The 142,595-nt window shown below is 32.8% G+C and overlaps 14 protein-coding genes, 1 long non-coding RNA gene and 1 pseudogene across 23 annotated transcripts; 8 read left to right on the plus strand and 8 right to left on the minus strand.

Annotated features, from left to right (window-relative positions):
* Positions 1–7,369: 7,369 nt before the first annotated feature.
* LOC108345772 (autophagy-related protein 18h) lies at positions 7,370–15,464 on the minus strand. Its single transcript, XM_017584512.2, has 9 exons — positions 14,993–15,464; positions 13,783–14,226; positions 13,040–13,480; positions 12,486–12,731; positions 11,429–12,223; positions 11,177–11,352; positions 8,527–8,657; positions 8,012–8,326; positions 7,370–7,819 (listed from the first exon to the last, which is right to left on the minus strand). The coding sequence occupies exons 1-9, from the start codon at positions 15,161–15,163 to the stop codon at positions 7,815–7,817; spliced, it is 2,724 nt and encodes a 907-aa protein (XP_017440001.1). The 5' UTR covers positions 15,164–15,464; the 3' UTR covers positions 7,370–7,814.
* A 2,362-nt stretch (positions 15,465–17,826) lies between these two features.
* On the minus strand, positions 17,827–21,366 carry LOC108344155 (receptor-like cytosolic serine/threonine-protein kinase RBK2). The gene is made up of 8 exons (XM_017582622.1): positions 21,231–21,366; positions 20,792–21,139; positions 20,452–20,703; positions 20,208–20,365; positions 19,199–19,278; positions 18,819–18,954; positions 18,103–18,252; positions 17,827–18,003 (listed from the first exon to the last, which is right to left on the minus strand). Exons 1-8 carry the CDS (start codon positions 21,364–21,366, stop codon positions 17,827–17,829), a joined length of 1,437 nt encoding a protein of 478 aa, XP_017438111.1.
* A 1,362-nt stretch (positions 21,367–22,728) lies between these two features.
* LOC128195977 (protein FANTASTIC FOUR 3-like) lies at positions 22,729–23,556 on the plus strand. Its single transcript, XM_052875246.1, has one exon. It carries the CDS (start codon positions 22,729–22,731, stop codon positions 23,554–23,556), a length of 828 nt encoding a protein of 275 aa, XP_052731206.1.
* Positions 23,557–28,535: 4,979 nt separating this feature from the next.
* Positions 28,536–51,780, plus strand: LOC108345581 (phosphoglycerate mutase-like protein AT74). Of its 3 annotated transcripts, XM_052874161.1 has the most exons (4): positions 28,537–29,119; positions 30,649–31,053; positions 49,193–49,220; positions 49,406–49,442. In XM_052874161.1, the coding sequence occupies exons 1-3, from the start codon at positions 28,681–28,683 to the stop codon at positions 49,210–49,212; spliced, it is 864 nt and encodes a 287-aa protein (XP_052730121.1). In that variant the 5' UTR covers positions 28,537–28,680; the 3' UTR covers positions 49,213–49,220; positions 49,406–49,442. The 3 variants fall into 3 exon arrangements, with proteins under 3 accessions (XP_052730120.1, XP_052730121.1, XP_017439680.1); XM_052874160.1 differs by having other exon boundaries at positions 28,536–29,119; positions 49,193–51,780; XM_017584191.2 differs by lacking the exons at positions 49,193–49,220; positions 49,406–49,442 and having other exon boundaries at positions 28,538–29,119; positions 30,649–31,394.
* LOC108345580 (uncharacterized) lies at positions 32,750–52,572 on the minus strand. The gene is made up of 12 exons (XM_017584190.2): positions 52,388–52,572; positions 52,206–52,246; positions 51,970–52,070; positions 51,807–51,887; positions 48,425–48,504; positions 43,829–43,880; positions 43,201–43,290; positions 41,916–41,984; positions 41,678–41,779; positions 33,795–33,863; positions 33,635–33,691; positions 32,750–33,026 (listed from the first exon to the last, which is right to left on the minus strand). The coding sequence occupies exons 1-12, from the start codon at positions 52,474–52,476 to the stop codon at positions 32,919–32,921; spliced, it is 939 nt and encodes a 312-aa protein (XP_017439679.1). The 5' UTR covers positions 52,477–52,572; the 3' UTR covers positions 32,750–32,918.
* Positions 52,573–55,357: 2,785 nt separating this feature from the next.
* LOC108345783 (GDSL esterase/lipase At1g54790) lies at positions 55,358–58,171 on the plus strand. Of its 2 annotated transcripts, none has more exons than XM_017584534.2 (5): positions 55,358–55,842; positions 56,359–56,556; positions 56,661–56,827; positions 56,998–57,199; positions 57,794–58,171. In XM_017584534.2, the coding sequence occupies exons 1-5, from the start codon at positions 55,596–55,598 to the stop codon at positions 58,021–58,023; spliced, it is 1,044 nt and encodes a 347-aa protein (XP_017440023.1). In that variant the 5' UTR covers positions 55,358–55,595; the 3' UTR covers positions 58,024–58,171. The 2 variants fall into 2 exon arrangements, with proteins under 2 accessions (XP_017440023.1, XP_017440022.1); XM_017584533.2 differs by having other exon boundaries at positions 55,363–55,842; positions 56,929–57,199.
* Positions 58,172–58,206: 35 nt separating this feature from the next.
* On the minus strand, positions 58,207–62,377 carry LOC108345784 (UPF0603 protein At1g54780, chloroplastic). The gene is made up of 3 exons (XM_017584535.2): positions 61,775–62,377; positions 61,399–61,591; positions 58,207–58,629 (listed from the first exon to the last, which is right to left on the minus strand). The coding sequence occupies exons 1-3, from the start codon at positions 62,210–62,212 to the stop codon at positions 58,382–58,384; spliced, it is 879 nt and encodes a 292-aa protein (XP_017440024.1). The 5' UTR covers positions 62,213–62,377; the 3' UTR covers positions 58,207–58,381.
* A 187-nt stretch (positions 62,378–62,564) lies between these two features.
* Positions 62,565–65,831, plus strand: LOC108345004 (uncharacterized). Its single transcript, XM_017583554.2, has 7 exons — positions 62,565–63,059; positions 63,480–63,559; positions 63,658–63,718; positions 64,206–64,263; positions 64,455–64,512; positions 65,007–65,079; positions 65,568–65,831. Exons 1-7 carry the CDS (start codon positions 62,751–62,753, stop codon positions 65,658–65,660), a joined length of 732 nt encoding a protein of 243 aa, XP_017439043.1. The 5' UTR covers positions 62,565–62,750; the 3' UTR covers positions 65,661–65,831.
* Positions 65,832–65,977: 146 nt separating this feature from the next.
* On the plus strand, positions 65,978–72,951 carry LOC108343837 (sodium/hydrogen exchanger 1). 3 transcript variants are annotated; one of them, XM_017582242.2, is made up of 14 exons: positions 65,978–67,368; positions 67,498–67,616; positions 68,152–68,249; positions 68,427–68,486; positions 68,592–68,638; positions 68,856–69,050; positions 69,495–69,541; positions 69,793–69,859; positions 70,425–70,525; positions 70,825–70,926; positions 71,065–71,203; positions 71,288–71,350; positions 71,663–71,749; positions 72,219–72,951. In XM_017582242.2, exons 1-14 carry the CDS (start codon positions 67,195–67,197, stop codon positions 72,522–72,524), a joined length of 1,605 nt encoding a protein of 534 aa, XP_017437731.1. In that variant the 5' UTR covers positions 65,978–67,194; the 3' UTR covers positions 72,525–72,951. The 3 variants fall into 3 exon arrangements, with proteins under 3 accessions (XP_017437731.1, XP_052731526.1, XP_052731525.1); XM_052875566.1 differs by lacking the exon at positions 65,978–67,368 and adding an exon at positions 67,928–67,973 and having other exon boundaries at positions 67,497–67,616; positions 72,219–72,950; XM_052875565.1 differs by lacking the exon at positions 65,978–67,368 and having other exon boundaries at positions 67,506–67,973; positions 72,219–72,950.
* A 285-nt stretch (positions 72,952–73,236) lies between these two features.
* On the minus strand, positions 73,237–77,184 carry LOC108343721 (phosphoribosylamine--glycine ligase). Of its 2 annotated transcripts, none has more exons than XM_017582064.2 (5): positions 77,031–77,184; positions 76,425–76,697; positions 75,363–75,733; positions 74,422–74,952; positions 73,237–73,879 (listed from the first exon to the last, which is right to left on the minus strand). In XM_017582064.2, exons 2-5 carry the CDS (start codon positions 76,687–76,689, stop codon positions 73,463–73,465), a joined length of 1,584 nt encoding a protein of 527 aa, XP_017437553.2. In that variant the 5' UTR covers positions 76,690–76,697; positions 77,031–77,184; the 3' UTR covers positions 73,237–73,462. The 2 variants fall into 2 exon arrangements, with proteins under 2 accessions (XP_017437553.2, XP_052731527.1); XM_052875567.1 differs by lacking the exon at positions 77,031–77,184 and adding an exon at positions 76,864–77,015.
* Positions 77,185–78,841: 1,657 nt separating this feature from the next.
* LOC108344154 (UDP-glycosyltransferase 88F5-like) lies at positions 78,842–79,619 on the minus strand (annotated as a pseudogene).
* A 7,364-nt stretch (positions 79,620–86,983) lies between these two features.
* Positions 86,984–88,497, minus strand: LOC108344736 (transcription factor bHLH94). The gene is made up of 3 exons (XM_017583213.2): positions 87,903–88,497; positions 87,371–87,781; positions 86,984–87,270 (listed from the first exon to the last, which is right to left on the minus strand). Exons 1-3 carry the CDS (start codon positions 88,419–88,421, stop codon positions 87,175–87,177), a joined length of 1,026 nt encoding a protein of 341 aa, XP_017438702.1. The 5' UTR covers positions 88,422–88,497; the 3' UTR covers positions 86,984–87,174.
* A 25,063-nt stretch (positions 88,498–113,560) lies between these two features.
* On the plus strand, positions 113,561–114,963 carry LOC108344731 (E3 ubiquitin-protein ligase ATL6). Its single transcript, XM_017583208.2, has one exon. It carries the CDS (start codon positions 113,593–113,595, stop codon positions 114,820–114,822), a length of 1,230 nt encoding a protein of 409 aa, XP_017438697.1. The 5' UTR covers positions 113,561–113,592; the 3' UTR covers positions 114,823–114,963.
* A 12,191-nt stretch (positions 114,964–127,154) lies between these two features.
* LOC108346112 (DNA excision repair protein ERCC-1) lies at positions 127,155–130,381 on the plus strand. 2 transcript variants are annotated; one of them, XM_052874652.1, is made up of 9 exons: positions 127,155–127,465; positions 127,566–127,683; positions 127,878–127,981; positions 128,303–128,402; positions 128,547–128,623; positions 129,085–129,184; positions 129,337–129,408; positions 129,503–129,571; positions 129,710–130,381. In XM_052874652.1, the coding sequence occupies exons 1-9, from the start codon at positions 127,254–127,256 to the stop codon at positions 130,022–130,024; spliced, it is 1,167 nt and encodes a 388-aa protein (XP_052730612.1). In that variant the 5' UTR covers positions 127,155–127,253; the 3' UTR covers positions 130,025–130,381. The 2 variants fall into 2 exon arrangements, with proteins under 2 accessions (XP_052730612.1, XP_017440585.1); XM_017585096.2 differs by having other exon boundaries at positions 127,159–127,465; positions 127,566–127,698.
* Positions 130,382–136,133: 5,752 nt separating this feature from the next.
* Positions 136,134–140,673, plus strand: LOC128195987 (uncharacterized). 2 transcript variants are annotated; one of them, XR_008248010.1, is made up of 4 exons: positions 136,134–136,310; positions 136,440–136,546; positions 137,501–138,400; positions 140,380–140,673. It is a non-coding gene; the product is annotated as an uncharacterized LOC128195987 (long non-coding RNA). The 2 variants fall into 2 exon arrangements; XR_008248009.1 differs by lacking the exon at positions 136,134–136,310 and having other exon boundaries at positions 136,411–136,546.
* On the minus strand, positions 136,615–140,169 carry LOC108344979 (probable serine/threonine-protein kinase PBL7). The gene is made up of 6 exons (XM_017583523.2): positions 139,578–140,169; positions 139,053–139,300; positions 137,922–138,307; positions 137,517–137,646; positions 137,273–137,362; positions 136,615–137,153 (listed from the first exon to the last, which is right to left on the minus strand). Exons 1-6 carry the CDS (start codon positions 139,879–139,881, stop codon positions 136,980–136,982), a joined length of 1,332 nt encoding a protein of 443 aa, XP_017439012.1. The 5' UTR covers positions 139,882–140,169; the 3' UTR covers positions 136,615–136,979.
* Positions 140,674–142,595: the final 1,922 nt, after the last annotated feature.

Consider the following 142,595-nt stretch of genomic DNA (forward strand, 5'->3'; position numbering starts at 1 on the left):
TTTATTATAACTCTGAATAGTTTCACATGGTAACAATTTACCATCACAAAATATTATATGTATACATATTTCTTACTTCATGTATGTGACACGACACTCCAAAATTAATTATATTTTTAAAAATACTTTTGTTACAAAATAATTTAGATAATAGATATAATGATTAATTATTTTTAGAAAAAAAAAATCCAACATATAATTACATATGTTATGAGTAATTTATTCATGTACCTGATAAATTTATAAATAACATGTCATACTCACTTTTTATCATTCTCTATATTATCGTATATAGTTCTTTATAATTTTTACTGAATTGAGTGTAAGAAAAATTTTCTATAAATTGAAAAATCATCTATAAATGAATATATTCTTTGATGTCTCTTGCGAACTTAGCATTTTTTCATTGATATACACGGATCACCTAAAAGCATTCATTTTTGTAAGAAGAATTTGTTTTTGTAAAAGAGATAAGTTTAGAAAGAAAAGTAGATATATAGAGTTCATTTCGTACATAATTATTGTTTGTGAAAGTTGAAGGTAAAACTAATGTTGTTGTAAAAAGATGACAAAAGTAAACCCCCAATCACCTTTTTCTATTTTTGGTTTAAAGAGTATACCAATAGAGATACCTAAACTAATAACATACAAACATTAGTTTATGATATGTTTGGCCCAGGAAAAAAATGGAAGATCAAATAAAGCAAAAAAGTTAGGCCAGTCTCATCAATATTTTCTCACACTTTTCCTTTTACTTTTTAGCAAGTGAATATATATTTGTTAATTTTTTTTAACAATTTTTTAATAATAAATTTTATGGCACTATTTAATTAGTTCGTATTTTTGAAACAGATTAATTACGAACTATTTTATAAATTATTATAAAAAAGATGTCAAAAAATTATTAAAAAATATTTTCTTTTTTTATTAATAATGAAGATGAAAATAGTTGAATGTGATATGATTTTAGCATGATTATAATAACAGGCAGGAGAGAAAAGGGAAAGAAGGAAGAGAAGAGGCACGCCTTTTTTTCTGCGAAAAAAAGAAAAGAAAACATCGAATAAATGTATTTTTATTCTAAACGAAAAAAGGTGTCGGCGAGTGGTGGATAGAAAATCACCAACTATAGACTGTTGTCATAATACATTATCGGAATTATTCTCAGTTTCACTTTATACATCACATTCCATTCTTTAATTAATTGTTTCTCATTATGTTTTTATTTTATTTTATTGTAATCCATTTCCTCGAATTATTTAATTATCAAAACAAACCATTAACTTTGATATAACAGATTATTTTTTATTGTCTAACAAATTTTTTGATATAACATAAGCTAACATATGAAATTAAAGTAACTTTTAACCAAAAATATCAAGATATTAAGTTTTTGAAGTATTTTTTTTATATAGTGTTTAATTTTTTTTTTATTTTTATTCAATGTAAAACTTAGATTTATATTTATATTATTTTTAATAATTTTTCATGCTTGTTTTTAAGTTTACGGATGATATTTACTTATCTACTCTTAAAAATAAAGTTTATGTTAAAGATGTTAGGTTTTATAGAAGAAGAGGTTCACTTGAGAGATATAACACAAACATGAGTCTAATCACATAAGAAATTAACATTATTACCAACTTATAACCTTAAAGCGATGTGTTAATGAGTATTCACTTTCTCACTTGTATCTAATGTAGGACTTAGATTTATACTTGGATTTCCAATCATATCTCTCTCAAGGGTGAGTCCTTCTACATTAGTATACTCCTTCTCCAACAGAAGCATTCCAACCACGAGTACCCCTTTGTATCGTCTATCTTAATGAGACACATTTACCTAAAACCTTTGTTAGAAAACCATATTTTACTTGTTTGAGTCAAAATCACCAAGACGAACTTAGCTTTGATACTACTTATGGGTTTATCAAGGGATTATCAAGGGAGATAGTTCACTGAGAAGACACCACCAATAAGATTGATCTAAGCTCAACTATATAAGTGATTGATACCACTTTCAACCAAAAACTTTAAGACAATGAGTTATGAGTCTTCATTTTCTATTTTTATCCAATATAAAACTTAGACTTACACAAATTCCTATCAAAAAATACTTATAGAAAGATTACGCTAAATACCTAGTTAACTTTACCACTTAAGTCTATTACAAGTAAAATGTTCATTTCAATAATTTATTGTTTTCAAAATATTTATTTTAGTAAATATTTACTTAGAGAGCGTTTATCGAACATCTTACATTTCTTTCCACTTTAACTTGTTATTTTATAAGACGCTGACAAATTTCAATTCTTCTTCAATTCTTCTTCTTTAAACAATATTGAGATATTGTTGTATCGAATCCATGGAAATTATCCATTTAGAAAAACTTCACCCAGATGCATATCAAATTAGTTTTTGTTAACAAATTAAATTCATACATGTAAATTATAATCGTAGCTAAGTATAGAAGATTTATGATGGAACTTTGTTAGACTTCATACCCCAGCATTAACCTACTTTTTTTAATATTTGTGGAAGTCTTAAAATTAAAATCAATTTAAAGTATATATATAAAAGTAAATTTTATTTTATAAATGAGTTTTATAAAGTTAAGTTAAATTTAAAATTTAATTTTTAATTAATATTATCAATAATACTGATATTTATCATAAATGTTGGAAGGAAATTTTTTTACAAAAGAACTTGAGGTTAGAAATGGATATTTAAGTACACTATCTTATTTTAAAGGAGAAGGAGGGTAGTGACCCCTTAAACAGTAGAAATGTGTGGAGTGGGGAGTGTGTAGTGAGTGGAAGCACAGAAAGGTTGATTACAGAGAAGAGCAGGAAGTGGGGGGACACAAAGCAGCATATGCAGGTTGTAGCTTAGCTTAGGTTGCTGATTTTATCTTCCACAATCAAATAGTCGATCGTGGGTTTGGTGTCATATCAGAAACTGTGTATGTGGTAGTGAATAATTGGAGCTACAAAACTGAGATGTGAAGGGACCACCCTCTCTGTCTCTGAGCTTTTCGTATCCAATATTATTTCCTACATTTCATGCACTTAAAGCACCTTTCCTTCCCATCACTGCAACCCCCATAGAGTACAAACATGTAGGAATTTTAGGTATCCAAAGCCACCCATTCATTAAACAAAATGCTCATAAAGTAAAGTCACCAAGTTCAGAAATTCTAAATGCATTTTAAGTTCTTTTAAGTAATGGAAGCTGTTACTCGTACGGTTGGATTATTAAGGAGAGGTTAACCGGAACACCACTCTTTACTCAATCATATAAGAGATTGACACTATTATTTATCCAAAAACTATGAAGTAACGAGTTAACGCGTCTTTAATTCTTATATAATGTTTTACTTTCTCATTTCTATTTAACGTGGTTGAGACCTAGGGTCACTGGATCATCTGTTTTTACCTTTTAGCTAAGTTTTGGTTCTGAAGCAGATGGGAGATGTTTTGGTAATTTGTTGAACACTGTCTCTGACAAACCATTTGATGCAGAAATATGTGTGGCTGGGATGCTTGATTCTTCACTTCTTCGGTCCCTCAAAGGCTTATCCATTCGTATTCATACCAACACCTCACACATTCCTACACCTATTAGCCGTGCTTTGCATCAAGTTGCTACCCAAATTATAATGGTGTTTTGAAAAGATGAAAATCAGTAGCAAACACAGAATAGTTACATTTTTTTAGTAATTTCACGAAGACAGAAATGTATTATTGAACAGTATTTTCATAGAAAATGTTATGGTTCTAGAGTGAGAATTTGGAGAAAAAATGTCGTGGTTTTTAAAAGAAAGATATATGGTAGGTGGTTGTTATTGATGGGTTCCGTACGAGATTAACTTTCAGACATCATTGACGGGTCTATTAAAGAAAAAAATTCCTATACAACACTAAAAAATTTGACTTCAACCTCATTGACATTATTTTTAACTAAAAATTTTAAGACAATAAATTTATATATTTTTATTTTTATATGATATTCAATATTATTGTGTTATATATATTTATTTTTATATAATATTCAACATTATTGTTTTTACCCAGACTTAAATGCATGTTTGAATTCTCAATTGTTATTAATAATTTTTTTTTTATTTTTTAAAAATATAATTGGAGGATTTATTATTGTTTAAGGGTTCTGATTGTTGGGTAAACTTAAATGTAGATAGTTGCATATAATTTTTTGTTATAATTAACTGAAAGATTGAAAAAGTTAGGAGTGATTCTTAGTATTAATTAAGTCTAGTAATAGAGGTTATCAATTATGTTTTGGCCAAGACAAAAGACAAATGACCTATAAATAGTTTATATACTATTCAAAGTATTTCACAACAAGTCATAATATTATAGTATATTTATTTAGAAAGACTTGTTGTCAACAAATTGATATTAGAGCTTGAGAGCCTCAATGTTTGAGTGCTTAAGAAAGAGCCAAAGAACTAAAGAGTGTTTGAGAGTTATAAAGTTTGAAGTGAGATGACCAACCTTGAAAACAATATGTTCATACCCAAGTTAACGATTAATCGATCAAAGTGTGAGAACTTAGGAAAGTGTATTTTATGAGTGATAATGTTTTAAAATATTGAGACTATATTATTTTAATGATAAAATTCTTTTATATAAATAGAAAACTCATAAAAGAGTCACATTACTTAAAAACATTTTATCTCTTTATAAACTATTCTCTAAGAGTTATCTCCATTCTTTCTAAGTTTTCTCACAATTTGTTCATAATTTTGAAGATCATAGACCGTAGAATTTCTCCTTGCGGCGAGCTCGTCAAGATCAGTTGATCAATTTATTCTTTGGGGTAAGTTAGTTTTCAATATCTTTCTCCTTGTCTTCTATGTTTCTTGTGGTTGCATGTAGGGTTTTTTTGCTCGCATGTTTCCTTGTGTTGTGTTTCTTGAATCTTTACTAATCAATGTCATTATTGGCATAGTCGAATCATTTTTTAGGTTGTTTTTAGATGTAGAAAGGGGTACCTTGCAAGTTAGAAGACGTTTGACTTTGTGAGTTTTTGAACAACTTTATCAAGATAAGAAAAACTAATCTTTAATTCTTTTGGAATCTTCTTGCTAAATTGATGAATACATGTTGGTGATTGATTTCATGTTGGAAATGAACTTTATTTGTTTTGATGAATTGGATTCGTGATGAGCATGATTGATCTGACTTGTATGGTTTAAATGTTTGATTCATGATTTTTTTTCTTATTTGTGCTTGGGTTTGTATGACTAAGAGAACTTAGAATCTAATCTATTAAGCAAATTAGTACAAGTTTTCATGTTTAAAATTGTTTTTAATGAATGCATTGAGAAAACACCTTAAGTCAATAAATTAATGGGTCTTTCACCTTTATATAATGATCTACTTTCTGAATGAGTCTTTCACCTTTATATAATGCTCTACTTTCTCATTTCTATCCAATGTGGGACTTGGACTCACACTTGGATTTTCTCATTTCTATCTAATGTGGGACTTGGATTCCCAACAATCTCCCCCTAAAGGGTGAATCCCTTCCACATAAGTACATTTCCCCTTTAGCGGAAGCATTACCAACCAACCACAACCACGAGTAGCCCTTCGTACTCGTCTAAGCCAGTCACCAAGACGAACCATCCACGAGTAGCCCTTCGTACTCGTCTAAGCCAGTCACCAAGACGAACCATCGGCTCTGATACCATTGTTGGTCTATCGAGGAGGAGGTTCACTGAGGAGATACAAACACCAATGAGATATTAGCCCAACCATATAAAGGATTGACACCACTCTCTATCCAAAACCTTAAGGCAATGAGTTAATGGGTCTTTCACTTTTATATAGTGCTCTACTTTCTCATTTCTATCCAATGTGGGACTTGGACTCACACTTGGATTCCTAACAGATCTTAGTGTATGATTAACGTATGAGATGTCAATAAGGAGGTATCTTGAACTCTAATAACTATTCACACTTAAATAAAATAAAATGAGTTATGTGATGAGAGTCGTAGGAAGTTCTAGACGCTAAACCATTTGGTCATAACTCTAATAACTATTCACACGAAGGAGACTAACCTTATGAGTAATAGGGTGATAACCCCTTTGTCTATAGCTCTGTAGAGCATAAATACTACCACAAATGCATGCCTAGAGTGAATCCCAATGTCAAAGTCATCTATTTGGATAGTCAAGTCTAGTGTCAATTGTTTGTGAATATACATGATTTATTGTATTTTATACATGCTTAGTTTATAATTAATATAATTTAAGGTAATTATTTTTCATACTAACTTACCCCGTTATTCTTTTGTGTTTTGTTTGTTTCTTTTGCGATGATCACTTTATAATGTGAACAGATAAAAAAATGAACCAATAAGAAAGTAGGTGTTAATATTCTTCTTGTAGAAGATGTTGTTAAGTAGTTTTATAGTTTATCAATAAATTATTTTATATAAGATTCTTTCTTTTTTAAGAAAATGAAAAAATAAACTCATGTAATCCATAATCAATTTGTATATATTTTGTTTTTATAGTTATTATTTTAAATAATTATATTAATATTGTATATATTTCTAATTATCTATTTTAGTTTATCAATTTTATAATATTTTATTTAAAAAAATTTATATTTTAAATGAGATGGTACATAAAGAATAAAGAACAAGTGAGAGATTGTTCCCTTTTTAGAAAATCTGTTCAAGATAAGATAATAAGTTAAAAATGCCAAACTTTCAAGACTTGAAAATCTCATAAATTTTAATTATCATTAACTTCGAAGCTTGTAAAATACATAAGAAATGACCATTTATTTATAGGCGAAAAATTGTTCAATATATATTAAAATAAAGTAAAAAAAAAGACATATACTTTCTCTTTACGTAAGATAAGGATGAAGGATATTCCAATTTTCTTCTTAACGAGGTGATTAGGTTGGAAAACTTAAATAACCACTTAGTCATGTAATGTATCTTACTCTTTTCATATTTCAATTTATGTCATCTTTTGTTGTTTTTACATTATTTGTAATAAGTGTACGAAATATTTAAATGTTATATGAAGATTAAGATAATACTAAAAAATAACTAATTTATATGAATTAAAATAGACAAAAATTAAGATTAATGACATTTTCTATAATAAATAAAATTGCAACGCATTTACTAAATTTTACAACATTTATCTCGTATTTCAGTGCATTTAAGAATCATTTTGGGCTATAATCACTTTCTGGTTAAGAAATAACAGGATAGAAATGGGACTAATATACTAGTTATATGTCTGCTCTTTATTAAAAAGAGAAGAATATAACAGTATATGGCGTTATGCTGAAGTGATACTTTTCAAGATCAAGAAACTATTTTGCAATGGACAAATGAATCTCTTGAATTAAGCAAAGACTGACGAAAAATATAAATACCCAGCATAAACGAAACACGAGAGCAGGGTAAAACAATCAAACTATCTGCTCTCCCCCTTTCTCTTTGGCCTGTTCGCTTTGCCTCCAAAGCAATGAAATATGAAGAAAAAAATATAATACACACGCACAGAACCCACCCAGAACCCACACAAATAATTTGTAGTTCTGAATTTCAATTACATCATTTACATGAAATTAGAAGGTGAGAAGAATCATTGGACTGGGAAGGAATATTGAAAGGGAAAAACAACAAATTCCTTGAATCAATGGTCAGTAGCATTTAGGTTGTTGCAAGGAAATCACCTGCATTTGTCAATTAATTTCTCCTTTACAGGACACCAATTTACAGCAGTTCAGAGGGAGGCAAGCATAAAATTAGTAATCGTCAACCTGCAACACAAACATTTTGTAGTTTTAAGAAAAATAAAAACCAAACCAACAAGATGACTAAAGCATTCTCAATATCTAGTTTTCTTTTTATACACATCTTTTAAGTGCCACAAAAACTACGTGCACAAACTGAGCAGCTATCGATAAGCTGAATATCATTGAAATCAAAATTAGCCTGCTTCAGATTCATACCTTCTTCAGAGAAGTCAAATACATCACCAAGCATGTCATCATTATCACCATCTTCATCAGATTTTTCCCTGCCACAGGGACTACTACAATCCACTTCTGTTATGACTTCTGTTGATTCATGACAATCAACTGATGCTTTACAATAACCTTCTTGAAAAAATTGATCAAAGTCTGGTGAGTCGCGTATTGACTCCTCACAAATAACATTCATATTCAATTCACAGCCACTAGAACTTGAATTGAAACTGTCATTGGCTTTATCATGATTTGATGATTTAACCTTTGCAGTTATAGCATTGTCAAAACTTGAGGCACCTGTTGAAACATAACTTGCGTCAACAGTTTAGACTTTTGTGGCTTAAAAGAGGTGATGCCAACTCAGCCACCTCTCTGTTCTTGAAATTAATCTTACTATTAGACAAGTTATTTGAAGAAAAAATTCTTGACAAGTCAGACAACTATATAGTTCACTAAAAAATATAACAGAAGATTTCACGTTGTAATGCTTCTCTTACCAACAGACGTCTTGACAGCTTGACCAGGTACCGTCAATTTTGAATTGAAAATTGCAGCTTCTTCTGACAACTTCTCCTCAGTTCCATGAGAATCAGACGAAGAGCTAGAGCACCGTCCCATAATAATACCTCTGGCAAAATTGTGGATTTAGTTAGCATATGCATGGACGGTTGCACAGATGTTTGCAAATTTCAGACAAAAGTAAAATAAAGATGAAGAAACACTCTAAAGTTAAATCCAAACAAATGACAAGTAAACAGTATTCCCCAAAACATCACTATAAAAACATTCATATATAAACTATTTAAAAACAAAAGGAAAATGAATAGGAAAATTAACATAAATAGCAGCATGTCACAAATATGAGATTTCAAACTCCCATGACTTTAAAACATCTCCACATAGAACTTTAAAATAAAAATAAGCATAGTGATAGGTATCCATGAGGTTTATTAGTTGGTTAAATAAGGTATGCGGCCAGAAAATAAGAGGGGAGGTGTTAGGTTTCTGGGTTTGAAACCTAACTAAGAACACTAACAGTAGGTAAAAACAGTAATGAAAGAATGAGTTTTTCTATTATTTACAATAAAAGAACTCTCTTTACATAGAATGGTTGGGAGCATAACCGTTAGAAGCATAACCTCCTTCTACAGACTAAAATCCTGTCTTTACAACAAATTCACTCAATAATCCCCTACACAGAACCCACTCCCTATTTATAAAGTTTCTCTTCCCTTTCTCACCAACTAACTAACTAACTAACTGTCAAATAACTCTTCCCTCCTAACTGCTCTCATTTTCTCTTCCTTCTATCCTAAACCTATTATAACCTATCACCCTATATCCTATCAGGAGGGAAGAGAGATCATCCTGTCATTTGTATGAGCGTCAGGAGATGCAGACCACGGAGGTTCTGTGAGTCAGAATATTTTCTTTATGTAATTCTGATTACGTTCTATCAAATAGTACGCGATCTCTGATCTTTGACTTTTGAGGGAATTGTTCATGAAAATGATGTCAATATTTGATGGGACGGAAGCTTATTGGTGGTGGTACTGAAACTAGATCTATAGCTTAGAACCATTGGAGTAAGTGAGGAGAAAATATTGTGGCATGCTGCATTTGCATTGAAAGGATAAGCTGTACAATGGCTGTGTTTTTCAACCAAGAAAATAATCAAGAACAACAAAAGAAGAAGAATTTAAGAAAGAAAAAGAGGCGGGGGTGAAGGGGAACACACTACCACAGCAAAACCGCTTCAGTCATCGTAAAGAGTAAGTTACGCACGCTGATCAACGAACTTACACTGCAAGAACCGCTGCAGATTTTTATTAGAGGTAGATGAACCTTTGAATTGCAAGTACAAAAAGAGTGGCATATGAGACAAGGGTGGAAGGTCCAGATTGGAATTACAGAATCTGGGTCAATCTTTTGACTTATGAGCCAGGTCCAAAACACTAAAAAAAGGGTGGGTTTTAAAGAAAAGTGTGGCATTTGACTCTTCGGCTAGCAATGAGCCCAGTCCGGCTGGTAGAAAGACAAAAGCATGCTGTTGCACAGACCTATAACCCATGTTCACACTTTTGGGTACCATCACAACAACGAGGGACCCATTCATTCAATCTTTCAGGGCCTTTATCACCTTCTGACTTTGCTGTTAATGATGCAAAAAGAGGATTTTGGTTATGTTTAATAAAATGAGGCCCTGGTGGACTTTCAATTTTTTGCCACTACATTTTGTTCACCTTGAGAACAAGGTGTAACTTTAGAGGAGTATTGATTGAGGTTGGTAAGCCGGACGGATTGGATCAATTTTATTTTGGATTACAATAATCAGATAAAAGATTCATTAATGTAATTTAGACCATTAAAAATCTTGTTCATTTCTTAAAAATCAAATCCAATTCATTAATTAATTTTTTCATGGATGGACATTCCATCCATAAAATTAATATATTTTTATACAATTTTCAAAAATATTGTAAAACGAATTCAATAATATATTTGAGAGCTTTTGAAAAAGTAAATTTGAGAAAGATATAATTATGGAAAAATATTGGTTGGATTAATTTGTATCCATCAATTATTGATGAAGATCCATTGGATTTTGAAATAAAAAAAATGGATGAATCTGATCCAGTCCATTTTTTATATTTTTTAATGGATGGATTTACTTGTGGATGGATGATGGAGAAATGAATTATTTCCTCACCCCTAGCAATGATAGATACCCAGTAGCCAGTTAGCTTAGTTGGTTAAATAAATAACGCATGTTTCCTATAAATAAGAGGATAATGGGTGAAGTAGATCCTAAAAGTTCTGAAAGTAAGACAGTTTTATTGTTTAATTCTGATTCAGTATCTATCACAAAGCTATAGCGACAAAGAAGGAAAATTAAAACAGAAACTCAGCAAGAAACTGCAAGCATGAAGGAAATGCATAGCAGCAGAGAACAAAGCCAGGCGCTAATTGTAACTTACAATTTAATCTTTGACAACTCAGGAGACTCAAATATATTAATTAGTGCAGAAAATCTGAGAGCCTGATTTAAATTGAATGCATCTAGAATGGAACTTTTCTAAGTGGTAAATCTCCGTAAGACATAGTACCGAGTGGACCAACTACAATACGGCAGATAAGTAATTTTACCTGTCACCCCAAGTAGACTGAATTCTGTGGAAATGATCGAAGATGGGCAACAGATCTTTCTGTTTTATTTCAATCTCATTAGCTTGAATATTCTCTATTTCAATTTCCCCCCTAGTACTAAGCTCATACAAATCTGGCACTCCAGCTTTCAAAGGACTCATCACAAAGAGAGAGACCTGAAAAATTGAGCAAGAAATAGTTTATATGAAAGAAAAAATAATGTTGTGTTCAGCACAGAAATCAAATGATTACCTCGGACTCCTGCCAAATTGGTATCCGCCCAGAGCTTACATGTACCTCTGCGTTTGAGAAATGACATTGATTATTAAGTTTTATAGAATTATTGCTCCCGATTCTATTAACTTCATAATCTGAATTATCCAAAATCATTTCTTCAGCTTCCAGTCCACCAACAGTATTCCCCAATACACACACCTCTTTTTCTGGCCAATCATATCTCCTACAGACATCCCACCACTGAACAGGTTCAACCTTCACACGCAAATCTTCTTCTTGTATCTGTGCTAATGGAACTAGGGCTGTTCTTGAAGTAGTTTCACTTGACTCTGCCACCAATGGTGGTAGTAGTTTATATTGAATTAAATGACCAGAAGGGGTATAAACTAATAAGTGCTCCATAGCCTGAATTTTTGAGTATGCATTCTGTGAAACATGAGGAATGGAACTGTGAAAGACAGCAGAAACAGCACCAGATGGAATTGGAACTTTCCCTGCTGCAGAAGATGCCGCACTACTAACTGTATTGAGCCATCCGGCATTACTATTCTTTATTCTGCTAACCACCGAAAGAACAACAGGAGGTGGGGGTGTCAAGCTCAATTGCTGCTGATTTACTGTGAAATGTGGAGTGAACCACCATGGTAGAGGAAAAACTGGCAAAAGAGCAGGCCCATCTGTGTCTTGATCGTGCATCTTAAGAACTGTCTCACCACCAAAAGGAGCAAGAACAAAAATATGACAAGTTCCCTTGGAGGAAATGATGGCAACCCAGTGACTGTTATGGCTAAAGCAAATATCTTGTATTACCTGTATAATTTGCACAACTAAGTAAAGCCCTTCTCAAGCAAATAAACATAAGGATTTAATTTTGATATTCTGCTATTTACACTCTCATCCAAACATATAATGCCAAATTAGTGAAGAATTTTGTACCTAAAAAATGTAACTCTTTCAATAATGTGTCAACACGTCATTAGAAGATAGTATAAAAAGCTTTATACTAACAGTTTATCAAATTTGGGCTCTAAACACAAAAGGCATTAAAGAAACAGTGAGAATATAAGCATACAGCAGATGTCATGCCACGGTGGAGCTTGTAAAGGTGCACATGTGAATAGCTCCAATCACTGCTTTGAGAACCTGATCCACTTTTTGAGCAGGATGGCATAATTCGAAATATATTAATGTTGTTGCCATGAATTGAGGCTGTAACCAAAAGTGTCCCACTTGGGTCAAAACATAATGCAGATATTGGACTAGTATGAGCCCTAAATTGTGCCACAATAGCTCTAGAAACAAAATCCTTGACAACAACCTGCAATGGATGAGAAATACTAGTCAACAAGTATATAGAATGGTTACTTTCCTGTTTCAACTGACATAAAACAATGATTAAAAGAAGGGCGAGGAATGAGAAAAGACTACGGCAAAATACTCAGGGCTATTAACTACCTTATAAAATTCTTCTTCTATGGCTAAGCTGAACCAATAGATGATCTCATGCAAATTGTAATACAGATGCCAATATTACTTTAAGAAAGAAAATATCTAGTCAGGGTCCAGAACATTGCAAAATAAAATCATACTATAACGTGTTAAGTTGTCAGCAAATAGATTACTCACCATCCCAGCTGTATCTGTTTCTGTAGAATTTGATGCAAATCGACTAACTTTCCAACTTGAGCTTGATGATACAGGAGAGCTAGATCCATCAGGTATTAGATCTTGATAATATTTAGACAATGTTTTGTATCCCATATCACTAAGATTGATCAACCCTGCCGCCAAATGCTTGCTAGATTCCATGGCATATCGAGCTACGAGGTTTCCACTGCTGGGTGATGTAGATGGGCTGCCAGCAGGAGGAGTAAGACTCTGAGGACTCAGGCGACCAGTATTTGACAACAATGGGCTGTTTGAGGCATAAGCTAACCACCGGGGACCTACAGCCATAGGACCGTAGCCAACATTAACCCCAATCATTCCTTGTCCTCCCAACTGAGGTACGGGGTAAGTGAGAACACTGAATTTATTCTCAAGTGTAAGAGCGTCAAAACAATATATCTGCGAGCAACGTATAAATGAAGGAAACAAATTAGGCAGATTTTACCTATGGCAATAGCAAACTAGGTTGCTGTATTACGATGAAATTATAAATAGTATACATAATTGATCCATTAGGTGACAGGATAATCTATAATTAACCTGCAAAGTTACATTATGTCCAAGGAAATTGATAAGACCTGCCCATAATCTACCAAAACAATAATATACTAAACTTCCTCAACAAAGTAACATGTATTTTTTCAGAACTAACAATGAAAGTGCTACAAACAAATTGAAAGTACTTAAGTCAAAAACCATACTTGTGTAGCCAGACCAACCGCCACCATTCGAGGACTGCACCTAACCATGTATACAGTTGAACGAAATCTCAGAGCGTGAACGTAGGTATGGGACCTTAATGAGTAAAACCGAACTGCTGTAGCTGAGCTAACAATATTTTCCGCTTGAGCTTCATTATGGCCATCTCTTACATTTAGCATTTTACCGGGGATCTTTGATTTATCACATGCAACAACCAACAGTAAAGGGTGGGATGCTCCAAATCCTTCACAACCTTCTGATTTTGCAGGGACAGGCTGCATCTGTAAAAAGGAAACTGGATCATCACGTCTAGACACAAGTTCCCTGACACTAGAGGCATCTTCCACGTCAAGAACTTGAAAGCCATTGGAATAACCAAGTAAGAGGACATGCTTGAAAGAAGACGGACTTAGTTCTAGCCTGTCAAAGCAAGCCCAAAGCACCTGTTCCACAAATAAAGAGGTAAATATTTCTGACTCCATCCATAAGTAAAAAGTTTACAGCCGGAGAGCAATTGCGAAGTTCGCCACATGGCAGTGTTGATCAAACTATAATTCCATTACTACAATTGGGATCCGTAAATTACTTGATAGTGCCAGAACACAGTGAATGCTTCTAATAACTAGCACATACATAATTCCTATTCTATATCCCAGTTTTACCCTATCCGCAATTACATGGCCCGTTAGAAGTTGTTTAACTACTCCATTACCATCGAACAAACCAGTCTCAGATTAATCATGTTCAGCAATCATGAAAAAAAAACATCTCTTCAATGTTTTTGGAGTTAGAGAAATCGCTATTGTTAATCAGAATATTCAATGCCTCTTCGTACAAAAACAAAGGACAAAAAGAAAAGAAAACTATTGGAAATGGAATTGCATAGAAATAGCCATGGGGATTACGCTGTTAGCTTCATTCAATAATCCAGAATAAATGTAACACCAATGTTATAGACAAAACACATGAAATAGCAATAAACAGTTCATTCCTGAGATTGGAGACAGTGTCTCAACCAAAAAAGAGCATATCTATAAAGACAACCCAGCATAGGCAAGTTTTTGCCGCACTAAATTTTCCTCAATGAACAAAGTTCAAAACGCAAGCATGTTTGACTTGTCAGTTTTCAACAGCATTCACAAATCGCAATTTCAGAAGGCAACGCCAACTGACAAGTTTCGAAGAGTAGCACTCACGCAAAAATGCTACCTGGTCTCTGCGGTCGTGTCCTTCCCCGGATAAGGAGGCAGCGACGGAGGCACCGGCGGAACGTACGCCGGAGGACGCCGTCTTAATGCAAGACGATATGAACTTGAAGGAAGAAGGAACGAATCCATTGCTGCTCTTGCTTCCACCGTTGTCCTTGGTCTGATTCTTCATAATAAGGAGATAAACTATTTTCTACGGGCCACCGGTGAGTCACCGGGAATTCCGTCGACGAGAGTCGCGGAACGCAGGCGATCGAATATAGCATAAATTGAGAGGCGTCGGGATTCGCCGTGCGCGGCGGCGGAGAACTCCGGCGATACGTGTTAGTTGGTGGTTGAGGAAATTTGACCTTAACGAAGACGGTTCCTCTTCTCTCTCTCTCTCTCTCCCGTTTCGAGTTTAGACTCAGCGCTACTCCGCTTCTGCTTGGTGCTAATCTCAACTCTTATTTCACTATTGCCACTTCGCTCCCACGACATTTTCCAAAATCCCCGTTACGTCCCTTTCTTATGCTTTCAAACTTCAACTTCGCTCCAAATTACCATCCACCCCTGCGTCTCTTCTTTTCTCCTTTTTTTTTCAACTCATAATAACAGTTATAAAATATTATTTATTATTAATTATATTTATTTATTTATATTTACATTTATTTTGCCGAGGCAAACGAAGGGGTTTGGTTGGTGGATGGGAAGGACGGTTTGGTTGGTAATTGAATGCTTGGAAGCAAATTATTGGTGGATGAGTGTGAGGGGCAAATTGGACATTACCTTGCTGAACTCGTGTGTTTCGTGCGTGTAGTATTTTGATAGTATAAGATTGGGGGCGTTATCGAGTTACGAGCAAGTTTAGGGGACAATTCCAATACGCAAGTATTTAGGGGTGCCTTGAGGAATTAAAATAGAATTATATAATATTCTTATGAAAAGAAAATTTCTAACAACAAATTATATTTTTTTGTCATATTGATTATTGTATCACATGTTTTTCTCTTGGTAATTTTTTGTGTGTAATTTTTATAAATTGATGAAGAAGTATAATTTGTCGTAAAAAATAGAGTCCACACGGCATGTTGATTACCAAAGGGACAAGGCGTGGGAATATCTTAAACTAGATGCGAACCTAATTAAAATAAATTTTATTTCCCTTCCAACATCAACTTGTTTACCAAGAAAGTGACAATAATAATTGAGTCGTAATTATAGGTAGAGTTAGAGTGGATGTAAATCCACCTCGGGAATTTTTATTTATTTTTAACCAGTTTTATTTAGGGTTATGTGTATATTTGGACATAGGGGGTACCCAGATAAATATATGAACAATTCAACTTTTACACAAGTATAAATTTAAATGTTAACATTTATCATATAAAGATAGACAAATAAATATAACAATTTATATTAGATCTTGTATTAAAATATATACATGATATCTCTTAGATAAAAACTCAATCATTTTAATGAGAATAAATTACTTGAACAATAATATATTAAAATTAGTCAGTTTTTTTTTCATTATTCGTTTGTTTAAGTAAGAAATATAAATATTAACATCTCATAACCAGGGCGGATCTTCTTAAAGGCTATATATGATACAATGATTCTAAAAATTTTGTATATGTATGATGAGGGCTTATGAAAATTAAATTAGATAATTATTTTATTTTTTTATCAAATATGTTATTTATGTTAATAAATAATAAAACATACAATTAATTATAATAAAAATAAAAAATTCATTAAGACATTTTCTTACTTTTTTTCTCTATTTTTTTCTTGATTTATTTATTTCTTTTCTTCGTCTTTCACTCTTTCACATTTCTTTTTCTGAAAAAAATATTAAAAACATATTTATTATTTTTATTTTCATTTATAAAATGTTGTGTTTCATTTAGAAGAAAACAAAATTGTCCCTTAATATTAAAATTTTGATTTCTTAAATTTTTACTCATAAGTATACAAGTATTCTGTATAGTAAATTTTTTTAATATATATAAAAAAATTATTATATATTGTTTTTATAATTATATTTTAATTATGACTAGATTATTAAATATTTTATTAATAATTGAATCTCTTAATATTCAAATATATTATGATAGTTTATTTTTTAGTTTTAAACTTTTTCTATGAGAGTTAAATTAAAGAATAAATTCATCCTTTAAAAGTAAAAAGGAAGCGAACATAAAAATAATATATTTAAATTTTTTGAAACATGATGTTATTGATTAATTAGGTTTAATCATTCCAGGTTTCCATTTTTCTGTTAAGGTTAGAAGTTGCGTATCAGTTTCTTTAATTTCTATTGTTTGAATTGGATCATTATTTTTTAAAAATTAAAACAATCACATGACACATTAATATTGTAGTAGGTATTAGTGATAAGGATATGATTATTTTAATTTTTCAAAATTAGAAACTCAAATAAGATAAAATAATAATTAAAAGTATGATATACGATCTCAAAAAAAAAAATGAGAATTAAATACTCTCAAACTTTATGAATGAACTAAAATTACTCATTTTGAACTTCCTAAAATAGAATTTTAATAAATATTTAATTGAAAATTTTCAAATTTATTAAAGACTCAAACCATAATTAAGCCTTTATATTTATATTTAATAAATATCTTTTTAATATATACTTTAATATAATTAATACATGATTATTAATATTAAAACAAAAATAAATTTTAATTTCAATTTAAATTCTAAAATTATATTTAATCATTTTCATGTTACCTTAACACGGGATTCATTTCCATGACTCGATGACAGTAAAGAAGTTTACCTCGAGAATTTTATACATCTATGTAGTCCTATAAACTAACAATGTCTTTAGTTCTCGAGACCCAATGCAATCTCTTGATGCCGCTTGAGATCTCTTAGAAATTTTGTTGAGTTGTATTCTTGCACATCTAAGAGCTCTTCTGAGTAGGTTCTTTCCAAAAGTCTCCTTCCACTTGCTCGTGTAGATTTCATAACATGTTGTTCCCCTCTTAGTAGCGCCACAATCTGCATATCCATAAAAAACTATGATCAATATTTGTATTTTCTTCTCTTTTTTCTTTTCTTTTCACATCTCCTTGTTCCTTTCTTAATTTTCAAACTTGCCTGCCTCATTCTGGGGCGTAAGATAGGACTCTGTTCAATACACAGCGATGCAGTTACAATTACACAACCCAACCGCCCTTTATCATAATCATCACCAAGTGAAGGATCAACAAGGTCCTTTGTATGATTGTCACAAAGCAAAGGTTTTGCCTATATCACAACAAAAGATAAAACGTTAAGGTCTGCATGCATGCATGTGCAGCTATACAAGATAATATAAGTTAAATTAAGTTTTAAGTAAATAATTTAATATATGTGTATTTTCAATTGATTTCTTATTAACTTTTTTTCTATTGGATATTGACAATATATTTTACAATTCAGTCTTATTATTTAATTTTTTTTATTGAATGACGTGACTTTATCTTGTCCATTATCTTTCTTTTTTGGAAATATGAAGTGCTGTGATTAATATAAAACAATATTATAATTATAAAATAATAAATAATTTTATTAATTTAATATTTTATATTAATTATAAAATTTTAAATTTTTTAATATTTTAAAATAAGAATGTAAAATAATGGAGGCAAGAAAATAATCATGTCATCCCAGTCACAAGAAATTAAATAATATATAGATGCTTAAATGAAAAATATAATTTTTTTATATATTCAATAAGTAAAATTTTTAGTAAAGATTTAATTAAAGATAAACATTGACAATTTGAAGCTTAATTCAGTCTATAATATATCGCTTTTATGAAAATGATTTACCCATAATACAATATTTTGCTGCAAATCATTCAGCGCTGGGCGCCCGGATATGATCTCCAAAAGCAGGACCCCAAATGAATAAACATCAGTTTTTTCATCTACTATTCCGTGCATGAAATATTCAGGAGCAAAATAACTGTCAAGTGATTCATAGGGAAACTTATTAAATCATCATGAGAACCTAAACTCTGATAACTTTTTTTCACTACTTCTTTTCATTTTCTCTTTCATTTTTCATAAAACTAAAAACTAGTAAGACAACACATTTTGCTTTCAGCATTTTACAAAGCTTTAAAAACATGTTGCACAAATTCTTGAATTGAAAAATGGAAATGCCGACTTAAAAGAATACCATCAGTAACTTTTTTTTATTTACATACCCAAATGTGCCTTCAAATTTTGATACATTATAGTGAGTCCACTGTTCAGGTAACCACTTTGCAAGCCCAAAATCACATATCTAGAAAACAATTAAATTATTAAGGAAGTGATATATAAAAAACAACCAGGAATATATACAACCTTAAAACACTCTTGTTGATCAAGTTTAATAGTATAACATAAAATGTAACAAGTCATGAAAGGTAACATTTAACAATTAACACAGAACATGACATGAAAACTCTGTTAAAATATTATCTTTTGGCAAAATTTGAAAGAGAAAAAGATAATAAGGATAATTAGAAAACAACATCTTGCTGCTTAATTAGTAGGAGACATTTTCATGAGCAATAGAATATAAACTCAGTTTTTTTATGAGAGGATGCAAATATGCCTCTTATATTACTAAAATAAGCCGATTTAAAAAAAAAATATGAAAATAGATAAATTATGTAATTGGCACACAATTTCATATGAAAATAGACAAATTTTAAAAATATTATCAAATTGTGTATTTTTTTAAAAAGTTGAAGTCATGTACTTTTTAAATGATTTAAACGCATTTTAATCGGTTATGAATTGATAAACGATTTAAGTAAAATTAGAGTAATGTGGGTGGGATAGACAACTTAAAAATTGAAGTCGTGTATAAGAGTAGACAATTTTGACTTTTTCAAATATAACAGACTTAAAATCATCTAAAAGATGCACACTTTTTTCGTATAAAGTCAAATGGAAATTGTGCAATTTATCTATTTTCATAATTTTTTTAAAATCTGTCTACTTTCGTAATATACTAGACAAAAGACAAAAGCCATAAACTTAACTTTGCCTATACATACATTGGAAAACAACATAAGATGATTATAACAGCAAAACTTAATATAAAATTGATAAAACTAATATAAGTTGATTATAACCGCAAAACGTAAGATAAAATTGATAAAACTAATGACTAAGCTAACACTCCTACACACACGACAAGTTTAAACCAAGTTTAGTGAAAACCTGTGGCTCAAAATGATCCGTGAGTAGAATATTCTCTGCCTTAATATCTCTGTGAATGATTCGTCTGTGACAACACTCATGCAGATAGAGGAGACCATCAGCTATTCCCAGAGCAATTTTATACCTTTTACTCCAATCTAGTTTGTTTTTATCTGAACCTGGAATACATAATGACAAAATAAACATGAAATACGTAGTAACAACTTTCAGGTACGAGGATACTAGAATCAAACTAGGTACAAACCATGAAGAAGAGATCCTAAACTTCCTAGTGTAGATAGTTCAAAGACAAGATGCATTTCTCCTTCTACACAACATCCAACTAGCTTGGCAGTATTAGGATGGTCAACGTGAGCAATTACGCCTAACTCAGATAGAAAGCCCGCAGTTTTTTCTTCTGTGGTTCCTTTATTCAATTTCTTCACAGCTACTAATTGTCCATCTTGGAGACACCCCTTGTAAACTTCAGCAAAACCACCTCTTCCGATTATATTTTCTACATGTAAAAGAGCAAACATATAAGAGTGAAAAATGAGTATCAGAATCAAATTTTGACCTAATTAGGGTGAGGTTTCATTTCATACCACTGTCAAAATTGTTGGTCGCTTTTCTGAGGTCAGAAAGGCTAAAAGTGACCCAAGAAGAGTTGAAGTTACATAGCTTGCTAAGAGCGTGATTTTCTCTAGTACTTCTGCTTTTCCATTTTGGTATCTTTGGAACACTAATATTGGAGAGGGTCCCTAGCCGTTTAAAAGATTTTTTCTTGAAAAGTTTGAAAAAATTGGTCCAGTTAGAGTGTGCCCTTGTGCTTGAACAACTTTTTTCTGGTTTAGTAAATATTCGAGAATCAAAGTCTTTCATGTATACTTCTAAGACTCCTCTTGGTGATGCTACATTCTCTTTCTCTTTCTCCAATTCTAAATGCCTCAAATCTGGGAACATAAAAATGGAAATCATGAACATAAAACAAAAGAAGCCTTGAGTCTTCTCAATTGAGATGAAAGGTTAGGATTTGAAAAGAACCATGAGCAGAAGATGAGCAAGACAAATCTTTTTTTTCAGGTTTAAGATTTAAAGCATCCCAAAGTGAAACCTTTTTCGATTTAGTCGCATTGTCTTTTTCCTGGTCCCTGTAATTGCATGTCCCATTATATCTCATAACAGAAAGTTATAAACAAAAAATGGATATTGATTTTGCATGATCTTAGGGCAACATTTACGCGGAAGAAGAGACATGGATACCATAAACACTTTTCTAGCGCTTGCTTGGCCATGAAAGAGAAGAAAAGACAAAAGAGAACGATGCAACTTGATGGTTGGGAAACTGAGAGGCCCTTGTTGAATAATTAAACGTGTTTTATTTCTTTGTATGCTTTAGAATGTGCAGTGATGGAGATGGATGAAATCCATAATGGAAATCAGAAAAAGGATTAATTAGGTTAGATTGTGTTACATTAAACATCGATGAGATGAAAGCATGTTGTGTTGTGGCGATATGTGCTCTCAACCAATGACAAACGAGAACATTACAGACAGGGAAAGCCAAGTGAACGACTTACGAGGAACGAAGGTTGGAGTAGAACCCACCATTAGTTTTATTAGGGTTACTTTTTTCGATTTTATATCTACTTAATCCTAAAAATATAATTAATCAAGTGTGTTATTAGGGAATTTAGATTTAAAAATAGAGGATGTGCACTGCCTCTTTCCTCGATAATAATAATAATCAGTTAATTATACTATATCTTTTGGTTACACTTAAATTATTATCTCAAACATATGAGATTTACATTTTATTTTTATTATTGTTAAAGATCCTATTTGGTGTCAAAATATGTATATATACTTATTCAGTTTTATACCTTAATTAGTATGTAAACATATGTATCAAAATTATATTTAATGTTCTATTTGAAAATTAATTTTCTCAATTCCCTTAAAGAGATCCTCTTTAATATCATGCTTGTTTATTTACTTTAGACACTAGTGACACTAAAAATAGTTCAAATAAATAATTTGACAACCTTGGTCAATAATAAAATAAATCACACAAAACATAACATTTATCACACTAAATATTATTACATACTATTTTTTACGTGTTCTTGCTTTAACGAAGTCATTAGTCATGAAAAATAAAGTGAGGATGAGAATGTAGTTTGAATATGTGGAAGAAAACTAGCAATGTGCCATTGTGGGAGTGATCATAGGCCTATCTGAGTGGGACTCGGCACAATTTGCTAATTGTTAACTTTGTTCTTTCACTACAACTCGTGTTTTATATTGATATATAACCATCTTTTATCATTTCTTCTTATTTTTTTTCTTTCCATTTTCTTCACCTCATTGTTACCAAAACCATCTATCTTTGGAGGGTGAGAATATTCATTCTCACCTTCCAATCTTGCTAACATTTTTGTTCTTTAAGATTTACTATCATAAAGCACAATATAACAAAACACATAGGTACATATCTTTGTACAAATAATTTTTATATATATCCTTGGATATACACACAATGATGTCTTTCCTTTTGTATGTTCCTATTCTTCTTTCAGTTTCTTTTTCTTTCCTTTTGCATGTGTTTAAGAAATACATTCACCTTCTATCATTATATCTTGCTGCCATCTATAACACTATTTTGTATGCTTTGCATTATTCTTTATTGTCAAAACATATTGGACTAATAAAGGATATTGATAAAGATATTGAAAGTTTGATACCTTGTACAAAAGATAGTGATTTTCAAAGCATCGATATTAATGATGAAATTGATGATGATGAAAAAATTACTAAAGATGAAGATGAAGATTACTCTTGGAATAGGACAAAGTTGGCGGAGGATAGAGGAAACTTTCCTCCACCAATTTCATCGCTAAATGAGCTTGGACAACCTAGTTTCATTTTTGTACCAATAAGAAAAAATGGAAGGATGCAACTTAATAAAATAAGAATAAGAAGGCCGGAAATTCTCCATGCTACACGAGAAGATGGACGATTGAGGTTATTTCTCATTCCAGATCATAATGTAGAAGAAGATATAGAAGAAAAAAAGAAAGAGGAAGAGGAGGAGAAGGAGAAACAAGAACTAGTTGATGATGATGATGATGATGTAAACGAAAAAGAAAAAGAACAATTTATAGTAGAATCAATAAAGGAATATGAAGAGGATAAGGAAGAGGTTCAAGAGATATGCAGCTACGACCATAAGAATATTTGTGTTGAAGGATTGAAACTTCCCAGTGAGAGTTTTATGAAATATTATGAAGTTCTTAATCATATTGTTCATCATCATAAGGCTCTTGGGAGGTATTACCATTTACCTATGTATGGACTTTCTACTGCATGAAATTAGTTGAAGACTCTAAATAGATTCATGTTAGGCATCATTGCCATTATATGAAGTTAAGTTTTGGAGGCTCACACATGGTATCTATACTTTTGTTTTATTGTATAGTTGTGATTGTATATTTTACTTATGTTTATACTTACTAAATTTCTCATTACAAAACATCCATGATCGATGTTATACGGAAAATGTATATGAACATAGTGAAATCATTTTCTTATTGGAGAAAAACAGTGTTTATGGTATATACGTGTTATATATAAGAGTCTCTCAGTGATTTTAAAAGAGAGATCCACTAGGAAAATTTACATGATAATTAGTCACATATTTTTTATTCATACACTCCCGTAAAATCTAGAATTTTGTTTAGAAAAAACAACAATAAATTATGGAGCTGGTAGTCCTTCGTCCCTATTCTAAAAGTTCAAATAATAAGAAATTGAAAAAAGAAAAATATATGTTGAAGGATGCTTTCTACTACTATAAATATTAGCTATTGGTATATTTTTTTAATTTGGAAACTTTTAATATTAAAGACATTTTTTTTTCACTTTGCAAATTAGAAACATATAAATAATTTCGTATTTCTTAATGTACATTTTGTTTGGAGGTTGTTATTTTAGTAACGATAATAATATTATTAATGGAGACAATGAGAGATTTTAGTTACGATAAATAATTTCTTATTTCTTCTTATATATTTTTCCTTTTCTTTAAGTATAACTTTAATTTTTATATCTTTAAAAATAACTTCGTCTTTATCTATATGATCATCAAATTCTAAATTCAAGATTTGTGGTGTTCTTATCATAGTATTTTTGTTTATGTTTGTGGGTAAGGAAATGTTAGGAGATTTTAATTTGATATGATTTGATGGCTTGATTTTGAAAAATAAAAGAATGTAATGATATTTTCTATTTTTCTCTTTACTTGTATACCGATTTTAAACTCATAATAACTTTATCTGAAAGTAAAATTACACAAAATTTAATATTTAAAAATATAAAGTTTATATAGTTTGTCACGTAAGCTATGATATGCGTGAAAAAGAAAGAGAAAAAGAAAATAATTAATTTTTTAAATACATGATTTAAAAAATAAATTGAAACTTATAACAATAGAGTCAAAACAGATAAGTCGAGTCAAACTTTAAATTAAGTTTGAGTATCCTTTATCAAAAAAATGTCTGATTCAAATTTATTTATTTTTTATAAATATTTTTAATGGTTTGATTTAAAAATATTTAGAAGTCTATTTCATTGTAAAATCTTTAAAAGACTAGTAAACTTATTATACGGAATAAGTTACTTATTTAAAAAATCTATTTTGTAGCAAGGTTATTAAACAATGTTGAATTTATTTTTTAAGGATTCTTTAAGGTTGACTATTATGTAATGCCTATTAATTAATAAAATTAAATAAATGAATTTAGTGTATTATGAATAATTTAATACAATATTCCTTACATAGACTGATATGTTAGGATGAAAGTACTTTTTAGTATAAAGATTTAACATTCTTAACTACGTAAAATTTTATTAAAACTTAGGTTTAATCAAATTTATAAAAAAGTGTGTATGATTCGAACTTGATGTAAGCCATCATGGGATAATCCAACTTATTTTCTATCTTTTAGTGATAAACCAATGTTATTTTTAAGCTTAAAATATATTGTTTTAAAGTTTTAATATATAAAACAATCATTTTCTTTATTTTAATTATTATAATTATTTTCAAACAAATATTAACAAGAATGACAAATAGACTGGTAATTGTGAATATTTTCTGAATTTATTTTTATTTTGATAGAAAATCTCTGCACTAAGCTATGCTTACAAGGTTTCATAATATATACTTCTTTTAATTGGATATAGAGACGAGAATGTTTATGTATATATATGTCTCTTTCCATCCAAATATACATTTTCGTCTTTATTTTCATTCTTAAATTGTTAAAATAATCATAATTTAATAAATAACCTAAAAAAGTTAGTATTCAACTTTGTAACTCTTATACTTTTTCTTTATCTACACACATTTTCCTCTTTTCTTTTAATATTTTTTACTTGTTCTATATCTCCAAAATTCACCTACATCTTTATGATTTTCTTCTTATTATTACAATTTTAATTACACATTTCTCTCTCTATGTAACTATCTTGGAATTGTGTATTATTAATTTCAGTTAATTAAATAATTTTTAAGGTCTCACATTTAATTATTTTCATACTTATTTCGAGTATAGGGTCATCAAATGTATACTTCAAATAATCCATCTGTCACTTACTCCTTAAGTGTTATCTTTTTATTTGAACATGTGATACGATCTTATTCAAAAAATAATACAATCTTTTCTGAATTTAGATCCTCGAGAAGTAAAACAAAAATAAATTAAAAAATAATGCAGAATAAGACAGAAATGAAGACGTCACAATCTAACACATTGACAAGTTAAGTAAAGAGCCACCACAAAGATATTAATTTTTGACAAAATTAAAGTTTTAATCTAATAACCAAAAGAATCATCTCTTGCAAATGCATATAATATGACTCAGACTCAAAAGTGTTTATATCATCTTTTGGTACCTCTATGTACAAAGCATATAGGTTTAAGAAAACCTATAAACCCTAAAAAAAGCCCAAATACAAAAATGAATTGTTTGCAATTAAAAGAAAATTTTAATTACAAATATTTTGAATTGGGTAATAATTATGCTTCAACATGATCTTCATGTTCCTTGAATTCCAATATTCATAGAGCATCATGAGCCTTGAGGAAATTTGTTCTTCCAAATGTTTCTTCTTTGACCTTGTCATAGGTAATTTGAATTGCAATAACTCTTCCTCAAGTTCTTCTTCTATAGGATCAAGGGATACTCCTCTACCAGTCTATTATGCTCAAAAAATAGTCTGATGCTTAAGTCAGTTTAGGTTCGATCGGTTAAACAAAAAATGATGTAATAAATGCATAGTAAAAAGTCTCAACAATCGTACCTTTGATTTATATTTATAGTTTTCTTTGTGGGCTTCTGAATATGGTTGATCTAATCACGATCCAATTTTGTTGAACCTGATTATTGTCCTGTTTAGATTAGCTAGATAATTAGTTGATTCTGATCGTAATTGATCGGTCTCCTTCAAGTTTGGACGATCAATAAAAAAAATTTGATATATCATCGGATGACACATACACTACAATACTCCTTTTAATACTTTTATTTATTGTTTTTTTTCACATGATAATATTTGATTTTCAATTTCAATTGCGTAAACACCTTTTATTTACTAAGTAATAGGAAAAAAAAATATTTTACTATTTTATATTCTTAGTTTTTATTGTATTTGAAAAACTTTTTATTTTTCTCATATAACTTTTTAATGGTAAATCGATAATATATGTGGAATGTTTTGTTTTTTAATCTCTCAATTATTTTTCTATCTTATCGTACATTTAGTTATATATATATATTTTTTTTTCTTCGTCCAATAATGTATAAAATCGTTTTTAGACACACATTTGATTTTTTACTTATTTTTAATATTTTCATTTTTTAATTCTTTTATCATATAGATTATTGTTTTAATGACATTTTATAATTATTTATATTTTAAAACTCATTCTCATAAATTTAATTTTATCATCGTAATTACATAAATATAATGTAGAAATTTAATGTCATTCTCATGAAGTTCAAAAGAGGAAAATATATGTATAAATTTGAGTTATTATTAATTAAGTGTTTTTTTCTATGTATATTATAAGCTTTATTAATGTATAAAAATATATTTCTTTATAATCTAGAGAAAGAAATCAAAATAAATGGTCTAAACATAAAACCATATTAAGTCTAAAATTTATATAAATGTTAATCAACATTTGTTTTAAGTTAAAAATTTAAAAGAAAAGAACAATTCACTTTTTTTGAAATATTAAAAAAAAGAGTTAAATATATTTTTAGTTAGGATGTGAAATTAAAATTCATGTATCTTAAACTCTGATATATTTTGGTTTCAAACTCTAAAAATAGATTAATATATTTTTTCTATTCTTGGATTTTCTTTTACATGTTAAAAATGTGTTTTTGAATGATATTTTAGTTATTTGCATCATTTTGAAATATTTTAGCTTAAATGACATTTTAAAACACATTTAATAATAAAAAATTAATGTTATTAAATTAAAAAAAGTTTGGAGACCAAAATATATTAAAATTTAAAAAAAGACAAATTCAAATTTATCATGTAAATTCAAAAATATAAACATGCTTAATTGTAAAAGAAATAATTATTTTTTTGTTTAAAAGTTATGTACTGTACTAAAACTATTTTTTTATTACACATTAGAGAAAATACACAATTGTGTTTCTTGTCTTTATATTTTTCTATGTAAGAAAGTAAGATTTTAAAAGTAAAATATAATTATTTAATATGAAAGAAATAAGGAATTGTATTTGATGAATTATCCAGATAGGTTTTATTAGAAAGATGGTACTACTATATATTTAATTAAATAATAAACTTATCTATTTTATAAAAAATAAAATCATTTAATAAAAAGTATAAAAAAATATTATGACATAAATAATAGTTAACGATGTTATCAATAATAGTTGTAATTTTTGTCGTAACAAAGAAAAGTTTTCTGAATTAAAAATGTTTGTAATTGTTTATACATTTTTAAATTATATCATTCTTATAAAATTAGGTAAACACCGTGTCCGGGGTTGAAGTTTGAAAAGAGTACAACATTCAAAATAAGAAAAGAAAAGTAATTAAAATATTCAACAAAAAGCTACCAAAATTTATAGATGGGTGAGAAATAGGTGTACACGCTTACGCCATACAGCTGCAGGGCTTGACCAGAGGAACTCTCCTAAAATCAAATTAATTTAATTATTATTAATATAAAATAAAGTCATTTTTACTATGAAAACGGTTTTCTATTCATAATAAATATGTTGACATAGAGTTGTATATATATAAAAGCAATTAAATTCTGATATTTACAAAACTAGTAACAGTATTTGATTTTCAAAATCCGTTGCAGAAAGAAAGGGCGTGTCTGTTCAAATTCTGAAGTAGTTAGAACATTGTAAATTTGAAATTGAGGGAGAAAAGAAAAATATGAAGGGAGTGCTGCCGAAGAGAATAATTCTGATGAGGCATGGGGAGTCGCAGGGGAACCGAGACATGGCGGCGTACACCACAACTCCCGACCACAGCATTCATTTAACCGCGCAGGGTGTCGGACAGGCGCGTCAAGCTGGCGTCCGCCTCCGCCGAGTGATTGGCGGGGACGGCTGCTCATCGGACTGGCGAGTGCAGTTCTACGTGTCGCCGTACGCACGCACGCGATCGACGCTGCGCGAGGTAGGTCGGTGTTTCTCGAAGAAGAGGATAATTGGCGTGAGGGAAGAGTCGCGGATTCGGGAGCAGGACTTCGGGAACTTTCAGGAGGAAGAGAGGATGAAGGTGATAAAAGAAGCCCGCGAACGGTTCGGGAGGTTCTTCTATCGCTTCCCCGAGGGAGAGTCCGCCGCCGACGTTTTCGATCGCGTTTCAAGTAACCTAACTCTCTCTTCTTTACCATTGGTCTACAAAATGAACTTCTCATTATCCTTCATTTTTTTATTTAATTTATCGATAAATACTTTAGCAGTTGAATTATCACGATTTGAACGAACTTTCACAGAACTAATAATTCATAAGAGAAGAACGATAATTAGACTCGTTTTTCTTAGTTTTAATAATTTTCAATCCATGAAGACGCGTTTTAAAAAATGCTTCTCTGACATGTTTAACTAAAAAAAGAGAGACTAATCTATGTTAAAAATCTTAGTGAAAACTTTTGCTGAGATCTTCTGTTCTAAAATCTATATTTTCTTTATCCACCTTTGAAAGAAAGATCTTGCTTAAAAGATGCAGACTTAATTTAAGTATGATGAAATGAAACTAATACATGTCCTTCCAACATAAAGGTTTTCTAAAGATCATTCATTAATTACTATTATAAGCAGTAATACCAATAATAAATTTTCTTGATATCAAACTTTAACATGAGTAATGTTTTTTCTCTATGAATTTGGAGAATGAAAGGGAATCAAATCGGTTCTCAAGCACAAATGTTACCAGCTAGTTTGATTATTATATTGAGGTATCAAATGGTTAGGGAATAAAGTGAAATGGGTATAGGAGACGGAAAGGATTAGATAACAGAATAAATTTATATCTTTGCATATTTGAAAATGATAAATATATTTTTAATAGTTGAAATTTAAAGTAAAATTGGAATTCCTCTTTTTGAAACTTTTGATATATATTGTTCCAAACTTTAATAATAGACTACTATAATCATTTTAATACAAAAAAAAATTAAAAAGTTAAATTGATTAAAAAAACTATATTTAGTTATGATTTAAATTTAAAGACAGCATAAAATATATCAATGTTTCATATAAAAAAGAATTTCAATTTTATATTAAATGTTCATTTACTAAAAATATATTTAATTTTATTTTAATTTGACAAATGTGACCAATAATATTTTAAAATTTTAGCATATTTTATGACGTAAGATGTTGAAATTAAACAAAATTTTAAAAATAAGCTTCTGTTTTTTTTTTTTTCATTTAAACTTATTTGCCCATATCATTATTGAGGTTTAACGCTTTTCCATATTTTAATTTCTGAGTGTCAGCTTAACAAATTATATTACTATTTTTTTAAAATTAAGTATATTTTACTTCTTTTTTTCTGAGTTTTGTCGGTCATTATGACATTAACATTTATCAGACTTAAACTAAGAAGTCAAATGTGTTTAATTTTAAAATATTAGTGATAAAATTTATTGAATTGAAACTTGTATGAAAAAATTTTGAATGGTAAAATGTGCAATTAGAGTCAAACTAAAACAAATTTCGTATTAAAATTTTTGTTGTCTAGTGTGAACTATTAGATAGTTCATGATTGTGTCAAGTAATCACTATGTTAAATATTTGTCAAAGTTTTTAGGAAAGTAATTTTTTCTTTAATATTAAAACATAATGGTAAAACGTGTCTAGATAACAATATTCCGTCTTGATTGGTTTACAGGTTTCTTTGAATCTCTGTGGAGGGACATAGACATGAACAGGCTTCGTCACGATCCTTCCAATGATTTGAATTTCGTAATTGTTTCTCACGGGCTGACATCGCGTATTTTCCTTATGAAGTGGTTCAAGTGGACGGTTGAGCAGTTTGAGGTCCTAAACAATTTCGGGAACTGCGAGTTCCGTGTTATGGAGCTAGGAAATGGTGGTGAATACAGCTTAGCTGTTCATCATACAGAAGAAGAAATGCTGGAATGGGGACTCTCTCCTGAGATGATAGCTGACCAAAAATGGCGCGCCACGGCGTCCAGGGGTGACTGGAATGATCAGTGTCCCTGGTACCTTGGGGAGTTTTTTGATCATCTTACTGACTCTGATGATGATGATGATGCTCCTGTGGAAAATGAAGGTGATCCTAATTCTTTAAGTGTATGTACATAGTGTGCTTCCCATATTGGTTTATAGATTGATTTTTAGTTTTAAATTACATGAGAAGGGGTTCAATAGGATGGAAGGAAACTAGGAAAGTGATAGTTGACACTCATAGGTAGTCTTTTGATTGTAGGTCGACTACGCAACTTTATTCTGTTTGTAGGGCTTTGTATAATTGTATTAAAGCTTCTTTTGCTTCTTGTCATGATGGCAAAGCCTGCGTTATCATTGTTTACAAAATATTGCAATGTTTTAATCTGAGTTCAGTATGGTTTCTATGATGGATATGATGAATCTAGGCACGATCATTTTGTTCAGTATGGTTTATTAAATTTCTCTGATTCATTTTCATATGCGGTCTAGTATAGAACAAACAGATATTGCACAGGACAAAGTTGGAGTATTTGCAAATACTATTGGTATCAGAGTCTTGTGAGAAACTCAGATGAGAGGACATGTGCATTTAATAAGATGAATAGTCGATTTCTTTCGAATTTAAGAAGCAGAAGAGGACTTAGAAATATTAATGTAAAGAATAAAAGAGAGCAAATCGTAGAATCATTATGGCCACCCATGGCATTCACACGGGGCTTGTGTAAACTCTAAACCACTAACATATTACACCCGAAACGTGAAATTAAGAATATGACTTGTCAGTGAGATCAGAAGCCACTTTCAGAATAGGTCGCGGAGGAGGCATTGGTTCTTCTTCCTCATCCCGAGAACCTATTTTTTGGAAGGACTTACTCCAGATCCTCTTAAACTTCTTAGGTGGCGGAATCTCTTCCACGTTCTCATTTATGCTTACGGTTTTCCTTATAGATCGCGTTGCTGCTAAAGTTGGCGCTGGCGTTGGCGATGTTAATACCTCATTTTTTCCTTCCATCTTATTATCATCGTTCATGCATGAGTTATTCTTCTCTTCAGCTAGCTGTACATGAGAAGAAATAGAGTCGCCTGCAAGACCTTCAGTTGGTGGAAGCTTCTTGCCGTCATCAACTTCGCTTGGTGTCTTTGACTGAACCTCTTCTTTTGCTTTAGAGTCAGAACCTCTTAGCGCAGTCGAGCTTGAACTGTCATGTCTAGAACGCCCTAAAGTCACCTTCTTTGACGCTTGCGAAGTCAGAGCTTTTTTTAGGAAATGGTAGAGCCTGCAACAAATGCCCATTGGTTGAAATTGGAATTCTCTTTTGTCCATCTGCTAAAACTTACCAAGAGAAAAAAAAAGGTGTGAAATGGGTGGAAGAAGAGATTGATTAAACCCACCGTCAACTAACAATATAGAAGTTTATATCAGGAAGTAGATATTGAAATATTTTGAAGATATTCTTTGCTTTTCTTAGAAAGTTGCCATTGAATCTGAAAGTAGAAAGCAAGAATATAGGAAGGCATTGCTTGACACTGCATCTCCCCTGCTCTGATTATGTTTACTGCGATACGACCAAATTTGAGCGATGTAATTAATTGTTATGCTTTAGTTACTCTTTCCAAATTATTAGCAGGGTTGTCGAATTAATACGGAGTTGACAATGTATTTGTCGTGATGAAAATGTACAGGGTTGGAGAATAGAATCTCTTTTGCCCATTCTTCCACGTTTACTATTTCATTAAAGTTTTACGTTGGCAGATTCCATTCCCACAAGGAAAGAAACTGACAAGGAGACACGAAGAAATAATTTCCAAATGAATTTCATTCGAATAACAAAATTTGCACAGGTTTACACCTATACTTTTATATTCAAAGGACAAGGCTCCAGAGACAAACAAATATAAGAATTCAGCTCAACAGTTACAAGATGCAACACGGGAACAGCTAACTATCATAAATATTAGTCTTTTTATTCAACTAGATAAGTATGACGCTTTTGGTGTTATCCGTCCACATAGACGCCACCTTGCGCCAGGGTGAAACATAGACTTCTCAAATACCCATATATCACGGACAAGAACCTGGAAAAAATAGGAGCAAACTTGAGTTAGCAATTGATTTTGGAAGTCAAAAGGATATGAATTTCCCTTCACTAAAGCAGTTTGTCATTTCCTAGAAAATGAATGAGTAATCTACTACTATATAATTCATGCCACAGAAAATTCATTCCAAACTGCTCCCCTCTGTATTACCAATGAGCGAGAAAATAAAAGCCAATGAAGAAAGAACCAACTAACTTTTCCTTGATGGTTAGGGTTTTTTGATAATTTGGTATAAAGAAAAAGGAAATGAATATCCAGGAATGCCACAGGGACGGAATGGAAACATTTTTTTTTTGAAAAGTGTTTCTTACAATAATATTGAATTCAAGTTCTATTAAGCTTAACAATTGTTTCAACACACGTGCTTTTGAAAAAAAAAAACAGAAATAGTTAGGAGATGGTTTCTCATCTACTATAAAAATACATGCTTAATTGTCCCGTAGACAAACTTCTAAAGAACAGAAATGTGTACATAGGTCATCAAATTTGAAATGCTTTTGAATACATGCTTACATGTGTTCAGAGAAACAAATTTGAAATACAAAAAACTGTTTTTAAAAACAATAATTAACAAGCATCATTATTACCTCCTTGCTTTTATCTCCGGCTACCACGGATCCTTTCGAGTCATATGCTTCAAATTTCTGCAATTAATATAACATTTATTTAATGTTCTGAGTGGTTTAGGTTCCTATTACTCATGGTATAAGTTTTCAGGGATTGGAGCAATTTTAATGTAGAGCATACCTGTTTAGCCAAAATCTCGAGAGTAAGCTGAATAAATGTTTTATCTAGGTCTTTCCTATCAACTCCAATCTGTAATTGAAAAGAAAGTCATCAATAAAAGAAATCATTATATTGAAAACCAAAATACTGAATTGAAAATATGTGTGAGAGAGAGTGACAATACAATTCAGCATCACATATAATCTGCACTTCAGCATGAAGTTAGTAGATCAAAAGGACGTGCTTGTTTGACTAGCACTTCAGAATAATATACAATTAAAATTTTGTTGAACTATTTCATCCCAGAATTTATACAGTGCAAACTAGTTTAAAAACTTCAAAATTAAGTTTTTTGTTCAACATGATGTGCTAGGACATGGAGGGTTTATGAAAGGAGAAAGATAGTAGAGAAATAAAGATGAGTACTTAACTGTTGAGCAGTTAAGGGGGCGGGAAAAGGTCTATAAAAAGGACCTCTTTTGTAGTTACGGGTAGACAATTTTTACTTTGAGTTGTAGACCGGTTCAGACCTGGTGAAGGAAGTTAAGCTCCTGGTTTTCCCAGTTGTATTCTTGATTCTTTGATGTGAATACAGCCGATTCATTACCGTTTCTTTTTGTGAGTTTTACTGAAGTGTGCGAGTGAGGTAGAAAGTTAGGATTCTTACCCAGATTCCTAACAAAGTGGTCCGACCTGCCGGATCCCAAATCGGGGGAGAACCGAATTGAGGGAAGTTACATGCTCTGGAGAACCGAATTGAGGGAAGAATGAACGTAGTTGAAGGACGAATGGAACATCTGGAAATGGCCGTAGACGGATTGAAGGCGGAGTTAGCAGCAAACCGGCAAGACTCGATCGCGATGCGTAAAGACATCCAAGAATTGTTACGGTTGATGGGTGTGCAAACCAAGCAAAACGGGGAGAGCTCCGACGGGAGCCATGGTTCAGTCAATGATAATGAGGGTGGCCGGCGCGACGACGCAGAAGGAGAAAGAGATGGGGAGCGTTCAGAGAACCAACCCAATTGGAGGCGAAGGGTGGAGTTACCCACTTTTGAAGGACCCGATCCTTTGAACTGGATTAACAGGGCCGAAAAATTCTTTGAGATACAGAAGGTGGCGGAGGCGGAGAAGATCGAACTGGCCCATATTAATGGAGGGAAGCGCCGGTTATTGGTTTAAGTTTTGGAAGGAAAAGGCGAGCGACCGATCGTGGGAGGGACTCAAGGAAGTGTTGTTGTTCAGGTTCGAGAGTCGCTACCGTGGCAGCATTTTTGAGAGGATGGCGGCAATCAAGCAAACAACCACCGTGGAAGAATACGTGAGAGAATTTGAAGCACTGGCCAGACAGACGAAGGCGTTTTCGGACGACCAGTTGTTGGGATACTTTCTGGCGGGCCTACGAGAGGAATTGTGATGCTAGGTTAGACCGCACGACCCACAAAATTTGATGGCAGCGATGAAACTGGCGAGAGACGTCGATGAGGCTCTACGCAGGCTAGGTTTGATGGGTTGGACGACATCGAAAAATTCCCCCTCATGGGGGCGAACGACAGGAGGAGGAGCGGTGGTGGTAAGAACCGAACCGCCGAGGAGCAATCCGGGAAGAATGACCCCAACCGAGAGCGTCAGATCAGTGAGACGAGACAGCGCGACCGGGAGTAATTCGGCGAGAGGAGGAAGCCCCGTGGGAAGTGATAGTAGAGGAAGGAACTCGCGAAACCTTCCCTACCCAGAATTTCTGAAACGAAGGGAAGAAGGGAGGTGTTTTAGATGTGGGGGGGCCTTCAGCCCTGGGCACCAATGCCCTGAGAGGAGTTTACGGGTTGTGTTATTAGCGGAAGATGAAGAGGAGGAGGTCAAAGCGGAGCCACAACGAATGAAGCTATCGGCTTTTTCGGCCAGTGGATTTGCAGATGGAGGGGCCATCTTGCTGGCCAACCAAGGTATTGGATAGAAGGATCCAACAGCAAGGGGAGGACAGGCGGGAGCAGGTTCTAGTTGAATGGCAAGTAGGAGGGGCGGATAGTGCAACTTGGGAAGACAAGATAACAATGCAAGAGCATTTTCCAGAGTTCAACCTTGGGGACAAGGTTGATCCTCAAGGGGGGAGTAATGTTAGGACATGGAGGGTTTATGAAAGGAGAAAGATAGTAGAGAAATAAAGATGAGTACTTAACTGTTGAGCAGTTAAGGGGGCGGGAAAAGGTCTATAAAAAGGACCTCTTTTGTAGTTACGGGTAGACAGTTTTTACTTTGAGTTGTAGACCGGTTCAGACCTGGTGAAGGAGGTTAAGCTCCTGGTTTTCCTAATTGTATTCTTGATTCTTTGATGTGAATATAGTCGATTCATTACCGTTTCTTGTTGTGAGTTTTACTGAAGTGTGAGTGAGGTAGAAAGTTAGGATTCTTACCCAGATTCCTAACATGATGCCTACAAGATATAACTAGTAACTCCAGGGAGATCTCCAGAGAAACTATACAAAGATACCAAGAAACAAACTGATTAACTTCAAAGTTTTCAGTAGTAAAATGGTCAGAACATCTCCAACAATGCATCCTACCAAAGCTAATCATAGTTATACTATTACTTGATCCAATGGGACCAGATTTTGATCAGTGATAGTGTTAGGAGGTTAAGAGTGTACGAAAGAAGAAAGAAACATTAATTAGCCTAACTGCCTTAGCAGTTGGGAAAGGCGGGAAGGGGTTGTATAAATAAACATTGTATTTTGATTAGAGGTAGTTTTTGGAGAGTTATAGTTTGACAGGAATTCTTTAGTCCTGTAAGGGGGAGGTTAAGCTCTCATCACTAGTATACTTTGTATTCTTGACTGTTGATAATACAAAGAGAGGTTATACAACATTCTGTGTAGTATATTGGAGTGTGTCAGTGTGAGTTTCTATAGGTTTCTTTACCAGAAACCTATCAATTTGGTCTGACCTGCCGGATCAAGAGGACATGCGGAGTGTTTGGGTGAAAGCCATGGAAGGGAGAATGGAGGCGCTGGAAATCACAATGGAGGGGATGAAGGTGGAGGCTGCTGCCGTGCGACGGGATATACAGCAAATGATGCGGATGATGGGGGCGAGAATGAACAATCACGACGGAAACTCTAAAGGGAGTGACAGTTTGGTGAGTGATAATGGGGGAAGACCTGATCATGTGGGGATACAGCACAATTGGCGAAAACGGGTGGATCTACCATCCGTCGAAGGGGTGGAACCTCACAGCCCGATTAATCGGGCAGAACGTTTCTTTGACATTTAGAAGGTGGCGGAGGAGGACAAGGTGGAGCTCGCATACATTAGTATGGAGGGTAGTGCAAGTTACTGGTTTAACGTTTGGAAGGAAAAAGCCAAGATTCGTTCTTGGACGGCCCTAAAAACGGCATTAGTTAATCGGTTTGGAGGGGGGTCCAGAGGAACTGTGTTTGAGCAGCTTGCGACAATGCGGCAAGAAGGATCAGTGGAGGAGTACGTCCGGAGCTTTGAAATACTAATAGGCCAGACTCGGGGGTTATCGGAGGAGCTGGTGCTGGGGGTTTTTCTCGCCGGTCTGCGAGAAGACATAAAGGGGCAAGTCCGCATTCAAGATCCTCAAGAATTTATGGTTGCGATAAGGATCGCGCGGGATGTAGAAGATGCGGTGATGAGGTCGAAAGGAGGTGGCTGGAACAGGATCAAAGTTAACCCATCGGGGTCGCGCATGATAGGGGCGGTAATACGTGGCGAAACCGAACATCAGTCCACGAACCGGACAGGCGGAACGGAGGGTAATGGACTAGCAAGGAGAGATGGAGCGATGCCTGCGAGCAGCGCGAGAGGGAGTGTGACCGGAGGCGGCAACAATCGGGGAAGGGCGGTGCGAAACTTACCATATCCTGAATTTCTTAAAAGGAGAGAAGAGGGTCGATGTTTCCGATGTGGGGGTCCATTTGCACCCGGCCACCGCTGTTCGGAGAAGAGTTTGCGAGTATTGTTGTTGGCGGAGGATGAGGAGGAGGACGCAGAAGAAGGGGTAGACCAAAATCCAAAGCCTATGGAGTTATCGACTTGTTCCGCAGGAGGGTTAACCCAACCAAAAACGATGAAATTAAGGGGAAAGATTGGCGACGGGGAGGTGCTGGTCCTCATCGACAGCGGGGCCAATCACAACTTTATTAGCCGGAGACTGGCGAAAGAGCTGAAGCTACCCATAAACGACACGCCCCCTTATCAGGTGAGTTTGGGGGATGGACAGAGGAAAGAGACTAGAGGGTGTTGTGAGCAGGTAGAAATCGTTCTGGCAGAGGCAGCAGTTGAGGAGAGGCTCCATTTATTCGAACTAGGCGGAGTAGACGTCATCTTGGGGGTTGAATGGCTAGCTAAACTGGGTGAGGTGATGATAAATTGGAAAGAAATGACAATGGGGTATAACGTGGATGGTAAGAAGGTGATGATACAAGGTGACCCAGCTTTGGCCCGACAACTGGTGGAGCCTCAGTCTTTATTAAAGTTGACAGATGCTGAGTCATGGGTGATAGCTTGGGATCTGGGCCGAGTGGAGAAAGAGGTGGACGGTGAGGGGCCAGTTGATTTGACGAGGGAGCAAAATGCAGAGTTGGAAGCAGTGTTGCAGGCGCACTACTGAGTATTTCAAGAGGTGCAGGGATTACCACCATCTGGGATATGGAGCACCGAATTCCACTGAAGGAAGGGGAGGATCCAGTAAATGTACGTCCCTACAGGTACCCACACCTGTTGAAGGGAGAAATTGAAAGACAAGTGGCGGACATGCTGAAAGCCGGGATGATCAGGCCAAGCACAAGCCCTTTCTCTAGTCCGGTTATCTTAGTAAAGAAAAAGGACAACAATTGGCGTTTCTGCGTGGATTACAGAGCTTTAAATAGAGCCACAATATCGGATAAATTTCCTATACCCGTAATCGAAGAGCTCTTGGATGAGTTGAGAGGAGCTACCTATTTTTCGAAGATCGATTTAAAAGCAGGCTATCATCAGATTAGAATGGGGAAAGAGGATGTACAGAAGACGGCTTTCCGCACACATCAGGGCCATTACGAGTTTTTAGTAATGCCCTTTGGTCTCACGAATGCGCCATCCACATTCCAGAGCGCGATGAATGGTCTCCTGCAGTAGTACCTAAGGAAGTTTGTACTGGTTTTTTTTTTATGACATTTTGGTATACAGTGCTAGCTGGGAGGAGCATCTTGGGCATGTGGATCTGGTGCTAGGCGTATTAGAACGGGATGGCTGGGTCGCTAATAGAAAGAAGTGTGAATTCGGGAAAAAGCAGATAGGATACCTGGGACATCAAATCTCAGAGAGAGGAGTCGAGATGGACACGGAGAAGACCAAAGCGGTTTTAGAATGGGAAGAACCAAAAACCCTGAAAGCATTGAGGGGTTTCCTCGGTCTAACAGAGTACTACATGCGATTTGTGCAAGGATATGGGAAGCTTGCCAGGCCTTTAACGGAGTTGTTAAAGAAGGGTAAATTTGTGTGGTCGGAACAGGCTAGAACCGCGATGGAAGCATTGAAGACTGTTGTCACTTCTGCGCCAGTCTTGACTTTGCCAGATTTTACTCAGATGTTCCATGTGGAATGCGATGCTTCAGGAGGAGGGTTGGGGGTCGTGCTGACTCAGAACAGGAAACCTATTGCCTATTTCAGCAAAGCCCTATCGGAGGGTTCCCTGAGTAAATCTATCTATGAAAAGGAGCTAATGGCGGTGGTTCTGGCAATCCAACATTGGAGACCCTATTTGCTAGGGAGGAGGTTTGTGGTACATACTGACCAACGCAGTTTGAAGTCCTACTGGAGCAGAGGATTACAACTTACAGTCAACAAAATTGGATAACCAAGCTAATGGGCTATGACTTTGAAATTGTATATAAGACAGGGAGTTCCAATAAAGTTGCTGACGCCCTGTCCAGAAAAGAGGAAAGAGGAAAGAGGTATGGAGGAAGCGGCATTGCAGGTGATATCCAGGTCATATTGGCAAGACTTCCAAGAAGTGTTGCGAGAGGTCGAAGAGGATGAAACGTTGGGCAGAATAATAAGAGATATCAAAAGAGATCCAAACTGTCATCTAGCTTATACATTGGAGAATGACAGACTACATTATAAGGGGAGGCTGGTAATATCCGCCAAATCAGCTTGGATCGCCAAGTTATTGGCTGAGTTCCATGTGACCAGTACAGGAGGCCATTCTGGGGTGTTTCGCACATATAGGAGGATCGGCCAAGCTTTATATTGGGTAGGCATGAAGAAAGCAGTCACGGATTTTGTGGCGGGATGTGTGGTGTGTCAGCAGCACAAATACATGGTTGTCTCGCCCCAAGGGTTATTACAACCCTTACCTATACCCCAGGTAGTGTGGGAGGAGGTAAGCATGGACTTTATTGTGAAGCTACCCAAGTCTCAGGGCTATGATGCCATATTGGTGGTGGTAGATCGGTTGAGTAAATACGCCCATTTCATGGCACTCAAACATCCCTACTCAGCGAGAACAGTGGCCGAGGTGTTTATTAGAAAAGTTGTCAGGTTGCATGGGATCCCGGTTTCGGCCATTAGTGATAGAGATCCCCTATTCTTAAGCATATTTTGGAAGGAGCTTTTTAAGATGCAGGGAACCCAACTCAAGATGAGCACAACATACCACCCGCAGACAGATGGGCAAACGGAGGTGGTGAATAGAATTGTGGAAGGATATTTAAGGTGCTTTTGTTCGGAACAACCCAAAAGCTGGAATGCAATGCTACCTTGGGCGGAATACTGGTATAATACCAGTTATTAGGGGGCCGCGCGGTGCACACCATTCGAAACAGTGTATGGTCGGGCTCCTCCATCTTTGAGTAGGTTTGTTCCAGGAGAGACACCGGTGGAAGGAGTAGCCCAAGATCTAATGACACGGGACAAGGCGCTGAAGCAGTTGAAATTCCATTTAAATCGGGCCCAAGATTTAATGGCACAACAGGCAAACAAAAGGAGGAAAGAGGTAGATATTAAGGTGGATGACTGGGTCTATTTGAAGATTAGACCCATCGACAATCTACCATGCCTACTCGGTTGCATCCCAAGCTCGCAGCTCGTTATTTTGGACCGTTTCAGGTGGTTCAGCAGGTGGGAAAAGTGGCATACAGATTGCGGTTGCCTGAATCTGCAAAGATACATTCAGTTTTTCATGCATCACAGCTGAAGAAGGCCGTGGGGGAAAAACAAGTAGAGAATGATCTACCAACCGAGTTGCAAGCAGATGGACCAACTTATTGGCCGGTGAGAGTTCTGGGGGATAGACAACGACAACAAGGAGACGATATAATACAACAAATTTTGGTCGAGTGGCAGGAAGGAGGCAGAGAAGGAGCAACCTGGGAAGACAGGGTGACTATCCAGGATCAATACCCTGAGTTCAACCTTGAGGACAGGGTTGTTGAAAGGGAGGAGGGTAATGTTAGGAGGTTAAGAGTGTATGAAAGAAGAAAGAAACATTAATTAGCCTAACTGCCTTGGCAGTTAGAAAAGGCGGGAAGGGGTTGTATAAATAAACATTGTATTTTGATTAGAGGTAGTTTTTGGAGAGTTATAGTTTGACAGGAATTCTTTAGTCCTGTAAGGGGGAGGTTAAGCTCTCATCACTAGTATACTTTGTATTCTTGACTGTTGATAATACAAAGAGAGGTTATACAACATTATGTGTAGTATATTGGAGTGTGTCAGTGTGAGTTTCTATAGGTTTCTTTACCAGAAACCTATCAGATAGCAAGTTCATGCCTCAGCTCTTTGATGTGATCTAATGCCAGTAAAGGCAGATGTTCTTTCTATTCTTTCATATTTGTCCTATATTTTGAGTTGCCCTGCCACATCATGACCAAAACTTAAACAGTGCAGAAGAATACTAACCAGACGTGCCCGCAGAGTTCGAATCATAACAACAGGCTCAACCATTTCCCAATATACCTTGCTCCATGCAGATTCTCTTTGTTTAATTTCATTCTTAAGTGCCTTGGACAAGAAAATGAACACAAGATCTCAAAAATTAAACTATATTCCCTTTAGAAATTATTAATGAAAATAATACACAGAATTGCATTATAGGTCATATTCACTAATAAAATCACATAAAAGAACTGAAGCATACAGAAAACATCTTCTCAGTAACTGATTTCCGTAAAGATCTTCTGTCACCATTAGCTATTAGAGTGTTTATCTGAAAAAAAATGTATATATACATATAAAATATCAGCATTGGGGCTAACAAGATATCCCTACTGAAATCATAGAGGAAAAGAAAGTCAATACAACAACGTATACTACAACCAATAGAAAGAAACTACCAAGAAATAATGATTACAAATTGTCCTAGCTGGTTAAAATTCAAAACATGAACAAATACCAGACAAAATATCTTTTTGTACTTAATTTCTTCAAGTCATTTGTTTAAATTGGTTCTCCTGAACACTATCTGAATTGGCTGATCACTCCAAAATGGTCTCCCTTCAAATCTTTCCAACAATACACTCTCCTAATATATTAAATTATAGCTACCATGCACCAACATTCTGTAACAGAAAGTGCGTGCTTCCAATTTTGGCATTCACAAGGTGTGGCAATTCCACAAAATAAGAATGAATTTGTTTCTTAAGAAAGGGCATCAAATGCCATTAGGTATCTGCTTTACCCACACAATCTGTTCAATTAAATAAGGATTTGAAATCATCATAAGTAACTCAACAACTAGCAGAGATTTCAAATTTAAAAAAGACTGCATGTTCAGAGCAGCATATTCATCATTCATAATTTTGAACAATTTAAACACTTGTATCAAATTAAATTAATTAATAATTGATCCCTCTAGTTTTCAACAAATTGATGTAAAGTAGACCTATATCATCTGACAATCTTGAAGATTTGGAACTGATCCACATCATCTCTATGGCAGTAGAGAATCCAGAGATAGTGCAACACTAGCAAACATGAGCCCCGTAAGAAAAGATATGGGAATACAAGTCAGTTTTACAAATGTGGCACAGTGGCACTATCTTTTCTGACAATAGAAACAATGAAACACCAGGAGGACTGAATTTATTTATTTGTTTCAATTAGAGATTTTAAAGATATGAATCATATTGTTAAAGTTGGAACTAGTGGGACCAAAAGTGTAATTAATGAGATATTTTTTCCATTTCTTAATTTCTTTTAGTTCCTTAATTTCTTTTAGTTCTACAGTAGTGCTGCCTGAACTAACAGGTAATTGGTAAAAGATCTTATCAAATGGTAGAATCAGTAACAAGAAAGAAAAACACATTATTTGATTTACTTAGCAGACACCACCACCTAAAGGAGAAAGACTTTGTTGGTTAGTTGTTGTTTGATCTTGTCACGATGAATTAGACAAAAAAATTAGTAAAGGCAACAGAGGATACCTCCTTGTACATATTGACAGCCTCTTTGTAGAACTGTTTTTTTGAATATCCCTTTTTTCTTAATTTAGCAATAGCATAGGCACTTTTGAGCTGCAACAGAGCAAAACACAGCTTGATTAAGGTTATTGATAGGCTCCATTAAAATAAAAGGGTCCAGGGTCAATATTTTCAGATTGATTTTAATTTTCTTTTTCTTTTCCACTCTGTTATAAAAGATAATATTTAGAAGAAAAAGGGAAGAATGAACTCAAAAAGGAAAATAATTCCTCCCTAAAAGACAGCAACAATCTGCTGCGATTCTCCAAGAACGGGTGTAAAGAAAAGAGAGAATGGATCAAAATAAGTCCAGGGAGAACACTTTCAGAGTGATTTTAATTTTAATTTTCTTTTCCAATCTATTATAAAAGAGAATATTTAGGAGAAAAGGAGAAGAATGACGTCAAAGAGAGGAAAATAATTCCCCCTTAAAAGAAAGCAGCAATCTGTTATTATCCAAGACTGGGTGTAAAGAAAAGAGAATGGAAAGAACAATTTGGATGAATGGTTACATTAATATAGTTTGGCCCTATTCTCGAAATTTGGGGAAATAATGCAAACCAAAATTAAAATAATTTATATGCATAATCACCTCAAGAATTATGTCAACTTTTGTTCTTCTCCAACCACTTATAGTGAACCATCTGATGATTCAGAGAAATTATACATAAGATCATGATAAATCATTATACTTAAGATTGAAACTGTAAAATAATTCTAGAGGGCTTGATTGATCCCTCTCACAATCTTCTATTTATAAGAATAAATTGATACACAAATACATGATAAATAGGGTAACCCTAGACACAATATAATCATGATAAATAGGGTAATCCTAGACATAATATAATCATGATAAATAGGGTAACCCTTGACACACTATAATGATGATAAAATAGGATAAATATCCTAACACTCCCCCTCAAGCTGGAGCATACAAATTGTATGTACCAAGCTTGGAACAAATAAACTCAATCCGAGGACCCCTTAATGACTTGGTCAATACATCTGCGAGTTGATCGTTTGACCCAATAAACTCAGTACATATTTCTTTGGTCAACAACTTTTCACGAACAAAATGACAATCAATTTCTATATGTTTAGTCCTCTCGTGAAACACTGGATTTGATGCAATGTGGAGAGCAGCTTGATTGTCGCAATACATCTTCATAGTATGGATGTCACAAAATTTAACCTCTTGAAGGAATTGTTTCACCCATATAAGTTCACATGTTAGTGATGCCATTGCCCTATACTCGGCTTCCGCGGTTGATCGAGCTACTACATTCTGTTTCTTACTTTTCCATGAAATAATGTTTCCTCCCAGAAAAACACAATATCCTGTTGTAGACCGTCTATCAATAGGTGAACCTGCCCAATCTGCATCACAATATCCAGAGACATGAATGCTTCCTTTATCTTCATATAACAATCCTTGCCCGGGAGCCTTCTTTACATACCTTAGAATGCGAATGAGAGCATTCCAATGGTCAATACATGGAGCCTGCATGAACTGACTAACCACTCCAACTGCAAAGGATAGATCTGGCCTTGTAATAGTGAGATAAATCAGTTTGCCAACCAGCCTCCTATACCTCTCTGGATCGGAGAATAATTCACCTTCTTCTGTCCTTAATTTCTGGTTTGGGTCCATGGGACTGTCTACCGGTCTACAATCAATCATGCCTGTTTCTTGTAATATATCAAGAGCATACTTCCTTTGGGAGATTACAACTCCATCTTTTGATTGCGCTACTTCAATGCCTAAGAAATATTTGAGACTTCCAAGATCCTTGGTTTGAAAATGTCTACACAAGTACTCTTTTAGTTGAGATATTCCAACAGCATCATTTCCTGTAATGACAATATCATCAACATATACTATTAAGTAAACACATTTCCCGAGAGAAGAATGACAATAAAAAACTGAATGGTCTGCTTCACTGCGTTTTAGCCCAAATTTTTGAACAATGGAGCTAAACTTTCCAAACCAAGCACGTGGGGATTGCTTGAGGCCATATAGAGATCGATGCAATTTGCATACCATACCAGACTCCCCCTGAGCAACAAACCCTGGAGGTTGCTCCATATAAACTTCTTCCTCAAGATCACCATGTAGGAAGGCATTCTTGATATCCAATTGATGAAGTGGCCAGTGACGAATGGCTGCCATGGCAAAGAAGAGACGAATAGTAGTCATCTTGGCTACAGGAGAGAAAGTGTCACAATAATCAAGACCATAAACCTGAGTGTAACCTTTTGCAACAAGCCGAGCTTTGAGCCGATCAATTTCACCATCAGGGCCAACTTTAACTGCATACACCCATCGACAACCAACCGCCTTTTTTCCTGGGGGAAGGGGCACCAGCTCCCAAGTATTACTGTGGTCAAGAGCCTGCATTTCTGCAATCATAGCTTGTCGCCATCCAGGATGATCAAGTGCTTCTTTCACATTCTTGGGTATAACAACAGAGGACACTGAGGATAAAAGAGAAAAATAGGAGGGCGACAATCGATGATAGCTTAGAAAATTATAAATGGGATGAGGGTTCCGAGTGGAACGAGTACCTTTTCTGAGGGCAATAGGCCATGCTGAATCATTTGCACCAGGAGGCGTGGGAGGAGGTGACGAGGGAGAAGAATCTGAAGTAGGAGATTCACCATTGTCTTGGGGAGGTGGACTATCCATTGGGGCCCTGTGTGGGATGATCTCAGTATGTGGAGAAACAGGTGTAGAAGGATTGTGATCATGACTGGGAATGACAGAGACAGTGGAGCTATTTGACTCAACCATTGGAATAGGAAGGACCTGCTGGAGGATAGAAACATCCTGAACAGATGGAGAGAAGTAAGGAGTCTGTTCAAAGAATGTGACATTGGCAGACATGTAATACTTCTTAGTTTCAGGAGAGTAACACCGATATCCTTTTTGAAGTCGAGAATAGCCTAAGAAGACACATTTGAGAGCGCGAGCGGAGAGTTTGTCTAGACCTGGAGACATGTCATGAACAAAACATACACAGCCAAACACTCGGGGAGATGTATGAAAGAGAGGATCATTAGGAAACAAAATGGAGAAAGGGACTTTATTATCAAGAGAGGAGGAGGGCATCCTATTAATAAGATAACATGCAGTTAAGATGGCATCCCCCCAGTGATGGACAGGAATATGGGCACCAAGCAAAAGGGTACGAGCAGTTTCAACCAAGTGTCTATTTTTTCGTTCTGCTATACCATTTTGCTGTGGTGTATGAGGACAAGTAGACTGATGTAAGATACCATGGGAACTCAAGATGGCAGAAAAGATTTATGATCAAAGGTTATTGAACAATTTAACATTTTAGTCAACTGGCTTAAGGAAATTAAATTAAAAGGACAATTAGGGACAAAAAGGACTGAGTTGAGATTGAGGGAGGGAGACAAAGAAACATGACCGACTCCTTTGGAAGAAGTTTTAGATCCATTTGCAAGGGTTATGAAATGAGGTTTTTCTCGAAAGGAAATAGATGAGAACAAAGAGGTATTACCAGAAATGTGATCAGAAGCACCTGAGTCAATTACCCATGAATTTTGACATTCCATAGATTGAGAAACGCAGGTTGTTGATGTATTGGGAGATTGAGATGGTTGTGCCAAGCTGTTAGACTTTAACCTTAAATACTCTTGATATTCATCCTCAGAAAACATAGAAGTAGAGGTTTCAGTTTTCAAAGTGGAAGTTTCAGTCTTCGAAATATTGGCGGTTTTGGAAGGGAAACCATGTAAGGAGTAGCAATTCTCTTGAGTATGACCCATCCTTTTACAATATGTGCATTGAGTACGTCCCCGACCTCCTCGTCCTCCTCCTCTAGTGCCACGTCCTCCTCTTCCTCGTGTGGCAACCATGACAGATGGTTCCACTAGTTCATGCGCTTCTTGAGTTTGAGATACCGGGACACGCAGAAGGCGAGTGGTCAATGTTTCCATAGAGGGGACCTCATGACTAGTTAGAAGTTGATCTCTGAGATGATCAAAATCGGGATGTAGGGCACGAAGGATCAACACCATGTAGAATTTGTCTAGTTTCTTTTTTATATCCTCTAATGGATCTACTTCCAAAAACATCCTAAGTTCTTCGACAGCAGATTGGGCTTCAGTCATGAAGGACACCATATCATGGTCTGCCATTTTAAGAGATGCAAGTTTATTCGTAGTGTCATAGAGACGTTGAATATCGTTGGCATAAATGCTTTGGGCTTTCTTCCAAAAGGAGTGACAAGTTTTGAAAGCCCTCAAAGATACAAAAAGTTTGGGTTCCACTGATTGCCATAACAGGGCACACAACTGGAAATCTGCTTGTTTCCACTGATCAGCTTTTTCAGTAGGCACATGGCTTCCATCTCGCTCAAGGTGGTCATAATGCCCTTGGCCAAGGAACCACATTTCAACGGCAGCAGACCATGATAGATAATTTTTTCCATTTAGCTTCTCGGAGGTAATTGATGGACTTCCAGAGAAGGAAAGAGTACTGCCAGACGCCATTTCTGAAGAAGACGAATAGTACTAACGAAGAACAAGAAAACCCTAAGGGTTTAGACGAAGGAAACTTTGACAGTGATGGACGACGGTGGCCGGCAATGGCGGGCGGTGGCCGGCGGTGACGGTGGCCGGAGACGGTGGCCGGACGGTGGCCGGCGACGGCCGACGATGGCCGACGGTTGACGGTGGCCGGCGGCGGGCAGCGGCGGGCGACAAAGAACTGTGGCGCCGGACAAATATATATTACGAGACAGAAACCAGAGCGGGATCGACCCGCTCTGATACCAACTTAAGATTGAAACTGTAAAATAATTCTAGAGGGCTTGATTGATCCCTCTCACAATCTTCTATTTATAAGAATAAATTGATACACAAATACATGATAAATAGGGTAACCCTAGACACAATATAATCATGATAAAATAGGATAAATATCCTAACAATTATAATAGTTTATAAGGAAATGTAATGCTTATACACAGAAGGCATATCAAAATGGTAAAGAAAATAACTAGAAAAAGGCATAAACAATTCTAAATGTTAAAATAAAAGCATAAATAGCAATGCAAATTTCAAATTTATATACACACACCCACATACACAACACTAGTCTGTTTGTGATGAAAAGCCATGTATAAACCATAGAGATTTAAAACCACTGAGATCTAACCTCTTCCAAAATGGGATTTTTTCACGAGGTTCATAAGGTTCATAGATAAATCCAGGACTTGATAGGGATATTTGTTGACCCTGCATCAATGATATGATAGCAAAGCATCAAAATAATTACCAGATCAGTAAATTAATGCCTTGTTTGACATATGTTTCTGTTTTTAATTTTTAAAACAGTATGAAATTTAAGATAAGATAACATTTTGAAAACAGAATGAATGAAAAACTTGTCTGGCAGGACAACTTCTAAAGTTTTGAAAATTGGCTAGGTTTGAGCTCCATCAATATTAATGGTTTACTTTTCATTCATATGCAAATGATACCATTGCATTTTTGTTAGTTAGAAAACTGCCATTAGTGAATGTACATATTTACAATTATGCCATCATGATTTTATGGAAACTGGTGTGGAAATCTTTTAGCTGTTTCTATATTTTAGTATTCAAAATTGACCTTGTAGGATAGTTTTAAAACATCTAGTAAGAAAACACTAACCAGACAACTTTTTGATCTTTAAAAACTCAAAACAGAAATCAAATAATCTCTAAATGATCACGGTGAAAGTCTAGAAAAAGAAATATTAGAAGGGATAAGATGTTCTAAACAATCAGACTCACTTATTTTAGTATAAAATTTCAAAAGTATAAATAGAATTCTAATTAAATAGTTTCATTATATAGAAACATACCATCTCTCTAAAACTTGTTCTCTTAGAACTCGTTACCTTCTCTCTAAACCTACTTATCCATTGTTTATCTATTTGAAGATCAGGAAGCGCCTAAGTGATCATTGAGGTTAGATATTCAAATCTATCCAATCAGTTTTTGTAAGAGAGTAAATTAGTTTATGCTCTTTTCTCTAGTTTCATGTTTTCTAATGCATGTGATGTTGGCTCTATCGCATGTGTCGTTTGAGTCTTCTATTAGTTTCTTTGTTGATTAGTGGTTCTAACGACATATCCTGGTGTTTTGTGGAGAAGATAGAGTTCCTTGAGCTGAAGGAGTTGTTTTAGGTTACATAGAGTCGTTTGAGCTTCTAACAGGTAAGGGAAGTTAAATATCTCGTTTCTAAAGTTTTAGTAACTTGATAATCTGATTTGGTGTGTTGGAATTGTATGGAACCATTGTTGAAATCTGTTTTGAGTTCTATGATATTGTGTGACATGTTGAATTGATAGTTTGATATGGTGAATTCTTGTTATAGATAGCTTGCTAATTGTAACTAGTTTTTTATAAGCTGAGAATGATAGAAATTTGTGTTTGATTGGTCATTTTGCTGCTGAACTTTGGTTTAGTAATAGGTTGAGTGCTGGTTGGAAATTGGTCTAGAATTGGCAGTTTGACAGGTGAAATTCTGAGAATCGTTTATTGAATGAGCTTGATGTTAAAAGTCTAAGTTTGTGCCATTTAGGACTTGGTTAGCTTTGCATATTGCTGGAAATTGGTCATTTGGTATGTTGTTTGGGTTTTTGGTTGTTATTGGTCTGATATGATGGATTGAGTTGCTGACCAATTGAGCAAATTGGTATTCAATATGATGTTTAAACATGTTTTTTAATCAATCAAGTGTCTACAATACCAATTAGGTCATTTGGATAGGTCTTGAGTGTAATCAGATCAAGAATCAAAGTTTCTGGTTTCTAGTGTGATGTTGAGTGGCACCGTGTAGGCTAAGCTCTACAAAGTCAGAGAGTCTCTAAGCTCTAGGGCGTTGAGCGTTGCGAAGTTAGAGGGCTCCTGTGTTATGTGGCACTGAGCGGTGCTTTTGGATGTTGGGTGCCACTTTGTCCTTGTAGGTTTGGACTCTTTTTCTCCTTATGCAAGGCAAGAGGTTGGCTCGCTAGGCAAGAGGTCTTGCTCATTGGGCACCAGTTCTGGTTTTTTTATGTTTTTTTCTTATTCTTGTTTGGTTTGATCTGGTTTATATAGATTCAATGTCTATTGTATGGAATTATGGATGTTTTGTAGTTTGTAAACATGGTTATATGTATGGTTAAAGAATGTTGTGAAAGAAATTCCAAGGAGGATGTTCTTGTGGTTGTTTCAGGTAGTGTATGAATTGATGTAGAGATTTTGTAGGAGGGTTATCTTGGCATTCCAATAACCATCCAATCTCAAGTAGAGAATGGTGGGTTATGTGGTGAGGGATAACAAGAGGTCTTAATCTATGGTTTTATTCCTTTGCCATAAGTAGTTGACAGATTAACCTTATGTGATAGCTTGGGTGCGAAAATTGTTTCATCACTACAAGTGCAAAACTCACCAAAGTTCGACATTAATAAATTTATCTGGATAGTCAACTCTAGAATGTAAGCTGATATGCTTTCATTTATTTGTGTTGATGTGTTTGGTATGCATGTTTCAGTTATATGTATGCTCTTTGGTAAATTAGTTTACCCTTCTATTTGTGTCTGTTGGTTTGTTTCTTTTCTCTTTTGCAATAATCACTTAAATGGTGTGAGTAGAGAATGATGTTTTTGTTGAGCAGGAGCTGGAGGGTGATGGGTGATGGTATAGATGTATAGACAGTAGGAGTGGTTTATGTGTACAGTTGATGTTTTGTAAAACTCTAGTTAAGCCTTAAGTTTTTGCATAGAAACTCTTAGTGTTTAAATGTCGTTGTATATAAAGTTTGTTGTTATGGTTATGAGTGGATAACTATAATGATATTTTATATGTTTTCTATTAAGTTAACTGTTCTTGCTTATTAAATATGTGAGACTTCCATAGTAGTGTTAAAACTATTAAAAATGGGATATTACAATCACACAAAGCTATTATAGATTAAATCCATTTACACTATCCTTTTAATTGTACATAAATGCACAACTTCAAATAAGAGGATAGCCTGAAATCCATCTAGCCATCAACTCTCTAGCTGGCTATTTTAGAGAACAAGATCCAAATGAGGCTCATGCACTTACATCTAGCATATCCAGGTTTTAAAATGGAGGCTTCTCGGGTGGTCTGTTAAGTGAAATGCTAATATGCTTTGAATCTTATGAAAATACTCTAAATTTATAAACAATCAAAATCTTTTTAATGACTTAGCTTAACTGTAGCCATAAACTACATGTCTTAGTTTCCCCACACCATGTCATTGAAGATAGGAAAACCTCGTTTGAAGAACCCATTTACCTCAATTGGTATTTTTTTTTCATAGAAAGGAAACATGATAATGAATTCTTAAAATCAACAGTTCCATAACTAAAGACTGAAGCCCAAAAGATATAGAAAACATTCATACAAAAAAGAACACCCCATAAATTTTATCTATTGTATATTTTGGATAAAACACATGTAGCATATACTATGTCCCATGAAGAATAGCAGAAACACTTGTGCGTCATAAAAAAAAGAAAAGAAACGTAAGAGAGATACCACTTGCCGCGCTTGTGCTGGGGCTTTGGCCTGAGTAGTTATCATCCTCTTATCGTTCATGAAAATGGACAACTCAGTCGCCTAAGAGAAACATAAAAATGACAAAAAGCTTCAATCCCAAAAATCACGGTCCTAATAGATTAAAATGTTCAAGACTATTTACCATTGAAGATCGCAGTGTCAAAGATTTTACACCAGTAAAGGGAAAGCCATCTTGGCCCTTTAATAAATGAGGATACAAACTCCTGAAATTACCCTCAGAACCTGATCAGGCAAAAACTAACTTGAATGTAAACAAGTAGATGTTAAAGGCCAGTTCCTAATCGTTCACGTACATCTCTCTTATAAAATCCCTTTCGCATAGAAATAAAGCAACAAAACAAATTTAAAGTAGATTACCGTTTGATATAGCAGAGGAATAAGTCTTGCAGCTAACGAGTCTGAAAATTTAAACACACCAAATTGATAGTAAGGAAATGCAAATTGCGCCATGACTTTCATTTCAAGGTCAGAACAACCATTTGGGTTGATAAAGAAGATGCATTTTGTCAGATCCCGATGAAAGCAGTGTTTTTACTCACAGATACGACGAAGATTCTCCAATTTGAGATGAACGATAAAGTGTGCGAACTAAATGTAAGCGTTTGAACGGCGTCGTCATCTTCAACATGGACTCAGAAACATTAATGTTACACTTACACCTTTGATAACAGATGAAGGGAGGATGCAAGATTCACCACCACACAGGTCTCTGGTTTTTCAAGGGTTTAAGCCTTCTTTCATTAGAAAAGGTAGGAGCTTAGAATTTAGGGAATTTCTTTTTTCACCCCATAAGTTGCTTCTGCACCCTATAAAATTTAAAACTGTGCAGTTGTTTTAGTTTTAATTATTTTTTTACTTTTGATTTTCAACAATCTTAGATTTTTCTAGTTTGGAGTTTTTTTTATTATTGTGTAATATGAAAAAAAAAGTTATTACTCTTGAATTTTAAAATTCAAATTCGAATAGTTATTAATCTAAAATATAAATTTCACTTCCACATTACTATTTGAACACAGTATTGTAATCCAACTTGCACAATTTGAAAGTCAAATGTGTAAACAGAATTCTATTGTTATTGAGACGAGCTTCAATAAATATATATATATATATATATATATATATATATATATATATATATATATATATATATATATATATATATATATATATATATATATATATATATATATATATATATATATATATATATATATATTATACCTAGGATATTTTCATAAATGTAGAGAGGTGGGAGGTGTAGAAGGAAGGTATTGGGTGTAAAAAGCAAAAGTCTATAATTTGCTTAGAGGAGTATTTGACTGGAAATCATTTGTTTCCTACACCCCACGATTACTAACTCCACCCCATACCAACAACAAAATCTTGAACTGCTTCAAACTACACCTTCGTTTTCAATAAAATTTGTTCCAAAAGTCTTAATTCCAGAAATGTTGTTCTAGAAGGCATCTCATGTGTTCATATGTTTCAAAAGTTTGATCTGGAAAGTTTATTTTGGAAAACTCATTTTGAAAAGCTTGTTTTCGAAAGCATTTCATGTGTTAGGAAAAAGGTGTTTTAAAAATCCTATTTTGAAAATCTTGTTTAAAATTTTTTACAATGCTTGTTTGGGAAGATTTTTGCAACCAGTAATCTAAAAGTCACCTTTAAAAGAAAAACGTTTCATCCTGCACCTCCAAACTTTTTATCTGTACCTCAAACTTCCAAAAATATCCCTAATTAATAAAGTAATTATCTATTAATAAATTTTTCATCCTGCACCTCGATTTCTGATTTATTAAAAAACTCTGCACCCCATTTTCCATATCCGATTCTACGTACGTCGGATGTCCATATCCGAAAGAAAGTCTATCGGATATTCATATCCAATGTGTTCGTAAAGCCAATATAGTTTTACTTTGAAATCTTGTCTGTCTCAAGGATTGAATTCAGATAGATTCTAAACACTAGCAACGGTTGCGCCTTCGCATTTTGAAGATGGCAATAACTTGATACAGAGAGCAGCTTACAATAACACATGCTTACGAATTACACACCTAAAACGTACTGGAAATTGTCCCATAAGTTGATAGGCACGATTTAAGATCTCAGAAATATTGACTGTTGTTTGGTATTATGATTAATGCTTCCAGTTTCAGGTTGTTATTCTATATCAATAATTAATTAATTAATATTATTTAACAATTTAGGTTTGTGTTATAAAAAAATTAATTAATTAAAATATTTAAATAAACATAAATTAGTAATATTTCTTTAGAAAAAAGTAACAAATTATAAATAAAACATAAAATAATTGAAAACAACGAAACTTAATAAAAATATAATTAATTAATTAATTCAAGTAAAATTTAAGAATTTAAAATCTTATTAACAATTAAAAAATAATAATAATTTAAAATTTAACCATAACATTTTTACAGAAAAGAAAAAATAAAACGCTAAAATAAAATAAAAAACGCAAAAAAGAAAAACAATATGCATCGCCTGTTGTAACAAGAAAGGCCTGTTTCGGATATCAATATCCGATGTAGCCGGTATCGGTTATGAACATCCGATACATATCTTTGTGCTTTTCAAATCCCTGTTTCGGATATCGGTATCCGATGTAGCCGATATCGGTTATGGACATCCGATACATATCATTGTGCTTTTCAAATCCGATGTTTCGTCAAACAACCCACGGATCAAACATCCACATTACATATCAAACACTTCAATCACCTTCTAATCATCCAATGTACATATCAATCAACAATCATGGAAAACAAGAATTTTTTTTAAGAAAACGCAAAGCAAAAATGAAGGAAGGAGACCAGTGGGATACACCAACGAAGATAAAGAGGAAGTTGTGCCTATGCGAAACACAGACAAAAAAAAAGCACAATCATTATTTTTTCAAGTTATTATTTTTTACAAAATATCACTGTATGATTGTTAAAAGAAAAAAACACACTATATATTTTACCAAGAATTAATAAATCATATTAAGATTTGTAGGTTTAAAACTTTGGAGCTTGATTTTGCTGATCATTATCCTAATGATGCCAATTAAGAAACATTAAATACATTATCATGTTAAACACTTAAAATCACTACTAAAAAAAAGGGTCAAGTGACTTCTATATTTTCAGTACAACGAATTTCTTGAATTCTTAAATAGAGCATTTTGAATAACATTTTTAGAAGAAAATAATTTTTTTTATCATGCAAAATTGTGCACTTGAAAGCTTTAACACAACATTACAAATATATCTTTAAGCCACGTGAGAACTCTTAGCAAATTATTTATTGTCTACTGTTATGTAAAGCTAATTTGTGTCCTCTAACATTGGCACAAAAACAATACATATTGGTTTCTTTTCAAAAGAATCTAATACCAAGATCAAGAATCCTGTTTCTGCTACAGATTTGGCACATTATTGCTCACGGGTAGCCCAAACAAATAATAATAAAAGGATGAATCTGTTCACTGCATGTAACGCATACCGAGAACATGTGGGATTTGTTAAAGCTAATGCATCTGTCTTTTCACTCTCGTTGGATTGCATGGAAACAGTTGTCATTGATATGTGTAAAGGTTCACGGGAAGCATTCTAATACAAGATAAACCATCTCTTTAACTTATGGAACAGTCTTTGAATAATGCAATAAGTCTGGTTTTGTTGAAAAGCATAGAGTCTAGCTATAGTTGGTATTCTGTCTGTGTTATTGGTATTTGGCAGGCATAAAATGAGAGTTGCCATGGATTCTAAGAATGTTGTTGCTTTTCAAGTTGTTACATTTTGCTTGTGTTTGGCTGCTGCAAATTCGATTGATTTCAGTTACCCTGCAGTTTTCAACTTTGGTGATTCAAACTCAGACACAGGTGAACTTGCTGCAGCTATGGGATTTTTAGTTTCCCCGCCTAATGGACAGAAGTACTTCAAAACCCCATCTGGGAGGTTCTGTGATGGACGTCTCATTGTGGACTTTCTGAGTAAGTTTCTAATCTTTCATGAAATTGTCACACTCGTACTCTTACTAGTATGAAATAGGCAAATAACAACGACATCTTAGTTTGGTTACACTCTAAAAATCTCTTAACAATGGAAGTATCTTAGGTGTATATAAATTTATATGCATCTTTTATTTTTATCAAAGTGGGATTTTGTTTGTATCAGAACACGTTTAATGAATTTGGATTTTCTGCTGGATTTTTCTGTGTTATTTTGCTGTGTTGCCTTTAAAATACGCTGATGGATACTGATTCTGATGGTTTAAGAGATATTAAAAAGAAATTTAATATATCAACATCAATTTGGTACCAAAAATCCATAGAGAATCTGGACTGCCATCATCTAATGTTACAAATGTGAGGTAACTAAGCATATGAAACTCTAAGGCTTGACTATCATCCATGCAATTGTGAACATATAGCCAAGTGAACAGCACCAAATGTATCATTTGCATTGACATGATAGTTCCATGTGTTGCTGTTGGTTGTGCATTGCAGTGGATGCGATGAAATTGCCATTCTTGAATGCCTACATGGATTCTGTGGGGTTGCCAAATTTTCAGCGAGGATGCAACTTTGCAGCAGCAGGTTCAACCATCCTTCCAGCCAATGCAGCATCCATCAGCCCGTTCAGCTTTGGGGTTCAGGTATACCAGTTTCTGAGATTCAGAGCTCTGTCTCTTCAATTGCTTCAAGGTATTTGATAAAATAACGAACTATATTCTTACTACTTTGTTTTCAAAATCTAGCTTGCTGTTTATCCGTTCGTTTGAAGGAAAGTGATCTCAATAATGTTTCAGGAAAAAAATTTGATCAGTATGTCCCTGCTGTAGACTCCTTTGAGAAGGGGTTATACGTGTTTGACATAGGCCAGAACGATCTTGCTGGTGCGTTTTATTCAAAAACATTGGACCAAATACTCGCCTCAATTCAAGCAATTTTATTAGAATTTGAAAGTGGAATAAAGGTTGATAGCATAATATTATTTTCTCCTAAAAGTTTCATTTTATTACTTCCATAAAAATAGTTATACCGAACTTAACAATCTCTCTGTGATGTGTGAGCTAGAAACTTTATGATAGCGGGGCAAGGAATTTCTGGATACATAACACGGGTCCACTTGGATGCTTGCCTCAGGTTGTTGCCAAATTTGGCACTAATCCATCAACGCTTGATGAACTAGGATGTGTTAGTTCACCCAACCAAGCTGCCAAAGCCTTTAATATACAGCTTCAAGCCTTTTGCAGTAAATTGAAAGGACAGTATCCAGATGCAAATGTAACACATGTTGATATCTTTACCATAAAATCAAACCTCATTGCAAACTATTCTAAATATGGTGAGTGTAATTTCAGAAATTTATATGTTGCTTCATCTCAGTTCCAATTACTATTGATTTCACCATTTTTTGGGGTAATGATAATTTATTCCCAGTACTTATAGATATTATTTTGAATACAACTGAGCGACTAACATGAATTTTGATTCTTTGTTGAGTTTTTTGTGTCGTCCCTCTACTGAGTCTTCAAAATACACCGATGAACACTGAGTTTGATATTTTAAAATATATTAATAGCTATTTGTTGAGTTTTTTGTGTCGTCCCTCTACCGAGTCTTCAAAATACACCCCTCTACCGAGTCTTCAAAATACACCGATGAAGGTTCAGTGGAGAAACAATACAAAAAACCCAGAATCTAAACTCGACTAACACTTACACTGCATGACACTTGATGGGAATCCACTGCATCACAATTCTGATTGCAGCAAAAATACCCCAGTTATCTATTACATTCAAAATCGTTATAATTCTAGAATTGTGTCTAAGTATGATGAATATAGGGATCAAGATAGGCCAATATGGCATTATTTCTTTTCTAACACGAGTACTTTTCGGTCAAACACTACTAAATTTCTGTGAATATATGTTTGCAGGGTTTAAACAATCCATTATGGCATGCTGTGGATATGGAGGTCCACCATTCAACTTTGACAGCAGAGTTTCTTGTGGACTAACAAAGATCTTGAATGGGACTGAAATAACAGCAAAAGGTTGCAACGACAGCAGTGTGTACGTAAGCTGGGACGGAACTCACTACACTGAGGCAGCAAATCAACATGTGGCATCACAAATTCTCACTGGAAACTACTCCACTCTTTTTTAGGGAGGCTAAATGCCCTTCCTTCTCTAGCTCAAGTTCTAAACCCTCATCTGTTTATTGTTTTAACAATTTCATTCTTATGGTACTGTTGTAGTGAAACGAACAACTATATGATTCAGGATGAAATAATCAAATAAAATGACTTTAAGAACTGGAACTCCTTCTACCTGACTTTAAGAACCCAACTGGATAATAACATAGTCAAATGCATATACTTTGGAATTGAATTTACAAGAAAAAACTTTCATCTTATTCTTCAGCCTTCCCACACTCAATTGTAAGATGAGCATGGTTACAACTGCATATTATGCATCTGAATATAAAGAGTAAGAATTTGAAAGACAGATCTACTTACATTATTTTATTTTTTGGATACATAAGCATAATATTGTGCCATTGGAACAACGAATGCAATGACCAACAAACCTCCAACAACCAGAGTGAATTGTCCACGCTTTTCTTCTGTCTCTTCCTTGGTCTTGAAGTTAGACTCACGTTTGTTGTCATTAAATGAAGGCCCACCAGGATCTGGAAGGCCATCAATGGCAGCAACTAGACGTTTAGCTGTGCTATAAATAGCTTCATTGTACTTCTCATCCGTAGCCAAAACTGCATACATAAACCACACATAGCTAGTTTTGTATCCCTCCAGAAAATCACAATGATTGTTGTAGTTCATTAACCACTGTAAATGGTTAAACATATCTTTAGTCTTATACATGTCATGACTTCTCAATATCGTCCCTAGAAAAAAAGTGATTAAATTGGTCTTTAACATGTAAACATAACCGATATGGTTCATGCCACTGCTAACCCCTTACACATTATTAATTTGTGTGTCCTTTATACATGTGATCTATTCTTAATTTGGTTGCCATACACGTAACATGTAAGAAGCTCACAGTAAAAGGCAATGGAAAACAAGAGAGTAATAGTGAAGTATCTCTGTATTGTATTGTGGATATAGTAGTATATGGTTTTCTTACATTAGGGAGTGAAGGCAAGCACAAATGTCAGTGAAGCAGAATACAGAGAAAGAGAAGATTAGAAATTTCCTCCAAGGGCCAGAGAGAACAGATTCTCAAAATATTCTCCTCTTTCTTCCCTTCTCTCTAATCCTTATATAGTGACTTCATTCACTAGATGAATTCCTTCAACGTTTGACTGACCCTCCTCTCACGCTCACTTTTTTCTGTTAGCCTTGTTGTGTATTCTGCACAACGATTTTCCCAAGTTCCTTACTAATCCATTCATCATTTCCATGTGACTCCTTATCCTCAAGGTTGAAGTTAGGATAATCTATGCTAACAACAGTGGTGTCTTCCCAAGTATCCTGATTTGCATCCAAACAATCTGATGATAATATGTTGATCACCTCTTATAATAGTTCGAGAATCTAGAATTTTACTTGTTTGAACCATAGGACCGAACTCATTGGTGAGTAAAGGAAGTGACAGATATGACTTTTGATGATCATCTTTGCATCTTTTCAGTAAGGTCTGATGGAAGACTAGATGAATTTTTGCTGAAGCAGGCAAGAGTAACTCATATGCTACTATACCAATTTTCTGGATTATGGGAAAATGACCAAAATATCTGAGTCCTAGTTTCAACCAAAACTAATCACCTTCCTCAAAATACAATGGAATACACTTTTTATCAACAAAATTTCTTCATTTGATGTTGAGCCTTGAGCAAATGAAATTTTAGAAGGCTAAATCTCATTGTTGCAACAACTCTTGTAGGGAGGGTGGATTATTGTGGTTCAATTGGTTCTAGGTAATGGCTGGGGGATCTCTGCTACAAACAACTCAAAAAGGTAGTCATGCCATTGCTATATTGGAAGGAACTACTTTACCAAAATTCTGCGCAAGGATGTAGCTTACTCCATTCCCTTGGATTATTCACTATGAAGCATCTCAGGTACATCTCTAGACACCTATTGAGGCCTCTAATTGTCCATCACTTCGAGAGTGAAATGTTGGGCCCATGGCAAGGGTAGTGCTACTCAGTCAAAAGTTGCTAGTGAAGACTCAGTCACAATCGGATGATATTGATTTTCAGAGGCAATGCAATTTCACAATGTGTTTCATGAATACTTTAGTAACTTGATTGCTAGTTTAATTGGTTGAGTTTGTGAAAATGAGCATATTTAGACAGTTGGTCTATAACTACCAAAATAACTGCAACGCCACTAGAGGGAGATAAACCAACAACAACATCCATGGCTAAGTCTTCCTAAATTTGGGCAGGAATGGGAAGATGTTGCAATAGACCAGTAGGTAGCACGTTATTCTTTTTAGCTTGTTGGCATAGGAGACATTGCTGCACGTGGTTCTTAATGTCCCAGTATATGCCTTAAAAAAATTGGACCACAATTCAGCCACAGTGTGCAATTCCGGCATGTCCTCCAATGGGAGAGATGTGAAATTCTTGGAGAACTTGTTGCATCAAGGTATTGAAAAATATGGAACTACTAGAACTTGCGCCATTGTGATGGCCTCCTTTAATTGCTAAAACGTTGTTGTACCCTGAGAGTTCCACCAAAAACATCCTTTTCTAGCAAATTAGTGAGAGGTGTAGCTATGGATGCACAACTTGTAATAAATCTCCAATAGTATCCAGTTAAGCCCAAAACACCCCGTAGTTTCTTTGATGTAGATGGAATCTTCCAGTTCAACACTGCTTGCACTTTGGACTGATCCGTTACCATTCCACTTCCCAAAACTGCTTGACCAAGACAGTCTACTTCAACTAATCCAAATTGAAATTAGAGGTGTGAATTTGTCATTACAGGTATAACAACCCTTTGTCCTTCCTCAACTGCATTTCGGATGGTGACATTTTTGACATTGTTAGGCATCTAAGAGTTGAGTGAATGTTTTTTAGTTTAGGGTAGGTAAAAGGGGAGGGCAGTTGTTTGTTTTCTGGTTTGTGTTTAGGTTTCAGGTATAAGTGGAATGGCAATATGGTTTCTGTTAGCCTTGCTTTCCTTACCCTCTGTCACTTGTATTCCGCATAATTGTTTTACCAGGTTCCTTTCTATCCAATTCATCATTTCCATGTGATTCCTTGTACAGTGACTTTTCTAACCTCGTAACACATTTTTAATCACATATACGAGACCAAATTAAGAATGCGTTATATCAAATTAAGAATGCGCTATATCAAATTAAGAACGTGTTATGTTTACAAGAACCAAACTAAGTGCTTAAAGGGATCAAAGTAAGAATTTTCGACACATGTAATAACAAAATTGTGTTTAAACTTATTAGTGTTAATTTCATATACTGGATGATTTCTAATTTTTTGATACTCTAAAAATCTTTGTGCATGACAATTAAATTCCAGTAAATAATTTTGCAAACTTGTAAATACCTGGAAGGTTCTCTGAGACAGTGGCATCAAGGATGTTTTCTCCCACAGCTTGGACAAAAGCTGGACCACCAGTGACTGCTCCTTCTTTCTGACTGGTGATAAGAACCACAATACCCTTGTTGTTGCCTTCTTCTACAGAGGGATACCAACGCTCAAGGACTTGATCAGCATACTCAAATGCATCAGCTTTGCTCTGCAATTAGCCACATTCATACAATAAAAACATTTCATTTAGCATTTTGTTTCATGCTCCGTTCAGTTGCATGGCAGAGAACATAAACAAAGTTGCACAACAAACCAAATGCTTCTTCACAGAGCATCATGCGGAAATATGAAAGACAGTTTAAGTATTTAATCACATAATTGTGTAACTAACCGTGAGTTTTCTGACAGTGATAAAATTGATGTGGAAGTTCTTCCTTGACTCCAAATCAGACAACAACCGCTTCAAATCAGACCTGGTCACCCTACTAAGAACTCCTGCATCATCAACCACATAAGATTCTTGGGGTGGACCCTCGTTAAGCACATCAAACTCAGATGCCAGAGCATTGTCACTGAACAAAACTGGGCTAAAGTTGAGGGCCAAGGAGATAGCCAAAGCTGCTAAGCCCTGTTGAGCATGAGACAACCAGGTTGTGCATGAAGGTTTAGGAGATGAAGTTTGGTTCTTTCTGAGACTGGAAACAATGGGTTTGGAGCAAAAGAGAGAATTTGACTTGGGTTGGGGAGAGGGAGCCAAGAGGATTCTTGAGGGTGAAGGTTTGATGTTGAGGAGTGGAGAGAGAGAGTGAGGAGGAAAAATGGCTCCCATGATGAGGATCAGCAAGGATTCAATTGCAGAAGGCTCCTTCTCTTCCACATCATTCCTTGTCCTCTGATTTGGTTCAGATTTCGGGTGGTCTCGATTGGTCGGCAGTGTTTGAAAGTGGATAACGTCTATTAGCCATGTGGATCTTTTGGTCCACAGAACTAAAAGTGTTCATTTTTTCCAAAGCGAACCTGCATTTATAAATAACTAAATAAGCCTATTTCAATTTTTTATATATTATTTTCCTTGATTCATAAATAATGTTTACTACACTAAATAAATTAACGTGGTTATGCTCTGATTAACTAGCTATTTTTATTTCTGAACTTTTAGCATTTCTTACCTATAATGTCTTCTTGAAACAGTGTTTAAGCTTAAACCGTAATTTTTGTCTGATCATAATTGTTCCTCTGTGAGGATAATGTTCTAAAAAAGAAGCTACATATTACAATGAATCATGTGCCCCTGAATTGGGTAAACTTCAAAATCAATTTATTTTGGCTGAAACTAATGATACCTCTGTCTCCATGAACTTTCTTTCATGGCCGTTCTTTTATCCAATCTCTGCATCACCAACAACACCAAACCCTTCTTCTCTTTCACCTCAAAACCCATAATTTGTGAGGCCAAGAATTTCACCTCCAAACGGAACCTTATCCTTCAAACTTCTCTGGTCAGCATTGGCATTGGCCTAACTCCTCGAGTCTCACTTGCGCAATCGTCACCTCAAACGTTGCCGTCGAAATCGCTTCTTTCTGGCATTGAAAACACGTCATCTTGGTTTCAGTTCTACGGTGATGGGTTTTCCATTCGAGTCCCGCCAGAGTTTAAGGATATCATGGAACCAGAGGTGCACTTTTAACTACTTTTCTCTCTCAATTTTAATTACAATCACTGAATTTATTTCCTTGTTTAACTTAGTACATTGTAATATAGAAATCTACAATTGAAAGATGAGTGTGAAATGTGTAAATAGAAACTTGAAGGTGTCTACAGCTTTTAGTAATGAGGGGTTTGCTCAACTAAGCTGAATCCAGTTTTCAGTTAGTTGGAGTTTGATGTAATAGTTAGTTAAGTCATTTTTATGGTTGAATTAGTTAGTCTTATTAGTTGAATTGAAATTGTACAACTATATATAGCTTATTGATCTGCGTAATGCACCACACAGTAATATTAATTTTGAGAACTTGCATTTTAGCAACAATTTCATTGAAGGTTTTGAAACTTTGTGAAACTTAGTTGAGTGAGATAATATTCCATTTACTTGTAGGATTTCAATGCTGGTGGGTCTCTTTATGGGGACAAGGCAAAAGCAAAAACATTTTCAGCACGGTTTGCATCATCCGATGGGTAATTTTATATTGAATTCCCAGCAATTCCACATTTTCTTGCAATGCACTTGCGTATTTTTAGAATGAACAGGAGCATGTTCTCTGCGATTGTAACAGATCTGAGATTCTAAGTGTTGTTACTCGTCCAACCAATCAACTTAAAATCACCTTCTTGCAGGTAATCATGCTGTCAATGACATTTATTATACACATGCACTTTTCTCCCCCAAATTATATCAGTAGGGCATAAAATTCACCATGGATGAGTAATTAGTAAAAGAAAAGCGAGCCATTTGCTATTTGTACATCAGAAACCCTTGTCTAAGTCAACGTGATGAGTCTGCTCCGGCTTGGCCTTTAGATTCTGTATTGGTTTGGTTCCTTTCTAGTTCAATGTTGAGTTAGCATTGAGCTCTTTCTTATTTGAAATTTTTCCTTTTTATGAGCTTGCACTAGAGCTTGGAAATTTTTGCTACTCATGATAATTTCATAAAGGATGGAGAAACTGGTTTAGTCCATATAATTCATAATCATTTTACTTCGTCATGATTTCACTATCAGAACATATGAATAAGTCACTGTAACTGAAATTATATCTAGTCCTGTTTGCTATTCTTTATGAGAACCCCTCAAGGAATTTACGTATTCTTCTCTGATTAGAGCAGGCTCAGAATTTATCTGATTTAGGGTCCCTGAAGGAAGCAGCAAAAATATTTGTTCCAGGTACAACTTGTTTAAATGCCTTCATGTTTCTGTAGGTTCAGAAAGAAGTTAATTTTATCAAAGTTTTTTTTTTCGTTGATTGTTATATCCAACATTTGGTTTTTCAAATTATACGAAATGCTTCGTTGCTCTTTCCGGTTACTTATAGTTCTTGGTATTAGTATTTCATTCTTCCCATGATGTGCATGCAGGAGGGTCCAAACTTTACTCTGCAAGATCAATAAAAATAAAGGAAGATGAGGGTTTTACGTAAGTTCATTTTCAACTGACTGAAACTAAATGGACCAAAACTTTTCTCCTTTTCAGGACAACATACAAAAATAGTCATTTTCTTTATATTTCTTTCTAAATAAAAAACAGAGTTTGTCTTAAGAACAGAATGGCTAAAAGTAAATAGCATTCATATCCTTTCCCCCAATATTTGATTGAATACTCAAAATGCTAATGTAGAAAATTCTGGGCGTGAATTAATTTTTTAAACATTGCTATTTCATTTGGAACTAAGAATGGCAAAAAGAGTCAAGGCTAGCTTGATAGCTCGGTGGACTAGGTTGTAAAGTTCAATTCATTTTCAATTGATAGGTCAGCTCGGCTTGGCCTAGCCCGTTTTTGGCATGCCAATATCGGATCAGTTGGCCCTTTTTACCACCCTATATGGAACTAACCTTATTAATGTGTCTCTATAATATTTAGTCTTTGTATTTCATCAAATTCCAATACATTATTGGCTTTTACAATTCCAGGATTTACTATTTCTATGAATTTGGTAAAGATGACCAGCACGTAGCTATGATGACAGGTGTCAGCAATGGAAAGGTTTGTTGCTTCATCCATTTACTGATATAATTAGCCTAGTGGCGGAAGCAAGAAAGACCCTGGACCAGGGGGATAGTTTTCTTAATAAATAATAATTATTAATATCATGAAATATACTAATGTGCATATGTTTATATCAATATATTAGTATGTTTATCATTTGACAGTAAGATCAATAAGAAATTTAAAAAGTGTAAAAAATAAAAATAAATATATTTAATTATAAATTTAGAACATTAAAAGGACGAAACTTTCCACCTTCAATTCTTTTGTACTCGTTCTTACGTGATTATTTCTGAAGAGAATTCTGATAAGCAATGGTAGGAATAAATCACTGCCAATTGGTCATCAACTTCTGCTAGTTAAGCCAATACCAGTAGAGGAAATTCTCATTTTTGTTTTCTGTGGTGATACACATCAATCACTTTATATTTCGCCAACATAAATTACAGAAAAGTAAGATACCTGGCCCTTATTATATTCTGTAGGCTTTTATTGCTGGAGCAACTGCACCACAGTCGAAGTGGGACAGCGATGGTGTAAAGCTTCGTTCTGCTGCAATATCATTAAAAATTTTGTAGCCATGTACTGATTTTTTTTTAGCTGGGTATGTCACTCATAATTTCAACACTTAAGTGGTATGGTTTTTAATATTTTAATCTAGTGTAACATTATATGCTATTTTAAGTCACAACTGGTGATGTAGGCCATTCATTTGATAAATGTCTAATCATTCTATTCTATGGGTTCAATGACTTGTCAAACAAATCTTTCTAGCTTCTATTCCATAATAATGTTTTTCTTTTTTATCTCTTTCTGATTTGAAGCAGTTCTCTGTTTGTCGTCTGCATGACTGCATGACTGCATAAACCTTAACATCTTGAGCGCTTTCAGCTGCCCGTCAAAGCTGAAAAGAAGTTAATCATTGGACATTAAATTAACATTCTTTTTTAATGTTTCAAAGCAATTGTTTGTACTGATTACTGAACTTTTTATCTAATATGATGGGAAAGACCCATTATTCTAGTTACTGAGGTTTGGAATAGATGAATTGGAATTGGGTTGGTGTTACAAGGAGAACCAGGGACAAAATCGAAAATGTGAAAGGTTGTATTATTGTTCCTTTAAAATCATTGAAAGTAACTTGGATTCAATAATGACGTCTGAAAGTATGATTGGAAGGTACAGGAAACGGGATAAACTTGTGAGACAGACGATTTTATTCCATTTAGCATGATACCAAGATTTAGAAAGCACAAATGCAACTCGAGACAACTATGATGCAGACAAGTGCTTAATGATACACAACTACCTAAATTGTATATTTGGATAGTATGCATAAGATCATTCGTTCTAATCTCAAGGTGATCATTATAAAAGAAATAAAATATTATAAGATGCATAGTAGCACTGAGGGCAATTATTTTAGATTTTGGATTGATTTAAACAAAAAATATTGATTTGTGTTTGGGCATGATATCTTTACCAGCAAATTTCATTTCACTCGAATGACTTCTTTTTTTTTTCTGTAAGAAAAATGTCTAAAATAGCGTGTTTGAGAACCAAACTTCCTTTCGAGGTGTTAAAAAACATAATTTGAGTCCTAGAGGTTCAATGAATTCTATCCAAAATCAATCACAGGACTCATTGTGCAGATGAAAAAAGGTTATCAAAATTGCTTTTATTGGTTCTGTTCTGATAATGGACTCAAAAGAACAATCTGCACGGAATACATGCTAACTTATGACCTCCATTTTGCCTCACATGGCATAATTAGGGAAAAGGACTACCTTACCAAATAATATGTGTGATACTATATACTTGAAATGATAAAAGGAAATGCAAACAGCAAGTCAGTCTAGTGCCTGAATGTTAGGTTTCTTTCAATGTACAGAAATAATTAAAAAAAGAGAAAATTAGGACTTGCAGTTTGTTGTCACTTCTCAACGTTATCTAATATGTGCTACCCTCCACGTTGTGACAAAACTCTCAAACTAGTTTGATATTTGTCGGTGTATAGAACCAAACCACGCGGACCAAATTTATATATAACTCATCTCAGTAATCATCACCACTGTCAGAAAAGACAACAAACTTATTAAGTACTTAACCTGAATGCTCGCAATGGCTTTGTTACTGCCACCGCTTCTTCTTTCAACTTCCTATCTCAGCACAAGCACCATTGTGGCTCTCTGTGTATTCTTCACCCTCCTAGGCACTTGTGTCATCATTGGCCATCTTCTGGAAGAGAATCGGTGGGCTAATGAATCCATCATTGCCCTCCTTCTGGTATACAACACTACAACTCAACTCATTCTTCTACTCTCCACGTACGTACATGCAATATTGTGCTTCTAGAGTTTCTATATTAATATACTATATGGTACATTTTGCTTGGCTTGCTTAAAAAACTTGCAGGGGTTGTGTGCTGGGACGGTGGTGTTGTTCGTGACTAACTTTAAAAGTGCCAAGATTTTAATATTCAGTGAAGACTTGTTCTTTCTCTACTTGCTTCCCCCTATCATTTTCAATGCCGGGTAAGTATGCTTAAAAGTTATTGTGATGATTGATTCTAAAATCATGATCGTCTTATAACAAGCACAGGAGATTTTCTACTGGATTGTCTACTTAGACGATTTAGTAATAGTGTTATGACGGAATGGTGGTCTAGTAGTCTTTAAGTCATCTATGAACATGAGAGTGTTTGGTAATTGGATGCGTCTGAAGAACACTAGAGGATCTTGTGCGTATGATAGACATGTCTAGTAGCCTTCTAGCTAGATCCTCTACTCTTTTTTATATGATGATATAATGCGTTCAGCGTCTCAACCATTGTAAAAATCTTCAGGTACACTCAAAATCTATATATAGATGTTGACCACTCTACGAATAAGGTTCTGATCTCAAAATGTGTTTGATCTAATGTTTCTGTCATCTCTTTTTCTTCTTGTTTTCTTTTTGTTGTTGTTAAACCAACAATTGTCACTTTTCTCTATCTATCTACTATTTCCATATCAGTTATTTTACTCATTACTTATTTGATTTTTTGTATCATTTCAAATGGCATGTTAGTTTCCAAGTCAAGAAGAAACAGTTCTTCAAGAATTTCACCATTATACTGCTCTTTGGAGTCATTGGAACAGTTATTTCGTTCTGTCTTATATCTGTCGGTAAGATCTCCTTTATCTGGTAACCATTCAGTTTCAAATCGTTTAATTTCAGACGCACTTAGCCTCCTTATGTTGAATACCAATGAAAAACAGTTGCATTGCTTTCATTGTCAATTACACAATCTATGTGAAAAGAACATATTAAAGACTCTATAATTTCTTCTGCAACTTCTCTAGGTGCCCTTATGCTCATTCAATGGATTGGAATATCTAACCTTGGCATAAAAGATTACCTAGGTGAGAAATAGTTTTTGGTTTAGAACAATCTCACTCACTATCCCTTAATCTAATCAGCACTTGTCCTTCTATTCTGATGACTGTTCGTGTGCCGTGCATATGAAGCCATCGGTGCCATACTGTCAGCAACGGACTCAGTTTGTACATTGCAGGTACACTCTAACATTGGTGGAGATACAATCTATATAAAAGAAAATAGTTTATTCTGTAGAAGGTTTTTACTGCTATTTAATCACAAGTAAACATTAAATTTAGCGTCTTTCACTATAACTACATTAGAAATCATACATACCCTGGTTTTTCATTCGAAATTAAAATCTTCATATATCATCATTTAAATGCCTTCCTTTTTCCATTCTTGTGTTGAAGGTTCTCAATCAAGATGAAACACCCTTGCTTTACAGCATTGTATTTGGGGAGGGAGTAGTAAATGATGCCACGTCTATTGTGCTTTTCAATTCGGTCCAATCCCTTGACTTCAGCAGCTCCAATTCTATGACAGCCTTGAAATTGTTGGGGACCTTCCTTTACCTCTTCTGCACTAGTACTGCCCTTGGCATAGCAGTAAGTTTAACTTTAAAAGACTCTTTAGAGCAGACTTTCCGGGAGGCAAAATTATGCCATAGTGAGAAATTCTGTATGTTAATATAAGGCAGCATATTAGTGCTTCCTATAGTTATATTTTCTTTTTCTGTAATCACCTCTCTCATTATCTGTATTAACAATAAACAGTCTGAAGAAATATTTGCTCCATGAAAGCATTACATGGACTTGATTCAACTACCCCATTTGTGAGCAAACAAAATTAGATATACAATTACTTAGGTGAACTGTTTTTCAAACAAAATTGAAGTTTCACCTCAGTAATACATAGTTATTCTGATAGGAGAGTAACACCAACAATACTTAAAAAAAATGGCATTCAACTTTCGTGCAATTTTAAATTACTAGTTGTTGAGAGTGTTGAAGCAATTTATTCTGACTTGCTGTAGATGATGACTTTTTCAGGTTGGCCTTTTAAGTGCTTATATTTTGAAAAAACTCTACCTGGGAAGGTGTGGTTTCCTTCCCTCTAGTTTACTAATCTTTCAAATAGCTTCCTTTGGCTTAAAAGTTTGTAATTTACAATTAGAACCCAATTACAAACTTTTAGAATAACCCAATTACTAAAGTTTTGAATTATGTTAATCTGTTTTAAAACTTAATGAAACTATAGAATGGTATAATAGATTAACAAATATAACTTGTACTATGTTTGACCGATGGCTTTGTGCAATCTGTCTTATATAGTGCCTTTCATTTGCAGGCATTCTACTGATCGTGAACTTGCACTTATGATGTTGTTGGCATATTTGTCATATATGATCGCTGAGGTACAAAACCACCATCTACAAAATGCATATTTTGTTTTGTTTACTTTCACTTCAATCTGTAGGTTAAAATATATCCTCAATTCTTATATATGGTACTTACTTTAATTTGATCCGTGCATAATAAAATTAAATCCATGTGCCCAAAAGTTATGAAAAAGATTATAACAAAAAAAGATCGAACATTTATACATACTGAGTAATTTGAAAACTTTTGCATCAATATTGAATTGAAAATGAGGGCCATACCAAAAGTATATGCAGTTTTCATCAAATCCTCGTTAATTTGGTACCACTTACCAGCGATAAATACAGTATCAAGAACAATATGTGTTACTCAAATACTTAACATAGTTTTTCCAAGTTCCAACCGGGCAATATTCCTTAGGAAAGTGGCTGAAGAAAATGACATTATGAACAATTACTATCAACAGAGGTTTTTTGTACATGAGTGTTACAAATTTTCTGCAGAATGGAAAAAAATATTCATTAGTAGTGTATCATAAATGCAGTTATTTCACTTTAGAAATTCAAGATGTATATGTACATATATGTGTGGCTTCTGCAGCTTTTGAGCCTCAGTGGGATATTGACTATTTTCTTCTGTGGCATTGTTATGTCACACTACACTTGGCACAATGTTACATTAAGCTCAAGGACAACAACCAAGTAAGGACATGATCTCTTAACTCTTTTTAAAAGGAAAAGATTAATAATCATTAATGTTCGTCAACCCTGAGAAATGCAATGACAATCACGTAGTTATGAGATTTATGAAAACCATATCATTCTACTGAAATATTATTTTTCTCCTCTCTTCCTTGAGTGTTATTGAGGTATCTAAACTCTGTTTTGATGCTTCTTTTTCAAACAAAGATGACCATGGAAGCAGGCAAAATAAATAAATTTTAACTAAACAAGTGAAACAATTTAGAATCCTAATTTGAAAAATACTTTCACTATTTCAGGCACGCCTTTGCAACCCTCTCATTCATTGCAGAAACTTTTATATTTATATGTGTTGGCATGGATGCTCTAGACATTGACAAATGGAAAAGCAGTAAAGGCAGGTAACCAGAAAATTCTCCATGTTGCACTTTAGCCAGGATCTTCAGCACCACTGATGCAACCATATATTTTCATCAAGGAAAACATAAATTCTACTTTAATCATTGTCATTTTCTTAATACATTACCATGTTGGAGCAGTGCAGGAATTTCAGTTGCTGTGAGTTCTACTTTGTTTGCATTAGTGTTGATTGGAAGAGCAGCTTTTGTGTTCCCTATTGCATACATTAAAAATCGTATCAATACAAGAGAGAATACCAGAATTGAATTTCGTTCACAGGTGATAATTGTGGACTTATAATTCGACAACATTGACTTTTCAGTTGACCAAACTGAATTTTTGCTAAACTATTCAAAATGCCAGTTTATCATATGGTGGGCTGGCCTGATGAGAGGTGCAGTGACTATTGCCCTATCTTATAACCAGGCAAGTGCATGATATAAGGTTTTATGTGTTTATATGTTAGTCAATGCAAATTTTGGTTTCAGTCTTTCATTATTTTAGTTTTATTCTCATAAGTTTTAAAAATAGTTTTTATAATAACATGCTGTACATCTAGACATGGCTGATGCTATTTCAAAGTAGTAACTTTCATATCTAGTTGCAGTTATGTTATTGCTAAATAATTATGCAGATCATTTCAAAAGAAAATAATATTTGCAATGATCAAAATTAAAAAAAAAAAAAAGTTTGACTAAATCCAGGAGACTAAATCATCCGTGATGCTTTGAAATGTAGTTTGCAGAAGCCAAGAGTACATCATCAACTCAAGACTCTGCCTTAATGATCACTTCTTCTATAATTGTGGTCTTGTTCAGCACTGTGGTGGGTTTCATATAGATATAAACAGTCTTAATTTAATATCACTCAATTACTTTATTGTGAATTTTATTACTCATTTTTTAGTGTATTTTACTATCATAATTTGCAGTCTTTATACATTTTTCTGATCAGTTAAATATATAAGTACTGACTGAGGCCCCCCAGAAAAAGGTTCAAAATGACTTTGTTTTGATACAGTTTTTATTAAACAACATTATTTTGTTTCTAACTTTTGCAAAATGACATTATTTACTTGTTATAATTTTTGTTAGGAACACGCCAACCAGTTATTATACATTTAATATATGATAAACAATTATAGAATATGATGCTGATGATAAAATTCAGGAAATGATTACAATTGTGTAGTAAAATATGCAATTATGTCAGATAAATAATATGACATGCATCAAGATCAAATAAAGTACTAATGTGGTTGCTTTCACTGCAAACAAACAAAAATTGTAAACAGGTATTTGGCTCCATTACTAAGCCACTGATAGAGGCTGTGCAACCAAGGCATCCAAAACCAACCAGTTTTGATTCCACTGATAACGTAGAAGATTTGAGATTCCTATTGCTTGAAAATAATGGTCCCATTAACCAAAGCAACAATATGCAAATTCAAAGGCAAAGTAGGATAAGGATGCTAATAAGCCATCCAAGCAAAACTGTTCACTACTTTTGGAGGAAATTCGATGACAAGTTTATGAGACCTGTGTTTGGTGGAAGGGGTTTTGTGCCTTTTGTTCCTGGCGAAGCAGCAGAGATTTTTTGAAACACAAACAATTTAACTGCTTCTCTTCACTTTTTTCCTTCAATAACGTGGTGCACAACCGAACCTTGTATGCACTGTATGTTTGATACATCTTCTCTCTAAATTGCCGTAGATTAAATGGCAGAATCTGATCTCAGGGTGATCACGAGATGTATCATATATATTATCATGTAAGATTTTTGTTGTGATGATTTTTTGAAAAAAAAAGTAATAAAGTTCTCAAAGAAGTTTGAATAAAGTTTGAATATAAAATTTTATGTAAACATCTAAGTCCTTCCTCGCTCCATTATGTTGGATGGATGATCCTTGTGCTCAATGATTTCTTGAATTGCGTTATGCGACTTCCTGTTACTAATATTTTTTTATGTATGTAGTGATTATGATATGATTATATAACACCAACTGCACAAGATTGTATTTAATTAGCTTTTTACTGTTAAACTTTGAAATGTTCCAAGCGTGAATAAAGTTAGTTTCTTTGTCTTTAATCCTTTGAATATGTTCACATGGATATGAACAGATTGACAAGGGACATTGACAGGCGTCGACATCAGTCGCTACTTTTTTAAATATGAACTAAGGAACCCCTCAAATAAAGAATCAACGGAAATAAACTGAAAGGATGATATTAAACAAGTTTTAGCTCAGCATTCATGTTTGAACCTTAAAAATGTCTTGAAGAAGGATTTATTTTCACCCATTTCAGTATACATTTTAGTATTTAAGTTAACTTCTTTTATTGAAACCAAGTTTAAGAGATGGGGGCGGAGGAATATGTTCTCACGAGGTTCCCCACCATGGCTAATGATGTTGTTACACCTGAAAAGTAAAAGTTACAAGATTCATCTACTGTAGAGAGCCCCTCTTACATAATGCTTGTAAACCGATTTACCAGTATTGAGCGTTGGCCAATGTCTAATGTTCTCAGTCTCAGTAATTTATTCTTTTCTAGCATGCTGTTTCTGAGGTAGGGCTCTCCAGCCAATATCCCGACGGTAGAAGCCTCCAGGCCAATTAACATTCTCAACAGCTCGATAAGCTCGATCACATGCCTCTTCAAGATCATTACCCTTGGCAGTGACCCCAAGAACACGTCCCCCAGTTGCAATAAACCTTCCTTCAGAGTCAAATGCGGTTCCTGCATGAAATATCTTGATACCTGGAGCAACAGCCTCAGCTTCTTCAAGGTTTTCAATCACTGTTCCCTTCTGGTATGATCCAGGATATCCGTTACTTGCCATTACCACAACCATGGCAGACCCAGGAGACCACTTCAGTGATACCCCATTCAACTCTCCTCTGCATGCTGCGAGCAGAACTTGTACCAAATCAGACTCCAACCGTACCATTAAGACCTGTTCAAAATTTCAGAAGGAAAAATTATGCACACTATCCGTTAGCATAGCTTCCATGTTATTAACATATAACAGTGCAAATGTGATTATATGTTGTTAACATAGGTTGTACACTTTGTATTGTGAAAATAAACTGATGATTGTGCGTGTGGGCATGTGCTTGCGTTAAATAAGATCTATGATATCAATGAACTAGAAAGATGACTAAAAAAGCTTTGAAAGGGTAGGCCACCAAATTTCCAATTTGCAATTTGTAAGCAAATATAATGACCTCCCAAAACTCGGACAATCATAGAAAGATATTTAGACATCACAATCCCTTGACACATTTTTCAAACTAAAATTTCGATAGAAGGATTATAAAGAAAAAATGCAAGTCTTTTGAATTAAAATCTGCATATATCTAACCATGACATGAGCTCAATTCCTCAAGCATTCATTTTCAGTAATGTCTTCTGATTTCAAGACTATTGTATTTCAAGGTATAACTACTCACATCAGAAAGTAAATTCATTCTAGTAAGCATCTTATACTTAACTGACCTGGCACTCTGGATCACCAAATCGCACATTATACTCAATTAACTTAGGCATGCCAGACTTCTTCTCAATCATAAGCCCAGCATACAAAACCCCAACAAACTTGGAACCTTCAGCCGACATTCCTTTTACTGTTGGGATGATAATAGAATCCATTACAATAGATTGAAGTTCCTTGGTTAATATAGGAGCTGGGGAATATGCACCCATACCACCAGTATTTGGCCCTGTGTCACCATCACCAACTCGCTTATGATCCTGAGCAGATTCTAGTGGAATTGCATTTTCTCCATCAACCAATGCAAAAAAAGATGCTTCCTCTCCTTCTAGAAATTCTTCAACAATGACACGACAACCTGCAGAACCAAAATCACCCTGCACCAGCATTGAATCAACAGCTTTATATGCCTCTTCCAATGCCATGGCAACAGTAACTCCTTTCCCAGCAGCCAGTCCATCTGCTTTTATAACAATTGGGGCTCCTTGTTCTTGAATATATTGCTTTGCAGCAGATGGATCGGTAAATGTTTTATACTGCACTAGTAAACCCCAATTAATAAAAACTAACAAAAAATTCTTCAGAGTGAAATTGACATAAATAGGGTCAATGGAAAATGGAGGCACGCACATGATGACTTCACTAATATCATAAAAACGACTTCTTAATATATTCTGACTTGATTAATAGAACAATTAAGAGCCAAATGGGCAACATTCATATTTAATATCAAGGAAACCCTGACAGGTTATCAAAAATTCATATCCAGAAACCAACACGATATAGTTTTGACTAATCTGCTTACTAATTATAATTAGTATGTTACAGAATATACGAAGAAGCTCCTAATAAGATACAATACACGGAAGCATGCACAAATATCATTCCAGCAGAACTAGGAATAATTATTTATCTGGTTGATGAGATTCAAAATAAGAGAGATGACCTTGGCTGTTGGAATATCGTACTTGTCACACAAATTCTTCATGAAATTCTTAGAACCTTCCAAAGCAGCAGCCTCAGCAGATGGACCAAAAGTTGGGATTCCCGCTTTAACTAACTTATTCGTAAGACCTGCAACAAGTGGAGCCTCAGGTCCCACAACAACAAGTCCCACTCCCCTTTTCTGGCAAAATGAGATCACTGATGCTCCATCAGAAATATCAAGGTCTGAGATGCAAGTAGCATTTCCTGAGCTAGCAATCCCAGCATTGCCTGGGGCACAAAGTACTGTATCACAGGATGGTGATCGTTGCAAGGCATAGCAAAGTGCGTGTTCACGTCCTCCTCCACCAATAACCAGAACAGTCACTCTTTCTTTGAAGGAGGCACAAGGAAATTTGAAAGTAAGCAGAAAAATATCAGTAAATATAATAAAGTGAATAAAGACTGATATATAAGACACTGAATCTTCTTGACTCTGAAACTTTAACAGAAACAAAAGATTAAATCAGTTGCAATTGTCAAGAAACTATAAGCCACATGCATGCGGTTGTACACATTATATTATGTTCACAGCATTAATATCATTGGAAATCCCATCATGTCAAAAAGTGAAAAACAAAAGTCACAATGGAAAATTATCCCTCATTGACCTGTTCAATAAAGACATTAGTTCCTATTGTCAGGCAGCAGTTTACCAATTACCGGAAACCTTTATTACATTAATATACCAAGTGCTTACACCTCACTGGAGAAAACAATTGTGAATTCAAGACTTTAAATGTGGTAAACGTATGCTAGAATAACCTATACTTGGATGTTAATGAGAATTTCAATCGGTATTAACCAAGAAAGGGCCAACCTCGACAACTTTGAAATTTACTTCATAATACAGAGTCTCTTCGATGATTTTCAGAACCATAGAGAAAACTACAGGTTACGTTAATGTGACCATTGAACAATGACGGTATTAGGGAAGGACAAAGTCCCTAAAAACCATAATGAAAATATATAATATCGCAATACAAAGACAGGAATGTGTAGATAGAATAACGGCAGTGCTTACGAGAATTGTTCTCTGTGTCAATGCCAACTGAAGGCGATGGTTGGGAATTCTGAGCAGCACATTTGAAAACACTATGGAATGAGCGTGAGGGTGCATGCTGGACAAAACTACGATTAGTGGGGCTCAAATCCAAGGTCTCGAAAAAGAGAGAAGAAAACTTGTGGAAAGTTGTGTGGTGTCTGAAACCAAGTGACTTAGAAACTGCATTCTTATTGCATCCATGAAGATTCAAAGAAAATGCAACATTGAAGGTGGCGCAAGACATTCTACTCCCTGTTACAAAGTTATCCAGCTTTAGTGAAAACGGTATAAAAGTGTAATCTTTCCAAGAGACGGCAAAAAGAAAGAGGAAAGAAAATATATATATTTAAAACTTAAAAAGCAGTCCCTTAAACTGAAATAAAACCCATTGAGTTAATTTATCAAACAGGTTGCGTACTTGGAGAATAAAGATGAAGTGTAGGCAAAGCCAGAGGGAACAATAAAGGAAAAAGTGGATTGATGCACCGAAAATGGTTTTAAAGGTACATATGCAGTGGCACAACCCAAGGTTAGAGATTACCGATATTGAACTTGATAGTTAGAAAGTAATGAAATGAATTTTACCTAGGAATCACGATCCTCCTCTCACACACAACCAACCTTGTTCCAATGTTTCTCCGACAAAAACTATGAGCGCCGTCTTGTGTTTTTTCCCCCTTACCCCTTCAAAAAAATTACTGGTAGTATTATTAAATGTAAAAAATGATAAAGGTTCTATCACCACCTATTAAATAAATTCAAACACTTTCTCTCTCTTTCTCTCAGCAGAATTTAATATAAAACTCAAGAGTATGATATATATACATAGGAAAATCTTATTTTAACAATTTTTTTCAATAACTTTTTCTACAACAACCAATAACTCATGAGATAAATGAGTCTTTTAAATATACAAACCAATAAAATAGTAATATATATTTTATTGTAAAAAAGGTGGTTAAAAATAATTGTTAAGATAATATATATATATATAAGAAAATATTATTTTAATAATTTTTTTACAAGTAGTTTGTGATGTTTTATTATAAAAAATTGTTAAAAATAATTGTTAATATATTATATATATATATATATATGACAATGTTATTTTAACAAATTTTTTTACCTCTACTTATAATTCGTAATTAGTCTGTTTCAAATACACGAACTAATAAAATAGTAGTATGTATTCTATTGTCAAAAAGTTATTAAAAAATTATATATATATATATATATATATATACTGCAAATCAATTAGAAATTTTAAAAGTATTCAAACCAAATATAAAATTAAAAACTAATGTGCTCGCCACTTACATTTAATATAATATGTCTGTATTTAACTTGTGCTAAAAATTAATGTCTAAGTTCAACAATTTTCAAGCATGATTAATTCAATCTTCCAAAATTAGGCTAAAATCAATAACTTGCATGAGCTTCTTCTTTTTTTGCTTAAATGCTTACATCGTTCTTATGTTAAGAGATGAATTTATGTTTAGTATCCAGTTTTAAAAATGATTCTATTTTATCCAAAGTAGTATAAATTGTATCAATTAGATTCCTTCCGTTAAATTGACATAAACAAAGTTAACTCCCAGCTGACGAATCTGCATTTTTTCTTTTCTCTCTTCTGCATTTCCTGTCATGTTCCAGCTTTTTCTGTTCTTCTTCCTCACTTTTCCTGCTCTTCTGCTCCTTTGACATACAATGAAACTAACTACCTAAATTAATGCTAAGGAAGAATGCACGTTCATGACTCATGAATGTTTTGCATTTGCCAGTTACAATTGTTACCGATTCTCCAAATTCAATTTTTTTTTCTCTTTCATTTCAGAATCGCACAACACAGAGAGCTAGCTCTCTAAACGCGTCGAGGCAATTTCGTTTCCCAGTTTCAAGGATTCGCGGGCCAAGAAGACTTCATCATCCTAATTCAATTAAATGCCATTTTCTAAAGAACAAGAACCCATGTTGTTGTTTTTGCTGCTCCTTCTGCTTTGATCGTCTGAAATGCAACCTCTGAGAAACTGTTTCCAGTTATAATCTCATTGGTCCCATTGGCCTTCCCACCTTTTGTTTGAGCTTGAAGCTTCTCTCTCTAATCTACTCTGTCTCCATCATTTCCCTCATTCTCTTTTCTACTTCCTCTACACTCACAAACCCATCTCCCACCCTCTGATTCACACCAACAGCCACCTTCATCTCTCCCACCATCACCTCCTTGTTCACGTGTTGCTCTGCGTACAGTAGCCATGCAACCATCGGCACCCCGCCACCACCCCTTCCAACACCGAGTTCCACCCATAGTGACTCACAAACCCCCCACCAATTCACGACTCAGCACCTCCACTTGCAGTGCCCAGGCCTTGACCACCATGCCTCGATCCTTGGTATTCTCAAGGAACCCATATGGCTATACTGAAGCCAAGTCGAATTGATCCCCTGGCTTTGCTGCTTCCTGATTCATTACCATCATCCTCTGCTTCCGAAACACAGATACACCACGCTTCTGCTCGATTGTTCCTCCAGCCATAGCAGCCATCTAACAGGGGTTCCGGCATGTTCACCGCCTTCAGAGGCACATTGCCCAGCACGCGCAGTTCCACCCCGACCATATCCTTAAACGACTCGCTCCTCTCTTCGTGGTGTTTCGGAAAGTACGAGAAGAGCACGAGAACAACGGACCATAAGTGAAGAAGTAGTAGACTGGGATTCCCATGGAAGAAGTTGATTCCATGGCGGAAGTGCAGAAGAGGTCGATAAAGAAGGCTTTGACGGCGGAGGTTTGGGGTATTTGGGAGAGGGAGGTGGCCACGCTGGAAGCATTTGCTTTGATGAAGCCGAAGGCTCTGGCAGCGAGGCTTACGGAGGTTGAGGCGAAGAGTGGGATGTGGGGTAGGCGGAGGAAGGAGATGGAGGGATGGGCGACAGTGATGCGGCGAATATAGGCTTCGATGGTGGGGTGGTCGAGGAGGCCCGTGGGGAGGATGATGGTGATGTTCAAATGGTGCGTTTGGATGAGCTTGGGGTGGCCTATGCCTAGTGCTGGACACATCACAATTGTGTCCTTTTCCACTTACCCTTTCTCCGTCGCCACCTCCGCCAGATCAATCTTCTCCCCCGCCAATCTTACGCTCCTCCATCACCGCCACCTCCATTCACTGCCACCTCCATCACCGCAATCTAAGCGAGAGAACAACCCTCCCCTGGAAAATCTAACATGAGAGGAGCAGGTACACTAAAGCATATATTTTCTGCAATCATCTTCGTTGTTATTGGTTTGCAATTTTGGAGCAGAGGAGCAGAAGAAAATACTTCAAAATATTAATTGCATGTCAGAGGAGCATAAGAGAAGAAGAGTAGGAAAAGTGAGGAAGAAGAACAGAAAAAACTAGAACATTGCAGGAAATGCAGAAGAGAGAGAAGAAAAAATGCAGAGAGTTAACTCTGTTTATGTCAATTTAACGGAAGAGAGTTAATTGATACAATTTATACTACTTTAAAATAAAATAGAAGCATTTTAAAAATCGGATACTAAACCGAAATTCACCTCTTAACATGAGAACGAAGTAAGCATTTAAACCTTTTTTTTTCCGATTAAGCCTAAATTGAGACATGGTTAATCTGACATGAAAGACCGGAACTTATCATAGTGAATAGTAATGAGAGGTCAACGGTCTTCGTTATTTATGAAATCATTTTTCTTATCATAGTGAATAGTAATGAGAGGTCAACGGTCTTCGTTATTTATAAAATCATTTTTCTTATCATATGTTATTACTGAAAGTAACAAAAGTAAGTAGTTTTTTTATATTAACAATAATATTATTTTTATATTAATTACACCATTTCATTTATTAACACTTTGAGATAAGTAAGTAAAATATGAGATGACGACCACGTATTCGTTTAATAGAAAAATAAAAAGAAAATTTTAATTAAAAAAATATAAAATATTAAAAAGTCAATAAATAAACAAAATTCAATAAAAAGTTAATTAAAAATATCTAAATTCAGGAGACTCAAAAACTTAATTAAACCTAAAAAGACTAATCAAAACTCTTTAAGTGAAAAAGTAATAGAAGATATATTATCAAGATACTCATGGTGTCAATCAATTTTTGAATGAGATGTATTTAAAACTTAAATTTTAACATTAAGTTATTAATAAAAGAGTTAATTAGGACTATAAACAAATGGTGATCAAAATCATCCAAGAATATTTTCTTGTAGAAATGACACCAAGAAATTTGAATTTGATGTGTATTAATAAAAGGTCTAATTATTCAGTTATTTGAAGCATTAGTATCACACATAGAATTCTGAAAGATGAGCTGATTTCCTGGTTTTGAGAATGGTTGTAGAATTTGAAAAAGCCATTGAACAATGTCTGGTGCAGAGCAACATTAGGGTATATTCTCTATCACTCTGCTTATTTTCATCCAATTATTACTGTCTTCTTTCTATACCATTTTCTTTTCTGTTTTCCTTTCTTGGACTCATTGTCATCGTTATTTTACTCACTATTATGCCTTCTTTGCTTTGTTTATACTTTTTCATCAAACAAAAGAAATGAAGAAATCTTATCTAGTTTGCACACTAGTTCTTTACTAAATTCAAGTGCACCAATTCAAAATTTTATTCTCAATTATTCTCTTTTTATGTGCTTATTTCTTGGAACTGCAATCCTACCAAAACTCTTGTTTTCAACCTCTTCCTTTTGTTAACAAACAAAAGTTGAAATCAGAAGAGAGAGTGTGAGAGGGTATAGGAATCTATGAATCCCACACTCCCCAACAAGGCCTAAACAAAGGTCTTTGGAATTTTCTTAAATACAACAAGTACCTTCAACAAAAACTAACAAAATATTTATATTCAAAACATTAAAATCGTATGTTAGATGCCAATAATTGATATATACTTAATAGAAAATATTTTTATATCTCATGATAACATATAGTTATATATGTGTTATACCATAGGAGATTCTAATTATATGTATTATTACAACTATTGTATGGTTATCAACGGATATCATCAAGTAAATCGATTGATTATAAGTTAACATATTAACTTCAATACTTATCAATTTAAAGATAAACTATAATTATATGTAATTAGGTTATGAATAAGTCCGTTAATTAAAAGTTCATCCTAAAACTTATAAGTAGAGGATTAAGGTAAGGAGAAAAGTGATTTTGTATTTATTACACTATTAATTCTTAATTGCCAACGTGAAACTGACTTTTGCCATGAAAGTATCTTTTACATATATTTTTAAAATGATTTGAACGATCGATTTGACCCAACACTTGAACTTTAGAACAACATGCAGTTTTTGAATGACTCACCACAACTTAGACGGTTAACTTTGATCTCATACCCAAAATAATATAACAAAATAGTAAAATTTTGTATTAAAAATAAAATAATTAAAAAAGGTAAAAGTAAATATATTTATCTTATTCATTTACATATTCACTTATTATTACTATTATTTAGTACTCGTCTTTCAAGCATTGTTGTCTTTTATTGAATAATATAGTATCTGCATAAGATTCTTTCACGTTCAAATTAGTGTATTGGATTAGAAATTCTAATCAAATTTGGATTAATACAAAAAATGAATCGTAATTAAAATAATATTTATATAAGTGATTTGTTAGAATCTAACCCGAATAGACCTCAAAAATGGGTCAATTGACTCATAGACCCAGTTTACTTATAATGGCTTGCAATAACTTTTTAGCTAAGTTGTCTATCGTGTAAATGTCTTCGACGAGCAAGGTACATACCGGCAACAAGCAACACTCGATTCCAGTAAAAAACATGCTTATAAGATGATAAGAGGTAAACTTTAGTTTGAAAAATATAACACCCAATATTCGACTATTGGTGTGTCTTATGCGACATTAAACTTATTCCTTATGATATACACTCTTGGTATCCAATAAATAGCTCATTATTTATAAATTTATAAAGTATTTAGTAATTATCATATGAATTTTATCGACTACCAAACATTTGGTATCAGATATCTTATAAACAGTTTCAAGTCGAGTTAACTAATATTTAAAAAATGTAGTTGATAGAATCAACAAGTTTTCTACTCTTATACAGCACACTTTTAATTATTATAAATATATTAAAATTTAATCTTCGTCCTTCAAAATAATGCTTCTAATCTTGGGAGAACTTAACATTTGAAAATAAAAAGTACTATTTTGACATATTTAATCATTTTAGTTCAATGATTATTGAGATGACATGTGACATAGCATATTCGTAGAAAGTCACAACAACTAGCAATTAATGATAAAATCATTTTAAATTTTAAATTTTGTATAAGAAATTACAAACAAATAAATTAACGAAGTACGATTGTTCTCATAATTTAACCATAGACGAACAGTTCAATCAGTTCAATAACCCTGATTTTATCTATAAATTATAAATTCTAGCGGCTGATTAAATGGAAAATAATTGAAATGGTATAATTTACTTTCGTAATTATATTAAGGAGCAACTTTAAAAAAAATGTTGTGTTTCGAAAAATATTTTTAATACAAAAACGTCGTATTTCAAAACATAACTTTTTTTTTATTAACAAATAACCAAACTCATTGTTTTTTAAACACAATTTCACACTTACTATTTTTTATTTGTCAATAATGAAGTCGTACTTTCCTATACGAATTGTATTCAATCTTTTTCACAGCTTTTTTAAATATTAAATATAATATTTTAAAAAAAATACATGCGCCTAATTTGAATTCATGATTACTTTAAACTGTAATTTTTTTTTCATTAAACATATATATTAGTATATAAAAACATAAGAAGTTATCTATTTATTTATAAATTAAATATACGTAAAGAATCTAAATATTATATGGTAGTCTAGATGCTTCATTACTTATATTCATAATTTACATCATGACAACCTATGCTTTTATATTTGGAATATTTGTCGGACTTATTTGAAATTGATGATCAATTTCATATATGCCATAGTAGTTGTACTTTTTTTTTATTGTTGTCACTAAATAATCAAGTCAAAATGTATAAGAAGATCAATATGTCTGATTTGTAACACTATGAAATCAAAATTAATAGCCGTTGTAATTTATGGACAAATCAATAAACGAGCTTAATTATAAATGGCAAAAGAAAAAAACTACAATAACACAAGAAGAAGAAAAAAAGAAATAATATCCAAAAGGATAATAATACTTTGACAACATTTTTTTGACAATATTTTAACATCATCTACTTGTCATTCTGTGATTGGTCCAAAATTACTTCACAATCAATAATAATAATCATAAACATCAACATGAACCAATCACAGAATGACACGTAGATGATGTTAAAATATTGTCAAAAAAATGTTGTCAAAGTATTATTGTCCTATCCAAAATCCTCCACAATCCTATTTGATCACATCATCATTCATTGAATTAAATAGTTAGAGTCATTGTTCCTCAATCTATTTGGAGATCTTTTAGTACTTTGGACCTCAAAATTCACATGTTTCCAAATTGTACTTTTGTTTTTCTTCAAGCAAGATTTCTATATAATAGTTATGATTTGAAACAAAACACACTTATTTTTATATCTTTTTAAATGTATATTTAACACATTCCCTCTAATTTACCCAAAAATAATAACAACTTGGAAAATTCCATCACCATAATGATGATGACTTTGTTTTTAAAACTAGGCCTATATCTAGTAGCTAGATAAATTATTAGATTAATAGTTTAATACAATAAAGGTAGCTTAAGATCCTTCATTGAATAGCAAATGAAGGACATGAAGCTAAAAGTCAATGTAAAAATATGATAGTTATTTTCAATGTGAAAGGTTAAATTCAATGTGTTGTCATGTACTCTAAATTACTATGCTAATATATTTAATCATTAATGATTTTGTTTGGTAAATTAAATCAATTAAATGTTAAGTTTTATTATCTCACATGCTAATTTTAACTTATTTAATGAATGCTTCACCTCTTTCTTTGGTTTTCCATTTTTAAAAGAAAAAAAAATTGTATCTATTCATTTGTCTGTTTGAAACTTTAATATAGTATTAATTAGTATCTTCACCATGGACGTTTTTGTGTTTTTTAAAAAATAATTACAAGTATTATATTTACAAATAAATATTAGTTGGGTTAAATAAGATCATTGGAGTATATTTGTGAAGTATTTAACATATTTGCATATCGCATGTACTATAAGTTAAAAAAGTTATTGATACGAAATTAAAAATAAATTTAGTCTTAATGAAATTATTAATTAAGTTTGTGTTATACTTATAAGTCACCTTAAATAAAAGGAAATGGAGGTTGTACTACGAAATTATATAAAATAATTAATAAATGGTATGTTTCCTCCTTACTTTTTTATTCTCTCTAAATAGTATTTAGTGGCCCATTTGATAAAAATAAACAAACATGAAAAGAATGGAGTTAATAAAAATAAAAATAAAATAAAATAAAATATACAGTTGAATAGAAATGAAATTTTTATTTAAGAAAAATGAAAAATAGAGAAATATATTTCATCAATCTAACACAAAATTGGGACTCATCTTTATATTTCCTCTTTATTTCTTTCTTACAAAATAGAGGATAAAGTAAAAAAATATTAATAATTTTCAAGTATTAAAAATAATGCAGCATAATCATTTTTACATATTGAAAATTTTTTAAATTAGTCCTTAATGTTAATCAAATATATCAACTTAAAAACTAAATTGAAAAATACTCGTTATTTTAGAGAATGTTTACCTATAGTTTTATTAACTTTTATATATATATATATATATATATATATATATATATATATATATATATATATATATATATATATATATATATATATATATATATATATATATATATATATATATATATATGTATGTATTTCTAGTGCTTTAATGTGTTTTCTTTGCAACAATAATTACCTGTGGTGTGGCGTGGAGAGGGTGCAAAAGCTAGTGGACTAACAGAGAAGGATTTATACTTGTTGAGGACTTTTCTTTGTACAAGAAATTAGGAGTTGCAGAATTCACTTTTCTGTAACTTTCTCAGCAAGATGGCAACTTTTGGCTACCTTTGGTGGTTGGTGGCACTGATAGTTCAAAAGTAACACACATTCAAAACGCTTACTCGTAAGATAGTTGAAGTAATTGTGGAAATCCTTTTACAGAGTTGGAAAGTATTCCATGAATCTATGTCATTACTGTTTTGGATTTGACCCAAATGAAAATATTTTCACTCAAATAGGGAACAGAACAAGGTTTTAAATTTGAGAAAATATGAGATAGAGATCACGGTTGTTGAATGGCCTCTGCTTAAAAAGTCACACAGTTCACTACCCCAGCAATCAATCACGATGATAACTCAAACCTCCAATGCATACAAAAAGTGCATCGATGAAGGGAGAAAAACTTTTTCACCCAGACAATTTACGCTATTTGCTCTCAAATCATTCAACAAGTTAACCGCAAAAAAGGACTTTGGTTTTTTGGCACTATAGTTAATTTTACATCTGTAACTTTATTCTTGTCATTCTGCTCTTGGAGATCCCACCACCACACCCCAAACCAACCTTCATTTTTTTATCTTTTATTTCACCTAGGGATTCGGCATTGAACATAGTACAGCCTCATGGGGCCATTATTTTCCCTTCAATGTGCTAATCATTTGCATTTTTTTCTAAGTTATCATATAATTATACACAGAATGGGAACTAAGAATCCGTGATAGAATACATACACGTACTCAGACACATGCATCATGGATTCAGTATTCCCATCTTGATGATGATAATGATCATAAAAGATGGACCCTTTATTTATTGTTCTGCGTGCAACACAATGCACAGAGAAAGGTAAGCCCTTTTCAAGCTGTGCTCCGCAGCCTTCCCCTGCAATGCAACTCTACTTAGTACTTACTTGGTACAGACTACGGTGTAGGTGGGTCTCCTTCGACAGTTACAACCTTTTGCTACAAATTCGGAACAGAAAATAATGCAAACTCTCGTTACTATCTCCCTTTAATCCATTTTTACACAAAAAATAAGCTTCAATTCAAGTGCATGTTAGTTCTGATGATAAACATAGAATCAGTTTAAAGTGATGGAGTTTAAGCCTCTGATGACATTTACAGGGAATTGATGAGTAATTTAGAACAGATTTATTGAATTATGACAGCCAAATAAAAGAAAGAAAAATGGAGTATTGATTATATGTGACAATTGCCAAAAATCTTTGGCTCTCATTTTCATTCAATTTTATTTTGAGATGCTCCCAATTTCAGCTTGACAATTAGGCTTTGGCTTATAGTTGAGGTAGACAAGACCCACCAATTTCAAAGCAAAGTGGGCAAAATTGACCAAGCACTAGAATATGTCTCAAGAACAATATACCACAGAGCCTCCTCCACCCCTACCTCAGAGAAAAAGAGAAGAAAGAGAAAGAGAGAGATCAAAAGTAAGTTCGTGAGCTACAAAGACATACACAAGAAGGAATAAACCAAAAAACTTCCTCCAAGGAGTCCACATCAGGGCACCATCAGTAGATTAAAAAAGGGTGAAGTGAATAGAAGTTGCAATAATTAGGTACATCTTGAAAGAGAAAAATAGCAAGAGATAATGATCCACCATGAAGTAAGGTTAAAAACCAAGTGGAGCAAGCCAAATTTGGTGCTCATCGTCTCATCTTAATTCAACACTGCCTCTTGCTGAATCCTATCCAGCGTCTGGTACACAGCTTCAGCAATATCATCAACGGATCCCAACTTGCAATCATCTTCTACCTGCAAAAAAACAAAACAAAAAACTCAGCACATTTTCACTTTCCAGAAGAAAACAATTAACTAAAAATATCTCAAGTTTAAGGCACCAATAAAGACAAACCTTAACACTTAGAGAGTAGAGTACAATTTCACCGGTGGTGGTAACATTTAGGTGCAAGATTGTGAGGCGCATAGTATGCAAACCAGAGACCAGCTTCAAGAGTTGCTTGGGGCGCTTCTTGGATCTTATTTTGAGATTTGCATGGCTTTCCACCATTGTCACTTCTATGTCAGCAATGCCAGACTTAACTTCACCCACGTCTTCACCTACGGTTGCAGAATTATCAGAGCCACCACCACCACCACTTGTTGAATACTGCGGAAAGGCGAAGAACTCAGAAAAGGGCATGTTCGTTGCACCACCAGCATCAGATTTCCGCTCTCCTTCTTTCTGAGCACCAAGAAAATGCAGCCTCTGTTCAAGCTCCTTGACAAAGTTAATAGCACCTCCAATTATAGAAGCTTGATCACCCTTCAATGGCCAACCAGACCAAACAAACAAACAAAACAAAACAAACAAAATTTTTATTTTCGAAGGAACCAAGTAAAGAAACAAATAGGTAAGAACAAAAAAAGGAAGAGGAGAGAAGTACCCTTTGGATATAAGAGTCCGGCATGAGAGAGCGAAGAACAGAAAGATACTCATTCATCTGCTTTCTTCTATTGCGCTCGACAGCAATGTGAGTCATTCTTTGGTTCTCAATTTCTTCCTTGTTCTTTCTGCTTTTGGCTCTGCGCCTCTTGGGACGAGTGGTTAAGGTATCCAAGCTGTGAGTGGCGTTACTGGGGTCTGTGGCTTCTTGAAGATCATTCAAGTGGGGTAAGATAGAGGATGAGGAGCTGGTCCAATCTCCTCCATAAGGGTAATTGTCTGGTTGGTTGTTACTATTATCGAGAAAAGTAGAGATGGAACCTTGTTCTTCTTCTTTGTGGATGTTGATGTTGATGTGTTCATAGTCCCCCCAGTTAGGTGAAGTAGCAGCCAAGAAAGTGCAGTTGTAGAAGTCCTTCACTGATCCGTAACCACCAAATGGGTCTTGTGATTGTGAAAACACCACTGCTTCCAGTGCCATGGCTCTCTCTCTCTCTCTCTCTCCCTCTGGCAAACACATAACAAACAACCTCAATACCTTCAAGAGGAAGACGATGAAAGGAAAACACCACTAGCTAGTCTTGTGTTGGGTCCTCTTTGCAACCAGTTTTTGCCTTATAAAGCCCCCCAAAAAGGCTCACTGCTTTGCACGTGAAATACAATTAATTCAATGTTAAATACAGTAACTTTTATTCACACACTACAAAACATCAAAATAACTTACCACAATATTCAATCATCTTTTTTCTTTTTTCATCTCATACATCAAACAAATAAGACAGTTTTTTTAATGAGTTTATTGATTCTGTATAATATACTTTTATACTTCTATTCAATTCAGTGAACATTAAGTATATCATAATCTTATCCTAAGAGATTCCTAGACGATTAACATAGTTTAGATAATTCAATAATTGCATTGAGATATAAAGTTGTATAACATTTGAGTTATCTTAGAGAAACCTTAAGTTATAATATCTATTATAATAAATTCTTTTATGGACGTAGATTTGAACCAAGTTTAACCTACGCGTGTGTTTGTTTTTCTTTTCTTATGTTCACCTTATATCAATTTTTGCATTTGCAGTTCAGTTATACTCTATTTTTGGTGTTATTTGTTTGGTGGATGTTTCTGACTAAATTTGTAAACTATTCCACAATAAACCGGAAATTATACACGTATCTTTGTGTTAAAGTTGGATTAATTTAAGATTAAATCTTTATGTTGTGTTTGTAAATGAAAAAAAAATCACAAATTTTCTGGATGGAAAGTTCAGTATTGTTATTATAAAAATGAACATTGAATGATGACATAAAATTGTTTAACACATTTGTTTTAAATAGTGTTTTTTTCTTATAAATATAATGTATGATTAATACATACAGAATCATCGCAAAAGAAATTATTTGTTTGTGTTAGATATTTTAAGGTTAAAAACGAAAAACTAATTTCTTAAAATGTGCAGATTCGTTATAGTAGTTTTGATCAGTTCTTCTGTATGACGACCTCCGTTTATCATTCAATAACAACAAACAAAAAACTCCAAACAAAATTGAATTTGCTTTAGTCACTTTATTTGGAGTTCATGTTATTGAGCACGAGTGTTACATCTGGAAGCTTTCCGAATAAAAAAAAATGTCGAAACTTTTGGGATTACAGTGACACAGAGACATAAATTATGCTTATTGTTACTTTTAATTAATGAACAAGTAAGAAATAAATTACCTAATAATTTTTAAAAACTAATAATTGACTTTTTTTACTGAATAAATTACAATGAGTATTGACATTCTTTATAAAATTCTGAAAAAGTGAAATCTGTCATTATTCATAACGATTTCTAATTTGAACTAAAGTTGTATGTTGGAAAAAAAATTCATTACAACTAAAATTGTTGAGTCTTGACAATTTTAGTTCACTATAAATTAAAAGTTATATTCTTTTTTACTTTTAATTAGTAAGAAATCAGTAAAAAATGACAAATCGGCACATATTAAGAAATAAAAGAGATAAGTTTAAAAAATAGGATAGTTTTCCTCTTAATTTTAAAAAATAATAATTGAAATAGATTTAAGATAAGTTATCATGAATCTTAACGATTCTTTTCATAAAATTTTGAAAATGTAAAATCGTCATAATTCATGAAGACTTCAAATTTAAACTAAAATTATCATGACTTATGATAGTTTTAATTGTTCGAAAGAAAATTCATTACAATTTAAGTCGTTATGAGTCATGACGATTTTGATTCAGTACAAATCAAAAATCGTCATCATTCTTAACTATTTTAATTCAAATTAAAAATCTTCATTATTTCTAATGATTTAATTTACAAAAATAGTTGTCATAAATTATAACGACTTTATCTTTCTAAAATTTTATACAAAAAAATCTTCAAGACTCCCGACTACTTATCTTAAATATGTAAAAAAAATGTTAAATATTCTATTTATGTAAATTACCAAGTAAACTATTTTATTTTTTAAAATTTACCAATAAAATAAAACACAGTTTTCTTTTGACGACTAAACATTGTTAGTTCCATATTATTTCAAAGATGATTAAATTGTAAAAGTGTTAAAAAGAGAATGCAAAAATTGAATTGTCTGAATAATTAAAATAAATTAGTTAATTAGGTAAAAAGAGATGATAAACGAAGGAATTGTGGTGGCAATGGTAGGTGTATATGAAGTGAAGTTGTAATAAAGAAGATGGTTAACGTCAAAGAAAATAAAATAAAAGAACACAGCAACCAGTTCTACAACAATTGCGGTCATGTCTGTATTTGTATGAAAATGATATGTCGAAGAACATAATGAGTTAAGTTCCCCTATACACGGAAAAATGTTGGGATTAATCATTGGCCTCATATTCTGCTTGTAGCCACTTCCATTTCAGTAAATCTTTTTTTTTTCTTTTTAAATAATTATTTCCAATTTTTTTTAATTAAAATCTTTTTTTTCACATAATATATTATATTCTCATCCCATTTTACTAATTACAGATGTTGATTTAATTTTGTATTAAAATTTTATTCCAAATAAGTATACAAATTTCTGTGTTGTGATTGTCTAGTGCCCACGACATATATAACACGAAAAAAATGAATTAGTGATGAAAAATTAAATTTTTAATATGTATAGATTAGTTTATTAGAAACAATATTTTTTTCATCCATAAATTTGTCATTTTTTTTAACACTTAGTGTTACTCATAAGTGGGTCCCCATATGCTTTGCTTAATATAAACATTCAATGTATCTAAAAACGCTTCAATTTGTATAGTAAACTGTGAATAGATTCTTATATCCATTTAAAAATGGTTACTAAATTCATACAAGGTTTGCATAATCTATAAAAAATTTCAATAAGAAATACTATTGATTAAGAAATTAAAAATCTAATTATATTACACAGTGCTAAGAAATGGACACTGACTCTTCAAGCCATGCCTCGAAAGGACTAGGGAGATATATCTAAATTGCTTAATTTTAAAATTATTTTTGGGGCTGTGATATGAATATATAAGTATTAGAGAATCTCCAATATATATATGCTGTAATAATATTTATTATTCATGATTATTTTTTAACAATGTCTTTCATTAAGCAGCTAAACTTCACCAGAAAACACCATTAAAGAAATTAATTGTATATTAATTAATAAAGGCAACGTTCCGAAATTGATTAAAATATAGCTCCAATGTATTAACTTTTTGTTAATTTTTTATTTCAAATACAATATATTGTAAAAAAAAATATTTTTTATGTGTCTACTAACATAAAAAATTCTCTTTTGCTCAAACTTGTCGATTACATTTACTTTGGATACATTTCAAGCACTTTTTGAGAAAACAAAAGGTTGTTTTAATAATAATCGTATTTAAGATGTCAATAGAAACCAGATAAAAGGTTTTTCATTTTTTTAAAGGTTTTTTTCAATAACTAATTTTAACCATTTTTTCCCTCTCAAAAGTTATCCTTCAACTTTTACTTTCCAACTTCATGCATATAACTTTTTATGACTTTACGTATAAAAAATTATCTTTTATTACTCAAAGGAAATTATCTTAATTTTTTTTTTCAGTAATAAATTTAATAAAAAAAAAACTCATTATTCATATGAATTTTGCTAACATTACCAAACACATCCTCACTAGAACAAAAATAGAATGAAATAGCATGTGAATGAAGAATATGTTAAGCTGTTCCATTATCACTGTCCTTTGTTTCACGCTGACAGGGAAAAAAGTGACATTTATATTTTCTCACAAGAAACATTGAAAAATGTTCAGCTTCCAATCCTTGGATGCATCAGACCATGATGTACATCAATGAACACAAGCACATGGACTTTCTCCACTGTGATTTGTGAGAGGAAACAACAATCTTCAATACATAAAGAGAAATTGGCTCTGTCATTGATTTGGGAATAACGTGGTCAGAAGTAAGATCAACGAAGAAGAAAAAAAACAGAAGATTTAAAGGAAAAAAAGATACGTATGGTTCATTTTACTGATAGATTTAATCAAAACATAGAGTCTAAGCCTTAAGAATTTTACTCAGAAAGAGATATATATATATATATAGAGAGAGAGAGAGAGTGCAGTACATTTCCATCGTCAGAATTTTGCAGAGAGACCATGTGCTTCAAAACAACCACAAAGCTTCCAAAAAAATTCTAAAATAGGGAAAGGAAACCTAACTTTGAGCTTTTCTTTTTTTGGTCGAATACATCCGTAACCTACGAGGCTACAACTGTTTAATCTAAGTTGAATTATGTAACACATAAACATGGTCGACAAATAGTGATGATGGTGCCGTTGAAGTTGCCGTTTGGTTTCTTTTGGTTACACAATGTTCAGATTCAACGTGCATGCAAACTTTCTCAGCCAAACTCAGGTTAATCACACCAATGGAGGAATTAGTATATTTCCAAGCTACAAAAAAAAAAAAAAGCTTTTCCCGAAAACCAGTTAATTAATGCAGAGTATTGATATTGTTTAATCAGCAGCACTGTTAATATTGGCCAACCTACAGAACCATTAAAAGAAATGTTAGACCCAACTGGCACTATCGCTTGAACCATTCAAAAGTATTGTTACATAATATATATATATATATATATATATATATATATATATATATATATATATATATATATATATATATATATATATATATATATATACGTTGAAAATGAAGAGTGCTAATTAACAATTAAACCAATATGTTTATTTTGTCTGATACGTACAATAACTATCACTATATATATATATAATAAGCATGTTGTCAGTTGTGACCACTAATACGTCGATCATGTGGTTAAGATGCTTCTAACAGAGGGAACTGTGGGTCTCATCTTCTTTTGTGATTAATTTTAGTGGGGGCCTCTCTAATTTGGTGTGGATTTAATAATTGTTATTATAGATTTTAATTAATAGGCATTAGTAGACAGTACAGTACGTTTATGGCTTGTTGTGGTTGTTTTCATGCATAAAAACAACAACAGGAGCATATGTATGTAATGTATACATTAATGTGACTGCTGCTGCATGTGTGAGGTGGAACAGTGGAGACGTATCATCACAAAAATAAGAAAATAAACAAAAAACAAGACATGTCGAAATATCGACTTACTTTTGACTAGCGATCGAGGTTATCCACATGTGGGTAGATGCAAAGAACCATTTTTTAAAATTCATTTTCAGATTACTCTCTCTCCGCAAAATATGCAATAAACAACCAATGATAATTCAAATTATATATATGCATGGAATTTACTGAATTATTTTTAATTAAAACGTGAATTAGAAGAAACTGATAATCATTTTTGGGAGAGTCTGAAGTAGGTCTCCCTACGTAGCAGCTTTTTTTAATGTGTGTGTGAGTACATACAGTAATAAATAATGAATATAGAATCTGTGGGGTTATATAATTTAGTCCTTATATCACGTTTTCATTTTATTCGAGGAAAACATCTGAATAAATTAATTAGTGGATTAGTCTAGCTAGTTTGAATTAATTAGTTTTTTGTTTTCTCTGTACACAAAGCTATACTTGTCGTTTTGTACATGGTGATAAATCCGTGCTTCAAACAAAACAAAGTGAATATATAAAATGACGTTGCTGGCGTCGTAAGTCATGACTTGTATATCAAATTTTGTTTTTAATATATATTGTCATTTGATGCCTTCAAAACCTCACTTCAATGTTATTATATATTATGCATGAAAATTGATGTTAATTAATTAATTCCAAAGCTCAAATCATCAAGTATATATCAATATTATTACAGCGTAGAATTAAAGTAAATGGCAACCCATATATATAGGCATCATATTAATCTAAATTAGTTGGTTACATGCTACCCTGCTAGGGCAAAAAAGAATCTTCATATATATATATGAATAATTAGCTGTGTAAAGCAAGTACCGTCCATTAGAAATTCAAGCCAGAGATCAAAGAAAATGAGATATTGATTAGGTAAATCCACACTAAATTACAAGCATTATTAATTAAAAGTGGATGTGGTTAGGGCTATGAAAGATTATTTAGGCATTAGGCCGGTTTGATCCAGAAGCCGGAGACTTATTCTCACAGGTCAATTTCCTTTGAAATAAGGTATGGAAGCATTAATGGTGCTGATTTATACACATATATCAACTTCATTGGACATGTATATATAAATTTAATGTTATATATTGTAGACAAATTAAAGCAAGGTAAACCAAATTAGGTTTTGCATATTTTGTCATGCATGGTATTGGGCAGATACAACGCATACATGTGTGTGTGTGCTGAAGTCTTGGTTTGGTTAACTCTAGGGTTCAAGTTGGATAAGTTTTGAGCAAATGCATGCATGCCGCGTCGACGAGGGAGTCGGTAAGATTATCAAAGTTGTTTCAAATTTTGCTCTCACCTTTGCTTCACGATCACAGAGATAGGGTTAATTGAAGACTAATTCAGATTAAGGAAAGGTTTGGAATCGGTTAATTGGTCGAATCTTGCTAAAAGATACCGAAAAATTTGTCCCTAATGAGGTTTAATTTCAAGGATTCTGATTTTGGTGTTGCCGAAGAAGGACGAAACACACATGCCTGCTGGTCTACACTGCTCTTGTCCCTAATGAATGACATCCTATATATGTATTAAAATTACATGCATGGTCATCTACAAATTAACTAATCACATATTTAATCATAACCACTTATATTAATCTTTTGGCTTATAGAAAAAACACACACCACTGCTCCTTTCTCCTAATGTATAACAGCTCATCCTTATGTCATTGCTTATGAGAGAAACATATATATATATATATATATATATATATATATATATATATATATATATATATATATAATGTTTTCATCTCTGTATAGAAATACATGTTAAGCTAACAACAAAAACAAAAACTGTCCGTATTCTATTCGAGATCCACAGTTCAAGCCTTTTAAGTCAATTATTTAAACCAAACGGACCCTTGTTCCAAGATTTTAGGATGCTGTCAGTACATCTTGTCTTTGTGCAATTGGGTATAAGCAAGATCATGGATTTCACCAATTGCAGATAAAACGATCTTGGTTGGTTAATTAGAATGTGGAAGAAAGTGATGAGTTGGAAAAAGTGATTGTAGAGAAGGTTGAATTGATTTGTTTTGGAGAACACATCCACGGGAATTCTGTTGTTGAAGGTGAATATAGCTAAAGAGAAGCAGAAATTAACTTAGCAGTGGAGAGAAGAGTGAATAAGTCACTCGATCGTTTTTGTCTTGTAGCTGGCTGTCAATATTAATGCATAGAATAAAGTGCAGAGAGGGTTCAAAATGACAAGTAAATGAGAGAAAAGTCGTTGCTTTATTCTCACTTGAGGGAACTATAGCTAGATACTGTGTCTGTGTGATTGTTTTATGTGTGGAAGCAAAAAAATTATGAGCCCTTTAATCCTTTTTTATCAGCCTTGTGGTGGGGTCCTGATAATCAATGCTTTATTCCCTCATATCCAACTCACATCTTTCCATATACACATTAATGTGCAGACACAAGAGCAGTGAAATGAGTATATTATTGAGTAAATTCATATGTGATGGATTCAATCTTCCAATGAAGCAAACCCACGTTGGTCAATTTGAGAAGCCAGTTCAGCATGGAAATCAATCGCAAAAGGTAAACACTTTCTTCCCGAAACGTATATCCTAACGTACAGGGCAAAATCAATTTCAATCCTAAGAAAAAAAAAAGGGTTTTACAGTCTCTAATTCTTGGACCGCCCACAATCCCTACCTACCTTCTTTACGTCTCCATCCCAAATACCTTTGAATAATTATTGTGATTCTTTATAGTGAAAAGTTCATCCACATCCAATCAAATTCTTCTCAAGGCTTTTAGTGTCTCCAGGTGATAGGAAGCTTTCTCCAGTTTTCCAAAACATCATTATGCATAGTGGAATTGTCAATTTATGTTATATGGACGACTATAATTAACCTCTCTTTCATTACACCCTCCCACTGTAACCACACGTGCTACCTAGCAAAAACATGGTTGGTATCCTTGTTGCTTTTCACTACCGCACCTACCATTATAAATTGTGTTATATAACTCCGAAACTATATATAAATATATCTACTGTGCACAGAACCACTCTATATAAAACAACAAATTATGATGATTAACTCTTCATTAATGAAAGTTTCTCATTTTTTAGGACTCAATTAATATATGTTATATGTGCCATGCATATGATGATTGGTTTGTTGGAGGAGAGAATATAGATGAGGTGAAGGAAGCAATGAAGAACAGGGTCCTAGAATGCATGCATGCTTAAGGTTTTGGAAGCAGACATAGATGTATATAGATATATATAAGGTAGAGGTAGTGTTTGGCCCCCATGCAGACCAAACATATCTTAACCTGATTTGTTATTGCTCTGGGCTGTTTGATTGGACATAAAGGAATTTGTCATTATGAATTAGAATAGCACATGATGTAGGCATCTGGACCATACATTTCCCCAGTTGTGATGCTACTGCATCATGCTACAACATCACTATACAGTTCCCTCATGTCATGGATGCAGCAGGGCAGGGACAAGAATCAAAACAACGGCTAGAGAGAAGAAAACCACCTTAGCCAAAGTGGAAAGCGGTTTCCACCTTGGATCTGGTTTCTGGAAACAAACAACACAAACAAACACCTTCGCTACCCTTCTCTTTGAGTTTGACATTGACATTGATAAGGATGTTTCGCAAACAATTTATTTAGATTTGCTGAATTATATCACAAACGCTACTACCACTGCTAATAGCTCAACACTGTCTATACCTATATCATCGTCATCGTATTTTATCGAATCTTAATTAGATATCTTTAAACAAATACTGCATCTCCAATTTCATTATACCTAGTGCAAGATGATTGTTTTGTAAATATCAGAGTTTTATAAAAGAAAGTTCTGACCATCTTGTGTATATTTTTTTACGCAAATATGATTGTTTTCAGTAAAACTAGGGCGAGTTGTTAATGTGTGTTTTTTACCCTGCAGGTATGCAGATGGATTAAAAATTAGCGGTTAATCCAAGCATGATGTTAAACTTTTTAACCAGAAAGAGTCATAGCAAACCTTAAAAAAAATAAGTAAAGAAAGTGAGAACAGATAAGTACACTGTAGCAGACCAAATTCACATGCTCATAATTTTAGATTAGGGAGTAAAAATAAAATAAGAAAATGAAATATATTGAAAGTAAAGTCGTTAGAAAAAACTTTAGGAATAGTTTGATAGATAAAATAAAATAAAAGATAAACAATAATTTCATAAGTTAAATAGATAAAATTAAATATATGATAAAATGTGTATGAATATTTAAATAAGTGTTCCCTCTCATTTAAAACGTTTGTCAAGATATTTTTAAAAAATAGAGATATAAGAGATGATGGGATTATAAGATTTTGTTTTAAAATAAAAATATAAGAGATAAGTTATATGGAGTAACTTGTTATTTTATTTTATTCATATATACTTGTATATGTAAAGAAAAATGTAATAAAATGTTTAATATTAGTTTATATTTCCCAAATTTAAATAATTAAATATATTTTTATCTTTGTATAAAAGATATTTCTAAAATTGAAATGTTTTCTAAAAACTAATTTAAATAAAAAAGATATTAAGTAAATATTTTTAATATTTTTCTTTCTCTTAATATTTTTTGTTTAAATTTTAAATTAAAAATTTGATTATTCTTCTTTTTTATGTTTGATTTTTTCCTTCTTCTTTTGTTTGTAGATTGTGTTTTTCTTTTTCTCTCTTGCAATTATATCTTTATTCAATGTGACATTTTTTATTGTATTTTTTCTTTTATCAACAACGTCTTCTTTATTTATTATGTGACATTTCATATTAGTAACATTGAAACTTTAATAAATATTAAAATATCAAACATTTTCAAAATATATCCAAATTCTTTTTATTTTGATTCTTCTTTTATATCTTCATATGTAGCCAATTCCTTTTTGTTAAATTCAAAGTAAATTTTTTGTTTTCATATGAACTCTAAATATTTATAGGTTGTCAATATCTTTAATCACATAAAGTTTAATTTCAAATAACATCTTATAACATTTATTTAAGGATTGAGCAACACTTAACAAATTTTGAATAAAGTTAGGAATATATAATTTTGACAACTAAAGTTTAATTGTAATTACTTTTGTACCTTTTACAACATGTTTTTCTTCATTCTCAATTCTTATTTCAGAAATATTAATATGATTTATTGAGTTCTTTGAAAGGTGTTCGATCATCAGTCATATTGTTCGTATAACCATTACCTATAAGTCAATCTTATGTAGATTTGTTGGTTTTGTAACAAGATTTTACAAGTAGTTCTTCCTATAATTCATCCTTTACGATCTTGACATTTTTTTTGAAGATATTGAAATTTGAATATCTTTTTTCATGTCCTAACTCAACATATTAGTGAAATTTTGCCATTTGGCCTCGACCTTGTATTGGTTATTATTTTTCTTGCAATAAAGAAAAAAACTTGTGTTATGATAGTGGTTGTATTTGTTCTTTTCGTAATTCTTATTTCAAAAGAACATTTTCTTTTATGAAGTAAAGGAATGGAAATAGAGAAAAAGAATTAAAGTTTGGAAAGAGAGAAAAAGAGACAACTAAGAAAAAATAAAGAAAAAGGAAGAGGTGTGACAACCTCTTTAAATGAATAATGCAAATTTATGTACTAGTAATTTGTAACCACTATAATAATACATAATATAAAATTACCAAATGAAAATCGTAATCCAAATTGTAAGCAACCATTAATAAAAATTATAAAGGTTAAAAACAAAAAGTGTTTTCTAATTTCAGGTAACAATGTACTTAAACAAAATATTTTAATAAACAATCACGTTTACTCTAAGGTATCCTCCAATTATTCAAACTTTTGTTCAAAATTATAAATTCTCTACGAGAGGGTGACGGCTGATCAAATGGAATAGAATAAAAATTACTGGTTTGTAATTTTTTGTTTTGAGCGATAAAACTATTTAGAGAGAATGAAATTAAGACCTATTATCCTCGATCTTGAACAATAAGATTATTAGAGAAAACCTATCAATAAAAGTTTCAACCTATCTACATGAACAAGCCTAGATGTTTGATTTCATTTAAAAAAAAAAATACATTCGGACTCTAACCTAAGTGTTAATGTACATCAGCACGTGCTCAAATTGACTTCCATTAATAAACTTTTGAATCATTGGTGCAATCTTTTGATTCAAAAGCTCTCGTTCTTTGGAAATATTCTCTATTGGCTTCAGATTACATGTTAAAAACTCATGTAAATGATCTTTTATTGTGGGTTTCAATACAAGTAATCCTCACGAGTAAACTCAAACATATCTATGTGAAATTACTTCTTCCATCTTAAATCGCATATATGCTACTCATTTAAAACAAGAGTTGATATCATTACTGAAAAACAGAGAAATTTATGTAGAAATGGAAAAGTTTCCCTCCATATCTATGTAACTTTAAACAAGTTTACGATAAAAAAATAATAATAACAAAAAAAGTATAACACAATTCTTTTGATATAGAAAATCTACTCAAAGTGGAAATAAAAAATCACTTGTCCAAATTGGTAAGAGTTTCACTACAAAAGCATAATTATAAAAGGATATCTCTTAAAAAGATAGAGCAACACTTCTCTTTAGTGACGTATAATAATTTCACTAAGAATGGTGAAATATCTTTTTTCTCTCTCAATTGGTTTCTCAAATCACTACTACTCCTCAATTTATAAGTTGTTTTCTTAATTTTTCGACACCATGTTTATATTAAAAGGCTGTTACTTTCTAATCAACCATGCAAATAGATATTAAATGCATTTCACATTTCTACTAGATATGCATGTCCCTGAAGAGTGAAGGAAATAATTCTAACACCTCATAACAAATCATCTTAATTCTCGTGTATAAAAAATATTTTTTTGCTTAATTTATAAACAAAATTAAAAAATTATTAAAGATATTAAAAAGGAGTAATATAGGGAGTTGATTGATCTAAATTAAACTCTTGATTAAATTAGTTTAGTTAAACTTATGAAAAAAAGTTATAAATTTAATCCGATATATGAACGCATTTGATTTGATAGGTTATAAGTTATTATGAACGTAAGGATTCACACACGACGACAAACAAATTAAAATTGGATCCTTCCATTGTTTAGGACACCTCACAACATGAAGGGATGAAAAACCTATTTTGACCCTACATTTTTTTTTAACCTAAAGGCACTTTTTATCATTAAATCGTTATTTTGTTAAGTTTTTTTATTATTAACTGGTAGAAATATATAAAAACAGGTAAAAAAAAACAGAAATGTAAAATAATTTATAAATTAAGTTAAAAATATAAGAAAGGAATGTTACAATGTATATTACCATTTTTTTATTTGAAGTTTTTGTTGACAGCATTACTTAAATACCGAAGATAATTAAATAAGATAATTTTATATTATACATAAAAACAAAAACAAGTGTGAAAAGAAGGTTTGTTTTCCTCTATTAGATAGAGATTATAGTGTGGTATAAATACAAAAGTTCGACACGCGTCTATTAATTAATGTTAATTAGTGGTTTGATTTATATATAATTTATATCAACAACACAACAATAATTGAAAGATTGTGAAGAGCATACGTAAAAACAAAATGTGGTAACGGCTGCAAGTTTCAGTTTTTATTTAAATATTGTGTTAATGTGTGTTAGCATTTTTTAATTGAATTAAAAAAATTATCTCGAACTTTAACCAATTTGAAAGTTATAATATTTTTATGTTTTAAATTAAATTTAGAATAAAATTTAAATATACAGTAATTTGAGACACAAAGTGTCGGCGACACTCAAGAATAAGCAGGTGCGACAAGGACACCTGTCGGAACTCGCTTCCAATAATGCTCTCGAAGTTTAATTTATCATTAATTGAAATTTATTTAAATTATAAAAAACTTTGTGAACTTTATTTTTTTATCAATAAATGTCACTCCTAATTTACAAAATTTAATGACTGTATTAGTTGTACACTGATTATATTTCGACTCTACCTTAAAACTAAAACGCATTTGTACTACATAGTAATCATTGAATTGGACTTTGAATTCTCGTTTTGAAAAATATAAAAGTCCAACGTATTTATGGTATTTATGAAGTTGATTTATTCTTACAAATTTCTGTATTAAATGTTTGACACTTATTTTGTTCGATTTAAAAAAAATGTATCTCAAATTTTGATTGACATTTAATCGTTATTTTTCAACGCTACTAAAATCTAACTCTAATTTAATTTCCAATGTGAACACTCTCCTTTGTCCCTTGACTAATTTAGCATATTAAAACAACGCGCTAAAGAAAAATGAAATGAAATTAAAATTTTACAGATTGTTATATATAAAGACTGTTTGCATGATATTAGTATTTATTTTATTGATGTTTATTAAAATAATTAACTAACTGTCTTTTATTAGTTTTTTTTAATAATTAACTAACTGTCTTTTATTAGTTTTTTTTTTTATATTTTAATGCTAGTTTTTTTTTTAATTATTCAAACATAGCACTTTTCTTAACATATAACATATCGATTATAATTTAATTACATTAATGTTGATATTTTAAAAGTAACTTTTTACATCTTATATATAACTTAAGTATGATTTTATTACTGTAAAAATATACGGGTATTTATATTTTTCGTTTTAATTAAAAAAATTCCTCGAAATTATGATTTTATTTTTAGTTTACGTATTAGAACATCTCTCATAGAGATGTTGTGATTAAAACCTTAAATATAAAATTTGAGTATTGTAAGAAAATCTTGGTCGAACATTTTGACATGACATGGAGAGATCTGGAATTTAACATCTTGAGTGTAGAGAATAAAACAATATTTTTTAAAATTTTAATTTAATTGTCTTTTTAAGTTGTAAAAACTAAAAGGATTTAAAAAATTTAAGACGTTAAATTTAAAAAAAAATTGTCAATCTTGATATAATAATTAAATTAGTTTTTAAATTGTAAAAAATTGAGATGTGGATAAAAAAATATAAAAATGTGAATGTTATAATACTTTGTATTGAAGCAAAACACACAAAAATATTTTTAAAATAATTTGATAAAATGGAATTTATTAAAATAAAATAAGGCATAATGAAACGATTTTACGTTGCATTAAAAATACTCTTTCTATGTGTCCAAAATCTGAAATGATATCCTATCCTATTATGATACAAACTAGTATCCCTATATTTTTTTTTTAAATTACCATTTATTTATCTTTAATAAAATTAAGAAAAAAAATTCGTAACACTAAATTTTAAAAAATAAGAGATAGAAAGTATAAATACTAGAACAAATCATTGTTTTATAAAAACAAAAAAAAAAAGACAATATTTTAAATTTAAAGAAATTAGAAATAAGGATTTTCAAAATAAAAATATATGCTGAACATATTACAAATATATTAGAAATTTTTTTAATCTCTTACAAAAATTATCAGTGAAAGCTATTTTTTACATAAATTAAAATATACTTAAACTTATATACATACAGAAAAAGAAAATCTTAAGTAATTTAAAACTTATCTAAATTTGTCGTTGAAATGTATTAAAATATGTAGTGATAAAATTTTCAATATTTCTATTAAAATATAAAATAAAATACTTTATGTGATTGATAAAAAAAAAAAGAGTTACGTGTAAGAAGAATACATAGCCGGGGTCATGAGCTGAACAGTTTGAAATGTGGGAACCCACAGAAATTGGATTTGCCATATTCGTCTTCTTTATTTCATTACTTTCATTTCTAAACCCAAAACATTTATTATTATCTTGTAAAAAGTGTTTTCTAAAAAGTGCTTTTAACAGATACAGATATTTTTATTATTCTTTAAAACATCAATTTATTTTAGTAAGATATAACTATGAATTGTAAAATATCTAAATGTTGAATATAACAGCTTATTCTGAATTTGAAATCAAATTCATTTTTAAATTCTAATCATTTCACGACCAAAGAACAAACATAGCCAAATTGCCTCAATAATTTTGTTCATCCATATCTTGTAGTACACATAATGATAACTTGTACTACATATAATGACACAATCAAATTATTCGAGCTTATTCTTCTTCTTTTTTCTTTTTATCCAAATGAAAACATGAAAAATTCTTCTTTTTCTAGAATTTAAATTTAATTTAACTTTATAAAAACATTTTAATAAGATAAAGTCAATATATATTACAATTCAATTATACTTTTATATATCATGAATAAAATTATTAGAGATTAATTGTTTTTTTGAGTCAACTCAATTCAAATTATTTGTTAATTAAAAAGATAAAAACATTATAGTTTTCAACTTTTCTTTTACAATATACTTTTTATTATATTAATTTTTTTAACTAGATTCTTAATTATTTGATTAATTATGAAAAAAAAACAGCATATTAATATATTATAACAACCACAACATGTGTTAATATATGTTAATTAATATTTATAGATGATAATTTCAAATATTATGCCAATATGCATTACCAAACACAAATATTAAATAATTATAAATAATATCTAAATAATAATAATTCAACATATTCATAGAATATGAAAATATTAGGTTATATAATATGTGTGTGTGAGAGAGAGAGACCATCTTTTAATTTTGTTGAACTATTTTTAGATTACATCATGTTTACTGTATTATTAATGGGTTGGGTTTAATTTCGGTTCACACCAAAATTTACAATGATTTTTAGTCCAACTTTGAATCAATGGGAAACTAAGTTGGTTTATAGGATTTGGCCCATTGATTAGTTTAAAGTATGATTTCAAATATATTCTCTTAAGTCCATTATATTGTTAGTGAGGAGTCTCAATAAATCTAAAGTTTTTTAAACGAATAGGATTAATTTGTTTCTAAAATTATAAATTTGGGTCCCCTTTAATAAAAACTTACCAATTAAGGTGAGGGTGGTGGGTGTTGCTCCCCACCACCCCAAGTGTTTCTGCACCTCCCACTATTTTCTTTTATTCCAAAAATATTTTACATCTCTCCATTATTTTCTTTTATTTCAAAAATATCTTACACCTTCCCACTATCCTCAACAATCTTTCTCTTTCTTTCTGCATTAATAGAGCATTCATATGGTTTAGATTTAAACTTGTGATATATTGCAAAATATAAAATTCAAAGGAAACTTCAATATTAGTGCTTCTACCACTTCCATTTTATAAACTTAAAAGTTAGATGCAAATACAAAATAATAAACATAATAATATTAATAGTAAATAATATATTATTATTATTATATACTAACTTTATAAGGACGAAAGAATTAATAAATTCAAAATCTTTAACAAATAACTTTTCTTTTATATTTTAAGTATTTAATAATATTTTTATATTATTTATCTAATAAATTAAATACTTTATTCAAGTTATTTGAGTCAAACATGTCGGTAAGTTAAAACATAATATAATGTTAAAAATTATAGATATTAAATGTAAAAAAAAACACACATATATATAAACATTTTTCTAGAAATTTAGAACAAAATTTTACCATTTATTAAGTAATTTGAAGAAAAAAAAATATATTGAACATTGAAAATAAGATTGAATCAAACTTATTTAAGGGAAAGTGTAAATAAAATTTTGCAATATATCACAAGTTTAAATCTGAGCCATGTGAATGTTCCATTAATGTGAAGAGAGAAAGAAAAATATTGTTGAATATAGTGGAGAGGTGTTGGGTATTTTTAGAATAAAAAAAATAGTGAGAAAGTGTAGAGTACTATTAAGTCAAAACAGAAATTTAAATGATTTTTTTTGTGTTTAAAATATAATAAATAAAATTAAAAAATTTTCAAGACATTTTCCCTTCAACAACCTCAAACTGACCATCTTTAGTTTATAAGGATAAAAAAAACAAGGTCCTTAAAAATATATTATTAATGTAATTTTTAATTAAGAGATCAAGTTAATCACCTAAACACAAGAGTAGTTATGTATGCTTTATGAGTAACAACTTCCATCAAATTGAGCCTACCAACTGTACACAGATAAAGAAAAACCCATGTAAGTGATGAGTATTAGTTTAAAAAACTCGTTAAATGTTAATTACAGCTTTTATCCCAAATATCAGGGATGTAAATACTTGTATCATCCTTCTTCTAGAATAACTATTTAACCTAAGATAGGTGATGATATTTACTAATGGGAAAAATTGAAAATTCACATTAACTACATATAGTATAAAAAATGCAATATATAAATATAAGTCATCCTAAATCACTTTTATAAAATTGATTAAACCTAAATTACTTTACAGTATGATCTTAATTTAAAAATAATTTTATTAAATAAATACATAAGCAATGTCGTTAAATGTTCAATTATGAATTACATTTTAGTGACCTAAATTTATGTTTGTTTTCAATATTATGTTTAAGTAAATAATAGATTTTGATTTTATTTACTATTTTATTTTTAAATTAAGAAAAAACATATTATTTGGTTGTTTACTTTTATATATATTTTTATGTACAACACAATATTTGATTGAACGCGTGTTATCATATAGAGAATCAAATTGTTTTTTCTTAGATTTAGTTAAGTGAGTAGTTTCAATGCTATATTTAAATAATTTAAGTTTTATATATTAAATTCAAGTGTTATATTTAAATAATTGAATTCCTTCTGATAAGAATATATTTAAATCTGAAAAGAAAAAGAATAATTGAAGTTGTGAACTCAGTTTTATTTTATTCAAATAAAATAAAATGATCAAGTGTTACTCTCTCCACCACCACACAGTATTTTTTAAACCTTTTCAACTTTTTTTATTTCTAAAATTAACCTATGTAAATATATTTTTTTTACTTTTACCTATTTTAATTTAAAATCCAATTTTCTTTCTCATTCCTTTTTCAGGCTGCAGTACCCCCACCCTCACATAACCTTCATTTATTCTTTTTAGTGTCTTCTTCTTCCTCTCTTAGCTTTCTTGTTTAGTTAGGTGTAAAATTATAATTGTAACAATGATTTGTTTGATGATATCTAGGGTTTTTTTTGGCTGAAGAGTAAAATTGGAGAAGAGAATTGAGAGAAAGATGAAGAAAATGAACATTTTCGTCCTGATGGAGGGCCATCCAGACATGACCTTTGTTCATGAACTGTCAGAACACGAAAACACCCTGCGTCATTACGAAATATGATGTCACCCTAACCATATTTCTTCTTCTAGGTTACGATTTAGTTTCAGCTTTTTTCTTGTTATCAAAATCTCTTCTTTACTACTTTTCCCTTCTTAGCTTCTTCTTCTATGTTGGGAATGTGATAACGGATGATATTCGTTCGTTGACATCAGTTTAAAAATATGATGTTGATATTCGTTCATTGACATCCGTTTAAAAATATAACGATATTGACATTTGTTTCGGTGTGTAAATTATAAAGTTAAAATTTTTAATCATAAAAAATTAAATATTATAAAAAGACAAAAAGAGAATTGAGAGGTGCATGAAACACTGTGTGGTGAAGGAGGAAGTAATCAATCATGAAGTTTACTAATGGACTAGAGCATTTTCACTTTTCAGGCTAATAAGACACGGAAGTTTCTTCCTGCACCTCCATAACTTTTTTTCTCCATACCAATGATTTTTTTTCATTTTTTTTAATTGTACAATCTAGGAATTATTTTTAACTTTTAGATTGTATAATCTAAAAGTAAAAATGAACTTTGGAATATTTAATTTAAAATTATTTATTTCTTAAAAAAAAATTAAAATTGCATAATCCAAAAGTTATTTTTATTCTTGGATTACACAATAAAAAAAATGCAAAATGAACAATTTTTTTATGTGGGAGAGCAGGAAGAAAGACATGGAGGTACAAGAAGAAACTGCCTGATACACTCATATAAATAAGGCCCATCTGATACACTCATATAAATAAGGCCCATGTGATACACTCCTATAAATAAGGCCCATCTGATACAACTCATGTATAACAATATAATAAAGGGTAATCTCAAAAGCGGTATAGTATGCTTTTATATCATACACAATAAATAATAATTTCATATTTTACATTTTATTATAATTACATGTCTGTGATAGATAGGTAATATAATAATATATTTGTTATAGTTGTGTGAGAATATTACTATTTTTGTTATAATTACATGATTTTTCAAAATTAATTTTCTAATGTATTTTTTAAAATAATAGAATTTGAATAGAAAATTATACTTAATGTTTTTTACGAGTTTTATATTATATTTCCTTTTTAAAATATAAAAGTAACTAAAATATTAAAGGCACACATAAAATGGAATATTTTTTAATAAATCATAGTATTATTATAACATGTCTATAATATTTAATAGATTTTTTTGTCAAAGTATTGAAAAAGATAAAGTCGGTAAATCGTGATCTTTATTAGTTCTCGATTAAAGTCTGATTCTATATGGCATAGTCTTAAGATCTTCATTTATGTAATTTTTCTTCTGGACCGATGCTTAATAAGCTAATATTTACTTTGTAAAATAAAGTAATTAAATTGAATTATACTTTTAAAGTTTTTCATAAAGTTCATACAAACATGATTCGAAATCAGACCAAAGATGAAAAGGTTAAGTCAAATTAACTTAGTCACAAATTCAATTCCTTCAGTTAATAATGAACGTAAAAAAGTAAAAGATAAAAAAAGATCTAACTTTATATTAGTTATTTCCGTCGTTTAGTCCTTAAAACAGCTAACAATAATTTAAATATTTTACTCTCAAGTATAATTACAAAAACCCAACAAGTATTTAATTAGACTTTTTTGGTTTTGACAAATTCCATAAAAGACGATACAATTTATCCAAAATTACTGGACCAAACGAAAAAGCAAATAATAATGTCATTTCTTATAGTTATAAAATAAGTATACAATCATTCTCGTTAGAGATTTGACAAATTTTGTCAATGGAACTTTCTAGTTTGAACATGGTTTTACTAAAACAAAAACTTTTGCTTATCGAACCATGACTGAAAGGAGAAGACTACCCTTTTTATTTTTTATTTTTATTTTTTTACATTTTATTATTAAAAATGTAAAAATGGATTTTAATAGTAATACTATTCGACTTATCCACATATTTAAGAATTAGTTTATTGACATAATGGAGCGACTTATAATGTTAATATACTTGTAAATTATTTTCGGTCATAAAAAAATAATAATTTTTTTTTTATAAACTGTCAATCACCAATATATTTAAAGTGGATCTGTATTTCTTAATTATAATCAGGAAAACATATTTTCATAAACATAAAAGGACAAGAAAATAATATTAAAGGATTTATAACATTAACAATTTTATGGTGTTGTTGAGAGACACGTATTAAATCAAATTGTTGACCAAACCTAACCTTAGGATGCATATCATTCACCACATAATATAAATCTACATTCCATGACTTAAATGTATTAATTAATACAAGAACATCGTTATGTTAACCAGTAACCACAAATCGGTTATGGATAAGAATGTTTTCTTGTCTTTCTTATTTTGTGATTTGTGATCTCACCCATTTAAGCCACCTACCATAAATAAGTAATGATGTATAATAAGAAACAACCAATTGATTAGTATTTACACTGATTTTTGTTTCTTGGTCGGATTCAAATTTTCTCAATTTAAGTGTGGAATAACTTACTGTGATAAAAAAAAAATAGCAAAGGAAGTTATTGCTTTGGTAGAAATTAGAAGGATTTTCAAAAAATTGAAAAAATTTCAAAAGCATATTTATTTTTGGTATCCCTAGTGTCAGCATTAATTTGTTGTCTATGTTAGTTAATGACAAACAAAAACATCTCTAATTAATTTTGTCGATGTTAGTTAATGACAAACAAAAAGAATAATTAATGGTTCGGTCTTGATGAAGAAAAGTGTACTGCACTTTAACCACTTGATGGTCTCTTTCTTATATTTATCTTCATATCTATAAAAAAAATTAGCAAGTAAAACTTTTGCATAATTATTGATGGTTTTTAGATTTTAAAAATTAATAAACTTATCTGTGTTTTTTTTATTGATTTATTTTTATGTTTTATTGAACAAAAATATAATTATTGCAGTAAAAAGAATAGAAAATCACTTAAACAGTACCATTCAGTTTATAGTGTCTTGTAATTTTTAAAGTCTTAAACTCTTATTTATAATTTATTAATTTTCTCAAGCTTTAGAATTAGACATTGAAAATTAATAATCCTTAATCTTGTTGTTTTCCTTTAATGGATTGGTTTCTTTCATTATTATATTAATTTAATGGTATTTTAATATAATAATTTTTACAAAGTTTTCCATATATATAGTTCATATGCAGTCCTTAATTATTATTTACTAGTAAGTAAAATCATGTTTAATTGGAAATGATATTATTAGAAAGAAACTTTTCTGATTTTTGTCTAAATTAATAACTTCAATACTTACTGTATCTTTGACCAATACAATTTCTAATGATACACCCAATCATATATAAGCGAACATACTCTCAATAGGGTAATCATGTGGTTTTTCTATTTTCTCTAAAGTATAGTGAAAAGAAAATAGTTTATGTTTTGGGGGTCCTGGCTTGATATTTTCATAATAATTGAAAAGTATAATGAAAGACTTGATATTTTCATGATAATTATTTATATATGTGTGTAGGCAGTTTGTAGTTATCTAAAGAATATTAGAAAACAAGTTCTGCTATGATTTTATATAAAAGTTAAAATTAAACATGTAACTTTTTAAAAATGACATTTTTTTTTCAATAAAGAGATTACTTTTGCTGAGATAAAAAGAAAAAATAGTTTATGACGAGGGATAAAACTTTAATTATTTATCCAATTTTGATAACATCAGTCAACTTTAACTTTTTTTTTTTAAATGAAGAGTAACTATGAGTGAAATGAAAGTAATTAATATAAAGGATTGAGCAGTTTGATGAATCCTAAAGATTTGAGTTTGATTTCTATGATATTTAATGTTTTGATGTATTAAAAGAAGCAGAGGATAAGGTTTGAAAAGGAAAAGTTAGGTGTATGGTGTAAAGCTCCCAAGTTACAACAGTTTATTAGCCACCAAAGTCCAATCTACGGTTTCTAGAATTTGACCAGTGTGTGCCTTAACTTCCAAAATCAAATTCATTGCATGATCAAGAAAATCGTCAGGGAAGAAACTTGAAATAAATAAATAAAATATAAGTCAAACGAAGAGAGAGAATACAGAAGTCTAAACAATGAAATCATGTTTTTCTAGAAAGGAATCAAAATATCAAATTTCATTTCATATTATTATTTACTTAACTGTGTCTCTGTAATAATGTAAGAAAAACCCTAAATCAACCTTATATAGATGCATATATATTTATCTTGAATTGTTCTTAACATTAGCTATAGTTCTTAACATTATTTATCTTCCCATGTGTGACAAGAGACAAAAATCTCCTTTCTTCCTTTTATTTATTTTCATTTTTCTTTTTCCATCGTAGTTTCATGTTCATTCTATTATATATATCGATTGGTACATAACAATTGCAATAGTATGATCGAGACCGTGACATAGAAAAAATAAATTTCAGATTAAAATTAATTAAACATTTAATTAATATAAATAAGTTAATAATATGAAGAAAATTATAAATATAAATTAAGTATACGAATATTAAAATATCAATTACGTTTTAATTATAACATTAACTACTTTAACTAATCAAATATAAACTACTGATATTAATATCGAACACATTTACAAGGTATAAAATTCTACACTTATGATAATAAATACATCATATCTTAAATTTATATATAAAAGCCATCTCAACCATAGTAATATTTAAAAAATCCAATAAATATATTTAACATTATTAATACCAGACAAATACTTACTAATTTATATCCATTAATATTAATTATAATCATGTATTTATTAATATTATGTTAGTGTATGCTATTTATGAATATGGATTTAAATTTTATGAATATTTAATAAATACACAATATTTAATCTTTTAATTTGTATTTACGGACAAATGTTAATATTATCATACATTTATTACAACTGTTATGGCTATATATTATATTATATTATAGGTTTAATATTTTTTTGTCCCAATTTTGGTTGGAAATGTTGGAAATGGTCATAATTTATTTTTTCTGTTCAATGTTGTTTTAGAGAAAGTCATTTATGTTCAATTTAGTCCTTTTTTGTAGACGGCGTTTAAATCGTTAACGACACACCATTTTCGCGCATCATCTTCCTCGCGCTTCCAAAATCTTAGGCCGCCACCACTACTGCACAGCAAAGCCCATTTCAGGCCGTCGCCGCCGTAACAATCGCGTCACTCAACGCTAGAACCTGCAACCACCACATCTCCATCCGCGACGCCATCAAACCTACAGCAAATCACGAGTCTTCCTCTTCTAGCACCAACCTAAATCGCGAGTTTCGTACAACATTCATAGTCAACAGTGGAACCAGAAATCTGCAGGACCACAAGCTTAAATCGCAAATCCCTCTGGCGAACCGATCGGCTCCCGTGCTTCCACCGCTCGGTACCCTCACCCCTTTAGCCGTTCGGTTCCCTTCTTCTTCTCCCTCACTGCTTGGTCTCTTCCTGCCTTCCACCTCACTGTGCCTAAAGGGAATCCACGTGGACAGTTAAATGTCATCTCATTTGGAGTTTGTACAGCTGGACAGTGCGTCGTTAACTATTTAAACGCCGTCTGAAAAAAGATTAAATTGAACATAAATTACGTTCTTTAGGACAACATTAAACATAAAAAAAGTTAAGACCATTTCAAATATTTCCAACCAAAATTGGGACAAAAAAAATGTATTAAACCTATGTTATATCAAATAAACACATTATAAGTTATATTTATTAATTTCAATATTATTCCGTGTAATATTAATATGGTCCATTTAATATTAAATGTATGTGTAAAAGACACGATGGTTTAAATGTTTCATAATTTCAATATTTTTTTTCTGTGTATATTGTTATAAAAGCCAACCACTCTGATATTGATACTACAAAACATGATAGACAAATTATTTTTATGTAAAAAAATAAATCTGGGAAGTCTAGAGGTTCTCATTTAGTTATATTTTCCTTCGTAACATTGTGTTTAGTTTGAAATTGATCTATCCAAACATAATATTGAAAGTGAGATTTCAGTAACATTTGGGATAAGTTCTTTACTTCAAAAATCATAATTCAGAAAACAAACAGTTTCACAAAATTCGAAATGAGAGAATCCTTTCAGTTTTTCTCACTTTCCCTTCTCTTTACGACAAAATTCTTAGAGTTGGAGTCTGTGGAATTCAGCGTAGTTGTGCTACAAATGCCACAAAATCATTTTTTATTTATTTTGCATGGTCAGGGACGTGCTTCTTCATGCAAAAAATAAAATATATATTATTTTTCAGTTTTAATTAATGAGCTAAATATGCATTTACACGAGGAACTCCTTGTGATCAGATAGTTTGAGTGACGCTATGGATGAGTTTTGATAAATTGAAAACAGTGAAATACACAACCAGCGAAAGAAAGAATAAAAAACACTCTTTTCGTCCTTTTTTTGCTTAACGTTGTTGAATAAAGTACAAAAATTATAATTAATACATCGGAAAAATAATTAATGTATTTTTATTCTTTTTAAAATTGGTAACTTTTTTTTTTGTTGGTGTCTACGTGTATTATTAACATTAGAAAATCGCGACAAAGCTATATATTTGAGATTCTTCACTCGATACATATACTGATGTAATTGATATTAGTGAGTTGAATAGATGCTAAATTAAAAATAAAAAATAAAAAATACATTACTTTTCCTTGAATAGGAAGAAACGTAATAGATTATGTAATGAGTGGGGAAAAAGAGAGAGACGCGTGTTAAGATGGAATTAAAAAGTTGACTAAATAAAAAGAGAAAGTATTTTTTTATAAAAGAAAAAAGAAAAAAAAAAGGCAGTTAGAAAATGATATGATTTAGTTTGGAAGTTTCTGGGGTGATTACAGAAATTATATATTACTGTGGTACACCGTCTCTGACCAAAATCTGACGTAACTTTAACCAAGACTTCATAACCTATGAACCTTCTCTTCCCCTTCATCACTGTCGATGACGAATCATTTATAAGCGCTTCCTCTTTTCCTTCTTCACTTTATAAAATCTCATACCCTTTTTCTCTCTCTAAGGTGAGCCAAATGAAGAACTCAAATGGCTCTAGAGAAAATGGAGGAAGTTACGTTTTTCTCCTCCTCCCCCTTCTCATCGTTCCTCTTGCGGCTGCACAATCTACAACCAATAACCAAAACGAATCGTATTACAACCGCTTCAGCCCTTCCATGGCCATCATAATCGTCATCCTCATCGCCGCCGTCTTCCTCATGGGCTTCTTCTCCATCTACATCCGCCACTGCGCCGACTCCCCCTCCGCAAGCATCCGCAACCTCACCGGAGCCACCTCCCGCCAGCGCCGTGGCCTCGATCAGGCCGTCATCGACACTTTCCCCACGCTGGAGTACTCCGTGGTGAAGATCCACAAGCTTGGAAAGGGGACGCTGGAGTGCGCGGTGTGCTTAAACGAGTTCGAGGACACCGAAACGCTGCGTTTGATCCCTAAGTGCGATCACGTGTTTCACCCGGAGTGCATCGACGAGTGGCTCGCCTCCCACACTACCTGCCCCGTTTGCCGCGCTAACCTCGTCCCCGAGCCCGGAGACTCCGTCAGAGGAATTCCGGTTCTCAATGCTCCTAACGACATCGAGGCCCAATCCGAAGCCCAACCCGAGGCCCACAACGACGCCGTCGAGCCTCTTCCCGAACAACAGCAAGAGCCTAAGCTTCCGATTTCCTCTGAACCCCCTCAAGTGCTCGGCCTAAACCAGACGCTGAACCGGAACCGCACGAGAGGCTCCCGGTCGGGCCGCCCCCGCCGGTTCCCCCGCTCTCACTCGACCGGTCATTCGCTGGTCCAACCCGGCGAGGACACTGAGAGGTACACCTTGAGGCTTCCTGAGGAAGTTAGAAAACAGCTACTTCTCAACCCGGAACTGCATCGAGCGAGAAGCTTGGTTATGTTGCCCAGGGAAGGTAGTTCGCGGCGTGGATATCGAACCGGCGAGGGAAGTAGCAGAGGGAGGTCTTCGCGGCGGTTGGACCGGGGGTTTAAGTCCGACCGCTGGGTTTTCACTATGGCGCCGCCTTTCTTAGTGAGGGCCTCTTCCGTTAGGTCTCCAAGGGTGGCCAATAACGGCGGCGCAGGAATATCTGCTACTGCGCCCTTTCCGCCGCCGGCTGCTGCGGATTCTGTTTGACTCCTCCTTTGTTCAATAGTTTATTGAATTAATCGATTTTTTTTTTCTGCCACGATTTATTTTTTGGCCTTAAATTGGGAAGGCGTGTATAATATTTGGCACACTTGTTTTGCGTTGAAGAAAATTAGCTGGATTCGTGAATGGTGATAATTTCGTACGCCATAATCTTTGGTCACCAATTCAGATAAAAAAGCGGAATGCGCAGAAAGTAGAAAGCATTGGGATCGATGAGAACAAAAAGCTAGATTTTTGTTCGGAGGCGCAGGAGATCCGCCGGGAAAATGGCATGCACAATACGTGTACAGATTAGATTATACATGAACCTTGTTATCTCGTTTTTTTATTTTGGTGATTCTTGTATTGAGTTTGGGTAACTGGTAGGAAGAGAAAAAATGAAAACAAAAAACCGGATGAGACGAAGATCGGAAAGGAGATTCAACAGAACAGCTACCAAAACGAAGGAGGAAGAACATGCATGTCAGAAAGTCGAAATTATCCTCACCAACCTGGAAAAGAACCTGTCAAATAAGATATAGAAAAAAGAATAATGTATTTGATTAATAATTTTTGTCATTCTAAGTTAAAAAGTAAAGTATTTTTTTATATCGCTTATGTGATTAATAACATTTTAAGAAATATGTATTAGCTTAAAAAACAGAGAATATGGGACAGGGATTCTTTTATAAGAAAATTAGTATTTTGACCTTTGAACCAAAACATTTTTAAAATCACCAGATTTTGTTTTCATTACAATTAAAAGTAAATTAAGAAGTTAAAAACAAATATTATATTTTAAATAATGAAGATAAATAAAATTCAAAAAAAGAAACATTAACTTAATAATTTTAATAAGAAATGTTAATTTAAATATAAGTATTATGTAATTTTAAATTTTACATAAAAATTATTTTTAATATTTTATTATTTAATTTATTAATAATGTTAATATTTAATTACTTATTTATTTTTTATATTATATTTTAAAATTTATCATTATTATATGAAAGTTCTTAAGACATATTTCAATTTGGATCATTACGACAAACTCTTCAATTTGGATTAATCAGTTTCTTTATTTTCATAAGGTGAGTTTAAGCCTTTTTCTTGTCTTTTATGTTATTTGTTATATTTCAGTCTTATTTCACTTGCATGCATTTTTAATCATTTACATGAATACCTGTTTATTAGTGGTTTTAATGGTGTCCTGATTATGTTTGTGTGTTCTTATATGTAGATAGAACATCCGGTGAATTCAATTTTGTAACACCCCTAATTTTGGGGTGTTACGGGTTTACAAAAACTTTTTAAAACTTAACTCTGATACCATTGAGAGATACAGTTTGAATAAAAACTTCCATTTATTACAAAAGAATTTAGAAAACTTCCTAAATCAAATGTAACTATAAAGCGTTCATAAAATTCCATTACAAAACCAATCGCATTGAAATTAAAATCCCATAGTTCTTTCCTATATCTCTCCGCTCAACTTTGCTTTAGTTATACCTGTACGACATCTACACCTGTACAACATCTACTCTCGTACAAGTACGATCATTGTAGGTGTAAACCACAACTACACATGCAAGGGTGAGCTAATAGAAACAAATCATATAACATACATAAGTATTCAACATCAACTTGGAATAAGATTTTCAAATAATGCATATCATCATACTCCTACACACATATTCACATGACAACACATCAAATCATTAACACTCGCACTATCAGAATTCCAAGTCACCAGCATATAACCACAAATGATTTCGTCAAAGTAACCAATTCACACCCAAACTCCCTCGGTCACGACAAATAACCCGCTTTCCACTTCCCACAACTCTCTTAGAGCTTTACCGGGCAAGTATACACCCCCTATCACTCTACCCTCAGAGAGCTTCACCGGGCAAGTACACCACTTCCCACCACTCTCAGAGAGCTTCACCGGGCAAGTAAACACTTTCCACCACCCTCTTGGAGCTTCACCATACAAGTGTACACTTTCCACCACTACTCTCAAAGAGCCGAATAAGTACTAGTGTTACTCTCACCACTCTTCCAGAAGCTTCACCGGCACATCACAACATAAAATACAATTCCACAAGAAAACCATATCATACTCACCTAATCATCCAGTAAAACCACATATGTCGAACATGCTCAAGACAATTATTAAGCAACAACAAAATAATAAATCAACCAAACACTCATGACATAATCCAAGTAACACCAATACATCCCATTTTTAATAACAACACACAAGCTCATTAAAATAAAACATTAAATACCTACCCAAGTAAACCAAAAAAATACATATTATCAGTAAATACATATATAATAATACCTCTACCCTTTTTTCTTCCTAACATTGTATAATATATTGTAAATATATATATATATATATATATATATATATATATAATATTGAAATTCCTCTGTTAAAATTATATAGACAGTTACGTTATATAACATCTATAACAAATAAAACACACACCGCATGCTTAAACCCAAAACAAAATATTATATATTGTTAATCTAAAAAAAAACAGAAACTGCAGCATATTACGTTGTCTAAAACTTCACTTCATTTGCATAGCACGATCAACACTATGAAAATAGTATATGAAGAAAATGCTATATTAAGATAGCATTTAACTACAATATTTTAATGAAAAGAAAACCAAAAGAGAATGCACCAAAGTCTGCCACTTGCACGTGAAATGACAAAGGTAAGTTCAAACTTCATCAATTTAAAAGAATATTTTATATTATTTCCACCAAAACTTCTGCTGCACCAGTATAAGACTTTGCATGCAATCATTACACTATTCCAATTTCTTAAACTTACCCTACTAACTTTCCATTAACCATTAATATTGTAAACACATTCCAAAACATTAATGCCCTGCACATTCAAACAAGAAATGACCCACTAATGTTACTATAAAGAATTAACGAAACCTTTTATTCTTAGTTTTACGAAACCCTCATGGTTCCAGCAGCCCCCATTTTCTCCTGCAACACCGAAACCCTTACCTTTAATTTTAATATCCAAGTCTCATATTCATTTTCTTTTCTAAACCCCAAACACTCCACTCATAACACCCAACCGTAAACCTACTACTCCCTCACAGATCAAGCAAATTCACGTAACACATACACTTTCCTGCGATTCACAAGCATTCAACGTCTAAATTTTGGATACCAAACCCCAATCCATATTATAGCATAAGACGAACACACCCAAAAAAACAATGTACGAGAATATATTTACATCAATTCATTATACACAATAATCAATCTAGTTGCTCCCCTTACCTTGTAACAGTGACAGATCCAGCCTCCAAGCCAAAGTCCTCACAATTCTTTCTTCTCTCTCGAGCTCTACTTTCCCACCAAGATACAAGGCCCTCCACAATTTGTAAGGAAAGAGTATTCTAGGGTTTTTCTCTCACTCACACACGGCTCTAGTGAATTATATTCCTCTAGGTTTTACCCTAATTCCACTTAAATATCTCTATCAACTATTACTTTCTGTTTGCTATTATTATTTGTTTATCTATTTAGGCGGTGTCTTACAACTTTGGTTTTATTATTTAATTACTTTATAAATAAAAAATAATTTTAATATTTTATATATTAAACAAAACATAATAAACAAAATCAATATTTCATAAATAAAAATTAAATATTATGTACAATATATCAATACATAATGAATTAAAAAATTATAAATGATACATGAATTTATTATTAAAAATTCTGTTAAACTTTAACTTTTTTAGATTTTTACATTATGTTATTAATCAATTTCATGTTTTTTTAAGTATGTATAGATATTTAATATAAAATGAAGTAAAGGTTTAAAGTTTTTATTTAATATTTATTTCTACAAAATAGGTTATTTTTTTAGTTAAATTAATGAGTCAACACATTTCATCATGAGTGTAACTTGTAGGAGTGGCGTCATGAGAGAAAGAGATACAATAATTTGACTCATTGTAAGGAAAAAAAAGTTTCACTTCCAGTTTAATTATGTCCAAATTTATTGTAGACAAGAATAATTTATAAGTTTTGAAGACTCTAACCAAGTTGATTTAAATTTAATGAATTATAAAATTAATTTGGCTAACTTGCTTAATATTAATGTTGTTTATTCTTTTACATATGTATTATTAATTTTCCATAAAATGGTTGGATTAATTAAAGTCGAAAACAAATAAATGAAACAAAACGATTAAATTTGGTTTAGTTCAAACTTGAAGTAAAAACAAATAAAATCAATTCAATTGTTTTAACTTAGATTTAATACAACAGGCTAATCTATTGTAGAAAAACCTAATAAAGTTGAGCATGCCAAATTTGGGAAAATGTTTTTTTTAAACATATTAAAGCCTTTTGTAATCGTAAAGTTACCAAATAAAAAGGCATACAAATGAATTGTATCATTATAATTTAATAATATTAGGGAAAAAGCTTTTACGTTGCTGAATAATTAAAAATATTTTTTTACGCAATTTGTGGTTGAAGGAGAATATAAAAAAGTGTATATGTTTCATTTATTGTATTTAATTATAATGGTGACATGTTGTGAGACTAAAGAAATAATAGAAACTACAAGAATTACCAATTCCGAAAAGAAAGTTTTTTTAATTATTATTAAAATTGTGACATTTTTCTTTTAATTTAAAACTTTGACATAATTTGACCCGGTCAATTAATTAGAGTTTTGTGGCAGCGAGAATTATAGGCAAGATGGAAAATGACCTAAATTAGAATAATAGTTTATTTGACTTTAAATTACCCCAAAACACAATCCTTGACGTTTGCAATTAAATATCCAATTACCGTTTAATGCTTTTCATGTCACGTTTCATCACTTCAAACCCTTCAATAAAAATTAGAGCGATGAAAACGGACCAGTCCGACTCGATTCGGTTTACCACGAGTTAATTACTCAGTGAGTCAATTAAACTCGACTTATTTATTAGTAAGTTAGAAAAATTTACCCGACCTATTACGGATTGATGGATAAATGGGTTAGCTCACTGGTTCACTTAATTACAATTTTTTTACAAAAAAAAGTTATAAACTTTTTATAATTTAAATCTAAACAAATTTCATTCTAAATTTCACTCCCAACATGGATGTTTAATTAATTTTGAAAATAAAGAACTTAAATAATTTTTTCAAGCAAAAAATAATAATAAATATTTTTTTATAAAATTAAATTTAATAAAATAAAATTAGGTAGGTAGATTGGTGGACCAATCGACCCACCATGAGTTCAACCCGCATGAACCGGGTTAAAATGAGCCGGGTTGAAATCTCACCTGTATAAAAAAATTACAACTTTTTTAAACTCAACCTTACTCAAACCTGTGGTGGACCAAATTAACCCGCGGGTTGTGACCATTTTCACAGTTCTAATAAAAATCACATAAATAAATATCTTCAAGAAATTCTCTAAAAAAGCATACGATATCATTCATAATTATTTAATTTAAAACTTATTAAAAATAAATGAATTAATGTTACTTGTAACAATATTATATTCTTTTAATGAGTAGTTCACCAGTTGCTGTTGGTGAAAAAAAAAACAGTGTAACATGATTTAACCATATTAGAATGAAATTCATTCCCATTAAATTTTAAAAAAATGGGTGGTACTTTCAAAGATAAATAATGGCTTGACTTAAAAACTATAACTAGGAATTTGACTCGAAGGATTTATATTTTGATAAAAGGTTTTCATAATTAAAATGAGTTAAAATATTTTGTAAAGCATTTAATGAAAAGAAAATAAATAAATGACAAGTAAAACTAATATAGTATATTATTATTTTTCGTAGATTGACATTTATCATGAGTGGACTATTATAAAATATATTTTGCCGACTTGAGATAGTTTTTCTTCTACGTCCAAGACTAAAGAGATATATACCAATAGACATATTTTCAACTTTTTATTAAAAGACATCATATCCTATTATAGGAGACATTATTTCAGATATTATTACTTTTAAAAATAACAAAGTCAACATTGTATTAAAAAGAAGTAAACTAAATGTTATAAAAAAAGATTATAGACTTATAACTTGAAAGAAATAATTAATAAACAATCAAATATGGAATGTTCTTAGCCATTCTTATATTTTAATATTCATGGATAAAATTCAAAAAAATTATTTATAAATTTTTAAAATAAAATATAAATAAAATTACAAAAAGATATATAAGATAAATTAAATTTATTAAAATATAAATTAAATTTTAGTTTTTTACTTTTATGAAATTAAGAAGTAGACTTTAAAAATATAACTCAATTCCATAAACCTAGTTTATAAAGTGAGATTTGTAAGATATACTCAAATGACATGTTACATTATTAATAAGTTATAATAATTAAGTTGTTATATGCTAATGATAACTAATCATATATTTGAAATATTGTTTGTTTTGGAGTTTTGTTTTTCATAATTTTATCTTTAAAATACATCTCAAAAAGTAAAAAAATAATGAGTATCTAAAGTATATTTAATCTTAACTTTTAAGATATGTGAAACTATTGACTGTAGTAAAAAAAATAAACTCCTGATAATTAAGAAGAATGATTAAATATTTATCGTAAACAACTTAAGGGATGGATAACATAAAATAATGTAATGACATTTTTTTATATTTTTATTTAAACTTTTTAATGGTGGATATTAAAGATTTGATGATGTAAGTAAATAATTATATGTTGAATCAAGACCTTCAATAATTGATTTAGATTTTAGAAGTTACATTTGTGATATTTGAAATTTTCGCTAGCAGCTAGAGCAGTTTTAATAGTTCTTGAACTTGAATATGGTTATTTTGTTGTTCCAATTGTTGTGGTAAATGTTTCTCTCTTATTATATCGGAACATCAATTAATAATGCCATTAGAGTTGGCGAAAAGGGCCATTGAACTAATATAGTTTGTGCTATGTTTTCTGTATTACAGATTTTGAATATAAGGCAAAATGAATCAAATTTTTAAAAAATACAAATTTTGTGTTGACTATACATATAACAAATAACAAATGTAAATTTACGTTAGATTTAAATATACAGACCACAAATTTATATGAAGATAGTTACATTCAACATAAAATTACATTTTATTTGATTATATGTACCTGACATAAAAATAACACTAAAATTATCTTATTTGAAGTCTATATACATAAGACAAAGTTTATTCAATATAAAAAAGTATATTTTTTAATTTTTTGTGCTAATGTAATCCGACATAGAAATACGTTAATTATAAGTAGGGAGTATAAATGAATTTTATTTTTTACGTTTTCACATTCACATGAAATTTTTGTGTGACGTAATTTAAGGTTGTATATAACAATTAACCTATACAAGACCCTTGTGCATGGTCATCGGTCAATGGTGAATTAAGTATCTTTACAACATTTATGTACTTGTTTAAAAAATTGGCCAAATTAGTAGAAGTTTTGACAGAATAATATGAATAAGCTTTTGTGTCTTAATACCTTGCTAGAATTTGATAATTAAGAGCAGAATTTATTAACGGTCATATGAAGCAAGCTGGTCAACAGCTGTTTATAAGATCCATTGTACAGCCATCTAATTTGAACGGAATTTAAAATTCTTAACCCTTTTCTGTACTCTGTTCAAAGCGTAGTCTTGTTAGTCCTTGTTCGTCATTGTTACGACCTCCTTTTATGCATATTTTATTGCATGAACAGATAAGACAGATATAAAATCTGCAAATCTTGGCTTATTATAAACTATGTAAGAATATATATATTTTAATATGATGCAACAATTATTTATAATATATTTTAATGAGATTTATTGATTCTTTATTTTTTTATTGAATTTTTACTAAATCATTTATTAAGATTTAATTTTAAATTTAAAATATACATATGTATTGTACGAAATATATCGGTCGACATTACAATGAGAATTAACTTATCATATAATCGGTTGATCGAGACTGCCGCTTAAATAATTAAAGACTAATTAATAGTGCAACGGTCATTTATGAGTAGTTAGCAGATATATTAACAGGTATTAATGGTCAATTAAAGAGTCTGATTGTCATATACTTTGTAAATATACAATATTAATAGTTAATTACTATGTATAATTGCCTGGTTGCTTTAGGTAATTAAAGACTAATTAATAGTGCAACGGGTAGTTAACAGGTATATTAACAAATATTAATGGTCAATTAATGAATCTGATTGCTATACGCTCTGCGAATATACGATATTAATGGTTAATTATTAGGTATGATTGTCTAAAACTATACCTACTAACTACTCATAAATGATCATTGCATATATTAATTAGTCTTTAATTACCTAAAGTGGCTACCTTGACTGATCCTATCCCTATCAATAAGTTGATTCTCATTGTAATGCCAACCGGTATATTTTGTATAGTACAAATGTATATTTTAAATTTAAGATTAAAATATTAAAAGCTTACATTAATTAAACTTAAGATTTAAGAGATTTATGATATATAAGTGATATATACATATATATGTATATACATACATATATATATATATATATATATACATACATATATATATATATATATATATATATATATATATATATATATATAGGGTTTGCTAACGCGCGTACGTCTGTTTTTCAGTTGGTACGTTTTAGCAATGTGTACCGGGTTTTAGTAGACAAAAATATCCTTATATATCATGGATTCTAAGTTTAGGTTAAGGGTATTTTAATAATTTTCATTCTCAAAACTAAAAAAAAAAAAGAAACCCCACAAACCCTTACTCACCTCTCTCATTGCTCTCAACCCTTTCTCTTTCATCTTTCTCACTCCAATCTTTTCTCTGTCATCCCTATTGTAGCCCCAATTGAAAAAAAATCAAAAATTTCTCTGAACTCTTTCTCTTTCATCTTTCTCACTCCAATCTTTTCTTTGTCATCCCTAATGTAGCCCCAATTGAAAAAATCAAAAACACTTGTCGTTAAACAATCTTACAAAAAAATGATTTTATAATAAGTTTTCATCTTATGATTTTTGTCTTATCTAATTTTATCCAATTTTCACAAGCATAAAGAAATTGGTAATTGACTTGGAAAAAATCAGAAATACTCGTTGTTAAACAATTTCTTACAAAAAATGATTTTATAATGAGTTTTTATTTTATAATTTTTGTCGTATATAATTTTATCTAATTTTCACAAGCATAATGACATCCAAAAGAATTGGTCATTGGCCTGGAGGGTTTTTTTAGAGATGATGATTCAACATATGCACGTGATGAAATTAGAGAGGTTAGTGAAGATGGTAAAATTGAAGAGATCTTGAATGAACCTTTGCTTGAAGTGAATATGTCAATGACTCAACTCTTTACAAAGACAAATTGTTTAAAGGCAAATGTTTCTGATTTTTTCAATTGGAACTACAGAGAAAAGATTGGAGTGAGAGAGATGAAAGAGAAAGGATTGAGAGGAATGAGAGAGGTGAGTAAGGGTTTGGGTTTTTTTCTTTTTAAGTTTTGAGAATGAAAATTATTAAAATACCCTTAACCTTAAAACTTAGAATCCATGATATATAAGGGTATTTTTGTCTACTAAAATCCGGTACACATTGCTAAAATGTACCAACTAAAAAACAGGCGTACGTGCGTTAGCAAACCCCTATATATATATATATATATATATATATATATATATATATATATATATATATATATATATATATATATATATATATATATATATATATATATATATATATATATATATATATATATATATATATATATATATGGAATGTTAAAAATATTCATATGTTGTAGTTTAAATCAGTGTCTACGATGGATAATTTAATACTATGGATATAATACTACCTGTATTTATAGGTTTCAATTACTTGTAAAAAATTAAAATTAAAATTTATTTTTATTTTGCTAGATTTAATTAGAATAAAAATTTAATTTATATTGTATTAAATTAAATTTAAATATAATTTACTATATTTATATTTTATATTTTTTTGTAATTTTATTTTAATAGAAATTATTATTATTATTTTTAATATATGTAAGTATCTATGGACCCAAAAATTCTAAAAAACTCACAGGTATTTTTTAAATAGGTAAGTAACGAAACAAAAGAAGTAATAGACCAAAATTTATATTGGAAGTTGTATAATAAGTAGACATTTGTTATTCCTACCGAAGATGTGTTTGTCTGTAGCAAGGAGTAAACGTTGAACAAATGTGGTTGTTAATTAACAATATAGCAGCCATGTAAGACACCCATGGTTTAGCAAAAGGATGAATTTCAAAGAAAGAATTATGTTTGGTAGAGATTGGAGAGTGACCATTGGTAACAAACAGTTGTAGAGAAATTAATTGGACGGAGTGGACAGGTTGGGTGACTGAGTTTTGTTAATACTTGTTCAATTTGTCTTTCATTGTTTCCAACTACTTTCTACCCTTTTCACCCACAAATCCTTAATTACATCCCTCTTTCACAACACTCCCTAGCATCCACCCACCTATCTTTCAATACCCACCAACCCCTCCTTCGGATAACGTCAACATTTTCACCAAACTTTAATCTCTTTCTGTGTTGATACTAACATTTTGTTACAAAGTCTTTTTTAGGTTAAAGATACCAATTGTCGCGAATAAGAAAGATCGATTTTTAAAATACATAAACAAATACTTTGTGTGTGAAAGGAATAGATACCAAATGGTTTTTATCTCCTACACTCCTAGGCTTCTCCAGCTAAGGAGGCTTTTTCTAAACATGCTCTCTTTCTTGAAAATTTTATAAAACAAGTACACTTGTATTGTAGTAATAGTGTTTTTTCCACAACCTTTTTTTTTTCACTTTTCTTGCAAAAGGTAACCCTCCACACAAACTATGATTGAGGAAAAAAAAATATTCTGGATGAGTTTTTCATTATTATTATTTTAAATATTGGTTTTAAATACCGAAAGCAACGTACCTAAAAGAATAAATAATTTTTCTATGAATTTTTTTCTGCACTACTCCAATTTTTTTTTACTCTAACATTAAAAAAATAACATTTTTTAACGAATTTCAAAATTTATTAAAAGATTTTTTTTTCAATAAATTTCAAAATTCATTAAATAAAAGAAGTAAAAAATTTTAAAATATAAAAGATAATTTTAAAATTTTTAAAACATGTGGAGATGCAGAAAAAATGTGGGATACCGTAAGAAGAAACACTCTTCCTGTGGTATGAAATTCTCTATATATGGTTTTCTATGTAGTACGGGCTAAGAAGAACATTTCTTTGGGTGTTGCTCCCTTCATCATCACACTTTTCTCCCTCCACCTCTCCAATTTTTTTTTTTTAATTTCAATTATATCTTCAGATTTTTAAAATTTTTTACTTTTATTATTTTAATTTATTTCAAACCTAGTTCTCCTATTTTACTCCCTGCACCCAATCTTTCCATCTCTCATTTCCGTTTAACAATTTGTCTTCCATTTTACTCTGCAACCCCATTTGTCTTCTCCGTTTCACTTCTCCTCCTCAGTTTCTTTCTTCTTCATTTTCCTTATATTATTAAAATACATTAAAATTCAAAAATAATAAATCAAAACATTTAAATTAAATTATTAAAACTAATAAAACAAACCCTAAAATAAAAAACGTAACCTTTAAACGGATGTCCACATCCTTCAACGGATGTCCACGGATGTCAAGATCCGTTTAAGGAAAAACGGATGTCGACATCCGTTTTACCTTAAATGGATGTTGACATCCGTTGAAGGATGTTTACATCTGTTGAAGGATGTTACGTTTTTTATTTTAGGGTTTTATTTCAAGGTTTATTCGAATACGCACATGGAGGAAGCAACACACACTGCACCACTCCACATACTGCATCACGAGAGGGAGACTGCTTGATAATTCTTTCCAACACCACCAACTTTTGCAACTTGTAGTATCTCACAGCGACGAAAGAAAGAGAGGAAGAAATATAATGTTAAAATACAGAAGACTAGAATAGGTTATTAGTGGAATAAGTTGTGAATGGGTAAAATTAAAAAATAATAACCCTAAAAATAAAATTTTACTTAGGAACAAAATAGTAAATGGGAGGTGGAAGGAGAAAGGTGTGGTGGTGGAGGGAGCAATACCCCATTTCTTTCTTTTTAAAAGGCCCAATCTTGGCTCTTTCTTTTAATACCCCATGGTTTCGTATGGAATATTTAAAATTTTACAATCCACCGTTTAATTGGTGACAGAAGAATGAACAGGAGCTTGAACAAGCCCAAGCCCAAGCCCAGATGACACTCGCACGCCGCATTTGCCAAGAGGACCGTGAAAAACAAGTTGGAGGAAATTCGCGCGAATTGAAGGTGCATCGGAGAAAGTAGAAAGATACAGAAGCAGATGGAGGAAGAAGAGAAAAACAGTGATGGAAAGCAGAAGAAGAGCTCCGTGGCGATAAGAATACCTTCTTATCAGGAAGTGGTTGAAAGTTCACAGGCGAAATCTACTCCACCGTCTCTCTTTCTTCCCTCCCAATCCTTTTCCCAATCTTTCGCCTTCGTCAAATCCTCCGAGTTCTACGCTCCTCCTCCTCCTGCTCCTCCGCAACCCAGGTATACACGCTTGAAATTTCTGCATCTTAATTCTTTACTCATTATCACCGTAACGGTTATTATTTTATCTGTTCATTCTGTTAATTGTTTTGTTCATTAGGGAATTTGCTCAATCGGACGCTCCATCTTCAACCTCCACACCGTCTTCCGCTGCTGCTGCTGCATCTTCATCAAAGTTACCCTCCTCTCAGGCCTCTCAAAATCGCAATTCAATTCTTGTGAGCCACAGACAGGTCGAATGCCTTTTAAAATTGTTATCGTAAAACTACGACAATCGCTATGATTTTAGTGCATTCTAATTAAATTCTTGTATTATCTTTTTTTTTTCGTGCATAATCTTACGAGATTATTTTGTCAACGTGTTTCTTGTATTATTAGTGTCTTGAAGTGATTTTTTTTTTCCGTTTTGTAGAAGGGAAACCCCTTGCTCAAACACATTAGGAACGTTAGATGGGCGTTTGCCGATGTTGTTTGTGACTACATGCTGGGCCAAAGCTCCTGTGCTCTTTATCTCAGGTTATTTTCTCTTCTGAATTTAGATGTTCTAGAGTATGTTTGTTGCGCACTTGCTGTCGTCAGTGTCAACGCCATGAAAATGCACATCAAATCGTCAATCAACACTGGATATCCTGATGCAGGCCCAGTAGTGTTACTGTGGCGTTTCGTGGGATAATTGCATGTTCATCATTGTGCTTGTGGGGTTGTTTTTATTCTAGATTCCTTGTTACCTGCATGGTCACTTCAATATCTTACAAGTTGTTATTCCTCTACTATTTGGATTCATTATAGTTCTATGTTTTTGGCATCGACTTAACTTAGTTGGATGGTTTAATGCAGTCTTCGGTATCATCTTCTGCATCCAGACTACTTGTATTATAGAATTAGGGAGTTGCAGAAGAATTTCAAGCTTCGTGTGGTTTTATGCCATGTTGATGTGGTCAGGCACTCATTCAAACTTCTATAGCATCTATTTTAGTTTATGTTTACAGTGATCTATCTAGAAATTTATAATTAACTATACCTGTTCTGATATCTATACAGAGAAAGTGACATTTGTCTGTTGTTTTCTTGTTGATTGCAGGAAGATGTAATAAAGCCTCTACTTGAAGTTACAAAAACAGCTTTGCTTCACGACTGTACGCTCCTATGTGGATGGAGGTGCAATTGACTTTACTTTTAACTGATTGTGAAGTATGCATACTGAAGATATAAATTTTTTTCCTTTCCTCTCAGGAGCATGAGTCTGCTGCTATTATCTACTACACTCTCGTGAACTTGTTATTAAACTGAGTAGAAAATTTAACATGCAACCAAAATTTCTTGTTAAGGAAAAAATTTTGTGGTTGCAACTTAATGAAGCATGTTAATGTGACTATCTATTTTCCAACTGTTTTTTTGTGACTCAATTAATACATACACCTTGGAAGGAGAAATGCTTATCGTAGTTTCTTTCCGAGCTTTTGGTTTAGCAGAATTTCTTCCATATAAAGGAGCTTGAGATTAATGTAGCATCAACATGCATGTGAGTTTCAATATCTGTAGTAGCATCTGGCAAGATTTCCCTTCTCTTACCTGTCTAATTGGTTTTATGTGATTCCGTTGTACTGTTGTTGTTATAGTCTGGAGGAATGTGGCCGGTACTTGGAGACCATAAAAGTCTATGAAAACAAGCCTGCAGACATTATTCAAGGCCAAATGGATACAGATTATCTATCACGGGTATGATTATATTTCTTCTTTTCTGTTTGCTAATTTTTATGGGTTTCATTTAATACTTTCAAAAGTAAATTATAAAGGATGCAGTTCGTAAATTGATTACATTCTATGCTTGGCCATCAATTGTGCTGAAACTGTTTCGTTTTCAACTGTAGCTAACACATGCCCTTACAACAGTACGGCATGTTAACAAGACTGATGTTGTCACCCTTGGTACCACATTTGGGGTACGTATGCTGGCTTTTACTGCACGCAGAGACACAGTTTGATTGATTTAATTCACAAAAGCATTTTCATGAAGCTATTTTCTTGTCTTTTCAGTCTCTTTCTAACATTATGGGCGCATCTATGGAAGATCTAGCTCGTTGCCCTGGCATAGGAGAGCGCAAGGTATATTAATTTTACTAGTAATGAAACTGCAATGGAACAATGATTTGCAGTTGCACATTTTTTTGTAGCATTGGTGAATGGTCTTGAGCCATTGATCACTTATATTAACCAAAAAAATCTGAATCTTCCTGTTGACAGGTCAAGCGCTTGTTTGACACTTTTCATGAACCTTTCAAACGGGTGGACTCAAGCCGGCAGGCCATTCCAGATACTTCTGTTCAACATGAGCCAGTTAGTCCAGGCTCATCGATCAGGAACAATACTGAATCTTCCTCCTTGATTGAAGACAAGCAAGACGATGTAGACGATGTGAGCAAACGAAGGAAGAAAGAACCTGAAGTTACTGTCAAGTCTGCCCTTTCTGCAGCTTTTGCCAAATATTCGGATAGAGTTGGAAAGAGGAAAGAAACTTCACAAGTGGAGGAAAAAGGAGAATCGGATGCTTTCAAATAATCAGAAGCTGAAAAATTACCATGATGTTTTTCACTGGTTGTTCAATAATTTACCCTTGAGCGTAATCTTATGATATTTAGAGGCTTCAGTTATTATGTCTATGCATGTGAAGCCATGGAGACTCTTTTGGGACTGTAATGGGGAAACACTTGTAACAAGTGAAGAGGTAATTGTTATAATATGGCAGCTGAACTTGTAGGAGGTTAGGAGTCTTTAATCAAATGGGAAGGAAGAGAAAAAGACCGGTGGGAAGATTGGATTTTTGATTGTTGAGATGAATTTTCCCTGTTTAAGAGATATTCTCACTTTTGTACATTGTTTCTACCTTCTATTCTAGATTCTCAAACCATTTAGGAATTTTTTTGTCCAATGTTTGTACAAGATGTAGCTTATTTCTGAAACCCCGTTGGGGTATAACAACAAATATAGGGAAGATTGGATTTTCGGTTGTTGAGATAAGTGTTTCCCCATTTACGAGGTACTTTCTACGTTATGTCTAACTTATTTTCTTGACTCTGACACCACTTTGGATTTGTTGTTTAATGTTTCAGTCAGCTAACCTATTGTTGGAATAAAACAAATATTGGGACCCATTCCACTATGAAATGCAGGAGTCATTGTTCCCCATCAGCAAAATAATGCACCAAAATGTCTTCCACTTTGCTTGCTTTTCCGTAAATTCAGCTCACCACCTCAACAACCATTTTGTTTGTTTTGGCTTTCTCACTTCCATAAATTGAGAAGCAAAGCAGCGTGCAACACACCAACACAGAGAAGGAGAATACCACCGTGAAGAAAAGAGAGCCACGGTGAAGGAGAGAAATAGAGTTTTTTGTGTGTGAGAGAAATACCGAGAGGTGTAGACACAGTACAATAGAAGATACTGTGAGTGTGAAAGTGAGAGTTTTGTATACCATCCGAGAGGGTGAGATTTATTGAGAGATCCTCAGAGAGTGAGAGAAACACTGTAATCCTATTTTTATAGTGGAGATATTTTTCTGGACTAGGTCCCATGGTTTTTTCCGAGAGAATTTTCCACGTTAAAATTTCCAGTGTTAATTTTCTCTTTTCCTACGCTTTCATTTTTACGCTTCCACATAGTGCCCATTTTGGGGTTCACAGAGGAGGGAACAAATACCGCTGTTTCCCAACAGTGGTATCAGAGCTACTGGTTCGAAAAAGTCAGAATCCTGTAAAACTCAAGATGGAAGGAGACATGTTCAAGCTAACTGCGGATAATTACTCCTACTGGAAGCCGATGATGGAAGATCATCTATACTGCAAGGATTTGTATAAGCCGATCACAAATCTGGAAATTCCGGAAGGGAAGATCGAAAAAGACTGGGAGATTCTGAATCGTAAAGCAGTGGCTATGATTCGGAAATACATCGACAGAAGTCTCTTCGAGCATGTATCGACTTATACCAATGCATATGAGTTATGGACAAAGCTTGAATCAATGATTCAAAAGAAGACTCCCAGAAATAAAGCTCACCTAGTCAGGCGACTCGTAAAGTTGGAGTATTCTGACGACCAGAATATGATCGAGCATCTCAACACCTTCAAAGGTATTGTGAACCAACTAATGAAGGCGAATATGAAGATTGATGACGAGTTACAAGCTCTTTTACTTCTTAGTTCTCTACCGGAGAGTTGAGACACGTTGGTAGTCACTCTCAGTAACTCAGCACCAGATGGAAAGCTCAGTCTGGATAACATCACAAACAGTTTACTGAATGAAGAATCCATAAGGAAAGAAAGGGGATCGAGTAGTCACTCAGAAGCCAATGTTGTTGAGAATAGAGGAAGGAGTGAAAATAGAAGCAAAGGAAAACGTGAAAAGTCACGAGGAAGATTCAAGTCTCGTTCCAAAGGTCTGACATGCTTTTATTGTGGAAAAGATGGTCACAAGAAGCCATAATGTAGATTCCTGAAGAGAGATCAGAAGAATGGAACTGTACACCCTGATGTGGTAGATCCCAAAAAGAAGTTGGAGGAAAAGACCACAACAGCGGTGGTATCAAATGATGAGAATGTGTTCCTTATCACTGAGGTAAACTATCTAAATATTGCTTTTGATGACTGCACTTGGATAGTAGATACCGGAACATCTTTCCATGTTACTCCTCATGAGGGATTCTTCTCATCCTATCAAAAAGGAGACTTTGGAACAGTGAAGATGGGTAATCATGTCACAAGCAAAATTGTGGGCATAGGAGAAGTGACTTTGACGACACAAAATGGAAACAAACTTGTGCTGAAGGAGGTAAGACATGTACCAGAGATACGTCTAAACCTTATCTCAGTCGGTAAGCTAGATGATGCTGGAATGAACAACCAATTCAGCGATGGAAGATGGAAACTCTGTCAAGGAAGCCTTATTGTTGCTCAAGGCAAGAAGGAAGGCTCCTTGTACTGCATGCAAGGAAAAATATACAAAGGAGAGACGAATGTTGCTCAAGAAGAAAGTAAGGAGTTGTGGCACAAAAGACTGGGCCACATGAGCGAGAAGGGATTAGAGATCCTCGCAAAAGATCATCTCCAAAGTATAAAAGGACAACCACTTGAATTATGTGAAGACTGCCTAGCAGGTAAGCAACGTAGAGTGTCCTTCCGTAGATCTGAAAGTGGAAGAAGAAAAGAGCATATTTTGGATCTTGTACACTCAGATGTTTGTTCAACATCTGAAAAGTCCCTTGGTGGTGCTCAATATTTTGTTACCTTCATTGATGACCACTCCCGAAAATTGTGGGTCTATCCATTGAAGAGAAAAGATGAAGTTCTACGAACCTTCAAGGAGTTTCACGCCTCAGTTGAACGTGAAACTGGTAGAAAGTTGAAATGTCTGAGAAGCGATAATGGTGGAGAGTATAGAGGTCCGTTCGAGTACTATTGCAAGACTCATGGGATCAAACATGAGAAAGTACCTCCCAAGACACCTCAGATGAATGGTGTAGCTGAAAGATTCGACAGAACGATTGCCGAGAAGGTCAGGAGCATGTTGTCTCACGCAAAACTTCCCAAGTCATTCTGGGGGGAGGCAGTGGTGACAACAGCTGATTTAATCAACTTATCACCTTCAAGACCATTAAATGGAAAGATTCCAGAAGAAGTATGGTCTGGTAAAAATGCCTCATATCGCAACTTGAGAGTCTTCAGATGTAAGGCATCAGTTCACATTCTGAAAGATGAAAGAGCAAAGCTCGATGCTAAAGCGAAAGAGTGCATATACCTTGGTTCTCCAAGAGATGAATTTGGTTTCAGATTATGGGATCCTGCAAACAGAAAGATTGTTCGAAGCAGATATGTGGTGTTCTTTGAAGATCAGACGATCCAAGACATCAAGAAAGTGGAGAAACCAACACTTAAGCTGATAAGTGATCAAAGCCCTTTTGTGATGAACAACTTAGGGGGAGAGACTCATCAAGCCGAACCAGAGTTACAACTTGATGAAATGGCTGAAGAAGCAGATCAACCTAATCTGACGGAAGAAGATCAACCAATTGAGGATGCTCCACAAGAACCCCAATTGAGACGATCAACAAGGCAGAAGCAACCGTCAATAAGGTATTTTTTAGATGAATATGTTAATTTTACTGATGAAGGTGAACCTCAAAGCTTTGTAGAAGCAATGGAGACGAAAGACAAAGACAAATGGTTGCAAGCCATGGAAGAAGAGATGCAATCCTTAAAGGAAAATGAGACTTATGATTTGGTAGAATTACCAAAAGAAAGGAGAGCATTGCAGAACAAATGGGTGTTCAAGCTCAAGAATGAAGAGAACAACCCAAGCCCAAGGTATAAAGCACGAATTGTCGTGAAGGGGTGCAACCAGAAGAAAGGAATAGACTTTGATGAAATATTTTCACCAGTAGTGAAGATGACATCCATTAGAGCGATTCTCGGTCTGGCAGCAATACTAGACCTGGAGATTGAACAACTGGACGTCAAGACAGCATTCTTACATGGAGACCTAGAGGAAGAAATTTACATGAAGCAACCAGAGGGTTTTGAAGAACCAGGCAAAGAACACTTGGTGTGTCGTCTGAAGAAAAGTCTCTATGGTCTGAAGCAAGCTCCAAGACAATGGTACAAGAAATTCGATTCCTTCATGATCCAACATAATTTCAAGAAGACCTCCGCAGACCATTGTGTGTTTGTGAAGCATTATGAAAATGGTGAGTCCATCATACTTCTCTTGTATGTTGATGATATGTTGATTGTAGGGAAGGACAAAATTAAAATAGCTGCTCTCAAGAAGGCATTGGGCAAGTCTTTTGCCATGAAAGACCTGGGTGCAGTAAAGAAGATACTTGGAATGAAAATCTCCAAAGATCGTTCTAGAAGAATGCTATGAGTATCTCAAGAAGATTACATTGAGAAGATTCTCAAAAGGTTCAACATGCACAATGCCAAATCTGCTCGTGTTCCAATTGCCGGACATTTCAAACTTAGCAAGTCGCAATGTCCAAAGAATGAAGAAGAAAAAGAAGAAATGAGCAAGGTACCCTACTCTTCTGCCGTGGGTAGCCTTATGTATGCAATGGTTTGTACAAGGCCAGATATTGGCTATGCTGTAGGAGTTGTGAGCAGATACCTGTCGAATCCAGGAAAGGAGCATTGGGAAGCTGTTAAGTGGATACTAAGGTATCTAAGAGGATCTGCCAAAAGAAGCTTGTGTTTTGGCAATGGAGATCTAAAGCTAATCGGATATTCAGACTCAGACATGGCTGGAGATGTCGATTCAAGGAAGTCAACATCAGGTTATCTGATTACTTTTGCAGGGGGAGCCGTTTCTTGGCAGTCAAAGCTACAAAAATGTGTGACATTGTCTACTGCTGAAGCATAGTATGTAGCGGTGACTGAAGCCTCTAAAGAGATGCTATGGATGAAGAATTTCCTAAGTGAATTAGGACATGATCAAGATGATTATGTGGTGAATTGTGATAATCAAAGTACCATTCATCTAACCAAGAACCCCATGTTCCATTCACGTTCGAAGCATATCGACGTGCGGTATCATTGGATACGAGAAGCGTTGGATGAGAAGAAATTGAAGATAGAGAAAATCCATACAGACTTGAATTGGTCTGACATGATGACTAAGTCAATACCAACCAAGAAGGTTGAAGACTGTTGCCAAGGTGCTGGTATCGTGGTACCTTCAAATTAAGTCAAGAAGGGATGGAAGACTCATTTTTGTTTTATGGGGGAGTTTTGTTGGAATAAAACAAATATTGGGACCCATTCCACTATGAAATGCAGGAGCCATTGTTCCCCATCAGCAAAATAATGCACCAAAATGTCTTCCACTTTGCTTGCTTTTCCGTAAATTCAGCTCACCACCTCAACAACCATTTTGTTTGTTTTGGCTTTCTCACTTCCATAAATTGAGAAGCAAAGCAGCGTGCAACACACCAACACAGAGAAGGAGAATACCACCGTGAAGAAAAGAGAGCCACGGTGAAGGAGAGAAATAGAGTTTTTTGTGTGTGAGAGAAATACCGAGAGGTGTAGACACAGTACAATAGAAGATATTGTGAGTGTGAAAGTGAGAGTTTTGTATACCATCCGAGAGGGTGAGATTTATTGAGAGATCCTCAGAGAGTGAGAGAAACACTGTAATCCTATTTTTATAGTGGAGATATTTTGCTGGACTAGGTCCCGTGATTTTTTCCGAGAGGATTTTCCACGTTAAAATTTCTAGTGTTAATTTTCTCTTTTCCTAGGCTTTCATTTTTATGCTTCCGCATAGTGCCCATTTTGGGGTTCACAGAGGAGGGAACAAATACCGCTGTTTCCCAACACCTATTTTCTGAATTAGTGCCTATCAAACTCTTCTTTTGTCTATTGCACCACTTTTGGATCTTGCCTTGCCACCATTTTGGGGTAGTGTTGGGGTTGTACAGGTTTAGAAGTTACAAGTGGTGCATATTTCCAGATGGAGCTCGAAGTTTTCAACTTTACTACCGGATGCAATAGTAATATCATAATGACTACATAATTTTTACTTAGAAAATAATATATTAAAAATTGTGTTATGTTTAATATTGAGTACCATGAACAAAATATACTCTGAAAAGTATTTTTATATTTCATTATATTTTAAGATAGAGGGTACATAATATATATCAGTGACATAGCACTAGCTGGTGTATTACATAAAAGTAACAGGTATACAAAACAAAATCAAATAAAATCAGAAAAGCCGGGCTCCTTGTTGTGCTACATGCTTTGTGGGGAATCCTTGCTTTCAGTCAGACACCAGTCGTGAGGGTTAAAACAGGTCAGCATTATTCCATATGTCTGTCACGTCTGCATGTTTGTATTTCTCCTTATACTAAAAGTGAATTAGCTTTTAATATAGTTGTCTCCTATTGCACTGCCTAAAATTCAGCTCTTTGCCAATTGCCAGATAGAAAGAAGCTAGATTCCATCGATCTCCTTGTCAGTCTCTAAGAGGGGGATCTCCATATTTAAGTTCGTTTTCCGTTGGTCAAAAGTGATCCAGTCTGATTTTAGGTATGTCACTAAGTTTTGTTTTTACGCGGTGAGTTACGGGATTTAAGAATTTACAGGAAGCGATACTCTTGAATATTAAGTTTCATCATATTGCAGGAGAAATGTCAGTTCATATTAGCGACATAATTATTAGAAAGTTCATATTCCTCTTATTTTCTTACCTTGTATCTTTGCAAGTTTCTCATGACAAAGACAATCTAAAATACAGATCATAAAATGATAAAAGCAAAATCTAGAACTACAAGTTCCATGCCTCCTTATCGTCTTTTTGTTTGCATTTTCTTCCCTCCTCTCTTCTCCGCTATTTAAGGCTGTAGAGATGAGGGAATTCCATTGGACCTTGCCAATTCGGTGGTGCCCCCCATTGAGTGTGATATTGCTCGTGTTTTTGGGCCTAATGTTTGTCCAAGGGCTAGTTTAGTGTAACACTAGGTTAGTTTATTTCTAGGCTGCTTCTGCTCTTTGGTGTTTGTTTCTGAAATCGTAGGGAGCTAGAACTAAGGGAGGATGGGTTCCTAACAAGTGGTATTAGTGATTGTACAACATCTGTCATGAGCGGCCTGTAATCAGCTTCTGGCTGTATGCACATTGCTGCAATGGCAGCTATCTGCAAAATCCCATAGAAGCAGAAAGCAAATGTTACTTGATAGGAAAAGTATGGTTAGTCCAAGACATTAAGTGACAGTGATGAGGATGAGAGAATCTATGACTAAACGAAAAATTGACCTGAATTAAGTCCTTCTTTGAGTACTGTCCGCGTAGAGCTGGATCAACCATTTCAATCACCTTTTCTCTGTTTGTCAACCGTGGAAGAGCCTGGTGAATGCATAATATCTTTGTTACAAAATTAATATTTGGCAATACTAGAAACTTAATTCTCAACTCTGTTTGTATCTCCTTTGATTTCTTTAAACAAAAGTTGCATAATCAATTTAATTCTATTGAAAATTGCAGGGTGCTATTTACTAACCCAAGAGACAAGGACGTGTTCTCCCTGGGCCCGCTTGATATCAACAGGCACACGTCCCGTGAGGAGTTCGAGAAGAACCACACCATAGCTGTAAACATCTGACTTTGTGGTAAGCTTACCCGTGGCGTACCTACATCATGCCCAAATTTAAGGGACAAATTAAATTTATGCAATAATTTATGAAAGAAGTTGTAAATATATCATGAATGGTGTGCAGTATAAATTTTTTATGTCATGTACATAGATAAAATTCAAAATCACAGCCTGCTTGATAAGGACTTGACTATGACCATGTGCAAGGTTCTTTATTTAACGTTGTAAGTAATTACTGGGATTGGTTGGAGAATGAAGATAAGGCAGGGCGCTTCCAAATGACAGATGAAATGGGGCACTTGTAATACTCACTCTGGTGCCAGATATCCAGTGGTCCCCAACACACGGGTGGAAACCTGACCGTTCTTCTTCTCTGATCCCATCTTAGCCAATCCAAAATCAGACACCTTGGCACGGAAATTTTGATCCAGCAGAACGTTGTTAGTCTTGAAGTCTCTGTGGATCACCGGAGACACTGCATGTTCATGAAGGAATTCCAGTGCCCTGGCACAATCAAGGGCTATCCTCATCCTGGCCCACCAATCCAACGGTTGAGTTTGATCGTTGGGGGAGTGAAGATGGTGGTGAAGTGTACCATCGGGCATGTATTCAAAAATCAATAACCTGTGGTGTTGGTCAGCGCAATAGCCAAGTAACTCCACCAAATATGGAGAGTGCAAGCGACTTAGGAGATCGACCTGCAATAAATGTCATTTAGTCTTCACACCCATGTGCTGGATTTGAATAAAGCTCACAATATGAGTTGGCAAGTGGGATGGACTGATAGAAAGGTAAATGGATGTTCATTCCAATTTTCATGGTCCCAAATTTGGTTACAAAACGCCAGAAATTTCTTTTAAAAGGATAATCGCTGACGGGAAATGTCTTATTGTCTGTATTTTAATGACCTATGAATAAATTTTATTAATATTTTGATTCAATAGTAGTGCATTATTCAAATGACTTAAATCTTTTTAACTTATTTTAATTTTGTGAATGATTTTTTTAATCTTTGACATGGTTTCACACTATACAAAAATTTCTAGGTTAGAAGATGCAGAAAGGTTAAAACTTTAAGATATTATATATAGAAAACCTAAGAATAATTTATGTCCCTAATTGCTGGAGTCAAATGTCAAACCATTAAGGGATAAATAATCTGCTAGTAGGATATGAAGTTTGTCACGTGATAGTTTGTAAAATTCCTTTCACATTAATGTAAACATTTCGTTACGACTTACAAATTTTGTTAGGCAAGCAATACTAGTTTGAGCTTAACAAAAGACAAAAACAAAGTCTCTGAACAAACTGGATCTAATACAAGGAAAGGAGACATTGGGAGAGAGAGAGAGAGGGTGCAAGTAACAAAAAGAAATAATTCAATCTTTGCATGCTGAAAAGAAGAGGATATAGTAACTCATTAAATGAAGCACACTGACTCACCTCTATTCTGAAGGCACGTTCCCCTTGCTTACCCTCACTGCGAAGCAACTTAATTGCTGCCAAAGTGCCATCACTTAGAACTCCTCTATACATCAAGCCATGTCCTCCATTACCACCAATCACATTTCTTTCACTGAATCCATCTGTAGCAATTTCTAGTTCCCTATATGTGAACACTTGGACTCCTCGAAATGTAGGTGCTGGGGTCCTGCCCAAATTTCCCCCGTGAAGACACCCACTCTTTACTTCTACAATAAATGTCTCCAAGCATTTATGGATTAGCTTCTGAATTTAAAGCCTCACCCCTCAAAGACTAGTTGAATTAATGTTAAGAACAACTAATGAATTAATGATATGCTAGAGACAAATTTATATGATCATCTGCAGTCTGGAAAGTTATGCAGTTGTAATTGCTAGCAAATTAACTCTTCTAAGTTTGCACATAGTTATAGTATTGCTTCACTAATTAGTATTTAAGATACTGTTTGCAATTCATTGATATCATGTGACGAGGAAGCTAGTTACCTGGGCTAGAATTCAACGTTGATGAAGTAATGAGCCTGCTGCTTGTGTCATGAAGCTCTGTTCTGTCTTCTTTGCAAGTGCCACTTTTGGAGGAAGATTTTTGGCGACGGATCAAGAATAGGACCACAAAAATGACAAATAGGACCGTAACTAAGGTAACGAATGAGACGGTAATGAGAATGGTTTTGGTGGGGAAATGGCCGTGGCTATGTCTATGTCTTTCTGAATGTAAGCGGTGCTGTGTGAAAGAATGGTTCTTAGCTGGTGGCCCTGCAGGTACGGTGGCTGTAGTATTAACTTCCATGACTGACAACAGAGAGAAAAAAAGTAAATGGGTTGTGTGTTTGAGGTGAGAAAGAAGTTTGAGATTGGAAGGCAGGAAATAAAAGAGGATGGGGAGAGTGGGGAATGCCGAAATGGATTTTGTTTACAGTAATAAACGAAAGAATGAGGGTGCAAGCATTTTGCTAGTTGTAAGCCTCCTTTCCTAGGAGGGCAAGCCAGCCTCTCGTGAATATTTAATTAAGTGGTTTTGGTGTACTTCCTTTGTCTCTTCTTCTGTTATTTTCTGAAGAATTGTCTTTTTCTTTGCATAAGAAAATCTCGGAAGCTTTTGCACAATCTTTCACTCTTGCTCTCTCTAATAATTCCCTAATTTTATATCATACGCATTCTGTTTTCCTAAAACAAGAATGCATTTGTAGCGTATCTTTTTCTTGGTCTTCTTTGGAAATAGAAAACAGAAAAGATAATTATGCTTTTGGCTGGCTGATCAATCAATTTATATCTGCTTTTGCTGCAGGGCGTGGTCACCGGTCAACCAGTTCCACCACTGTTAAGAGTGGAGCAAGGAGGTGAGTTTGTATGGTAACTTTGCCATCTCACACCAATAACAACAATCCAATTACCACCTGCATAACTCAAAATCCCCGAATTCAATAACAACCAGTTCCAGTTCCTGGTTCAGTAAACCACTTCAATCATGCATCATTTTATATGATTTAGTTTCTTCATTTGGCTTGAAGGCTAGTTAAAGAAGGGGACAAAATGACAAATAAACTTGCTGCATTTAGCTAATCTAAATTAGCAGCTGATTATGCACATTTTAGCTTATGTTTTCTTCTTTCTATCCATTGAAATGATATTTGTTTTAATTAAACCATTTTTCTATTATTTCTTTTTTCTCTTTCTATTTTTCCATTTTAAGGAGATGTTGGAGTGAAATAGGCATATTTTGTCATAGTTAAACTTTTTAAAAAAAGTAAATTGTATGGAGTGGAAAGAAGAAGCCCCCACATGGATTGTTAGGGAAAATTGGCAATCATATGGCTCGCAATCACGTGCCTTTGAGTCGTGCAAAAAGTGAAGTCGTGAAAAGACCAAAAGGGGAAACATTCTCTCAAACTTAAACACATTTGCTAATGCCCTACCTTCCTTCCCATGTCACCAAATAACATTTACAACTAATCAACACGTTTCCTCTTACCACAACATTAGGGTTATCTACTAAATAAATACCAATACTACATCAAATTCCACTCAATCAACTTAATATCACATTTCATAAAAATAAATTACCTTTCCTAAAAATATAAATGCCATTATTCACAAATTGTTTTATAGAAGTTCTTAGTGGCGCATCTTCAGAAAATAAAAAATTTTGGATCCCAAGATAGATGTATAAAGTTTTTGAAGGTTCCAAAACATAAAATATATTAAAATCAATATATATACAAATTTATAATTTTTTCTGACAAAAATTATAAACCTTTTTATACAATCTTTCTGAATAAAAATTGCAATTCTTCTTGTACAATCTTTCTAGAAAAAAATGACAAATTTTCTTGTATTTTGTATAATTTTATTAACAAAATTCTAAACTTTTTCGTAACACATTATTACTTAAGCTCTCAATACACTTGAGAGACTTACGGAGTTGTATAATTATCAAATCTACTATTTGTTCTTGCTTTTTTTTTCCTTTTCATATTACTCAGTATAAGATTTGGTTGAATAATTGACATATTCTCTTTTCACTCAAATAAGATTATAACATATTGTCACTAAATCTATGTACTGAATCGTTTTTGTCCCTAGTGACAGTCATCAACAACAAATCATACTTTCGTCATGGTTGATACCAACTATATTTTCTTAATTTCAAAGTAATTTATTTTTATAAAATTGTAATTATATTTCATTAAGATTGATAACCCTCACCTTTTTTTTATTATTTAATTGATTAATTTATGGTAGATGAACCTAAAACGTAATGTGCATGCTTACCATTTGAAGGATCTATGTTGTGATCTCGATTTAAAAACTTGTAAGAGGAAGAATTTATATTATTAAACCATCTCTTAATCTTAAATGTAGTAAAAAAAATATTAAAAAGAAAACCTTCCCATCTTAAATACCTTTCCAATTTTAAACGTGAGTGTATACTTTATTAAAGAAATACGCAAAATGGCTATCATAGATAACTCCTCATCATTGACATTGATAAAAACATCTGTTGGTGCAAAGTCTCCTAATTTTGAACTCGTTAAACAGACATCAATACATAAAACCATAAAACATGTATCCTTCTTAAGAGGTAATCATGCTCAAATCACAGTTAAATCAGTCCTTGATGGTAAGAAAAATTATTTCGGAATTATGAAAATACTTCACTAAACTCTGAAATGCTTATAAGGTGATGATAAATTAAAATAAATGGTTTTAATTCTGGAGCAGGGTGGGGAAATGTGGTTCGTGGAGTATGTGAATAGAAGCCCAGATAAATGGGCCCATGATCTCTCTGGCCCGGTTGAGGTACCAGTAAGACCCGTTATTTGGTCGGATTGTCGCTCCTTTTTGTTCTTGCTGCTTTTTTATTTTTATTTTTGTTCTTCCAATTTGAATGTTGTTGTGGGGACCACGTAAACTGAATACAGGTACGTTCTTATCTGATCAAAGTATTACTTTTTGACCCAAAGTACACACAAAGTTAAAGCTTCACTTTCAATTAAAATTACG

This window comes from Vigna angularis, chromosome 3, assembly GCF_016808095.1.
Source record: "Vigna angularis cultivar LongXiaoDou No.4 chromosome 3, ASM1680809v1, whole genome shotgun sequence".
Lineage (NCBI taxonomy): Eukaryota > Viridiplantae > Streptophyta > Magnoliopsida > Fabales > Fabaceae > Vigna > Vigna angularis.

Bases quoted from the DNA above. Each gene is read 5' to 3' on its own strand.
- LOC108345772 (XM_017584512.2), bottom strand. From the start codon at position 15,163: ATGAAGAATCAGACCAAGGACAACGGTGGAAGCAAGAGCAGCAATGGA. The intron at 12,224-12,485 runs GTATGCTTATAT...CAAATTATACAG, and splicing joins ACCGTGGCATGACATCTGCT to GTAATACAAGATATTTGCTT. The intron at 8,327-8,526 runs GTAAGAGAAGCA...ATGTTTCAACAG, and splicing joins AGCTGTCAAGACGTCTGTTG to GTGCCTCAAGTTTTGACAAT.
- LOC108344155 (XM_017582622.1), bottom strand. From the start codon at position 21,366: ATGAGATATAATGGGACATGCAATTACAGGGACCAGGAAAAAGACAAT. The intron at 19,279-20,207 runs GTTTTCACTAAA...ATTGTTTTCTAG, and splicing joins CGGATCATTTTGAGCCACAG to ATATGTGATTTTGGGCTTGC. The intron at 18,253-18,818 runs GTAAATCATTTT...GTTGTGATATAG, and splicing joins AGCAAAATATTGTATTATGG to GCAAAACCTTTGCTTTGTGA.
- LOC128195977 (XM_052875246.1), top strand. From the start codon at position 22,729: ATGTCTTTCCTTTTGTATGTTCCTATTCTTCTTTCAGTTTCTTTTTCT.
- LOC108345581 (XM_017584191.2), top strand. From the start codon at position 28,681: ATGAAGGGAGTGCTGCCGAAGAGAATAATTCTGATGAGGCATGGGGAG. The intron at 29,120-30,648 runs GTAACCTAACTC...ATTGGTTTACAG, and splicing joins CGTTTTCGATCGCGTTTCAA to GTTTCTTTGAATCTCTGTGG.
- LOC108345580 (XM_017584190.2), bottom strand. From the start codon at position 52,476: ATGTTGAAGATGACGACGCCGTTCAAACGCTTACATTTAGTTCGCACA. The intron at 52,071-52,205 runs GTAATCTACTTT...TTGCCTGATCAG, and splicing joins TTCCTCTGCTATATCAAACG to GTTCTGAGGGTAATTTCAGG. The intron at 48,505-51,806 runs GTATCTCTCTTA...TCATTGATGCAG, and splicing joins CAGCACAAGCGCGGCAAGTG to GGTCAACAAATATCCCTATC.
- LOC108345783 (XM_017584533.2), top strand. From the start codon at position 55,596: ATGAGAGTTGCCATGGATTCTAAGAATGTTGTTGCTTTTCAAGTTGTT. The intron at 56,557-56,660 runs GTATTTGATAAA...ATAATGTTTCAG, and splicing joins GTCTCTTCAATTGCTTCAAG to GAAAAAAATTTGATCAGTAT. The intron at 57,200-57,793 runs GTGAGTGTAATT...ATATGTTTGCAG, and splicing joins TGCAAACTATTCTAAATATG to GGTTTAAACAATCCATTATG.
- LOC108345784 (XM_017584535.2), bottom strand. From the start codon at position 62,212: ATGGGAGCCATTTTTCCTCCTCACTCTCTCTCTCCACTCCTCAACATC. The intron at 61,592-61,774 runs GTTAGTTACACA...GGCTAATTGCAG, and splicing joins TCACTGTCAGAAAACTCACG to AGCAAAGCTGATGCATTTGA. The intron at 58,630-61,398 runs GTATTTACAAGT...TTATGTATGCAG, and splicing joins TGTCTCAGAGAACCTTCCAG to TTTTGGCTACGGATGAGAAG.
- LOC108345004 (XM_017583554.2), top strand. From the start codon at position 62,751: ATGGCCGTTCTTTTATCCAATCTCTGCATCACCAACAACACCAAACCC. The intron at 63,719-64,205 runs GTAATCATGCTG...TGATTAGAGCAG, and splicing joins TTAAAATCACCTTCTTGCAG to GCTCAGAATTTATCTGATTT. The intron at 65,080-65,567 runs GTTTGTTGCTTC...TATATTCTGTAG, and splicing joins CAGGTGTCAGCAATGGAAAG to GCTTTTATTGCTGGAGCAAC.
- LOC108343837 (XM_017582242.2), top strand. From the start codon at position 67,195: ATGCTCGCAATGGCTTTGTTACTGCCACCGCTTCTTCTTTCAACTTCC. The intron at 69,542-69,792 runs GTGTGGTTTCCT...TTTCATTTGCAG, and splicing joins AAAAAACTCTACCTGGGAAG to GCATTCTACTGATCGTGAAC. The intron at 70,526-70,824 runs GTAAGGACATGA...TCACTATTTCAG, and splicing joins AGCTCAAGGACAACAACCAA to GCACGCCTTTGCAACCCTCT.
- LOC108343721 (XM_017582064.2), bottom strand. From the start codon at position 76,689: ATGTCTTGCGCCACCTTCAATGTTGCATTTTCTTTGAATCTTCATGGA. The intron at 74,953-75,362 runs GTCATCTCTCTT...TTACTAGTGCAG, and splicing joins ACGATATTCCAACAGCCAAG to TATAAAACATTTACCGATCC. The intron at 73,880-74,421 runs GTCAGTTAAGTA...AATTTTGAACAG, and splicing joins TTGGTGATCCAGAGTGCCAG to GTCTTAATGGTACGGTTGGA.
- LOC108344736 (XM_017583213.2), bottom strand. From the start codon at position 88,421: ATGTGTTTGCCAGAGGGAGAGAGAGAGAGAGAGAGAGCCATGGCACTG. The intron at 87,782-87,902 runs GTACTTCTCTCC...TGGCCATTGAAG, and splicing joins CGGACTCTTATATCCAAAGG to GGTGATCAAGCTTCTATAAT. The intron at 87,271-87,370 runs GTTTGTCTTTAT...GTTTTTTTGCAG, and splicing joins TCTACTCTCTAAGTGTTAAG to GTAGAAGATGATTGCAAGTT.
- LOC108344731 (XM_017583208.2), top strand. From the start codon at position 113,593: ATGAACCTTCTCTTCCCCTTCATCACTGTCGATGACGAATCATTTATA.
- LOC108346112 (XM_017585096.2), top strand. From the start codon at position 127,254: ATGGAGGAAGAAGAGAAAAACAGTGATGGAAAGCAGAAGAAGAGCTCC. The intron at 127,699-127,877 runs GTCGAATGCCTT...TCCGTTTTGTAG, and splicing joins TTCTTGTGAGCCACAGACAG to AAGGGAAACCCCTTGCTCAA. The intron at 129,185-129,336 runs GTATGATTATAT...TTTCAACTGTAG, and splicing joins ATACAGATTATCTATCACGG to CTAACACATGCCCTTACAAC.
- LOC108344979 (XM_017583523.2), bottom strand. From the start codon at position 139,881: ATGGAAGTTAATACTACAGCCACCGTACCTGCAGGGCCACCAGCTAAG. The intron at 138,308-139,052 runs GTGAGTCAGTGT...CATTTATTGCAG, and splicing joins AACGTGCCTTCAGAATAGAG to GTCGATCTCCTAAGTCGCTT. The intron at 137,647-137,921 runs GTGAGTATTACA...GGCATGATGTAG, and splicing joins ACTGGATATCTGGCACCAGA to GTACGCCACGGGTAAGCTTA.